The sequence below is a fragment of the Panthera pardus genome, unplaced genomic scaffold (assembly GCF_024362965.1).
Source record: "Panthera pardus isolate Hobbes unplaced genomic scaffold, ASM2436296v1 HiC_scaffold_22, whole genome shotgun sequence".
Classification (NCBI taxonomy): Eukaryota; Metazoa; Chordata; class Mammalia; order Carnivora; family Felidae; genus Panthera; species Panthera pardus.
Window position 1 is genome coordinate 74,628,594 of NW_026526788.1, and position 142,507 is coordinate 74,771,100.

Consider the following 142,507-nt stretch of genomic DNA (forward strand, 5'->3'; position numbering starts at 1 on the left):
TCACGGGGTTGTAGATTCAAGTCCCACGTTGGGTGTAGAGATTACTTAAAAACAAAATCTTGGAGAACCTGGGTGGCTGAGTCAGTTAAGCGTCGGACTCTTGGTTTCCACTCAGGTCATGATCTCACAGTTCATGGGTTCGAGCTTCACCACACTGGGCTCCGTGCTGACAGGGTGGGCTTGCTTGGGATTCTCTTTCTCCCTCTCTCTGCCCCTCCTGAGCATGCTCTCTCTCTCTCAAAATAAATAAACCTTAAAAAAATAAAAATAAAATCTTAAAAAAAAAAGGATGTGGTGGCACTGGAACTCCCACACACTGCTAGAGGGGGTGAAATTGGTACAAACTATTTGGAAAATAATTTGGAAAGATCTAGTAAGGCTGATGCCACACATAACCTATGATCGGGCAGTCCGTTTGCATTTCCCACATTATAACCTTATTTATTCTCTTATTAGCCAAATTTCCTCTGCTATCGGTAACTTTTCACACTTTTTACCAATTTTTCTATTGGGTTACATGAATCATATCAAATTTCTAGGGGTTCTTTTACATAGTTTGGGTGCTAAGACCCTACTCAATCACATGTATTGTGAATAGCTCATCTCATCGTGACCTTTTTACTTTGTGGTGTCTTCTGAGGAACAGGAGTTCTTAATTTTAATTAAGTAATGTTTATTAGTTTCTTCAGGTTTCATGCATAATTTTTTCCTTTTTCTTTTTACTTGATTTTGTTTATTTTTAATATAATTTATTGTCAAGTTAGCTAACATATAGTGCATACAGTGTGTTCTTGGTTTTGGGAACAGATTCCCGTGATTCATCGCTTACATATAACACCCAGTGCTCATCCCAACAAGTGCCCTCCTCAATGCCCATCATCCGTTTTCCCATCTCCCACCCCCCACCATCAACCCTCAGTTTGTTCTCTGTATTTAAGAGTCTCTTATGGTTTGCCTCCCTCTTTGTTTAAAACTGTTTTTCCCCTTCCCCACCCCTATGGTCTTCTGTTAAGTTTCTCAAGTTCCACATATGAGTGAAAACATATGGTATCTCTCTTTCTCTGACTTATTTCACTTAGCATAATACCCTCCAGTTCCATCCATGTTGTTGCAAATGGCAGGATTTCCTTCTTTCTCAATGCCAAGTAGTATTCCATTGTATATATAAACCACATCTTCCTTATCCATTCATCAGTTGGTGGACATTTGGGCTCTTTCCATGATTTGGCTATTGAAAATGCTGCTATAAATATTGGGGTACAAGTGCCCCTATGAATCAGCACTCCTGTAACCTTTGGATAAATTCCTAGTAGTGCTATTGCTGTGTCATAAGGTAGTTCTATTTTTAATTTTTTGAGGAACGTCCACACTGTTTTCCAGAGTGGCTGCACCAGTTTGCATTCCCACCAACAGGACAAGAGGGTTCCCATTTCTCCACATCCTCGCCAACATCTGTTGTTTCCTGAGTTGTTAATTTTAGCCACTCTGACCGGTGTGGGGTAGTATCTCAATGCGGTTTTGATTTGGGCTTCCCTGATGATGAGTGATGAGCATCTTTTCATAAGTAATATTTATTGTTATAGTTAGTGGGGTTTATGTGTGTGTGTCTTGTTTAAGAAATCCTTTCCTGCCCTGAAGTCATAAGGATATTTTCCTATATCATCTTTTAAAAGCTAGAGTTTTAAAAGCTGTACAGTTTTGTCTTTCACATTTAATCTTTAATCTACCTGAAATTGATGTTTATCTAAAATGCAATATAGGGATCTATTGCTTTTTTTTTTCCCCATACAGATTCTCAATTATCCAAGTACTATTTATTGGAAAGTCCATCACAGATCAGGCTTCCAACATAGATCAAGCTTCTTTATATGTGTGGGTCTGGTTCTTTTTTAATTTTCTTAATGTTTGTTTATTTTTGAGAGAGAGAGTGCAAGCAGGGGAGGGGCAGAGAGAGAGGGAGATACAGAATCTGAAGCAGGCTCCAGGCTCTGAGCTGTCAGCAAAGAGCCTGATGGGGGCTCAAACCCATGAACCATGAGATCATGACCTGAGCTGAAGTCAGATGCTTACCAGACTGAGCCACAAAGGCACCCCGGGTCTGATTCTTGACCATTCAACCAATGGCTGTCTCAGTAGCCCAACACCTGAATTGCTAAAGCCTTATATTAATTTTCATCTTTGACAAGCCCCCACAACTACCCATCTAGTTCTTTTTCTTCAAGGGTGTGTTGGCTTTCTTGGCCTTTGTTTTTCCATAGAAGTTTAAGAACTGGCTTGTCAAAGTTCACACGCACACAGTTAGGATTTTGGTTGGAATAGCATTGAATCTACAGATGAATTTGGAAGAACCAACTTTATAATAGTGAATTTTCTAATACACACACTTGGCATCTCTCTCCAATTTAGGTTTCCATCAATGTCTTTCAATAAAGTTTATAGTTGTTTCCATAAAGGTCTTGTACATATTTTATCAGATTACTAAAATTATTTCTTCCTTGAATAGAACTCATCTGTACAGTCATCTAGATCTGGTGTTTTCTTTGTGGGGGGTGGTGGGGTATGAGAGATTTCTTAGTGTTAATATAAATGCTACTTTATCATTTATGTTGTTGGCAATATACCAACATTTTCTGTTTCTGATGATATAATATTCTAACAACTTATTGTAGCTTCTCCTGTACTTTCTACATAGAAAAATCGTGTGATGTGTAAATAGTCAAAGTTTTGTTTCTCCCTTCTTGAACCTTCTAATGTTAATTCTGTTTCTTACCATACTGTACTGGCTATGGCCTCTGAGACTTCCAGTACAATATTAAATAGAAGAGTTAAATATATTCGCTCTGTGGTTTTGTGGACATGGTTTATCAGTTAAGGAAATCTTTTTCGAGTTTTCCAACAGTTTGGATCATAACCGTATGTTGAATTTTATCAAATGCTTTTCTTGCATCTCTTCTGCTGGTCATATTTTTTTTCTTTAATATGTTAATGTGAATTACATGAATGACTTCTAATGGTAAGCCAACATTTCATTTCTGAGCTAAATCTACCTTGGGTCTGACAATTTTTTTTTTCATTACTGAATTGGGTTTGCTGATATTTTGTTTACAACTTCCGTATGTGTGTTTACAATTGAGCATGACTTGTAATTTTCCTTTCTTATACTTTTGTTTTTAAATATTTATTTATTTTGGGGAGAACACCAGCAGGGGAGGGGCAGAGAGAAGGGGACAGGCTGACAGCAGCAAGCTTGATGTGGGGCTCAAACTTATGAACCATGAGATCATGACCTGAGCCAAAGTTGGACACTCAACAGACGAGCCACCCAGGCACCCCTACACTTGTTTTGTTTTAGATCCGGTTACATTAACCTTATAAAGTGAATTAGAAAACAGTTCCCTTTTCCCTAAATTCTAAAATGGTTTGTGTAGATTTGAAATTATTTGTTCCTTGGGGGCACCTGGGTGGCTCAGTTGGTTAAGCTGACTGACTCTTGGTTTCACCTCAGGTCATGATCTCACAGTTCTGTGAGTTCAAGCCCCATGTTGGGCTCCATGCTGACAGGGTTGAGCCTGCTTGGGATTCTCTCTCTCCCTCTCTGTCTCTCTCTCTCTCAAAATTAACAAATAAACTTTTTAAAAAATTATGTGTTCCTTGAATAATAGAATTTATCTTTAAAGTCAACTGGAAAAAAAATAAAGGCAACAGGATCTGGTATTTCCCTTGTGAGATTTTTAAACTCTGATTCAATTTATATAAATGTTGCAGGACATCAAGGTTTTTAAATTCTTCTTTAGTTCTTGTTTTTTTCCATTTCATATACATTTTCAGATTTATGAAGCGTCTAGCCACAAAACTTTTTATTTGTATCTTTTATTTTTGTGTTGTGTCTTGATTATCTGGATCCTGCCAAATAGATCAATTTTATTAGTCTTGTATAAGAATCCACTGTTTAGCTCTGTCAATCATCTAGCATATCTTCATTCCCCGTTTCATCAGTCCCTGCCCTTACCTGTATTACGTTCTTTTCTAGTTACCATCTGTTGTTGATTTCTAATGAAATGGAATTGTGTCCAGAAAATCCGATGTGACACCAATCCTATCAAATTTGCTAATACTTGGGAAATGGCACAGAACTTCTATGAATGTGCTGCGTGCTTGAGAAGAATGTAAATTCTGCACTTACAGAGTGTTTATAGATAATTTTATATAATTACACATACACATGTACAGATGTATATATAAAGTCAAGCTTGTTGTCATTCAAGTCTCCTATCTCCTTACGGATATTTCCTCAGTTTCTTATTCCTATGTTTTGAAACCAAATTATTAGGTATATGTTAGTTTAGAATTATTACAGCTTCCTGGTAAATCCAATCTTTAAGCCACCCTTTTATCTCTAGTAAAGCTTTTTGCCATAAAGCCTATTTGTCTGCTCTCAGCACAGCAATGTTGACTTCCTTTGTTAGCGTCTACTGGCACATCTTCTTTTGTCCTGTTACCTTTACCCTTTAACCTTTCTGCATCCTTACATTTTATACGTGTTTCTTCCAGAGGACATGGCCGTTTTTTAAATGCAACCTGAAATTTTGTATTTTAATAGAACCATTTTGTCCATTTACATTTATTGTAAGTAGTTTCATGTTTGGCTTTATTTCAACCATCTTATTGTATACTTCCAATTTGTTCTACCATTTCCATATATATATTTTTATATTTATATATACATGTATATAGATAATAAATATATATGTGCCTAACCTATCAAAATCTAAATTTAATTAACATTGGTGTTCAGAATTTTCTTCAAAATGATCCACAGTGCGGGAGATGGAGTGAAAAATAGATGTGGAGATATGATTAATCATGTACCAAGGGTAAATTGGGTTAGGTCCTTTATACCATGACCTTTACTTTGTAATGCTTGAAAATTAAAAAATATTAAACTTGTCAGTATCTTTACCCTCCTCCTGAGCAAGACATTCACTCCAGCTGCTCTGCCCAAAGTACATACTGCTGTTGCTGTTTTTATTGTACTTGGCTGTTTGTTTGATTTGATTTAACCACAAATTAAGTGACATCATCATCATCACTATTAAGTTTTAGAGTACTCCATACCTATTCTACTTCCTTTGCTCATCATTCCTTCCAGCAACTCAGACCTTTCCACTTGCCCAAGAGACAGATGAACAGATGGACACACACACACACACACAACATAGGGCTCCCTCATCCTACAGCTTCCCCTGCACCATGTCAGGTCCTAACTGGCAAAGAAAATCTAGGTTGACCAGCCCAGTTGACCTCTGGATGTGCTAAGGTCTTGGGACTCCATGACACCCCTTTGTCCTTTGTACTCTTCCTGTGGGAGGCAGAATAATGGCCCCCCAAAATGTCCACCTCCTAATTCCCAGCACCCGAGAATGTTACCTTAGGCAAAGGGGAATTAAGGTTCTAGGAGGAATTAAAGTTGCTAATTAGATGGCATTAAAATGGGGAGATTAACCTGGATTATCGGGGTGGGTCCACTATAATCACAAAGTGAAGAGGGAGGCGGAAGAAAAAACAGAGATGGTCAATGAGAGGGACTGAACCTGCTGTTGCTGGCTTTGAAAAAGGAAGGGAGCCAAGAGCCCAAGCAACGCAGGTGGCCTCTAGAAACCAGAAACGCCAAGGAAATAGATTCTCCCCTAGAGCGACCAGCCGTGCAGACACCTTGATTTTAACCCAGTGAGACCCATTCCAGACTTCTGACCTCCAGAACGGGAAGGAAGATTCTTTTTGTTGTTTTGAGCCACTCTGTGGCTGGTAATTGGTTACAGCACCAATAGGAAACCGATAGGTCTCCCACCAAAGCATCAACTGTTTGTGCATCTGCTCCATGAGGTCAGAAGGTCATAGGTCTCACTCACCACTCAGTCCCAGGCCTTGATGGTGAACACATAAACTTTAGAGCTAGATAGGGCCGAGAAATCACTTAGGCCACCCAGTTATTTTAAGTGAGAAAAAACTGAAGTCTAGAGAAGGAAAATGATTTGCTCCAGGCTACTTAATTGATACCGTCTTCGGAAGTCCCCCTACCTTCTGTTTCCTAAACCACAGACGCCCCAGGACAGACACCACTGCCAACTTATCATCATGCACAGACACTGGCAGGGCATGAGAAATGCCTAGGGAACTCAGGACAGCTGGGAAAATATAAGTGTAAGTCAGGTAAGACCAGGAGATGTCTTAAATGACTTGAGCAATCTTAAAAATGTTAATCCCAACAGAGATGCTGATCCACCTCTAACTATGAGAGCAGACCCGTGCATGGCCCCGGCCTGGTCAGCTCAGTTAGACAGAGGCTTTCACCTGAAGCTTTGAAAAGGCCCCTTGGGCACCTAGCTAATGGCAAACTTAAGGCTTGCTCTCAAGAAGCATAGCAATTTCATGCCTCTGCCTAGAACCAAAGCTCTGGGTTTTGGGCAAATTAGGAAAAGGCACTTCTTCCACGAGATATCTTTATCCATCTGTCAGAAAAACTGTCACAATATAATGATTCCATTAAAAAAGATAATTTATCCCATATCCACCAGTAAACTATTTTAGATTCACTCATACATATTACTACATCTGTGAAGTGAAAGGTACTCCCTTAGATGGGAAGTCCTTGTGCAGTGCACAACCTGCAGAACCATACACAGTGGCCCTGCTTGGCAGTCTGGTCTCATCCCCTTCACTGATCTTATCTTCCCTGCCATCCCCACTCCAGCCCTCAGGCCCACTAGAGAACATCCTTGACCTTATAATTCATCATTTTATGCATCGCTGGAGAACAATCTTGACCTTATAGTTTATCATTTTATGTATAACTCCTCCACTAGAGGCCCCAGCTTTTACTCCTCCCCTCTTGCAGACAGCAGGGATTGAAGATGAGTAAAAGAAGGCCGATGGTCCCGTTTACGGAGATGGGAGGCAGGACTGGTGAATTCTTAACTGAATGAATGCCCACGGGCCACGAGATGGTCAAGGCCCAGAGTGCAGGCCACGGAGAAATCCTACCCACTAATTAGCTGGGAGATGCCAAGCAGTACTGTTTTAGGTCCCCAAACCTCACTTTCCTTTCTGTGAAATGGGTATCACTGCAGAACTACTGGGAAGGTCTAAGAAAGGACAGGAGTTCGTGCTTAGTGCCTTGAAAGGGCTCCATACCTGTGAGCTGTTGTTATTACTATCATTCCTGGCATCACTGATCTCAGGACCTCTGCCTTCCAGGCCTACATGTACTGTTTTAAACAAAACTGGGACAGTCCAGGTTTCTGAAAGGACACCACCTGGCTGGGAGGAGTGGGGGTAGCATCTCCTTACAAAGAGAGAGGATTACTCACTATATCAAAGTACCCACTCTCTTGGATAAATAGAAAAACCTAACCTCTTTCAACTGGAATTGGTTTTGTTGGGGGACAATCTCTGACACACAGTGGAATGAGCCCAGGTTTGCTCCCAGCGGCTCCTTGCACTGGCTCCTCCCCCATACAGGCTGCGGAAGCCCCCTGCCCTGGCGAGTGGACACAAGCCCCACTTGGGAACGAGAGCGACACAGGTTCTGAGCCCTGCTGGTTGTGAGCCATGCAGCCCCTCTTCTGCACCGAGAGGGCAATCACAGAACCCGGGTCACGGGGCGGTTGTGTAGCAGGTGGGGGTCCACGAGGCGATGCTGGTCTGAAGCGGGTATTTCATTACTATCAGCTGGGAGACTCTGGCGCAGGCGGGGTGGGTGACAGAGGAGACGCTGTTCTCAGTTCCCCGTGTTTCCTTCCACCCCTGTGCACACACCCACAACACACCCACAATCCTGGCATGGGCGTCACCTCCCCCTGGCCAGAGTACCAGATCCTACCTTTTTGATAGAATTACCAAATGTATCTTTTTTTCATATTACTGTGTGTTTCAGTTAGAAGGAATTCAGCTGGAAGTAAAATACCCGACTTCCAGGGGCTGAAACAATAAAGTTGTTTAATGGTCTTGTGTAACAAGTCACCAAGGAATCAACAAAAATGCCCCTGAGGCTTTTTTTTTTTTTTTTTAAATAACTTTTCTGGTCAGGGATCACCAGTATGTTAGCTGCTTGTCCATGAGACCTCCCACCTCAAGGCTGCCTCAGCTCCATAACCCGCTGGTGGCTGGAAAAACGGGAGGCTCCTGGCCTTTTTTGTTTTTTTCTTATTTTTTAAAAAGATTTTTAAATCTTTAAGTAATCTCTACACCCAACATGGGGCTTGAACTCACAACCCCGAGATCAAGAGTCACACATTCTACTGACTAAGCCAGCCAGGCGCCCTGTATTTCCCTTTTTAAGCAAGGGAGCAAATCCCCTCCCAGAGTCCTCCTGACAGACTTCCTCTTATATTTCAAGGACCAGAACCCCCTCCTAAACCAATCATGCCCAAGGGGGAATGAGATATGTCTGCTGGCCTACACCTGTCACGGCTCGACCCGAAGCCCATGGAGAGACCCTTCTGGAGCTGGAGTCAGCAAGAAGGGTAAAGTGGCTGCCACTTTACAGGATGAGCCCCTCAAGGATCAGAGGAAGGAGCTGGGGGCCAGAGTGGTTAAGTCCCTCATTCAAAGCCGCATGTGACTTCACAGGCTCAGGACGCCTCCCTGCACTTCACCACAGGGCTTCTCAACTAACTATAACTGACTCTAAGCCCCCAAAGGACAGGAGCCCCATCTCCAGGACTCCCTGAGCTCGGCTAGAGGCATAAAATAGGCAAAGTCAACACTGTTACAGAAGAGAGCTCCCAAAGCACACAAATGTGTCCGACTGGCCTACAAGTCCCACAGCTGGGGAAGCCAAAGCACTTCCTGCCCCTAGAAAGCACTTGGCAGGCAAGTCAGCAGGAACCCAGAGCCTGACAAACAGCATCTCTCTAGCCACCTGGACACCTGCCAAGCTGCCTCATTCCCCAGGGCTGACCTCATATTTCTGAAGATCCTCAAGATGCCTGAGGTCCGTGTGTTGCCTCTCAGGCTGGGGGCTGGGAGCCATACAGAGAGGTGAAAACGGAGAATCCAAGCAGCCACCCCACCACCCACCCCGTCCCACCAGAGCCTCCTGCTTGTGCCACACAGGCCCCATTCCAGAAGACAGAGCAACACCTTCTAACCTCTGAGATGAGGCCTGTCCCAGCCTGTCTTCCTGCTGCACCAATCAGAGGGCATCCCTTGAATAAATGCTCATGCTCTGGCTATTGCTGTCCACTTTGTTCCAGACTTCTAGAAGGGGGACAAGAAGCAGGCTGACTTCATCGAGGTGCTAAGAACATGTCTGAGGTCAGCTCCACCACCTTGGAGAGAGCTCCTGGAGAGTTCATGGCCCAGCTGAAGCCTGTGCTTAGTGATAAAAGTAATTGTCTGCTAAACCCAGAACTGGATCAGGCACCCACTCTGGCCTTTCTGTGGAAACTAGCAACAGAGGTTCCCAGGGTACGGAGGCCACACGTGCAGGAGGAAAAAGGGAAAAAAAAGCCATCATGCACTCTGCCTCCACTTCCAGATGTTCCAGATCAAACCACCTACTGTGGGGGAAAGGCTGGTAGCAGATAAGGTGAGCAGCCTGCGGAAAAAGCAGGTAGCCAGACCCCCGGGGACACAGGAGCTCCCTTCCACCTCTTTCCAGGGCATCTTTTTTGCCATCATCACTACCCACCCACCCAGCCTGCAGCCCCACAGCAAGGCATTTGTTCTTATTTGTTCTTACCCACGTTCTCATAAAAGCTTTAATTCCCCTTGTAAACAAAACAAAACATGGGGTGCCTGAGCAGCTCAGTCGGTTAAGTGTCCGACTCTTGATTTCGGCTCACGTCATGATCTCACAGTTTGTGAGTTCGAGCCCCTCACTGGGCTCTGTGCTGACAGCAAGGAGCCTCCTTGGGATTATCTGTCTCCTTCTCTCTCTCTGCCCCTCCCTCATTTTGTCTCTCTCTCTCTCTCTCTCTCTCTCTCTCAAAAATAAATAAACATTAAAAACAAAAAAACCCACAAGGGCTAAAAATCATGTGGGAGAGGAAAGGTCTCACTCCCTTGCCATCCCCTTTGGCCTGACCAAAGGGAAGCCAACGCAGCAGCTGGTGGTTTTCAACTTTCCTTACACAAGTTATTCTCAGCACAGTGGCTCCCGCTCCTCAGAGCTGAAAAGTCTGCATACCTTGAAAGCATGCAAGCTGCAGGGCTGTGCGAACAGAGTGGAATTTTCCATTTATAGAATAATCATCTTCATGCTACTCTAGGGGCTGGTGTTCCTGTGTAAGAGCTCAGAGCTCAGTGTCAGCAAACCCGCCACGCTTCTGCGGGCTCTTTTATTTATTTTTGGTGGGAGAGGGGGAGGAAAGAGAAGGAACGACTCTTTAACTTGAGTGCCAACACAAACTTGAAGAAGGAACTGGGTTGGCAGGTGCACAATATTACTGCCTGGTTTCATGGCTTCACCGTGAGGGAGCCAGAGGTGTAGAAGAGGCTGAGAAGCATAGCTTCTACTCTTCATGCAAACAGGTGGCTGGAATATGCATCATGGTACTGTTCCAACTCCTTCCCCATGCCCACCACCTGGCTTCTGGATTGTTCCCTGAGGGCAGGAGATCAAGCCAAAGGCACATGGCCCCACCTCCTTTCTCTTCTTCCAACTTCCCCTGTGTTCCACACTTGATTTCTGCTGATGCATACCCAGGCATGAAGTCTGAAATACCTTCGGGGTCCATGTGTAACAGGAAAGCCACCAAGCCATTCGTGAAGGGACCTGAGTTCTAGTTCTGGCTGTGACATATTCACCGTGTGACCTTGAAGAAATCCTTCTCTTCTCTGGCTCTCATTTTCTTCATCTGTAAAGGAAGGTTGGATTGATCAAAGGATCCCAAAGGTCCCTTCCACCGCTGACATTCTGATCCACTCGTTCATTCTACCATAAACCAGAGCCACCATGAGGTTCCCGGCATCCCCTGCTGGGCCACTCTAGACCCGCTGGACACAGTCAGACTCACAGCTTCAGGCCTAATGACGGCTGTCAGTAGCAGTTGCCCCCCCCCCTTGTTTCAATAGCCACAGCATAGCCAGAGAGAGGAAGGAAAGTCCTGACCTGCCCTCTGCAGCCCACCTTGCCTGCCAGCCCAGCCACCAGAGGAGGCATTTTCCTAGTCCCACAGAACCCTAAAGAACCTGTCGCAATACCAAAAACATTTACTGCTTTCCATTAAAAAAAAAAAAAAGAAAGTGTTGCCCCTTCTGGGAAGGGCATGGCCACCTCCCATCCTCCTAATCAAAAATCTGGGGCGCCTAGGCAGCTCAGCCCTTTAAGCATGGGATTCTTAATTTCAGCTCAGGTTCTGAACTCATGATTGGTGAGTTCCAGCCCCTTGCTGGGCTCTGCGCTGACGGCTGGGAGCCTGCTTGGGATTCCTTCTCCCCCTCTCTCTCCCCTTCCCCCCTGCTTGCTCGCTGGCTCCTTCTCTCTCAAAAAAGAAAAAAATCTTCCAATTTATTTTCCATTGTTTTTACAAAAATATTTTACTCAAAGTATTAAATTGTGACGCTGAACAGGGTTTATTTTTCAAACTGCACAGGCAGCCCAGATTTTGATATGGCCACCTAGGGATGAGGGGCTTCATAAACACACACACACACACACACACACACACACACACACACCCCAATCACTGTCCGAGGGCTGGAAGATTTTCTGGCCGAGCCCTCATCCCTACGAAGTCACCAGTTAATGGCCACCCAGTCTCTGAACACCTGTTGGGAGTGTGTCGCGCGCTGTGGGAAAGTCCTGATCCCTCCCCTACTCGCTACGGCAAGAACCATAACCCTCTGAGCCTCAGGTTTGTGCGAAGATTTCACCCAGTGGAAAGCTCTCCAAAGCACTGTGCAAACGGAAGTTTCTCGATTGTTGGGAAGCTCTGACTTGACGACTGCATCCTCAGAGCGCGCCAAATCCTGCCTCCCCCCGAGCTTTTCCTGCTGAGGCGGGAGAAGGGGCTTCTCGGAAGGCTGCCCCGGGGAGGTGGGAGATGGGCGCACGAACCTTGGGGCACTCTCCCCCCATACCCATGCCTACTCGCTTCCTCGGCGAATCTCGCCACCCGGCCGAGGGAGACCCAGGCCTGGTCACCTGTTCCAAACCCGAGGCACAGCGCTCGGGCGAAGGCGGGTCCCGGCAGCCGCCCCTCCTCTCCCCTCCGCTCCTCCGCTCTCCCCCCCCATCTCGCCCTCCCCTCCCAGTAGCTCCGGCAGGGCACGCCCCTCCCCCAGATTCACCAATCAGCGTCCCGAGCGGCGCCCGTGGCGCAGGGGGCTCTGGTCAGCAGCCAATTAGCGGCCGGGCCCGAGGCGGCGCTTCGCCCGCCCCCTCCCGGAATGAAAGCCGCCCGCAGCTGGCTAGGCTGGCGCAGCTCGCGGGGCGCGGAAGCCGCGCGGGCCGGAGCGGAGCGCGCGCACTGCCCGCCCGCCCCCGGCGCGCCCGCCTCCGCTCCGCCTCCGTCCGAGGCGCGGGCGAGGAGGCCGGGGCGGGGTGGCGCAGGGGGCAGGGCCGCGGCGGCGAGGCCGGGGGAACGGGGAGGAGCGGGGCCCGATAAAAAGGCTGCGAGGCGGCCCCACCCCGCGGCAGGCCGGCGGGCAGGCTCCGCGCTTCCCTTCCGTCCGGCCCGCGCCGGCCGCGGGGAGGCGGCGCGCGCGGCCCGCAGCCCGCCCATGGAGGCTTTCCCCTGGGCGCCCCGCTCGCCCAGCCGCGGCCGCGCCCCCCCGCCCATGGCGCTCGTGCCCAGCGCCCGCTACGTGAGCGCCCAGGGCCCGGCGCACCCGCAGCCCTTCAGCTCGTGGAACGACTACCTGGGGCTCGCCACGCTCATCACCAAGGCGGTGGACGGCGAGCCGCGCTTCGGCTGCGCCCGCGGCGGGGACGGCGGCGGCGGCGGCGCCTCCCCGCCCTCCTCCTCCTCGTCGTCCTGCTGCTCGCCCCACGCGGGGACCGGGCCCGGAGCGCTGGGGCCGGCGCTGGGGCCGCCCGACTACGACGACGACGACGACGACAGCGACGAGCCGGCGTCCCGGGGCCGCTACCTGGGCGGCGCGCTGGAGCTGCGCGCGCTGGAGCTGTGCGCGGGCCCCGCCGAGGCCGGGCTGCTGGAGGAGCGCTTCGCCGAGCTGAGCCCGTTCGCCGGTCGCGCCGCCGCCGTGCTGCTAGGCTGCGCGCCCGCCGCTGCCGCCACTGCCGCCGCGGAGGTGGCGCCGCGCGAGGAGCGGGCCCCGGCGTGGGCGGCCGAGCCCCGGCTGCACGCCGCCTCCGGGGCGGCCGCCGCCCGACTGCTCAAGCCCGAGCTGCAGGTGTGCGTGTTCTGCCGGAACAACAAGGAGGCGGTGGCGCTCTACACCACCCACATCCTGAAGGGACCCGACGGGCGAGTGCTGTGCCCGGTGCTGCGCCGCTACACGTGTCCCCTGTGCGGCGCCAGCGGCGACAACGCGCACACCATCAAGTACTGCCCGCTCTCCAAAGTGCCGCCGCCGCCCGCCGCCCGCCCGCCGCCGCGCAGCGCCAGGGACTGCCAGCCGGGGAAGAAGCTGCGCTGAGCGCCTGGGCTCCGGTCTGCCCCCACCTGACGCCACCAGGGTCACCGCCTGCCCGCTCTCTCATTTTTGGTCTGCGCACCGTCTTTCCCTCGCTGTGGGAGAGGCCTGGAGACCAGCAGTTGGCTCAGCTTGGGAAGAAGTCTTGGTTTTTTTCAAAGCAAGCCGGCCGTGCGGAGTACTTTCCTGTCGAAGAGCGGTTGAGACTAGACGCTAACATCTTGATTTGTTTATGTCTATAGTTTCCAGTTTGTGCACATCCAGACGGTGAAGGCTGGGTGTGTATTCCACTACCTGAAATATGGCAACTTAGTGGCGCTGTTTATTTACGGTATACGTCGATCTATTTTAGATGCGCATCAGTATGAAGTGTCTCCATCTAATCTCGGATGTTTAATTTTATGGAGGCACTTTACTAGGTCTAGAATATTTTTTTAAAAGCCTCATAACTGGACTTGAAACTGACGATTTTATGGAATGTCGGCAAATTGACTATTTTATTGTTTGAAACAATTTCTTAGTTGTCCTTAAATCAGTTATTCTAATTCCAGGTGAAGCAAGCCCTGGCAGCATCACTGTTTTGAGAAGTGAAGGTTTAGTAAACTTTCCAGTATTGATTTGTGTGGGTTACTCCCTCCTTGTGGCTTGTTTCGGTCTTGGCTGGAGGTGTAAAAAATGTACAATCTGTAGCAGGTACAGTACAGCTCCTTATCGTTTTATGTACCAGATCTTTTTATTACCGAACTAGGAACTAGTCTTTCCACCTTGAAAAATTGTGCCAAGTTAAAATCTTATTGTGTATACACTTGGAAATTGGTGCTGTTTAAAAAACCTGACTTGTGTATTTATACAGTAACAGTATATGAATTCATTAATCTTGCCTATAACTTTGTTACTTGGCCTTTTGTCCATATGCACCCACCTCCCCATCTCCAATTGTTGAAAAACATTTGTAGGATCAAAAGGGAGCAGTATTTAGTCACCCTGCTCATCAGTTTCAAGGTTCCTTAATAGTGGAAAGCTCATTCCAGCTGTTGCCTCTCAAACTAAATGGACGATGCAATCCTTTGAGCTGCAGAAGGTTAATGTAATAACCTGTGCTCAAGAAGGTTCCACTATGGGCTGTGTCTGGCTTGAGGCACAGGCAGTCTTCAAACCGGAATAAGCACTAAAGGAGTTACTTGTGGAGTGGGGGTTGAAGACCAGGAACATGGCCACCCTCGTGCTCCTTTTTCCCTCAAAGACCCTAGTCTGTTTCTGGAATCCCACCACTTATCTGAAGATTAGACCCGATCTTTAGGCAAACATCCTTAATCCCTACTTTATGTCGCACCCTTATTTTTACATCCATGCTGGATGTCCCACAATGGCATGCAGCTACCATCAGGACAGATACAGAGCCAAAAACAGTGAATTAGGATGAACGCATATGAATGTACAAAATACATCACTATCTGAAAACACCAGCAAGAGATTTGGTTATAAATATATAGATTCAAGTAGGAGAGTTGAGCTTCTCTACTAGACGTAGATTGTTTTATCAAACCACTAATTTCCTCTAGAACAAATTGGCTTGAACACTCCTTTGAAGGTAGAATACAGGCTGGAGTAAATAACACTGGAAGGCTAGGAGCCTTTTTTGGTGGAGGGAAACGGCATCAGAACAAGGAGGAGAGGTGCTGGCAAACAGTGCATTAGCCAAGAGAAGATCCATTCCTGCTAGTCTAGCCTCAGGCCACAGAACTTAAGATAGGACTAGTCTTAAACTCAAGTAGTTTCATAAAAAACATGTAATTATTCTCTTATTGTGCTAGAAAATATACCAGTTTACTTTTGGTTTTGGGGAGGTGTCAGCTCAGTAGGAATTCCTGTTAGCTTCTTACTGTTCTACCTTTCCAAAGATCACTACAGGCCCATGTCTTCTGCAACCCAGAACTAGGCAGGCAAGTGCTTTGTATTTTCAAAGATCCAAATTGTTCTAGACACTGTTTCTAGATCTCGGGCACGTGGCTCGTTCAATAGGAGAATCCCTCAGTGATGAGGTGTGCCTAATAAGGATTGGATATTGACACGATCACGGTTTTATCCAAACTGTGAACATGTGCAACGTGGAGTTTATTCAAGTCTTGAAGTGAAGAGTATGAAGAAAGGTATCCCAAAGACCCTGGACCACCAACCATCATGTTCATCCATTTAAAATGCACCTGTTTCAGCCCCTCTCCCCCCACCCCCCTCAAATTTTCCTGTTTCCCAGCTAACATTAAAATGCTGGGAGTTGAAGTGTGAAAAGGAAACATTACGGTTACATTTTCTAGAGATCTTTTAGGGAAAAATCTGACCATGCTCTAATGCACCTAAGAGCAGACTTAGAGACCTCTCAATCTAAAACTTTAAATACTTGCAAAATTTAATTTAGGGTGTGGGGCACCTGGCTGGCTCAGTGGCAGTAGAGCAAGTGACTCTTGATCTTGTAGTCAGTCAGTCGTGCGTTTGAACTCCACACTGGTGGCAGAGTTGACTTAAAATTTAAAATTTTTTAAGGTTATTTGACACAGCACACACAAGCATGGGAGGAACAGAGAATCCCAAGCAGGCTCCACGCTGTCAATGCAGAGCCTGACTACTTGGGGAATAAACCCACAAACCACGGTATCATGACCTGAGGCGAGACCAAGAGTCGGATGCTTAACCTTAAAAAAAATTTTCTTTTATTTAGGGTAAAAGAAATCCAATTTTCCAAAGTTTAAAAAATACAGAAAATAATTGGTATGACAAAGTGATCTTGTTTTTATAAAAATATGGCTATATGTTTGCCTAAAAATCAAACAATGTATGGAATCTCAAAAGAGCTTTACCAGCTGTGCAGGCAGACTAGACTGCCCTACCTTGCTTGTCCTCTTCTGTAGAGACCTCTGCAGTAGCTTTTAATTTCTTTGTATTTTAGTTTTCCTATGCAGTGCTTTTTAGAAGCTGCAGAATTAACTTTTATTACAACTTTTGGCATAGATTGTAAGGAAGCCAAAATTATGTATGTATTTTAAAATTATACTACAAATATGCGTGCCTCAAGGGAAAGGGCAGGCAAGTTTTGGTGTCAGTCCTAACCTTCTAGTCTGTGCTTAGGCACGAGGAACATTCCTTCATTCCTTCCAGTGTCCAATATATATGTCCATTAGACTTGTAAAATTATAAAATGAATCCACAGTCCAAATGTCTTTGGGTAAAAACAAAACACAGTTAAAACATAAAAGCATCCCAATACGTAGACGCCAACTTCTTCCTGGAAGCCAATACAGACAGCTAGATGGCTGTAGTCTTTTCTGGGCCACTGTCTTCCACTCTTAGAATTCACCTGTATTAATAGCAATGGTGTTCTGGTTTAAAAATGCAGACTGGGTGGCTCAGTTAAGTGTCCAACTCTTGATCTTGGCTCAGGTCATCATCCCTCACAGTTCATGGGTTCGAGCCTCAGGTCAGGTTCTGTGCTGACCACACAGCCTGCTTGGGATTCTCTCTCCCCCTTTCTCTGCCCCCCTCCCCCTTATGTGCTCTCTCTCAAAATAAGTAAACCTTAAAAAAAGCAGATGCCACTGGAAACATGGAAGACATTCTACACATAGTGAGTAGATTGGATGTTCGGTTTTCCTGTGACACCTGTGAATACTGGGGTGGGGAGGCCTTCAGAGTAGAAACTTAAGAGCAGGACCACAGAGCAGCAGCTGACTCTTCTGACCCTACCCCATGCTCTGGACTCACACCTCCCAGGACAAAGAACCGGGGGGGCATCATATATTTGGGAAAGGGTCCTAGTAGCTTGCAGACTAGCCTGGAAATGCAGGCTAATGGTCAGACATGCAACTACAACTCATCTAATCAGCTAATAAATCGTGCCTTGGGGCCAATCAGTGATGTCACAGGTACAGTCCTGCTCTAGTGTCTGGACACTCAGCAGGTTACTGCCCCCAGTTCTTTTATTGGTTACAAAGAAAAGGCCTTCTCCCCCAAATATCTTTTAAGATTTCCACTTTTTGAAATACTAAATATATTAAGAAAATTAAATGTTGGGGTGCCTGGGTGGCTCAGTCTAGAGCCTGCTTGGGATTCTCTCCCTCTCTCTCTTTCAAAATAAACAAACATTTAGAAAATTCTTTAAAAAAAAAGATTAAATGTTGAAAACAGTGGCTTCCATTGCTGGTAACATCAAACCAAAAACGCTGCATCTGATTAAGTAAAGAAGCATCAATACTCCCTCTTCTGGCCTTATAGCTGTACCAGCAGGAATTCTCCCCACCACTCAACACTGGAAATAATTTACATGTCTGTAGCCACTATCAATTTGCAACTAACATTCTCTGAAACTATGATGTTTCTAATTTGAGGAGAATACCGGAAACAGTAAACCACTCACCCACCCACCCCCCCCCATATATATAAACTCACAGAGAGGATGGCATTGCAAGGAAACTAAGGGGATCCTTAATTGGAAGGAAACATCGTAGCCACATCTGCTCTGTTACATTTGGGTTATTTTCTTTGATCCTACATACTGAGACATTTAATGGCCCCAAAAACTCAAAACCACACTCAACTGGATATGTAAACTCACCATAATAAATAAAACACTTTGACTGTAACTACAAATCAACACTAAAACAAATTCTGTAAGTATTTTATTTATCATTGAAGAAAAAACACAGCAGCAAGTTCTGTGTTGGCTTCAATAAGACCAAATAGTTAATCTTTAACATAGCTACAACACTCCAAAATTGAAGTCAACACAGTCATTACTACAAATTACTTGTTCAAAGAATCTATCCTGAAGAGAAAGGAAATTAGGAAAAAGAATTTAAACAATTCCTCCAAACCACACATTTATAAATATTGTCATATTTAAAATGCTTGAAAGGCATGAATTCTCCATTAATGGAAAAGCAGTTTGCTATTGGCAACAGAAAAAACTCAGCAACAGTTTACCAAATGCTTTAAAATTTAAAAGCTGTAACTGTTTCGGATTCACACTTGAGCAGTATTCTTGTCATTACAATCATGACTGCAAATTGCTTTATACTCACCTCTCAAGTAAAACCTACAGAAAATCCCACTGTATCCAATGTTTGTAATGTTTACTGCACTTATAGTGAACCTAAAAACTTTCTAAATGTAGTTAATATAGTAAATACCTCAAAGTATCTAGAGGTATGTCTCAACCACTAATGGTGTGGAAATTGTTTCAGCCCCTGCTTTGAAGAGTCTTCAAATACATTTTCTATAATAGAACCTTACCTCATTCCAAATGAATATGGTATTTCAAAAAAAAAAAAAAAAAAAAAATCAGTTCTATACCAAGATACAGGTGTTACTCCATACCTGAAGGGTTCACATTTTAATTTATTTTTTAGTTTTTCTCTTTTGTAAACAAATGATTGATGAAATAATGCAACACCTCAAATTCCAGAAAATGGCCTCGTCGTCCAACCTCCTGTGGGTACGGTGCATGATCAATCTATTATAGAGGATTAATACAAGTTCATGCTTTTTGTGTTATGGTGAAACAACATTAAAGAATCCAATTTAGACTGGTTGACACACAAGTATAATAATCCTTGAATGGGATCAAACCTATGTGAGACATGAGTTTGAATCCATTATCTTGAGATTTAACGTCGTACCGTGGTCCATCCATCTTCATCAGTCTCATTTTTGGTACGACGAAGAGACTCCCGATCTTTCTCAGCTCTCCAAGAGGACTTCTCTTTTTCACCTTCTCTCTCCCTTTCTCGGTCTCTTTCCCGGTCTCTTGAAAGAGCTGGGGGAGGAACACGACGAGGGGCTTCCCGCTCTTCTGCCCGCTCATCTTTCCTGTCATCAGCACGTCTCCAAGAACTTACTAAAAGTTTAACAGAAAAGAGAGTAAGTTAGTGCTGTATTGTATTGGCTCAGACTAAACAGAACTTTAGCAAAAAGAATGTTTCCAATTACTCAGAAATCCTGTACTAAAGGTAACAATGCAGAACCCCCATAAAAAAACAATAAAATAAATTTAGTAATTTAAGACAAGGTGACAAAAATCTAAATGAAAATTTAAAATTAAAAAAAATTCTTGGCTCTTAATGAAATCAAACAGCAAAGTAGCCATTAAGCATAGTTGTTTGTTTGCATTTATTTATTTTTTAATTTTTTTTTTAACGTTGATTTATTTTTAAGACAGAGAGAGACAGAGCATGAACGGGGGAGGGGCAGAGAGAGAGGGAGACACAGAATCGGAAGCAGGCTCCAGGCTCTGAGCCATCAGCCCAGAGCCCGACGCGGGGCTTGAACTCACAGACCGCGAGATCGTGACCCGAGCTGAAGTTGGACGCTTAACCGACTGAGCCACCCAGGCGCCCCCATTTATTTTTGAGACACAGAGAGAGACACAGCATGAGTCAGGGGAGGAGCAGAGAGAGAGGGAGACACAGAATCCGAAGCAGACTCCAGGCTCTGAGCAGTCAGCACAGAGCCCGATGCGGGGCTCGAACTCACTGACTGTGAGATCATGACCCGAGCTGAAGTCGGACGCTTAACTGACTGAGCCACCCAGGCGCCCCCAGCATGGGGTTTTTTTTTTTTTTTTAAAGCTAAAGTTTCAATGGTCACAATTTCAGAGAAACAATGTTTTACACTTTGTGCTTATCTACCAAGATCTTAAAGAACAAATACACTATTTCCTGGTTGCATAAAATAAGCTTTCAAAGCAATATATATCACTACTATCCAACGTAATTAGCCTACTGATATACTTTGAATTTAGAAATGAGCTAACCTCACAGAGTGACGAAGATTACGAAAACTATAGATTTTAAACTGATTATTCATGATCTTATTTTTGATGTTTACATGAGTATGTGAGATAATTAAGTAAAACTCAAAACTTCCCCAGAAATTATGGATTTCTGATAGTCCAGCAACATGCAGGCCATCCATACCCTCTTCACGCTCTGATCTGAGAGGAGGTCCTCTTCGGTCTCTGTCATCTCGCCTTTCTCTTAGGTCACGGCGATCATCTCTCTCCCGACGACGGTCATCCCGATCCCTATCATCTCGGCGAGCTGAATCTCTCCAGCTCGAAGATTCCTCCGCTGGTCCTCTTCTCCAGCCACCTTCATCCCTGTAGCCATTCAAAATGTTAAGTCCTGTTGTTAAACTACATGATAGCATATGTGAACAGATCATTTCCAAGTCGGTGCTGAGAGAGTTTACAAACCTAACAGGGATGAAGTTTAGATTTATAACTTGATCTCGACCTGATGCCCCAGGTGTAGAGGTCAAATGAGATTATCTGGATCTGTGCTTTCCAACCTAACAGCCACAACCTGTATGTAGCTACTTAAACATAAATTAACTGAAACAAAGTCAAGACATTCTGTCAATAGCACTACCACGTTCCAAATGTTCAGTAGCCAAATAGTATTCAAATAGCTACCATACTGGATTATTACAGATCCAAGACAATTTCATCCTTGCAGAAAATTGTATTATAAACAGTGCTGGTTTAGGTTCATCAGCACAAAGCCAATTTGGCCAGAAGAAGCAAGCTAGAACCATTACCGCTAATAAAAGTAAAAGGGGCTTTTACTAGTTTAAGGACTATATAACTGAAGAATTTAAACCACAGAGGATAGGCAACAGATGGGTAAAGATACCTGGTCTGGCTTCCTTACTAAATCATTACAAAACCTGCAGAAAGCTACACGGTGTCAGCCTCACTTTCTCAACTTTGTTAAAAGGGGACGTCGGTTGAGGGATGCAGCACACCGTTTCTCAACGTGATCTGGGAAAACACCCAAGAGTATTTAGGAGAATCCCAGCTGTAATTCCACAAAGAGTCCCAATCAGAGCATCAAACCTCGGCCGTCTGAAGCGGTCTTCTCGATCCCCCTCTCGCTCTCTGTCCCTTTCTCGCTCTCTTTCTTTCTCTGGGTCCTTGTCATTTTCATCACGATCTTGGTTATCTCGCTCTCTTTCTTTTTCTCTATCCCATTCACGTTCTTCTGATGGTCTCGATTCTCGAGGTGGACCCCAACTCTCTTCTCTGGCCTTTTCTTTCTCTCTCCATCCACCTGTTGGTTTTTTTTTTTTTTTAAGAAATAAAATTTTTTTTAATACTCCAGAAACCCAAGTTGGTAACTATGACTATACATCTTTATGTTGACATTAATATCACCATTATGTATGTTAATTTAAGACACTCTAGGGGTGCCTGGGTGGCTCAGTCAGTTGAGCACCTGACTTCGGCTCAGGTCATGATCTCATGGTTTGTGGGTTTGAGCCCCACATCGGGCTTTGTGCTGACAGTGAGGAGCCTACTTTTCAGATCCTGTCTCCCTCTCTCTCTGACCCTCCCAATTCGCTCTCACTCTCTCAAAAATAAACAATAAAAAAAAATACAATACAATCTTATTTTTAAAAAGAACTAGGGCCGCCTGAGTGGCTCGGTTGGTTAAGCGTCTGACTTCGGCTCATGTCATGATCTCGCGGTTCGTGGGTTCAAGTCCCGTGCGGGGCTCTGTGCTGACAGCTCCGAGACTGGAGCCTGCTTCGGATTCTGGGTCTCCTTTTCTCTCTGCCCCTCCCCCACTTGTGCTCTGTCTCGATCAAAAATAAATAAATGAAAAAAAAATAAAAATAAATTTTTTTAAAGAACTAAAGCTACTTATATCATTTTACAGAATCACCAGCTTGTATTTACAACTACCTATTATTGTTTTTCTAACACACAGGGAGGAACATGTAAGATAAGGGAAATTTATATAGCCTGGGTTGTTTCATATGCTGAGATTATGGCTATAAAAATCTGTTCTGATGGTAAATAGACAACTCATTTTAAGCAAAAAAACTTAAAAAGTGGAGGATTAGGAAATAGATCTCTGAGAGATGGAGCCCCAACTGTAATTTCATTCACATGTTGCAACATTTTCAAAACCTTTGTAACTAAAAACTTTCTTTTCATATTCTTGCCCTCCACCATTTACCACCCATGCAATCACGGAACAAAGAAAGATCAATCCTTTGACCCCACCCTATCCATCACCTCACCTCACACTTAACGCTGGGATGCCCAAACCTAGGAATGTAATATATTTGCACAAAGAGGCCAAAGGGAGCAAATTTACATGAAAATCTATTACCCTTGCAGGACTATTATTGTTGCTAACATTTCTATTACAACGTGCCACAGCACTATTCTAAACCTTCTGTGTATATTAACTCATTTAATCCTTTCCGTAGCTTTGAGCTAAGTAAATCCCATACCTGCCATTTTACATACTTGCTAAAATTTGTAAGTTGCTAAAATTAATACTCAAGCACTTTTATAGTCCCTCGCAGACACGTGCAGAATGGTACCTGAGTCGCCGGAAGAGCCCATTCACAGTGGAGGGTGAACAAGGCAACGGTCCGGTCTTCTTGCTGCAGCACTCATACTTTTTTTTTTTTAATTTTTTTTTACATTTTATTTATTTTCAATAGAGACAGAGCACAAGTGGGGGAGGAGCAGAGAGAGAGAGGGAGACACAGAATCTGAAGCAGGATCCAGGGCTCCAGGCTCCAGCTGTCAGCACAGAACCCGACGCGGGGCTTGAACTCATAAACCGCGAGATCATGACCTGAGCCAAAGTTGGACGCTTAACTGACTGAGCCACCCAGGCACCCCAGCTCTCTCATACTTTAAAACAAGTATCCTTTTGCTGGTCTTAAATTTAGCGACACATCTTTGCGTTTTTGTGTTTTATTGGTGATTTCACTGTTTAAAATGGCCCTCAAGCACTGTGCTGCAGTGCTGTCTCGTGTCCCAAGCACAAGAAGGTGATGGATGCGCCTTACAGAAAAAATACCATTTTAGATAAGCTTCATTGAGGAGAGACAGTGTTGCTGGCCACGAGTTCAATGTTAATGAGTCAATTAACATGTTAAAACAGAAATGCACAAAAGAAGGGTTCTGCGTTCATTGGTTGACTTGGTTGACAGAAATGTTGTGAGCAGAGGGCTTAACGGAACCTAATCTGGTATTTTCCTTCAGAGCAATGATTCAGTATTCACAGTGACTATAAAACATCTATCGTGAATTAATGAGAACCTACCACACCGTTATCCCTGTTTTACACAAGGCACAGAAATGTCACACAGCCAGACAGTGGAAGGAATGGAGACCAGAAGAGACAGAAACACCAAGGGCAAAGGAAAGGAAGTTGCTCACTGACATGTGCATTTAGGACGGCTGCCTCCGGTTACTGCTCCGAGTCGGGAGTGGGAGAGCCTGCGGGGACCAGGAGCAGCAAGAGTTCAAGGAAAGCATGATAGCAGCCCAGACCTAAGCACTTGTAGGGGAACAGAGAAGTGGGTGGATTTAAGGAACACAAGGAAACAGAACTGAACTAAATGAAAAGACTTATCATAAAGGATGAAAGAGGGCAAAGGACAGCTCCCAGATCTCTAGGTTATAAAATGGGACGGATGGCGGTGGACCTGACGAGAAGCCTGTGGGTGTGAATTCAGTTTCAACAGGCTAAAGGTGACACGTCAGAGACATTTCTAGGTAGAACTGTACAGTGTGCAGCACGAGGCTGGTAACATGGGTCTGAAGGTAAGGAAAGAAGTCACCTGGAGAAGATGGTAACAGAAGTCACAGATTACGTACAACTGCTCAAGAACAAAAAAGTATGAAAACATGAGCAGGCCCAAGACTGAGAAAGTAAGGAACCGCTCTTCCCGTAAGCCTAACCCCATGGTAGGCCAGACTGCAAATACTCAGTGTACTTTTTCATTACTTACACAAGAAGGCTGGTGTAGGACAGAACCTGAGAAACACCGAGACTTAAGGGACAGGCATGGGACAAGAGCCCTCAAAGAAGCAGTCAGCAGGCAGAAGGGGAAAAAAAGCACAAATCACTTAAGCAGAAAAAGGGGTAAGGTTATTTAACTTGTTCTGGTGTGTGGGATATCAAAGCCAAGCTCCTGAGATAAAAGTCACTGCACAAACATCTAAGGGAAAATAAAAGACCAATTTATCCAGAAACTAGTAATAATATAGCCTAATCATTGTTATTTATACATTAAAATTTCATTTTTTAGCTAAAAAATAACTGCTTATTTAGATATTGAAATACAGTCATTTGAAATGTCCCTGTTTGAAACACTACAGAATAGTGAGTAGCATGTGCAAGATTACACTTTCCATTTGTAAAACACATCAAGCAGAGTCTATAAAGCATCTAAGCTGGTTTTCTGAATACCAGAATTTTACCTGGCTTGACAAATGGTCTCCAGGGACCAGGCCTTGAGTCCTCGCCCCTTCTGGGAATCCGATCATCATCTGTGTTTCTCCAAGGCCCCCGGTCATCATCTGCACCACGTCTGGAAATTCTGTCATCATCAGCATTCCTCCAAGGTCCTCGATCATCATCCAACCCACGCCTCGGACCCCGGTCATCATCCATGCCGCGCCTGGGACCCCGATCGTCGTCAGCATTACGCCAGGAAGACCGCTCGTCATCTGCACCTCCTCGCCGTGGCCCCCGGTCCTCATCCATCCCACGTCTTGGTCCTCTGTCCTCATCAGCTGTTCGCCAGCTTCCTCTGTCCTCATCCAGTCCCCGTCTAGGTGGTCTGTCATCATCCGCATGACGCCAGCTTCCCCTGTCTTCATCGCCAATTCGCCTGGGAGGCCTGTCATCATCTGCACTACGCCAGGAAGGCCGGTCATCATCTGCTCCCCGGCGAGAGAACCGGTCTTCATCAAGGCCACGTCTGGGACCTCTGTCCTCATCCATGCCACGCCGGGGAATGCGATCATCATCTGCTCGGAGAGAAGACTCTCTCTCTTCCTCATCCCCCAGTCGCCTTGGCCGATCATCCTCTCTTCTATGAGGCCTCTCCTCATCCCGCCCCTCTCCACGTCTCCACTCCCTACAGAGCAACAAGCCAAACATCTTTAAGAGTCCATTTTCTTAAGAGCAAATGATCCTTTTGGGAATTATTTCATTCACTTCTAAAAACCACTTCAGCCTAAATTCATTATTCCTAGTCCTGAAAGAATATGTGCTCCTAATAAAAAATAACACAAAATATAAAATCTTACATCAACAAATAAACAAACAGGTAGACAATTAAAGGTATCTACCTGCACTTTACCAGAAGCATCCTGGCATCCATTACTATGAGCTTTCAAAACTTAATTTCTGTATAGCACTTATGACCAGCCATCTTATCATGAGCAGTCATTTTTGAAGGATGGTTCAATCCACTTAAATTTAAAGGAAGGGGCACCTGGGTGGCTCAGTGGGTAATCATGACCGGATTTCAGCTCAGGTCACTATCTCATGGTTGTGAGATTAATCCCTGTGCCGGGCTCTGTGCCATGCATGGGGACTACTTAAGATTCTCTCTCTCCCTCTCCCTCTCTCCCTGCCTCGCTCTCTCAAAATAATAATCATAATAATCATAAGCAAAAAAATAAAAGGAAAATACGTTCTAGAACTATTCATTCTTACTGTAATCTTAGTATTATTCCATTAGGGAACAAAAACCCTGAAGCATTTATTTCTCAAAATATCTAGAAGTCCGTAATTACAGCACTGTTGCAGTAAACTATAAAAACGTTTTGGTAGCAGACATGCATACAATTCTTCATATTGTATGAAGTTCTCCTTTCCCCACCTCTATAAAATAACCCCAACTGAAAAACTGCTAATGAGGCATTAACAGGACCTCTGTCTAATTGGTACTATTTTCCTTGACTCTACTTACTTCTCTGGTGGGCCTCTTCTCCACTCGGAATCTACTTCAGGTCCTTTTCTCCATGTGCCTTCTGAATCTCTATCTCCCCAACGAGAGTCCTACATTCACCAAAGTTAATGTGAGGCACTACGTCGGCAACACTTATTACAACTACCAGCATTACCAAATGTTTTTGCACTTATATTAACCTTAAGTCCTTACATATAAACAAGTTTTAAAATGGTTTCTTTTAACCCAAAGTCAGAGTGGTAGTACAGTGAAACTGGTGTGACTGGCTTTATAAATCAACAAAATACCACCTTGAAAGCAATCTGGCACCCAACCCCTGGAATTATTCAAATGTCTGCAGATATCCTTTGATCCTCAAAATTCCCTCCTGAGATTCTGTGAAAAAAGCTCGGTGCCCCAAACTTACATTGCACAGGACCTCCTAAAATGGAACAAATGAAATGTCAAATGAGGGATGTTTCTATTAACAGTATTTCCCTCTTCCAAGTACTATGTTGTTATTAAAAATCACGGAAAAGAGTATAGGGAGATAAATACGCTTACAGTGGAAATGTAAATGTGGTACAACCTCTGTAGAGAGCAAAGCACACAATTTTAATCCCATACAGCTCTGACACAGTTTGATGGCTCCTACAAACATAACCTAAGGCCACAGTCAGCAATTGAGAATACTCTGGAAAATACAAAACAAGATCTGCGGCAAGGGTGGGAGGAGTAAGGTAAAAATCTAACAAAGCTAACAATTCCAAGTAGGTGGTGTATAAGAGGATCTTTATTTAAATTTTAAAAAGTGTTTTGGTAATAAAACCTCCAATAACAATTAACATAAGAAACTGAAGGGAAGAAGAGGCAGAGATGGTAAGTCACCTGCCATCGCAATGGCCTCTGGACTCTTAAGGTGGAGGTTATTCTAAGAGACTTTCCCAGGTGGACACCGTGGGAGAAAAGAGGAGCTCAACTGTCCATAACACTTGAGGTCACTACAATGCAGGGAATGTCAACGCCCAGAAAACCAAGTTTCTCCCACCCTTCATACTTGCCCTAGAAAGTAAACTCAGCAAAGATTTCAAGTTATTAGAGGTTTTCATACAACTAGAACCTCAAAGAAGATTTTCAGGGATGGCTATGATAGCCATTAAACAAACAAAAAGAATTCCAAAAGGCAACATGATTACCAAAAATTTTTAACTCAGTCCATATATCAAACAGAACAGGCCCCGCTAATAAACATATAAATTGAACGGGAATCTCAGAGAACCAGTTTCAAAAGGACAAAGAGATTTTTTTTAAAAAAGGGAAACATTAAAAGAAAACAATAGGGCTCTGAAAGGCAAATAAAGACAAGAGAAAAAACTTTCCCTAGATTAAGGAAACATAATCTTCTCTAAGGTAAATAAATTGCATCCTCTGACTACAAAAGGCACAAGTGCCAAAATGGGTGAATAATAAAGGCTATGTACTTAGGTGACTGGACAAAGTGTCAGGAAAATCTTCATGCTCCTTTGACTCCAAGGACAGAATATTCTGAAATTCCCAAGGAATAATACAGAGTATCTACAGAAGTAGCAAGACCAAGACTATGCTCGCGATCTCCTCTCTTCACTGTGTACTGGGATACTGAGCAGTCGTGAAACTTCCGAGGGAGGATTCGAACTGACCAAACCACTACACCATTTTCAACTTTGAGGGGAGGAAACAAAAAAAAGAAACCTCTTTGGAGATATATACAAAGACAGCCTGGAAAAAAAAAAAAATTGAAAAGATATACAAAACAAGACCAAAAAAAATGTTATCTGCAAAAGAGAAAAAGTGGTAAGTATAAACATTATTTGAAACTAAATCATGTTTACCAATCTTGCTGGAAAACTGTTAAGAAAGTCCTAAATAGATTAACATGTTTTAGTGAGCTGGATGTAAAAATATTCAACTTACTGCAATAGAACAAATAAAAGTAAAGGTATGCTCAGAATTTTTTTGTTCTGAGAAGACAGAGTTCCCAAAATTTACAGATGGTGAAGTTCAGATAAATTTTAAAAAATGGTGATAATCACTAAGAGACTAGAGACAGCAAAAATGTACTGAGAAAAGTTCTTAAATTTGGCTTGAAGGAAGCAGTGGCAGGAACATGGAAACAAATAAAAAAATATAATAATTACTATGTTAAATGTAAATAAATTAAAGACTAACTGAAAGGGAGGGTAGGGAGGGGGAGGCACAAAACAGAAACAAAAGACTGAAAATGGACAGATTTGCGAAAACTAAAAAAAAAAAGCAACTCAGGAATCCATCATCACAGCCAAGTAAGTCACCTCCCTTTCTTCAGAAGATGAAGCTCCCATAAGTTAACAGAATGTAGCAAATTAAAATAAGTAACAACATTTCTGATTCCATATACACGTACAACTTTGTGCCCAATAGAAAAAGAATAGGCGTAACACATCATGTTTTAGAACACAAAGTTAGGAATCGTATAGGCCACATTCACTAGTAACAAGGAAGTAAAAATAAAAACTAGCAACAGGAGTAACAAAACCAAAAATCTATCCATATACGTTTTAAACGGAAATCAAAGAACAGCAGGTCATCCATCCAAGAAAACTGACACAAGGTACGGCACTGAGGAAGGAATGGAGACAGGCAGCAGGCAAGAAACCCTCCAGCTCCTCAAGTCTGAACGTAGAAACAAAGCTGTATCTTGTTTAAGAGGGAGCACTGGCACATCCAAGAGGAAACAAAGAGAATGCAGACAGATGTCAAAGAACCATAAGGCATAAAACGAGCTCAGAAACGGTTAGAGTATAGATGACTAAGAAGAAAATGGTGACAGACAAAGCTACTGGAAAAAGCAGGAAACAAGAAAGGCCTTGACTGCTAAGGCAGGTTTTACCTTTGGTTCTAAGTAATGAGTACCAATCAAAGCAAAGTTTGAAACCCAAGAGCAGGTAAAATGATCAAATATACATCATGAAAAAAACGGCCACGATGTAGAGGAAGGTCTGAAGCTGGGGAGAGACTACAATCAGACGGAACAGTAAGGAGACCAGTAAAATAATACAGACAAAGGAAGATTCTAAATTAAGCCAGGAACGTAGAACAGAAAGGAGAGAGGGGGTAGATTCAAAACTCTTAAGATTAAATGGGTAACGGTGCCACCAATCAGGAGCAGGGATTAGAGACACAAACTAGAGGGGGAATAAAAGTCAGTTTTGGACGTGAGCGCATATTAAAAATATTTAGGGCAGCATTTGAATCACTTGGAAATATTGTTAAAATGCAGATGCTGGGGCGCTTGGGTCGCTCAGTCAGTTGAGCATCTAACTCTTGGTTCCGGCTCAGGTCATGACCTCACAGTTCATGGGTTCAAACCACACATCAGGCTCTGTGCTGTCAGCACAGAGTCCACTTGGGATTTTCTCTCTTTCTCTCTGCTCCTTCCCTGATCGCTTGCTCTCTCAAAATAAATAAACATTAAAAAAATAAATAAAACATGAAGCTCAGACACTGATATGTGCACTGAGGCATGCAAGAGAACCGGGTGATAAGCATGGCACATAAAAACAGAGTAACTTCTACACTCACCTTTCTAGAAAGTGGATCGTCACCAAGTCTTCTCTCTTCCTCTCTACGTCGTTCCCTTTCTTCAATTTCCAGCTCTCTTTGGCGTTTTTTCCTTTCCACTTCTTCTAATTTCTTGACCCGCTCCTGATATTCTCGTAGCTCTTCCTCACGTTTTGCCCGTTCAGCACGCTCTCTCTCTTCACGCTCTAGATAACGGGTTAGGTTATTAAGTGTGCCAAGTCTTTGCCCTAGAACTAGGTCTACTTTGCTGGTATTCAGCAGGCAGCGTAAGGTAGAAGGAAAATTCTTTTTAAAAAATTGTGTGTATTTTACAATGAGCTAAGGGGCAGAAGATAGTCAAGAAAACAAGTATGATGCCACTCGACGCTTCTGTAACGAAAAGATACTCGAATGCCTCCCCAACTCCTGAGCATCTTGGGATTCCAGAGAAAGGACCATCTGACAGACTCCATGTGGTATGTGCTCCTTAGTACATGTCAGTGCTACATAAACTCGAGTGATAAAAATTAAAAATTAAAGAATGGTATTAATTTAAAAAACAAAACAAAAGATGTGGCAATAAGCTAGAAGAGGACAGAACATCCTCACCTAAAACAAACTTCAGACAACTACAAGTTAGCTTAAGTTAGCTGCAGTTAAGAAGCCACTGATCCTGGTTCCTCATTCCTGTATTTTCTAAGTAAGATTACTGTAAGGCGGACTATCAACCTTGCCTCACACACCCTCCAACCTTGGTCTAGCCATACCTTTCAGCATCTGTTCTTCCGCCCTCCTCTGCTCCTCCTCTTCTTTTTCTCTGTGGTAGGTTATTCTGCGTTCTTCTTTACGCTGCCTTTTGCGCTCTTCCAACCGATTATGCCTTTCTTCTGCTAATCTCTCCTCAAATTGTTTAAGTTTTTCCTATTAATAGAATGGACAATAAAAATCAACTCTTTTGAAGCCCTACAAACCAGCTAAATCTGAAGTTTACAAAAGCACCGCAAGTTTCTTGAAACCCTATGTACACACATTTCCCAATGACCGGTTTCTGTGACGTGTCGTGGCCAGTTATTTTTTCCTACACCCAGTGGGTTTGTTTTTATACAAAACAAATCAAATAATTAAATCAGAATTTAAGAGCAGGACACTTTGATCTATTTTCTCCTTTCTAAATCCAACAGTAAACAAAACCTACATCCAAAGTAAATATTATGCAGTCCACTTGCACCTTCCGAAAATTTGTTTATAGATGGCTGACTGCTTAATAACCTACAAAATATTTTCAAGAACGTTTCTATTAAAATGTTATTTAAATGATTATTACAAAACGTTGGCTCAGGACACAACGTACCACTGCATTAAAGAAGAACCTTAAGGCAAAACAAAAAAGCTCATGAATAAATGTTTCCCTGAAACCAGTAACTTCACCTCATAAACAGACTGTCGTGCGGCCTTGAGTCGCATTACAAATAAATCTCTGTCTTCAAGCATTCGTGACATTCGATTCTTATGTTCGAGAGCCTTTTCACGTTCTAGTTGCATGGTAGTAATCTGCAAATACATAACATGAAGTTAAATTTCAAAGCATTCACTTTCCGATTAATTTACTCTCAATTCCTGACAGATATTCTCAAAGAATGACGAGCAGATCCTCTGCTCCTTCTGTCTTGCTATAAAAATGGAAGGGTTACTATATCCATGCCCACGTGTCCCTGGGCAGAAATCAGGGACAGGAGACGGGTAAAAGAGTCCTGAGGCATCTGTAAGAAATTCTTATCTAGGCCCATGGTACTGAAAATTTTTATAAAGGAAAAACTACAATGTATACAGTAAAACAGAAAGGAAACACCTCATGGTAATAAGCACTACGATCTAATTATGAAAGATATTTTCTCCCTTAAAGAAAACTGTGGAGGTTCAGGCAGAGTGCACTAATGACTTAAGAAGACTTTCCTCTCTGTACTCCAAAGGGAAACGGAAGGCTTCAGGGCAGAGACTACAACAAATCATCTCAAATATTTTATCTGGTCTGCACTCTGTTTTCTCTGATTTTACACATTATCACAAAAATTCGAACTTCTGAAAGAATGGGAGGAACTGGCAAACGAAGCACAGAATGGCAACACTCCAGTGGAACCAAGAGGCTGCATTCTCCACACTGCAAGTCCCCACAGGTTTGTTGTCTGTATTTACTTTTTTTTTAAAACTAGAACAGGGCCACTAGTTTTTAATCACAATTTAATCACGAGCATTTGAAAGCCTTGCTCTTATACCATTAGATAAATACAGAAGGAACAGTCTAGTCCCAAAAGGCCATGTACTGTATGATTCCATTTACATAAAATATCTAAACAATAAGCAAATCTAGAGACAGACAGGGCACTGGTGGTTGCATAAGGCCAAAGTGGTGTGGAGAAAATGGGGAGGGACTACTAATAGGCGTGGAGTTTCTTTTGGGGTAAAGTTTAATGGCTGTGCAACTCTGTAAATGTACTAAAACCCATCAATTACACAGTTCAAACGGGTGAATTGTGTGGCATGTGAGTTATATCCTCATAAAGCTCTTTTTTAAGTGAACTTTTCACCTGTCTTTTGCGTTACTACAAGTTTCATTTTTTAACCTCTGTTGTAAAAACATCTATCTGCCCACCAGTCTGTCTGTATTCAGCCATTAAAGCGCCACCATTCCTCGCAAAAGAGCACAGAATGATCAGTTCTGAAACCGTGGCCCCATTACTGGCAGAGGATTTAATTATAGCTTACAGTCTAAAAGTGTTACAGTCCAATGTAAATCTTACTCTTTCTTCTTCTTGCTGTTCCCACAGATCCATGTCTTTAATCCTCTGTTCTTCATATGCGCTCTTTATCAAAGGGATTTCCTCCAAGCGTTTAGCTCGTTCGAAATAATCAATCTGAATGACATGAAAACAAAAGTATTTAAGAAAGAAATTTCTATTAACCTGACATGTTGTAAGTTTACCAACCAGTCCTTTCATTCACCTTCTTTTCTTGATTCTTCAGGCGTTCCTGAAGTTCCTTCTTTTCTTTCTCCAGTTGTTCAACCTGTTTAGCCATGATAAAATCCGGATCCAATTCTTCCAGATCCTGTAAAGTATTACAAACGCACAATCACTAATAAGAATATAGAAGAAAGGCGTATGGAGCAATGTTTTCTGTAATCAAAACCTAAGTTACTTTTTATACAATGAGTAGGTGTTACCAGCGGGTAAAGTTAGGCAACGTAAGAATGTTTTACAATAGCCATATTTCCACTTCTGTGTAGGGAAAAACAACATAATCTTAACATCTACTTCTCATTCCGCCCACCTGCACGTACCCAACTCTGTTTTAACAATGGCTAAAAACTGCACAGAGCCATTTAAAACAAATGCTTACTTCACAGACTATAGTTAATCAATCAGCTGTACCCCAACGAGTGAAAATAACCAGATTACTCAAAGTAAATCACTAATTGGTAAAGAACTGTGCTTCCGAAATGTGGATCAAAGACCGTAACAAGTAGTGAGCTACATACTTCAATATCAATGTCTTTGAACGCTTTGGCACCCAGTTCCGTTTTCTTGATCTGCTCCAAACGCTCACGGACAGTTTTCTTTTTGATCTGTTCATGTTCCTGTAAGATGCGCTCCTTCTCTCTCTCCTTTGCCTCCTGTCGCAGCCTCTCTTCTTCAGCTTTCCTTACTTTCTGAAGTTCAGCTTCCCTCTGCTCCAATTCTTCCTTCTCACGCTGAATATTGAGACTCTCAAGGCGCTCTTTCCTTTCCTCAATTGTCTGACGGCGAGCCAGGATACGCTGATGCTCTTTTCGGGAATTTTTAAGGTATGCAGTAACAGCCAACTGATGCTGTTCTTCTTTCTCTTGCTTCAAAAATAAATGGATTAAAAAAATTATCACATGACACACCAGGGTATTAGGCATCCAAAAAATTACTAAATAATCCTGACCTATTACCCTTACGTATATCTGCATTTAATAACAAGAGATGATGTTACTCAAGCTACTAGCTCCCAGCACCAAATACTACGACCTATACAAAGTCTTTCATAGCAGCGACACAGCTGAAGAACCTTCATTTGCTAGGTCCATTGTTCTCTGCACCAAATCTACTTTATAGCATGTAAGCCAAGGAGAAAGGCTAACAACACTAACAAGGAAAGAAGTTAAGCAGGAAGGAAAAATCCCACAGAGGGGGTGAAGAGGGGATATCGTCTTATATGTGATAGGTACAATACCAAAACTAAGAAATACAACTGAATAGGAAATATATAACAAAGTCTTTTTCTCAGACATCATCCCAAACAAACCTTTTTGTGCAAGACATAGCGTAAGGGCCCCTGAAAGATTCTGTAGTTCATTTCTCCCCAAGATGCATACCAAAATATGAGCTGGCTTAATGACTTCAAGTGCCTTTGCAAGTACTGAAGACATCGCTGTCAACTGATTTCTGATCTGTTCTGAAGGCATGCTTTGCAAATGAGGACCAATTGGAGCATCTTCTCGAGTAGCGTAATTCAAATCAGATCCAAAACTAAGGGTCCGAGAAGTGTGGTCAATACGAACCTTTGAAAATTAAACGACCTCATCAATAGTGACATCTATATACAAATACGAAATCATTCTACAGACGGGTCCCTTATATTTTCTTAAATGTCTATTTTTGAGTGAGAGGAAAAGAGAGAGAGCGTGTGTGCACACGAGACAGAGCACGGGGGAGGGGCAGAGAGAGAGGGAGACACAGAACCCAAAGCAGGCTGCAGGCTCCAGGCTCCGAGCCGTCAGCACAGAGCCCAACGCAGGGCCTGAACTCGTGAACTACGACAGCATGACCTGAGCCGAGTCAGACGCCCAACTGACTGAGGCGCCCAGGCGCCCCACAAATAAGTAACTTTTGATAAAAAATTTCAAATGAATATGAGAAAACATTAAGAATGTTCAATACAAAAGCTAGAAAACCCATTCGGTACAACTTTAAAATGGTGCCACTGAACCAAAAGCTGCGAGAAACAAAGGACAGGCGTTTTTTAGTCCTTCAAGGCCTTCTACCTCGGTGTCCCTTCCAGCACATACCTGCAGATCACAGTGCCTGGCAGCATCTACTATAGCCCGTTCCAGTTGGAAAGCATCAACAAAAGGAACCAGAGAAGTCAAACGAGAAAACTCAATGCTCTGATAAATCTGTGCCACCTGCATAAAGAACACAAGGTTAGCAGTAATAGCTATAATAATTTATTCAGCATTTTTATGTGCAGTCTTACACAACTATGAGTAGAACTTATGTCCATTTCCCAGAGAAGAGAAGTTGAAGCTCAAAGTTAACTGTTAACACTACACTGCTAGAGCTGGAATCACAATTCAAAGCTATCAACCCCAAAAGCTATGCTCTGAACCATCACATTATACCATTCCTCAAAAGCATAATCCTTTCAAATCCTAGTTTCATCAAACAAAAAGCCCTGAATGGCCATATATCTGTAGAGACCTGCTACTTACCTAATTCATCTGAACACTTCTAATAAAATTATTTGTCTGAAGGAGACTGGCAGCATTACTATTTAGTTATACTGCTAATTAGCCTTCAACTATTTGTATAGCACATAAGAAATAACACTGCTCACATAAACAAAAGAAAGCAGGTCAATGAAATGTGCATAAATACTGAAGTGAAAACATAGTAAAAGCCCCCTCCCAATGAAACAAATGGAAGACAAAACAGGAACATTTAAGCCATATTATAAACCCTAATATTCAAACTTACATGAGTCAGCCTAAAGTATGTTAAAAGACTAACAATAAATAGCGTTAGCAAGAGAAAAGGCTTCCCCACTCACTACAGGTAGGAGGGTTCACTAACTGAATCTCTTGAAGAGCTATTAAAGCTTTAAATGTGTAAACTCTGTGACTAATTGCACTTCTGATATTACACAAAGTCACAGAAGTACGTAAAGACACATGTATGGGAATGTTCACTGCTACAAACATTTTCTAATAGCAGAAAAACCCCTAGAAATACGGATTTCCATCATTGGAGTCTGAATAAATCACAGTACCCTTGAGACAATTTAAAACCATGTAGGTGTTGAATTAGATTTACACTACTAATGAGGAGAAATGTACATAGATAGTATTCAACAATAAAGGAGAAAAAAACTACAAATTATACGTAAAATATTGTTTTCCAAATCAAATACATTAAGACTAATTTTGGCAAGGCTAGAATTTGGTGAGGAGTTCAAATCCTAGGCCATTCCTCAATTTTTTAGTGTTGTGATAAAAACAATCAAGGGGAGAAATTCCAGTTCTAAATAAAACATTTATTTAAAAATGTTTACCTGCTGCAGAAGACGAAGTATGGTGTTGTTTTGCAGCTGTGGGACATACTGTTGCAACTCTGGTTCCTTTTCAGGTTGTTCCCTAACCCAATTTAGAACCTGTAAAGTCCATTACATTGAAAACAGATCATACTTTCTAATAACAGTCAAACATTTGTGAAGCTTTTTCTCATTTTTTTTTTAAACATACAGAAACATCACAGTGCAGGGAAATACAAATGTAATACAAAACTATGTTGATGCTTGTCTGAAGGTGACTGACAGCAATGACTAAATTAGCCATGCTGCTAATTTACCTCCAAAGGTTTATTTATTTAGCACATCAGAAATATCTTTTCCCTTAACATAAAGAAAAAAAGACAATGAAATGTGCACTGAATTTAAACACAGAGGACAATACTTCTCTCTCCTCAGTATAAATACAACCTGAAAAAAGGCCAGCCAGCAAAGGTCATATAACCAAAACTAGAACGCCAAGCCTTACCTTTGTGACTCTCTCGCAGAGTTTTAGCGGGTTAAATTCTACTTCCAGCCAATTGTAAAGGTCTTTCACTTCGGGAACAACATACTGCAATACATTGAATCTGACCTACAATGAACAAAAGGTTTAACTGCTGAAGGAAATTTTCCAACTAAATTCCCAACTGAATTGAATACAAAGAAGAAAAATACAGGATTGGAGATCTAGAAAGTGTCTGAAAGACCAGCCTCAATCCTCTTTAAATTTACCAGAGGACTCTAAAAGAAAACTACACTTGGGTCTCTTACCCCAAATTATGTATCTATCTACAGTGAAAAGTCTCCCAAGAGCTTAATAAGGATATAAGAACTCTAAACCAACAAAATATTTATAAAGACAACTAGTGTGGCCAACCTAATTACCAGCAATAAGTAAAATCCCACAGTTCACAATTTACTGTAGCACACAAAAATTACCATGCCAACACTATTCATAAAAGCCCCTATTAGAAAAAACTCAGGACAAACAGGGATAGGTTCTTATACAGAAATGATCGAAGAAAAAAAAGCTACACATGTGAATAAATCTCACAGGAATTTAACATACTGCATTTACGTGAACCTCAAATCTCACATAAAGTACACAGGCAAATTTATGTGTGGTGTCGCATATCAGGGCAAGTGGCTATTTTGGGGGGCATGGGGAGCGAGGACTATAAACCACCTGATGAGAATGTACCCAATTACATTTATGATCTACACTTTTATATGTGACTAAAACTCAACTAAGGGTGCCACCTGAATAACTTTTCTTAAAAAGGGAGACAAAAAATGGCCAAACTTTATAAACCTCAAAACTGCCCATAATTAAATCATACCTTACCTGAACTATAAACTAGAATACAGAATGCACGCGGACCTTTACCCTTTACATGTGGGGAACTGCAAACCCAAAGACAGCAGACTAACTGCAGACACACAGCAAGACTTGCAAGCACAGGACTGCAGGATTGTGTGTGTAGCCACGAGACTGGTCACACGACTGAGGCAAGTGACAGCAGATCCTATCCCCACACACGAGCACTCTAGTCTACCTCCTATCCAAAATGGGTGCACGACTGATTTCCACATTTCTGGAATACCTCCCTCACAAGTGCCTTTATTGAATTAAGTGTGGTGTGGTATAAGCATTCAAATAAAATTCTCCCGGCTGTAATCGTATTCCTATCAAATTATTCTAGATTCTCCATTTAGCACCCTTTTCCCCAAAGAGGAGATATGTTACAATAGGCTACTGTAATCTGTTAAAATATTTCTAAGATTTATAATTGGCTTTCTGATCTAAGAACGAGTTGCTTATGAACTCTGCTTAACCTGAATATGTTCCTGAAATAAGAGAATCATTCTCGGGGTGCCTGGCTCAGTCGGTAAAGCGTCTGACTTCGGCTCAGGCCACGATCTCGCGATTCGTGGGTTCGAGGCCCACGTCCGGCTCTGTGCTGACAACTCAAGGGCCTGAAGCCTGCTTCGTATTCTGTGTCTCCTTCTCTCTCTGCCCCTCCCCCACTCGTGCTCTGCCTCTCTCTCAAAAATAAATAAACATTAAAAAATAAATTTAGAAAAATCATTCTCTTGGTGTTTACAAATTCAGTTATAGGAGCTCAAAGCTCAGGTCTCAATCTTGAATGTATGGTGAACTCATAAAGACTTATATAAATGCCCACTGACAGCCAGCTAATAACTGACCTGATACCAACCTATACCCTTCTCATAAACCTTTATACCTGTCTATGGGCACAATAAGGACCCAAGTCTGGATGTCCTGGCTGCTGGCCGAAAGCTCTCCAACAATGATAAACAAACCAGTGTAAGACACCAACTTTAACATCAAGGTGTGTGTTAGGTATATAGATAAAAGTTCAAGAGATATGGACTCTCTTTCCGGTTTAAACACTTGTTCAGTATTTTAAAATAAAAAAAAAAATTTCTTTTACACTATTTGCTAGTAAGATCTCTTCCCAAAGAAAATACTATCATTTTATTCACTTAATTCTAAGTCAGTCCCACAAAAACTCGTCAAAACACAAAGCTGACCTGTGGACAGTGGCAACAAAATAAAACATGGAGGCATACAGAGACAGAGAAGTGCTGTTTTGCAGATTAAGTTCTTGTTAAAAGCTTACAACAGGCACCAGGGTGGCTTAGTCAGTTACGCATCTGACTCCTAGCTCAGGTCACAATCTCCGGTTTGCGAAATCGAGCCCCACGTCGGGCTCCACAATGCTTTGGGACTCTCTCTCCCCACCCCTCCCCCTGCTTGCACACACAGTTCTCACTCTCTCTCTCAAACAAATAAAAATAAAAACTGACAACAAAGGGAATCTGCCTTCCTACTGTTACAGAAAAGTGTTCCAAGGGAAAAGTGTTGCTACATAGAAAACTGATTAGTTCTTACTTAACGGGTTCTGCCAGAAAAGGAAAGCCTCTTCTCTAGCAACTGTCCCTCTTATTTCTCTTGTTCCAAAGTAATTTACTGGGCTATTATATTACAGTAACTACTAAGTCTGACTATTGTGAGTCAGACTCTCTAAAACCTAAAGTTGTAAATCTTAATTGCCTGGCATGTAATACACACGTGTAAGGGGCACCTGGGTGGCTCAGTCAGTTAAGCAGCAGACTCTTGGTTTGGGCTCAGGTCCCAGTCTTGTGATTCATGAGACTGAGCCCCAAAATTGGGATTCTCTCTCTCCCTCTCTCTCTGCCCCTCCCCCGTGGAGAACATTCTCTCTCTCTCCCTCTCTCTCTGCCCCTCCCCCGTGGAGAACATTCTCTCTCTCTCTCTCTCTCAAAATAAATAAACATTAAGAAAATAATACGCACTCACATGCTAATTTCCAGTGAATGCAAAAGTCCATCAACATAAACATTGTAAAGATACACCAACCTTAGGCTCCATATTCTGAAACTGATTGGTGTAGGTACTGGGTACAACCTAGAAATCTACATTTTTTTAAGTTTTATTTAAGTAATCTCTAACGTGTTGCTCGAACTTACAGCCCCAAGATCAAGAGTCACATGCTCTTCTCAGAAGACTGAGTCAGCCAGGCACCCCTAGAAATCTGCATTTTATTTATTTATTTATTTATTTATTTATATTTAGAAATCTGCATTTTACAAAGTACTTCATGGGGTGCCTTCGTGATTCAGTCAATTAAGCTTCCAACTCTTGAGTTTCGCCACAGGTCATGATCTCATGGTCATGGGATCGAGCCTTGCATTGAGCTCCGCACAGCCTACTTGGGATTCTTTCTCTCTCTACCCCTCCCCAGCTCATGGTCTCGTGACTGTGCTCTCTCTCTCTCTCAAAATAAACAAACATTAAAAGAGAAAGAAAAATTGGAAATATTCCCATTGTCCAGAATCAGGCCTAATCAACTTCACATTCATTCCTATACTCATCACCCCATTTCTACCATCTGTCAGCTTGGTTAGTTTTCCTGCAGCCCTCTGAAGTAAGCCATGAACCTTACCCATCATTACCTTTTCTCTTACTGAGTGGTCCACATTATTCCTCAGAGGTAGTCCAACTCTCATCTACTACATCAAATGTAACTTCAGTCCACCCCCTACAGAGGAATCACCTTAAAGGAACACTGTGCTGACTTACACCGGCAGTTCTCAAACCAGTCCATTCATCAGAACCACCTGGCACGAACTGTAAACCCTGACCATAAATTTCCTATTCTGAGCTGTAAGAATGCTCGAACTTATACCAACCATATCGTTAATAAGGCCAATTCGTGTTGGTGGGGCTTGAAGACCTAGCAGCGTTGCAAGGCGACGTTGTTTTTCGACTATAATGCCATCCATATCCAGAAGTCGAGCAATATCAGTACGCTCAGGGGTAATAGGGATGGAAAGAGTGGCCAAAAGGACTCTAGTAGACATTCTGGAGAACAAAATCACAAATCTGTTACATTCATAAATGTTACCTGACATAAAGAAAGACACTTCTCTTTAATCATTTCGTAAGATATGCCAGTGACAGAATATGTACACCACCTTTGGTGGACTATATTCATACATATTATTCATCAAAACAGGAAATTAAGAGAAATGGGCCATACTAAAATGAGTACTTGGGAGAATCAGAACTTCATCTACCCACTTACTACTCTCAATATCTTCCAGCTATAGAAAAAGACTGGGAGGTTAAAATGTAGAATAAGATACCTTTGTATATCCTATGCTTCCTTAGAAAAACAAGGCAGCTTTAAAAGCTAAGAAAAATGACACTAAGAAAGGGGTGGAAATTTACAAAGAATGTCAGTGAACACAACAGGGGTGTTGGGAGGACGCGTGGTGGAGAGAAATCGTAACTTCCTTAAAACACAAGAGGCAAGTCAGGTTGAATTCAGATCACCGTATTACATTAAGGATAGTGGGCTCTGGAGCTAAAGGGTGAAGGGTTAGAATCGCAGCCTCACCGTTTCCAAGACTGAAACCTAAGGCAATTTTTTGAGTCATGAGGCTATTGTAAAGATTAAACAAAATAATGTACACAGAGCTACATAGCCCAATACTTACTATTATAATACCATTACAGCAGTTTCTAAAGGGATGGTACTGGGGCGCCTGGGTGGCTCAGTCGGTTAAGCGGCCGACTTCAGCTCAGGTCATGATTTCACGGTTCATGGGTTCGAACCCTGCAAGGGCTCTGTGCTGACAGCTCTGAGCCTGGAACCTGCTTCAGATTCTGTGTCTCCCTGTCTCTCTGCCCCTCCCCTGTTCACACTCTGTCTCTGTCCCTCAAAAATAAATAAATGTAAAAAAAAAAAAACAAAAAAAAAAAAACTAAATAAATAAATAAAAATAAAGGGATGGTACATAGGTACCTTAAAGGAAACCAAGTTTTGTTCTGTTTTAAATCTCAAACAGACACGGATTACATGAAGGACAATGAGTGAACACTGTCCTCAAGACTTTCAAAGAAAATATACTAGAAAAATTAATTTAGTTGGTTCCGTGTATTGCTGCAAAGGCAAAAGAAAAACAATTTGGTATACAGAAAGAATTATGGAGGCCAAAATAACATGGTCTGCCAGTAAGAGAAAAGAGTGGTGTGTGAGCTGCCGGAGTCCACCAAAACACGTTAAAAAATATATGTATTTGACCGGAAGAAAATAGGTTACGTGTGATGCCAAAGGAAAAAAGTGGTCTTTAGATTGCTACGTCACAGACCCTTTTTTTATGTTCAAACACACACTCAGTTAATGTCTTATAATCAGGCATGATGGCAGCATTTATTTTTTTAGTTCTCTTATTTGTTCTAAAACTAGATTCTAAATACCATTTATGGACAGAAAGCTCATACCATAACACTGTCTTTCCTAATATTCAATTTTCTCCATCAGGTTTTTGCTACTACCAAAGAACAACAATGTCCAGAGACATTTCTGATGGGAAAGAACTGCTACTGGCATCTGGTGAACCAGGGATGCCCCAAAACATCCTTCATGCCTAGTCCCCTAGAACAGAAAATGATCCAGCCCCAAATGTCAACAGTGTAGAAGTTGAGAAACCCTAACCTGGAACCATGCCATTTAGTAGGAGATATTTGTTTCATACTTTCAATATTATCTGACTTCAACATTCTTACCTTTGCATCTCTTCCTGTGTAAGATTCTTTCTCATTTCTCTGGATAGATGGTAAAGACGATGGAGTGTAGATGCATGAAAAAGAGCATTTCCAGATTTCCAAAACACAGTCGAAACTTTGTTATAGTAATTTGCCATCAACTGAGGTTTAGGTGGTTTTTTAGACAAGGTAAATAGTCCATGAATATCTTCCACAGCTTTGAACGCTTCCTAAGATTAGGAGTATAAATTACAGTCACTGCATTCTAAACGAACAAAAAATCTAATCCAAATCTCTTTATGAAACCTAAAACACAAAACACTGAAGAATAAAAGTGGGAAGTAAAATCCCTCTATGTGTGGTTCCTTTTATTCATCTATAATCTAGTATCTGATGTATCTCACAAAACTGCCATGATCACAAACATACTAAATCCTTAAACTTCTTAAAATTAGACAGAACAGGTTTGAACTGGCACAGGTTTGAACATGTGCCAGCTGACGTACAGAACACAGTGTTTTGCTTTCTGTCTCTTTCACAGTAGTAGCAGGGGTGTAATTTGAGAAAGTGCCAAATATCTATACAAACATCTATCTGCCCCACAGAGAATTTTGTAGAATTCAATTTTATTTAGTCTTTCTGTCAACCAGCCCCAGCCTAAAGCTTGACACAGTAACCAGGTTAGCTATTCTACAACTATCTTGACAACTTTGCCAACTATGCTTTAATTTGCAAAGGTTATTTTTAAATCCCATTGACTGTCCTAAAAATGTTTCAAAGTACCCTTGCACGCATGGTTTTATATGCTTACAAATTTTTCCGTAATAGATTATTTTAATGATTAAATCTGATCCTTTTGACAGAAAACAGATCAGCGGATCTTAAGGATCAGGGAGGGGTTGGGTGCAAAGGGGCATGAGGCAGTTTTGAGGAAATGTTTTACATCTTGATTATGGTGGTTACTGCATTTGTCAGACTTCAGGGCGAGTTTTGCTGGAGATAACTTACACATCAGTAAATGTGACTTTAAAATTCTTTTTTAAAAGTGATTATCATACCACTTGGGATATACAGTAAAAATATCTAGAAGGACATTAAAACAAAACATAGAGGTTATTTCTGAGTGATAACATGTGAGTATTACTTCCTTCTTTCTACTTATCTATCCATTTGTTCTATAAGGAGTATGTCTACCTTCTATAGAACCTCTTTTTCCTATTTCATCAGGTAGTATTTTAAGGGTGTCCCTACAGAAACGGAAAATATTTTGGAGAGCAGGAAATCACATTTTCACTTGGCTCAAAAAACTACCACTCTTTCTTTGCAATTTCAATTAGATTTTATATTTTGGTCAAACATGTAGAAGTCTCAAGTTGTGACTACAAAATCACGTGAAAATGTCTTTGCACAATTCTTAGTGTAAAAAGCTCAAGTAGTGGGCAAGACTCCCAGCACCACACTGAGATCTCCCATGTAGGATATTCCCCATGCATGTTTACTAAGTCAAAGCAGCACCAAGAAATCTGAGAGACGATCCAGTGCGCTTCTCCAATTCTCTACAGCAAAGGACAAGTTTTGTTTTGTTTCGTTTCGTTTTTAATTTCCAACCTTTTGCCACCAATACTTTTATAAAATACAAAATTTTACAAATTTGTAAAATTATTACAAAAATTAATTGAAAAACAAGCTCAGTTTTTCTAAACAGAGTAAAACACACACACACCATCACCATGAAATCGCTATCCTTCCCCCCCAAAAAAACCCTTCGTAAATGCATATTCTCCTCTCTAATTATTTCAATCTGGTAGTTCAGACTGGCACCAGGCAATGAACCACACTTGGAGCAGCACTGAGGATGAACTGTTTTATATGGAAAGCCACTGGGCCCAAAAGAGCACACATTTGGCCCCCATTTCACAGCAGGTAACTAGAACCACGATATTCTGAGATTGCTTGTTCAGAACTCTTGGTTATCCATCAGATGATCTTAAATTCTTCAATTAATGATTGAAATTAACCAGTAAGTATCAAGAGAAAGATACTCATTAAAGAAAATAATAATAACAATATGGGCTACTGTTACTACAAAAGACAGATAGTAGTTCACAACGTACCTGCCACAATTCCATGCTGATAGCACTGTCCAATTGAACCAGCCTGGTCTCCAAATGCATGGACTGGCTTTCTGGATTATTAAGATTGATTGCTGTACTTTGGTTATGGTGGCGTTGAATCTGTGACAAGTGCATTCTCAAATTGTCACAAAGCTTACGGAATTCAGCCTTACGGGTGTATTGGAGGCAGAATTTGAAAGCTATAGACATAATTATAAAATATATTAGGTACTTTCCACCATCAACAAGTATGTGAATAAGTTTTATTTCAAATACTGAAATCAGTTATTTTAACAAGATTTACCCAAACTTATAATCAGTCTTCAGAAATGATCAAGGTCATTAGTCACTTGTGTCGTGACCATCTACTAGACATAGTCCTGGCCTAGGACTAAAATGTGTTTCTGGGATTCTGGGAGAGTTTACAAATGGGAAGCTATTCAATTGAAGTGTAGGAGGGACTCACCTTTCAAACACCTACCACTTCAAATCCTAAAAGAACAAAAAATTCTAGCCTGGAATACAAAGAGCCTTCTTATCTAACAAAATTTGGGCTTATGATAACCTGATTTCAACTGTGTACATAGATGTATACCTTAACTACTTGCTCTGTCATTAAAATAATTTTCTACTGTCATATATGCAATATAACAATTTTTTCAGAATTCCTTTGCCCTTAAAAAAAAAAAAAAAAAAAAAAGAGAGAGAGAGAGCATTTCTATTTCAATAGGCCCAAAATGAAGGGATGCAGTTTAACTTCAAGTTAACATTTATGTATCAGTAGTTAGCAAAAAGCCCAAGTTTACTTGTCTTAAATGAAAATTCACACATGCTACGTAAATAAAACAGAAGTTGTAATACTCATAGTATTATATTTTTATAAGCATTTATTTATGAAGTAATCTCTACACCCAATATGGGGCTCCAACTTACAACCCTGAGATCAAGAGTCATATACTCTACCAATGGAACCAGTCAGTTGCCCCTACAGTATTTTTTTTTGGTAAAATATTCCTTAAAGTCACTTACAACTTGATAAAACAAATGCCAATCATCCCCATAGTGAGCAGAATGGCAACATAAGGTTGTACTAAGGCCAAAATAAGAAAGTCGAAAGCTACTCTCAAGTCACACATACCCCATTTGTATACAGTTAGAAAGCTCCATTAAGAGCAAGATAAGTGCAGTAAAGACAGACACAAGATTAAGATAACAGACTTGATGCAGCTCTTTAGGACTGAAAGTTCAGCTAACCCTTGAACAAGGGTTTGAACTGTGTGGATCCACTTACATGTGGATTTTTTCAATAATTTTAACCTTCTCTTTTCTCTAGTTTACCTTAAGAATACAGTATATAACACATATAACGTACAAAATGTGTTAATCAACTGTTTATGTTACCAGCAAGGTTTCTAGTCAACAGTAGGCTATACTTAAGTTTTTGGACAGGCAAATCACAGGCAGATCAACGGTGCGTGGGTGGGGTCAAAGGGGTGTTTCAGTCTGCGCCTCTAATCCCCCACCCCAAGCTGTTCAAGTGTCAACTGTATATGCACTATGACAGCTGGATACCTTTTAAGATGATCCAGAGTCATCAAGATGACTTATTTCTATGTTCAGTAATACTGTTTAAGAAAATAAAAATATGCATTTTTCAGGGAATCACAGAAGTCCAGAGCTTAAAAAGACCTTAGAAACCCTTACGTGGGGAACCTGGGTGGCTCAGCTGGTTGAATGGCCGACTCTTTGATTTGGGTTCAGGTCATGATCTCACGGGTTTATGAGTTCGAGCCCCACATCAGGCTCTGCCCTGGTGGAGCAGAGCCTGCTTGAGATTCTCTCTCTCCTTCTCTGCCCCTCTCCTGCTCACACTCTCTCTCTCAAAATAAATAAGCATTAAAAAAAAAAAAAAAAAAAGGCCACGGCATGATTAAGTATATATGCAGTAGGTGAAGTCAAAAAGCACAAGTCACATTTATCAGAAAGCAATCAAAAAGTTACATTTGTTTTTCTAGTCACCTGGGAAATTCCAAAATGACTTTGTCTTTCAGACATCCATGAAGTGGATTTCATATAGAATTACCCTAACTAGTAAAACAAATTTCTTATAGTCCCTTAGTTACTATTTGAACGAATGCCAACCATCTCTCAATGAGGATAAAAACTATAAAATAAATACGATGAAGAAAAACAGGTTAACTTTAATTGTCAATCTTTTGCAAAGTCTTTTCCTAAAAGTCAACTTTTCAAATCAGTTCTCATTTTACCTTGTTGGGCAATATCATGGTAGAGACGCTCTACCCTAGAATTATTTCGAAGAAGGTCCAAACACTGTCTATATGATTCCCAAAGGAATTTAACCCATGGAGTTAAAAGTAGTCTGTCAGTACGATCCTGAGTGTCTTCACCACTTACAGCACTTAGGAGAACACTAAAAAAAAAATTTTTTAAGTTAAAAACAATTTTAGACACGATTTCCTACTTTGCCCTAAGATTAAAAAAAACAAAACCAACAATGATACCAGTGTAAGAAAGTGTGAATCCTTCTTACAACTTTGGGCATACTGTAAAGATGCCATGTAAGTGTTCAAGTATTTGCACCCCCAACCCATATTACAACCATTTAAATTAGTATCTGACTATCTGAAGGTTGTTAATTTGCCACCTTTATGAATTCTGAATAGTATTGCTTTCTTATCAGACACTTAAAATTCCAAAGGTAAGCATTCTTTCTAATAAACATCTATACTTCAAATGAGGACGATGGAGACACATGTAAAGAAAAACATTGACAAAAATGTATTAGCAAAAAAAAAGAAAAAGAAAAAAAAATTAGCAATTTAAGCTACATACCTCTCAGGAGTTTGAATATTATCCAGATCTTCTATGTCTAGGACCATTTGCTGAGATTCTTCTTTAGCAGCTTCAGTTTTTTCCTCTGCCAATTTCAAATATGCCCTAACAACATCCTCTAGAGATTTGATGTTCACCTAACCAGAGAGAGAGAGAGAGAAAAGCTTAAAACACTTCTCAACAAACCACAGAATGCTTTAAGAGCAAATTTTATGACATAAAAGCATATTACCTTTAAAAGGTAAACTTCTCTGAAAATCATTAAAGCACTATTAAAAATATAAAACCCAGCTCTTTTCATACCTGTTGACAAATGTTCTTATACTGGTATAATCCCTCTTTAGCCAAATGGCTCTTGCGAAGATCCACACAAAGTTCCAAGTATTTCAACATAATTGGCTCGTGTATCTTTTGCCATGTTCTGTGTTTCTTACTTTTCATAACATCATAAAGAACATCCAAAGCAGGCTGCTTTTTCCCAACCTCAAGAAATTCTGGAAAAGTAATTCAGAAAAATTAAAATTGGTATGTATACTATACTAAAGTGTAAATCTTGCCTAAGTTGGCTATTTTAATTTCTAAACTCACTACCATCTCTTTTTAGATCACACTTATTTTTGACATCTAAAGCCATGCCAAAATCACCCAACTTAATAGAACGAAAACTGGTATTATCTCAAAATATGGTCTATGGATAAAACGATTTCACCCAATTACATTGTACCAAACCCTTGTAAATGACTGCCATGTTCCAAAAATTGAAGTTATGAGAGAGAAAAATCTCCTCCCAGCAAACAAAGTGAAATGTGACTTTAGTCACAATGATCTGGTGGATACAATTTCTGCTCTAGGCAAAAGGATCACTAGACTCAATAAGACAGTCAATTAGATTTTGTTCCTTTAAGATCAATTGACTATTTATGTGGGTCTACTTCTGGGCTCTCTATTCTCATCACTCTCTATTGCAATGTATCTAGTCTTTTTCTAATACCGCCCTGACTTGATTACCATGGACTTATAGTAAAGTCTTCAAACCAAGTAGTATGAGTGCTCCAACTTTGTTCTTCTGTATTGTTTGGCTTCTCTATTGTTTGGAAAGTCTTTTGCCTTTCCATATAAACTCACAATTAGTTTGTAAATATCTACAAAATAGCTCACTGGAATTTTCATTCAGATTTAATGAATCTATATATCAAAATTTGGAAGAATTGACAATAGTCTTCCAATCTATGAAATATCTCTCCCATTTATTTATCCCAACCTAAACATGAGAAAAATCTTAAGACAAACCCCAAATGAGGGACATTCTACAACATACCTGACCAGTACTCATCAAAACTTGTCAAGGTTACCAACAAGGAAGTTTAAGAAACTGTCATAACCAAGGGGGGGAGGAGGAGAGTGTCTGAGGAAACAGGACGACTAAATATAATGTGGTATCTTGGATGAGATCCTGGAATTCAGAGAAGGACATGAGGGAGAGCTACGGAAATCTGAGCAAAGTATGGACTTTCATTAATAATGTTATCAGTATTGGATCATTAGTTGTGATAAATGTCCCAAAATGACAGAAGAAATTAATAGGTTATGGTGTATATGGGAATTCTGTGTACTATCTTTGCAATAATTCTGTAAATCTCTAACTTTTAAAATTAAGTTTATTTTTAAAAATAAAAAGAAATTTTAGAATGCATACCAGAGAAAATTACACATTTCTGAATTTACTACCACCTAAACCTGAAGGCACTCTGCAAGTGGCAATATTTCAAAATCCAGTTCCAATCTAAGGTTTTATGTACACTGCTCATTTTGAAATTCACTCAAAAGCAAAGAGTCCTCTATCACATTACTTCTGACACAGGTTAAAATTTATCTTTTTTCTCATCTTTTACTTTATTTACTTTTGCACAAAACTTAGTAACTGAGGGAAGGGGAAGGCTATTTAACCTAAGTCATTTGGTTATGTTCAACTTAAAATTCAGTAATTAACAAATTTCACAAAGAAAAATCTTTCCACTGAACATTTGAAACATACTTTGGGGAACCAAAACACTAATTAACACTATTAAAAAAGATCTTAAAACACTACATCCCTATTGTTAAAAATCACTGTTTTCCTAAGAAAAAAATCTTTGACAAAGAATTATTTTTAAGAGTTAACCAAACAGCGTACAGCATTATCATGAAACTCCGTGCTAGGCAAACAACTGGCAGAAACACTGCTTATTTGGGAGTTTTACCAGATTTACAGATTTAGTAAGTAATTTTTCTCCCAACTATCACATCTTTCAGGAATGCTGCTTCTGAACGTTCCTTCCTCCGGGAAAACTACAAACAATATTCCAACTCTCTGTGGTATATTAAGAGGTTTGCAACAAATCACAAAAGATACTGAAATTCTTATCTTTAAAGGATAGCCTGTGTCTTCCCATATCATATTAAGCCCTATTCTTCATAGGTTAGTGAAAACAAACCCCTCTTCAGTAATTCACGTCAATGTCAACATTAGTAGTACTGTTATGAGAAAAAGTCCATTTTCATTTGAGTCAATGCTATTACCAAAAAAAACAAAGAACCAAAAAAAAAAAAAAACACCTTGTAAGAGGAAACAAAGATGTAACACAACTAGATACTTTGTTAGAATACTAGCCTTTCCTGGGTGTTGTTTTTTAAGCCTTCCTGTTCTGAGGGGAGGACGTTACAGTCTTTAAACTGGAGCATACTTACGAGGTTATCCTCTAAAATCCAACAGTACCTTAGGTGTTTTTAACAATTATTTAACAGAAAAGTCTCTATCACCCAAAAATTTGGAAGTAAATGTTTTTAGTTAAATTTAGCATTCATATTAAAGAGCACAGCATCAGCACCAGAACAACCTATTATATCCAATTCCCAATCTTACACTGAGGATTTAAATCTTATACTGTTTAGTATATAAACACTGTCAAAATGCTTGTAACACAGAACAGGCACAAAGAGAATTAAAGTTGAGAACTGTGCCCGGGATGGTGATGACAAAATAATAAACTATGTAAAAATAATTTACCTACCCTATCTCTTATTTTTAAACAGGGGAGTGTGGTGTCTTAATGTCACTATAAAAAATAAAAAATCTTGTTTAGGGATAGAAAAGTGATTTTTTTCACTTCCTAAACAGCCAATCAGAATTTATTATTACAAATTCCACTTTCAAACTCTGAAACAATAGGTTCAAACAAACCAAATGCACTAAAAAATAATTTTTATAGGACACCCTACCATCATCGTGGGAAAAAAGCAAACATGGATACCAAGCAAGGACATTTTTAAAGGGAAAAAACCTGAATGGGAACAGATATGATAGTCCATGAGGGTGAGTTCCTGTCTTTATCCGAAGTCACATACAGGGAGAATTTAGTTCCTATGAATTCTCTAGTAAGGGGAAAAAAAAACTTTTTGAGGCTAGAGAGGCATACCCCATATTAAAAGCTGTATTGCAATGTTAAAAAAAAAAAAAAAAAAGTTCATTTCCAAACTGATATTCTTGAAATAAAAATAAAAATCTAGCATTATGAACTGTTACTAGGAGGGTGGACATGCTGAGCTTACCTTTCAGACACAGTGACAAATTGTATCTATTTATAAAAGAAAAAGCTTAGGTCGGCCCTTCAACATTACTAGTTTATTTGGGCAACAGACCAAGTAGATAAGCTATAATGTTACTCGATTTGTGGGTTTAATAACTTTATTTATAAGTCACTGGTAGAACTAAATTAAAAGGTTGTTACAAGGTCAGGAGCAATTAATTCTGCACTACTGACAACATAATCTGCAAAAGGGTCTTTTTCCAAATGATTCTGGGGTATAGATTTCTTGTCTGTAACTGCTTAGGCCAAGTTCTCATCTTCCTGAATGGTTACTATAATAGTTTCCGAAGGAATTGTTCTGAATTACAGACTCAGAGCGACTTGAAGAACTATTCTACTTAAACATATTCACATTTTATTACGATAATGCAGTGGATTAGGTCTAAATGTGTTTAAGGCTACAAATGTCATAGATAAAACATTTACATAAAATGAGATTATCTCCATGGAATGAAATGCGCTTTTACGATCCTATTTAAAGTTTTGTAAGCGGTGCCATGTGCCATCCACATTCAGCTCACTCTGACACTTTCAGACAGGATCTTTCATTCACAAGATCAAAGGTACAGAGCTAACTACTTGAAAGCTAAGGCCTCTCTCTACTGTAACACCCATCCTACAATTTAAAAGGGCTGCAGCAAGGAGTCAATACAGACTTTTAAAAAACCTACACAAATAAAAGCCCCCCCCCCACAGTGCCCCTTTCTCATCTTGCCTACTTTAATTTCAGATGTTTTCCCTGACTTGCCCTTCATGAGTCAAAGCTATTTCAACTTAGAAAACGTGAAAAAGAGGTTTAAGATTCGTTACACAGGAGATAACCCTTTTAATTTAAACAATTACTGCAACAGTAAACTCATATGAGGATTCAAAAGGGAGTGATGAAAGCAACAAGGCCGGAGCACATCAAATGTGGAATACTTAGGCTATCCAGATTACAGTGCTTCAGCCTGTTAGAAGGAAAAATGCCTGTTGGTAAAGCAAACAACTGTAGAACAAATCTACAATAGCAATTACAGTAGCAACTGAATCCAACTCACTTTGTATACCATAATACAGATTTCTAAGTTTCGAAACGTAAGAAAAAAATTCTAACTTTGCTACAGTTCATTTTCTAGTGATAAATCTCCATTTCCACTGAGTTTCTTTCCTATAAGTTAACGTCCTTAATTCTTGCCTGTCCTAACCATTAGATCACTGGTTAAAATGAGCAGTCATCAGATCGAAGTTGTACTTTTAACTGATTTTTAGGACACTTACTCTACTCTATTCCAAAGAATGTGGCATTATCCTATTTCACACTCTTTTTTGTTGCTTTTAAAATAACCATGTGACAAAGGCACCCTTACCCCGACAGATTATCACTAACAATTTTGTGTCGACTGAAATTGACATTTCCACAAGAGGAATTTCCAAACAAGCTAACAAAATTAGCTCCACCAACATAAGACTGTAAGAGACACGGTATATCCACCTACAAAATGGGATAAGACTCAAAACTTGTCTGGGGTACAGGAAGGGTTGAAATAAGAACTATCAACTACCTACACACTTAGAAATTATTAGGCTTAAAAAACTCTAAACGAAAAAGTTTTTAAAGACCAGAGCCATGCATAATACATTGCACCCCCATGATGCGAACATAATAAATGCCTCTCGAATAGACCGAGACACGCACAACTTTTCGCGAAAGGGCCGGTGGCATAAGAACACATGGAAATAAAAATCGCAGGCAGGAGCGCTGTGGCGAAAAAAAAAAAACAACTCATCTGGAAGTCTAGAGACCTTGGTTCTAGTCTCCTGGCTCCACAACTAACTCTCGGAGTGACCTTGGGTAAACATTCTCTCTCTGTAGGCCTCAATTTCGTTATCTTTAAGAAAGAACTTCAAGTCTCTTACAGGTTTAACAATGTTCCAACTTCATGTGATTTGGGATAGGCTCTGGGACTGAGAATAATCAATGCCAGGAAAAAAACAGATAACCGGTTAATTGGGTCAGAGTCCCCGAAGCAGAGCTATAGTGACTGGGGAAAAGGCTAAGTGGACCCTGACCCAGCAAAGCCCGGCGCTGGATTTGGGGGGCGGAGGTGTCTGCGAGAGGGCGGGAGGTGGGACTGGCCGGCTCCCGGCGCCGGCAGGAGGTGGAGTCGAGGTTCTCGCGTGCATTGTCCCCGGGAGGGAGCCATGTTTCTTCCTCCCCGGCACTCCCAGATGGCGGCTGGGGGCGCGGGGCCTAAGCAGCCGAGGGCCCGGCGGCCTGGGGAGCCGGGCGGAGGCGGACAAGGGGGGGGCGGTTAAGGAGGCCAGGCCCCGGTAGACCTGTCTCCGGGGCCGCGGCCCCTGAGACGCAGCAGGAAGCGGCGGGGGGAAGGAAGGGCCCCCCCCAGAGCGACGGTTCCCGGCTCCGCACCTCCCACCCCCCCAACCGCGGTCGGTAGGAGCGAGAAGGGAAACCATGCCCAACCACAGGCTGGAACGGCGGCAGACAGGTCTCATCGACCACCTCTGCAGCCGCAGACGGGAGGCGGAGCAGGGAGAAGGAGGCCCGGGCCCCTCGACCTCCGAGGCCTCGGGCCGACCCAGCCCGGCGCGCCCCGATCCCCTACTCACCGTTGGCGCGTTTGAGGGCATTTTCCGGCCTCTGGAAATAGGCCGGCATCTTGGCGGGCGGCTCAGCTCACCGGCGTCAGCGAACTCCTTGGTGGCCCGGGCCGCGAGAGGAGACGAAAGGGAACCAGCGCGAGGTTCCACGCGCCTCGCCAGCAGTCGCCCGCGCCCAGCCGGCCAGAGACGGAAAGGAAAGAGCCACGTGACCCCCGCACGGCGGCGCCGCCGCCGCCCAGGCCCCGGATGTACGGGGCGGTCCTCCGCGCGCAGGCGCGCTACCGTCGCGCGCACCGGCTGACGTGGCGGCGGGTGCAGTACGTGCGCGCCGGTTCCTCCTCCGGCCTCCGCCGGGAAACGTTAGGGAGGAGGTTTTCAGACCGCTCGCCCCTCACTCCTCGAGCGCGAAACGGGGTAGCAAAGGTGAAATTGGGGTCAGGGTTTCTGCCTGGCGAGAAAGAAGGCGTCTGCATAGGGTCATTTTGAGCATGTTTTGTGCGCAGTCATGCAAAGTTACAGGCCGGTCCCTTCCGCCTGGGGAATGGCCTGTCTCCGCTGAGTGAAAATGCCGTATTTATCCGTTAATCAGAAACGCATCGAGCAGGTATCACTAGCCCAGCACCGCTCACCTCTGGGAAGTAATAGTGGCCCGACCCTTGACGGACTAGCAGTGGGAGGAAGGACGCAATAAGTAATTAGCAAGTTTATTTCATATCGGTAAAGTAAAAAAGTTGGTGAGACCAAGATTGGGGAATAGGGACACTCAGAGAAGGTGAGTTTTGAGCTGAGACCTGAAAGGTGGGGACAGGCTGAAGAGAGTAACGTGGCAGGGGCGCAGAAGCTCTGCAGCAGAACAGATTTTGCATCGTTTGAAAATACTTGAGTGTGGTAGCTTTACATTCAGCACACATCACAAACAAGAAAAATGAGTGTTAGTGGAAAAAAATCAATTTATCAGGCCTTTTGCTACAGCCTTTTATTACTGGCCAACAATTTTTTTGAATATTTAAAAAAAAATTTTAATGTTTATTTTTGAGAGAGAGAGAGTGTGAGCAGGAGAGGGCAGAGAGAGAGGGAGACACAGAAATCTGAAGCAGGCTCCAGGCTCTGAGCTGTCAGCACAGAGCCCAACTCCAGGCTCCAACCCATGAGCCAGGAGATTATGACCTGAGCTGCAGTTGGAAGCTTACCCACTGAGGCACCCGACCCAGGCGCCCCTGAGTATTTTACTTTTTTAAGTAATCTCCACACCCAGCGTGGGGCTTGAACTTACAACCCCGTGATCAAGAGTCGGGTGCTCTACTGACCCAGGTGCCTCTTGACCAACAATTTTAATGTTTAATCAGTAACTATTATACCTGGAACTTGAAAGCCATTTAAACTGAATCTAATTACTCAAGCCCTTGGTATGAAATTAAGAGGAGTTCAGAAAAAAATCAGAAAGCAGCAGTGGGATACATTGTTACAAATTTTTTACACATTTTGTAAAAATGGATGGTACATGTGAATGAATGACAGAATACTACATCCGGGAACAATGAACCCACAACACATACACACAAAAAGCCTTTTCCTCTCATTCGTTCTACCGGAGCGAAGAGGTTTTTCTATGTAACTAAATGTATCACTGTAAAGAAAGAAAACTTAGGAAATGCAAACATAGACCAAAAAAAAAAAAAAAAAAAAATTCTAAAAGAGGTTACTTAAAAATTAGCTTCAGAGTTCTTTCTCCAAAATGCTTGGGCCACTCTAAATTAAACTTACCCTCCTCCCCCAAAATAAGAGCCAGACAGAGTTGAACAACAAGTACTACTAAGAAGCTACAGGAACTGTTTTATGGGGCAGGATCAAGAGACTCGTTTGTGTATATGATCATTAAGTCAGAATTAAAGAGCTTAACATAAGAGCAAGCATAGCTTTTAAATGCCGTAGATAGAAAACTATTTAGTAGGCCACAGAGAGATGTGACAGAATAAAATGAAAGGAAACCTGGCCTAAATATCAGAAAAAGCTTTTCAACATTATTACCTTTGCGTTATATATCAAAGAAGATGGTAAAATGATCTCATGGGTTATCGCCCATTATGTGGTAGACCTAAAACAAGACAAACTCTAGAAAATTTGGAGAAAAAATGAAATTCAATATTTCTGCATCTTCATTCTTTTCCCTTTCAAGTTAAAGTATTTGAAACATTTGGTAATATAATAGCCAATGATCATTTAAGTGCATTAAATACAATTATTTAGGCTCTAGTACTGTATTTGTGAACAGTCGCAACTTCCAGAATAAATTTATTAAATGTAGCCAGTAGGTATTAAATACCAGCTAATAGCCATAATGTTGGATGTTGGCCATAAACAGTGCAAGACACCTGTTTCCAAGGAGTTGATGATTCCCTGGTGAAGATAGAGGAGTACACAGTGAGGAACAAGGTAGGATCTATTCTGAACCAGGAGAAAAGTATGATTACTTTGTTGGTTTATGCTCACTTCATAGAAAACAAGCAATGTGAATATGCTAGAAGCCACCTTAGGAAGTGGTAAAAGGAAGTGATCAGGCTGATGAAGGTTTTTTCCCTAATCAAGCTACTTTTGTACTACATATGACTGGATAATTTCTCTAATACAATGTTTTGGGGATTTTGAGCTGAGTAAATAAGAGTCTCAAAAAAAAAAAAAAACAGTTGTTAGGAGCACAAAAGAGGTACTACATTATACATATTGCAACATAATATAGCTTAAAATCAGGTATGTTTTACAGTTTACAAAATGCTTTCACATTTGTCATTTTGTTTACAAGAATAATGAAGGTATTTATACTGATAAACTAATAATTTTTTCAGAGCGTTAGACTATGGTTCACAGTGACACACTCCTTCCACAAACCATTATCATGTACATACCACGTGCCAGGTATGGGAAGTGAGCACCTGATAGCAGGTGCAAGGCAGCGAACAGGACAGACATGGGTCCTGCCTTCTTGGACTTTGCCAGAGGCTTCTTGAGGATGCAGACCCCACTCCAGGCTAGACCCCCATCGTCTTTCCGAGTCCATTTTTCACCACACTCCATGTCTTCAGTGCCTTAAATAGCCCTTTCTCCCACCTCCAACCCAATGAGTGCTGTCACTTCACTTGGAACATTCTCCACCACCACCCATTCCTTGTTCTAACAACAACCTATTTCTCCACATTGTCACTTCCTCCAGGACTCTTCCCTGGCCTCCAGATTGGTTTAGATGCCAAAGCAGTGAGCACCAGTAACATCCTATCTGAGCCTGATCACACTTCAATACTTGCAGACTATAAGCTCAGAGAGTGGAAGGAAGCTTTTGTGTTGTTCACCACTACACCCCCAATGCCCGGCAGAGCGTTGGGCAGATGAGATACTCTCAAAAAATGCTTGAGAGATGAATGAGTGCATCCCCATATACAGATTTATTTAAAACAGTTTCTACTATACCCGTGGGGAAGTAACAAGTCTGCAAGTTGATTGTGTGGTTTTGTTTCATTTATAGAGCATCTACCTATCTACGTGAGGCTCTCAATCTACTTAAGCCCCAGCACGCAAATACTAAAGAAGAGACAATAATGCTCTTGGGGCGCCTGGGTGGCGCAGTCGGTTAAGCGTCCGACTTCAGCCAGGTCACGATCTCGCGGTCCGTGAGTTCGAGCCCCGCGTCAGGCTCTGGGCTGATGGCTCGGAGCCTGGAGCCTGTTTCCGATTCTGTGTCTCCCTCTCTCTCTGCCCCTCCCCCGTTCATGCTCTGTCTCTCTCTGTCCCAAAAATAAAAATAAAAAAACGTTGAAAAAAAAAAAATTAAAAAAAAAAAAAAAAAAAAAAAAAAAAAAAAAATAATGCTCTTCTCCCAAAGCTCCTAATTGCACTGGTCTTGAACCTCCAGCTGTACTGAAGTTCATTTGTGCCTTTCTGAGGTCAGTGTTTAAATATATCATGCTTTCCTACACCTATATATCCCTTCCCTTCTTCCTGTCCCGCCCATTGTTACCTAAGTCCTACCAATACTTTAAGCTTCCGCTCAAAGCTTTCCTCTGCAAAGTCTTTCCAGCCAGTGGGGGCTGACTTAACTGCCCCTTCACTTGTGCTCTTTCCTTAAGGCACCATTAACTTGGTCACCCAGGCCATCTCTGAGCACTCTGCTTCCCCTGCAGCTCTGTCAAGTGGTAGCTGTATTCATCCCTCAAACCACTGGTGCCTAGAGGAGTACCAATGACTGACTAGCTCTTCACCCAGCTACTTCTAGAACATTCTCTCTCTCCTCCCTTAACTTTGAATGTTGAACCTCATGCTATCAGATTGGATTACGTGTGGTTCCTCTATGTTGCAGTCCTCAATAGGCATCTACAGATCCCAGGTCACAACTCCTTATTCCTTAACTGTTAGTTCTAGCTCCCTGCCACTCTCTCCAACACCGTCATAATTATTAGCAGTTTCTATACATGTGTAGATATTCCTGCCAATATCCTGGCCACCTGGCCTTTACAATTGTGTCCTCTTCCTTACCTCAGCTACTCACACCCATGGTGATACCCTAGAGTCTAGACTAAGAGTCAGCAAACTTTTTCTGTTAAGGGCTTGATAGTAAGTACCCTAGGCTTTGCAGGCCAAGAGGCAATGTCTTCAATTCTTAGAGCAATTGTTCTTGCCAAAAGAATAATTGCCCTTGTATGTATGTATGTGTGTGTGTATATTACATTTAAAAATGTAAAAACTATGTTGGGTTGTATAGTAAAAACTATGCCTGGTTGGCTCAGTCAGTTAAGTGTCCGACTTGATTTTGGCTCAGGTCATGATCTTGCAGTTCATGGGATCGAGCCTCACATTGGGCTCTGTGCTGAGAGCGAGGAGCCTGGTTGGGATTCTCTTCCCCCCTCCACCCCTCCCCCAGCCCACACATGTGCACACTCTCTCTTTCAAAATAATTAAGAAAAAAATAAAAAGAAAATAATATATAAAAACTATCTTGATGACCACTGAGTAATATATAGAATTGATGAGTCACTATATTGTACACCTGAAACTAATGTAATACTATATGTTAACTATACTGGAATAAAAATAAAAATAAATTTTTTAAGACTAAAAAAATAATTTAAGACTAAAAAAATCAAGACTAAAAAAGAAGTAAAGACTATTTTTAGCTCAAGGCTGTGTAAACCACAGGCAGTAGGCCAACTTTGGCCCATAGGCCATGTTTGCTGACTCTTAACTAAACCTTGTCATACCAACTCTCTCAGTTCCCAGATTGTGATTTCAAGTATCTCACTTTCTTCTTCATGGTGAACCACAACCCCAGCGGTCCTGCTGCCTGACTGGGACCTGCATTCCATTCACAAATCCTGTTTCCTTTTCACTGTTCCTCATCCCCCATGTCCTCTATTTCCTCCACACCCAAGTTGGATTCCATCATGTAGTTCTTTTCTTGCTGCGCTTTCCATTTATTTGACCCCAACCCTGGCCAATCCAAGTGTCTTCCTGCTCCTTGCCTGCAGCCCAGTATGACTGGGGGAAAAATACACAACAATGTTGACAAGCCCCACTTGACATTCCTGACCACAAGCCCCAACAAGTACCGTGCTGCTGTTCAGCCATCCTACTACACTTCTCTGGGCCACATCCCCAATCTCCCCAATGACTGTTTCGTACTTTTTCCTGTCTCCAATCCTCTGCTCTCAGCTGATGGCTTCATTTTCTGTAGCACTGTAAGCAGTGGAGCAGCGAGAAGAGAACCTGCCTCTGCACTCTGCCATCTACCCACCCATTTGCTGCTGTACTCAGAGACTCTGCTTCCCTACTCTTACCCGGCAGTCTGTGCTCCTCTCTAAAGCCAGCCTTTTGAGGCACCTGGGTGGCTCAGTTGATTGAGTGTTCGACTTCAGCTCAGGTCATGATCTCCTGGTTCGTGGGTTAGAGCCTGCATTTGGGCTCTATGCTGACAGCTTTGAGCCTGGAACCTGCTTTGGATTCTGTGTCTCCCTCTCTCTCTGCCCCTCCCTTGCTCACGTTCTGTGTCTCTCTCTCAAAAATAAACATTTAAAAAAAATTTTAATAATAAAATAGTAAAAATAAATAAATTAATTAAATAAATTTTAAAAATTAGGCCAGCCTTTTGTACTAGTGCACTGGATTCTGTCTCCTCTCACACGGAATGTTGTTCACTCCATCCTTCCTCAAATACTTCCTCAAATACTTCCTCACTTGGCTTCCAGGATCACCCTCTCCTGATTTTCCTTCTATTTCTCTGACTCTTCCTCAGTCTCCTTGACTGGTATCTCTTCACCTCTCAGACCTCTAAGGTTAAAAAGTCCTCGGGCCGAGGTCCTGGACTTCTCCCTTCTCTAACTACATCCATCTTTTGGTTCTAACTCATGGCTTTAGACATCATCTCTGTGCTTAGAAGTTACAAAATTATATCACTAGTGCTCTCTCTCACTCTCTCTCTCTCTCTTTCCTGAAAGCCAGTCTCACACCCAGATTCCTATTTGACACATCCATTAAGCGTTTGACATACAACATACACACAACCTGCCCCAGACCAGACTCTTGGTCTCTCTGGCCTCCAACCTGCTCCTTCCATCATCTTCCCCATGGAAATAATGGCAACCCCCTTCTTCCAGTTGCTTAAACCAAAAATATTGGAGACATCCTTGACTCCACATTTTCTGCCACAGCCCCACATGCAATCAATCCATCAGCAAATTTCATTTCTACCACCTCCATAACTATCACTCTGGTCCAAATCACCATCATTTCTCACCTAGAATATGTAATAACCTGCTCACTTGTCTTTCTGTTTCCCCTTGACCCCCTTCTCTTTACTCTCCACCATAGCAAGCAGGGAGTAAAAAGGAGGTGATCATGCCAGTCCCCTGATGAAGACGCTCTTGTGGCTACCCAGTGCATGTGGTCAAAGTGAAAGTCCATACAGTGGCCTGCGAGACCCTACCATTCCCCATTCCCATCCTACCCTTCCCCATTCCCATCCGTCTCAGGCCATGCCAGTGTCACCTTTTCAGTGTTGTCTTCCCTCACCTCTTTTTTTCTTTAATGTTTCTTTATTTTTGAGAGAGAGAGAGAGAGAGACAAAGTGTGAATGGGGGTGGGGAAGGGGCAGGAGAGAGAGGGAGACACAGAACTCGAAGTGGGCTCCAGGCTCTAAGCTGTCAGCACAGAGCCCAATGCAGGACCTCATCTCACAAACTGTGAGATCATGTCATGACCTGAGCCAAAGTCAGACACGTTACCGACTGAGACACCCAGGTGCCCCTTCCCTCACCTCTTTAAAGTGATAATAACCTCCCTTCCTCCCATACTTCTCTCCCGCTTTTTTTTTTAATGTTTATTTTTGAGAGAGAGAGGGTAGGGCAGAGGATTCGAAGTGGGCTCTGTGCAGACAGCAGAAAGCTAGAGGCAGGGCTCGAACCCATGAACTGCAGGATCATGACTTGAGCTGAAGTTAGACGCTTAACCAACTGAGCCACCCAGGCACCCCCTTCCTCTCATACTTCTGAGCACCCTTTTCTTTATTTTCCTCCACAGAATTTATTTAGCGATCAACATCTTACTTATATATTTCATGATATACTCCTCTAGAATATAATAAGGTTGATGAGGACAGGGATTAATGTCTGTTCCATTTAACTGCTATATTAAGTCTAGCACCTATAACAGTGCCTACCACAGAGTAAGCACTCAATAAATATTTGTTGACAAAATCACTTAATACATTAAAGCAAGCCTCCTGTATTATCATTGCCCACCTGCATGTTGGTCTCCTCCATGACACTGGAAGTCCCTTGATGGTAGGGACATGGTCCACACCCGGAAAGTGTTTGTTCAGTGTATGTTTCAGAGCACCTTGATGGTTCCAACTGCATGGTGATACACAAGGTCCAAAACCTCACACCTTTGGGTTTTTGTTGTTTTTTTTTTTTTTTCCCACACCTTTGCATTCTTAACCACGAAAGTGACCAACGAGGGTTGGAAATCTTTTCAACGGTGGTGTACCAAGAGCAGATGTGGGGAGCACTGTGCCTGGGCCAAACAGTTCTCAGTGAACCTTTGGGTTGTGTAACTTTAAAGCAGGAAATTGGAATGGAGATTCAGTTGAGTAGATTTTTAGCAGAAATCTGTCCTAGCAGTATTTGTTATTTATTGGGAGAAATGCATCTTACACCCAGGAGTCCTCACCACTAATATTCTGCCCGACTCCAGGAGAAGTCTGAGGGGGAGAAGAGAAGCATGTTTGTGGGAACTGGTGTCCATAGTCTCCATTGTTGACATGCCACACAGCCCAGCTCCCGCCTGGGATCTGGGAGTTTAGGAGATTATGCTCAAAGCTACACCAACCAACCAGGGCCAAGAGCAGAATGAGGAAGACGCTGTGCAGAGTGGTTTAGGGTGTGGTTTGGAAATAGGCTTCTGTGTTAAATATGTTAAATATGATTAGAAGGAACCCTGGAACCACAGGGTGTGGGCTTTCATTTTGGGCTTGTGGGTATTAAACAATCTTCACATGGACCTTTTCATTGTGCCGTCTTCTCATGAAGCAGCTAAAATGGCACCTCCTCAGAGACCCTCTTCCTGACCACCCCATCTAAACCTGAAGTCTACCCTATTTTAATTCTCGGCACAGCATTCATCACTAATGGATAGTTTTCGTTGTTTCCTTGGTTACCATCTGTCTCACCACACTAGATGGTAATCTTTAAGGGACCAAGCTGGTCGTGTTAACCATTGTAGCTCCAACTCCTGGAACTGTGCCTGGCACAGGGCAGGCACTCTACAAATATGGGTTGTGTGAATAAAGGAGTGGAGAATGTGGTAGGCAGAATTGTAAGATGCCCATAGATTCCCAGTCCCTGATGTACACACCCTGTATAATACCCGAGACTGTAAATATGATGAGGTGTTACTTCTGTGATTAAGTTATATTATGTATCACAGTTGACTTTCAGAAGAGATTTTCTGGGTGGGCCTAACCAATCACATGAGCCCTATGAATCCAGGTCTAGAGGTCACTGGCAAAGGAAGTAAGAGATTCAAAGCTTGAGAGGAAAAATGGAAGGAGCTGCGTAGTAAAAAACTGTCGGTGACCTCTACTAGATATGGGACGCCCCCAGCCAAAAACCAGCTAGTGCATGGAGGCCTCGCTCCCACGACTGCAAGGAACTGAATTCCATCAACAACTTGGATGAGCTTGGAGGGAAATTCTTCTGCAGAGCCTCCAGAGAGGAATACAGCCTTGCCATCCCAGGACTTCAGCCTGACAAGGGCCTGAGCAGAGGCCCAGTCATTACATGCTTGGACCTCTGGTCTATAGAACTGCATGGTGATAAATGGGTGTTGTGTGAAGCCAGTAAGTTTGTGGCAACTTGTTACACAACAATAGAAAACTAATACAGAGACCTTAACAAATTTTCTCCATATTAACTTCTAGAAAAAGAAGAAAGAAACACAAATGGAGTCTAACATTCTAAAGTGACTTTGCTTTGCATGAAATGAAAACAAAGGTACAGCTCAGTAGAAGAAAAGGGCAAGACTGTGTAAGGTTTAACTTTACAAATTCAGACTGTCCAAGCAAAAGCCCTTTAGAAGGAATCTGAGACTATGAACGTGTTACAGTACTCCACACTGGTGTTTTTAGAACTAGGGGTTAAGTTTCATTTCCTAGGGAATTTAGAATTATAAATACACCTCAGTTCATCCAATAAGCATGCCAGATTTGGAGCCAGTTGGCTTCATTTGGAGCCAAATGGCTCCCAGCTTTGCCATTTATTAGCACTATGATATTGGGCAAGTAATCTCTCTGAGCTTCCATTTTCTCACCTGTGAAATATGCATGAGTCGGGCAAGGTTTGAAGGAGATACGACCCCAAGCACCCTTCACACTGTCCTTGATACAAGCTCTCAAGAAGTCTTTTTCATACATGGACATGTAAGAGAGAGCAAATAATCAATGCATGAAATATTCACAGCCTCTTTCTGCCCTCTCAACTGCTAACATCATCTACCGACTAGTGGGCATTTCCCCCTGTGTTCCTCCCCTTTTTTCCCACTTATACCTTCTTAAATACATAAGGTAATCAGTTGGGAGGACAGCTGGAAAAGTCAGGTGGGAGAATCAAGTAGGAAAGGGCTGAGATGAGAGAGAAAAATAGAGGGGTAGGGGAAAAAGGCTAACGGGGAAGAAAAGGAAAGAGGAGAGAGGAGATAACAACAAGAAGAGCTTTTTGTAAGAGGAGGAGGGAGATTTCAGAACCCATGCCACTGAATGGGAGTGATGGTTCACAAAAACCCGGAGGGAGTCCACACCAATGTGAACAAACGATTGGATAAGTAAATAAATGGGAGAGAATAGACACATTGCCCAGGAAGAAGAATTCAAATAGTTTGTGTAGACGCTTTGCCTTGGAGGAGGTGCAGCATAACTCCCCGCTCCTTCAGCGTGGGCCGTGCACAGTGACTGGTAGCCAAAGCAGAAAGCGTAGAAAGGAGGAAGGAGAGTAACTTTACAGGAGAGAAACCTGGCAAACACTGCCTCAGCCAGGTGATGAAGGTTAATACCTCCATGTACCCTTGATATGATGTGATGACAGGAGCACTTCTGTGGTCTTCCTCCCCACAACGCATGAACCAGTCTAATCATGAGCAAAACATCAGACAAAAACAAATTGAAGGGCGGTCCATGGAAGTCCTGGCCAGCATACTTCAAAACTGCCAGGGTCATCAAAAGCAAGGGAGGTCTGAGAAACTGTCACAGCCGAAAGGAGCCTAAGGAAACATGTTGACTAAATATAGTGTCATCCTAAATAGGATCCTGGAACAGAACCCAGAAAATAAGTAAAAAGCTAAGGAAAAAAAATATGGACTTTAGTTACTAATGTGTCAGTATTGGTTCATTAGTTGTGACAAACGTATCTTATTGATGTAAGATGTTAACAAAAGAGGAAAATGGTTGGGGTGTATGGTAGGTAACTTTAGATACTATCTTTGTAACTTTTCTGTAAATCTAAGACTATTCTAAAATAAAATATTTATCCCAGACTTTGGCACCAAAAAAATAAAAAAAAATTAAAAATGATAAAAGAAAAATATCTATTTATAAAATAGGGGAAAGGGATTTTAAGACATATCACTGTAGGTAACAAATTATATCATCTTTAATATTCTTTGAAAAATGCAAATACAGGGGCACCTGGGTGGCTCAGTCGGTTGAGCGTCCGACTTCGGCTCAGATCATGATCTTACGGCTGGTGAGTTCGAGCCCTGCGTCGAGCTCTGTGCTGACAGGTCAGAGCCTAGAGCCTGCTTTGGATTCTGTGCCTCCCTCTCACTCTGCCCTAACCCACTCGCATTCTGTCTCTGTCTCAAAAATAAATAAACATTTTTAAAAATTTAAAAAAAAAGAAAAATGCAAATACAGATCAGAATTTATCTCAATTACATTTTCATGCTGATCTGTTTCTTTTAATACAACACAGTTTAAAAGCTAGGCTTTTTGGGGCCTGGGATCTACTCAGGTTCCAATATCAGCACCCTAAAACTATGGATGGAGAACATAAGAAGGATGACTTTCCCTTGGGAATGTTCTGAAAGCCTCACATAATCTGGAAGCCAGTTAACCATCAGCAAAGAGTGTCAAGGCATTTGACTAAAGCCACTTTCAGAGGTGACTTCTTGGGCCCCAAGCAAGCCTGGAATCCCTGAAAAGAGCTGACATCCCGACATATGCCTAACCTCTTATTAAATACAAGTAAGGAAAAACGATGAAACGAAAAGCCACATTTGGCTCACAGGGATCTGGGAATTGGAACATCTATAGAAGATGTTGGGGTGCCTTACCTACATGCCCAGGGAGTTGGGGCATTTCCAAATCCATATTAGTGCCAATAACATCTTAACTCTTTTCCCAGGGAGCAAAGAGCAAGCAGGCTGTGCAAATAAGACATAGCAGGCCTCAGCCAGCTATCCTTAGAAAAGCCTACTGATAAGGTAGGCCCCTGGCTGGTATCTGTGAACTTGGATTTCGGGAGTGCTCCCACCATTCCTGGAATTGATAAGAATGACTATCTAGACTCCTTGCACAAACAGTGGGGTTCATGCTGAATACCTGTTTCCTTCTGAGAGACTGGAATTTGGGTACTTGCTCGGCAGAAGGTGCCACCTGACTGTCCCCCAATAAAAACCTGCCTGTCTCTAACGAGCTTCCCTCTTCAATAATATTTCACTTGTGTTGTTACAACTTGTTGCTGTAGGAATGAAACGTGTCCTGTGTGACTCCGCTAGGAGAGGACTTTTAGAAGCTTGGGCCTACGGGCCTACTGGCCTACTTTCCTTCGGAAATCACCCCCATGTGCCTTTTCCCCTTGCTGATGAATCCTAACCATGAGCACAGCTGTGTGCTGAATCCTGCGGGGGCCCCCTAAGAAATCACTGGGTCTGGGAGTGATCTATAATATTAACATAAAGATTTTTCTTGATTCAAACTTTGGGGCAGGCACAGAAGAAAGTATGATTAGTTCCATTTGATCACTGAGGAAGCAAGTACACAGAAAGTAGCGAAATGAGAGATTTGGCAGCCAAGATGGCAGAGCTGACATCTGAACTCAGGCTTGTCTGTTTCCACACCCTCCAACCCCCTTCCATCTATGACAGGCAGCATCTTATTGCTTAAGGTTAGAAATACCTCCCCTTCTCCGTGCCCTCTACTCATTTTCCCTCAACTCTGTGAACCTGTCTGGCAGGTCTGACAGCACCCAGCAGTGAAATGGAAGGGAGGCAGGCATGCGTTCTTTCCCCACCCCTGCCCTGTGTCCTGAGCCTGGCCACAGCCTCATTATCCTTCTCCCCGCCACAAGGGGCTGCTCCCTAACTAATTCACTGAGAAAATAGAGTGTCTAGCAGGCATCAGGGACTGCAGGAGACACAGCATGAACAAGCCAACCAAGAACAAGGAGAGGCAATACACATAAAGTGCTTTCATGCTCTTCTACTTCTGAGATTGTCTCCTTTTTTCCTTTCCTCAAGTTTGGATCTCTAGGTCTAAAATCCCAGAATTAATAGATCTGGTCAGGCCCTCCCCCACCCCTTCTCTGTTTTCCCACCTGATTGTAAGGTGGTCACAGGCACGAGTTCTGCTGAGGTTATCTGTGCACCCATCTCCCCAGCCTTTGGCCCATTTCACAGTGTGCTTTGCAAATGTTTGCACTCTGTGCAAGGGAAGTGGAGTTTTCCTAATGCTATACCCCTGCCAATGTCATGGAAAATGATTCCCCAAGCCCAAATACCACAGAAAATTATATTATGTATTTGGAGCTAAATGTGTCCCTGTAAGATTCAGCAAATGACCTTGGTGAGGTGGGAAGGACAGGAGATCTGGGGCCTGTGGATTTAACATATTTTCTCATTTTTTCTGTGTACTATCTTTCATCAAATCTAGAAACGCCATCAGTGATTAAGCACATCATTTTATCTACCATACATTTGAAAACATTTTCAATTATAATTGGAGGATACATCCCAATTTCAGAGACTTCTTAATTTGAACTACTGCAAGCAACAAATACTTCTTTATCTTTTAAATTGTGAAATGAAAGTAAAAGGAGGAGGAAAAATAGCTAAAGTCTTACCCACCTAAAGAAAACCACTATTATTTTTCTATATTGTCCTATGACATCTTTACAGTTACGGACCTTGTATTAGTGCATTTAATGTCTTTATGTATTAAATATATGCATCTATACATATTTGTAAATGTATATATTCATATCATACATTTCCAAATATTTATATTTGTATTTTTATTATACAATTCATACCTTCCTTCATACCCTATCCCCACACCGTTCCTCTGAAGTAATCACTGTCAGTATCCGGGTGTGTGTCCTTCCAATCCTGTGTATATACAGACCAGCTTGGAGTTTTACACACAGATGTGATTATAGTGAGTTTGTGCAAATATGTCTACCTCACCTTAATAGCTCCATAGCACTCTATGATGGTGGAATACGCCTTTATTTTATTTTTTTTTTTTTAGTTTCTTCATGAGTAAATATTTAGGTAATTTTCATATTTTTGTGATTACTAGCAGCACCAGATGAACATCATTAAACATGCATATTTTGGTATGTGTATTTTTGAAAAGTAAATCGCTGGGTATGCACTTCAGCATTTTGTTAGATACTGCCAGACTGCCTTTCAGAAAGTCTTCAGTTCATTAACACATCTTCTTTAAATGCATAAAACCCATATTGAACAAAACAAGGTATTTCCTAGTAAAGTCAGCATAAATTGTCACAAACTCAACAGGCAATTATGCTCGTATTGCTTTTATCTTTCTTATTAAAAACTGCCTTATTACCAGAGACTTTGGTATTTCTTCAGCGTCTCTTTCCAATTGTCCCAGATCCCAGGGGCTTACTCTTGGGCCAGCAAACAAATCCAGGGAGACTGTGAGGTAGTTCTGGGCACTCTGCTTCTGGCTGTGGCTCTTCTGGCCTCAAAGATTGCTCTTGAAGACTGAGCCTGCAGCATCTGGCCACCATCCAGGACCTGGGATGTTCCTCAGTGCACAGATCCTAGTGCTGCTTTTGGGGAGAGGAGGAATGCTTTCCCTGATTCACTGATGAACTCTGACTCCAGTCCCTCAGGAGCAGCAGGTTAGGGCTTTTTCCCTGGTCCATCACTCCATGAACGAAGATCCTTTGTTGCTTTCTCTCCTCCAAGCTATGGGAATTTCCCCAGGTGCCTGGCACATCTGAAACTTCAACCACAAAAGGACGTGACAGTATGTCCTAACCCCAGATAAAGGAGCAATTGCCCACCCAAGGAAGATGGCTAGTGAACTTGAGGGGCCCACACCTTTACTGCAGAGAGAAGAGGGGTTTACCCTTAGTGATTCAAAGGCAATCTTTCCAAGCTTCTCTTTTATCAGAGAAGAGGGGGAGAACCCCCACAGAAATATAATCTCCAGTAGGGTGCTTCAAATACACCCAATACAAATGGCCCAAGAGTGGGGCGCCTGGGTGGCTCTGTCAAGCATCCCAACTTCAGCTTAGGTCATGATTTCAAGGTTTGTGGGTTTGAGCCCCGCACTGAGCCCCACATCAGGCTCCACACTCCCGGTGCTTGGGATTCTCCATCTCTGCTCCTCCCCCACGTGTGCTCTCTTGCTCTCTCTCACTCTCTCTCTCAAACTTAACACACATGGCTGAAGAGTAGCTATATTCATTTCCTATGGCTGCCACAACAAAATACCACAGACTAGGGGGCTTAAACAGTAGAGATTCATTTTCCCACAGTTCAAGATATAAAAAGTCCAAGATCAAGGTGTTGGCAGGTTTAATTTCTTCTAAGGCCTCTCTCCTTGGCTTGCAGATGCCTTTCCTCTGGGCAGCCACATCTCTGATATCTCTTTGTTTTGTCCAGATTTCCTCCTCTTATAAGGACATAGGTTAGATTGGATTAGGACACACCCTTACAACCTTATTTTAATTAAATTACCTCTTTAAAGGCCCTATCTGCACAGACGATCACATCCTGAGGTGGTGAGGTTAGCCCTATACCATATAACCATGGAGTTATTCCAGCCCATCACAGTAGCTGAAATATGTTAGGATTTTATATAATTAATTATCCTAGTTAATTGGATGACAGTGACCTTCACCAAAAGCAGGTATTTAAGGTGCAGATTGATGGAGATTGGTGCATTGTTCACGTTAAAGGGAATCTACAAGAGGATCTATTTTCCTTGTGAACACTTTATCTGTAGAACCTTGCAGGAGATTGTAAAAGCCAATGAAACATGAGTGCAAGTGTCTACTTGGCTTCCAAACTGATTCCAAATCTGCATCCCACTCCTCAGCCCCTAACACCTTTGTATTTTCTGTGAGATCTAGAAACATTAGCAACTATTTACTACAATAGTAAGCATAGGGAATCAATCCAAGGGGCATAATTCAGGGTGCTGCCCTCCGGAAGTTCAGTCTAATGAGAGAAACAGAAGAGCCATATATGGGGTGCCTGGGTGGCTCAGTTAAGTGTCCAACTTTGGCTCAGGTCATGATCTCACAGCTCATGAGTTCGATCAAGACCTGCGTTGGGCTCTGTGCTGACAGCTCAGAGCCTGAAGCCTGCTATAGATTCTCTGTCTCCCTCTCTGCCCCTCCCCTTCTCATGCTCCGTCTCTCCTTCAAAAATAAACATTTTTTTAAAATTTAAAGAAGAGCCATATATATTCCCAATTCTAGTTCTATGGCCAAATGCTATTAGACCTTAGAAGAGGGATAACTTAGTTTTGCCTGGGTTGAGGGCAGAAATGGTATTTGAACCTTGAAGATGTAGAATTTCCCAAGGTAAGGAGAAAGTAGAACAGGGAGACTTGTTGAAAATATAGCAGCACTGTGATTACAGAGTAAACAGCAGGAGGGGCGCCTGGGTGGCGCAGTCGGTTAAGCGTCCGACTTCAGCCAGGTCACGATCTCGCGGCCCGTGAGTTCGAGCCCCGCGTCGGGCTCTGGGCTGATGGCTCGGAGCCTGGAGCCTGTTTCCGATTCTGTGTCTCCCTCTCTCTCTGCCCCTCCCCCGTTCATGCTCTGTCTCTCTCTGTCCCAAAAATAAATAAAAAAAAAAAAAACAGAGTAAACAGCAGGAAACACATTTATTGTCATTAATAGCTGGTGGAACTAATCATATTTTCATACTCAAAAGTATCACTCAGTTAAAATTACTGAACCAGAATTATAAGTATTAACTTGGATAAATCTTTAAAAAAACAAAGTTGAGGGGCGCCTGGGTGGCGCAGTCGGTTAAGCGTCCGACTTCAGCCAGGTCACGATCTCGCGGTCCGTGAGTTCGAGCCCCGCGACAGGCTCTGGGCTGATGGCTCGGAGCCTGGAGCCTGTTTCCGATTCTGTGTCTCCCTCTCTCTCTGCCCCTCCCCCGTTCATGCTCTGTCTCTCTCTGTCCCAAAAATGAATTAAAAACGTTGAAAAAAAAAATTTAAAAAAAATAAAAAAACAAAGTTGAGCAAAAAAAGCAACTTACAAGTGAATACAAATAGTATGCAACAGAATGGAAGGGCATTGTAGCACAGTGATATCTTGTGTGGCTGGAGTCTTATTGCTTGGGTCAGTGTCCTGGCACCACCACTTGCAATCATGTATGTGATCCTAGGCAAATTGTGCTACTTTTCAGTTTTCTCACCTATAAATCGGGGATCATAATAGGACTTATACAAAAGGATATTCTGAGGATTTAAGGAAAAAAAAAACAAGTAAAATACTTAGAACAATGTCTGCTATTCAGTAAATGTTAGCTATTGTTGCACCGGTGTAAAGTTTTAAAAGAAAGAGTACAATATTTTGTTGAGTGAAACATACAAATAAACCAAAACTTAATAACATAATGGGAAAATGACAATGACCAAACTTAGAGCAGTGGTCACCTCTGTGGGAAAGGGAGGGGAAGGAGGTTGGAGAAGAGAAGGGAAGTGCTTCAACTATATTTGTAATGCTTTTTTTTTTTTTTTTTTTTTTTTTTTTTTTAAAGAGAAAGAGTATTTAAGTTGGGGAGAGAATCTCAAGCAGGCTCCACACTCAGCAAGAAGTCCCATGTGGGGTTCAATCCCACAATGCTAGGATTGTAAGGGTTAGATTGTAGTGTAGGGCTAACGCTTAGCTTGAAAGATAACAACTTTGTTCTGACACTTAAAGGCCAAAGATAACAGCCTTGCTTTTACTCTTGTAAATCATACTTCATACTCTTGTGAATCAGGCTTTATCAATGAAGGAAACAAAAGCTCAAAAAAAGAGCATCAGAGACAAGGTCAAGGAGATCCACTGGTTGCAACTTAGCAGCAGAAAGTCTAAAATAATCACCTCATTCGATAACTGTTTCTGACTCATCTGGCAACTGTTTCTAACTCATCTGGGAACTGTTTCTTTGTTCTGTTCCCAGATAATGATAAAATGATGTGATCGGCTTTAACAACTCTGTACCCCGGCTGTTCAGGGCCACATTCTTATCAAGAGTGTTGGTCCCAATCGGTCACTGGTGCCCGTAGCATTCTGTTTCAGGAGTCGTGTGGATGCAACAGGATCATGACCTGAGCCAAAATCAGGAGTCAGGGGCTTAACTGACTGAGCTACCCAGGCACCCCATGTAATGCTTTATTTCTTAAACTGGGGGATAACCACCTCTTTTCCTTAAATTAGCATTTATGTATATATGTAACAATTGGTGTATATATATATATATTTTATATTAAATAGTTTAAAATGTACGTCAAGTGAGTTGGAGATGGTATGATATTCCTGTAGATACCAAAGACCCTCCCTAATTAGTTTTGTGAGGTTTGGGGTTGGAGGCACAGAAGATCCATGAGGAGGGATCCTGGAGCTACACAAACTGCCTGGCTCCTTCTCAACATGCCTATCTCTGTCTAAATATCTCTTCCTTGAGGAGCCTTCCTTGACACCTATTTTAAAGCAGTACATCCCCTCCACTTTCTAACACACTCCACTATGTTATTGCAACAGGCTTATCACTCTAGGCTGTTTTCTATTATTTTACTCAGCAATTGTCTGTCTCCCTCCACTAGAATGCTCTGTCTTGTTCAACACTATATTCCCAAAGCTTTTTCAAATCTTCCGGGCTTTTTGTTTTGTTTCGTTTTTGTTTTGTTTGTTTTTGTTCTTGGGATGGATAGATGAATAGATGGATGGATGGATGGATGAAAATGAATGAATGAGTGGATGGATGGATGGATGGATGGTTGGGTGGGTGGGTGGATGGATGGAGACCGTTCCTCCATACTCATGACTCCTCTTTTTAGTCGGCCTGGAGGGCAGAGGTAGAATGAGAAAAGATTGAGGAGGGGAGGGAAGATTGGAGTGGGTTGAATAGAGGGCTTATGAAGATCGGATTAGAGGAATTGAGGAAAGATGCCCAGGCTGAGGAGTTTTCCGAGCTTGAAGAGCTGAGGGCTGGGGCTCCTGGGTGGCTCAGGCGGTTGAGTGTCTGACTTGGGTTCAGGTCATGATCTCATGGTTTGTGAATTCAAGCTCAGAGCCTGAAGCCTGCTTCGGATTCTGTGTCTTCCTCTGTCCCTGCCCCTCCCCTGCCTGTGCTCTGTCTCTCTCTCTCAAAAATAAATAACAACAAAAAAAAAATTTAAAAAAAAAGAGCTGAGGGCTGAAGGTGGGTGGGGGGGCAGGAAGTCAGGGCGAGCGGGACCCAAGTGGGGCCAGAGGGAGAGGCGGGGCCTTGATTGGGGGTGGGACCCGATGGTGGGCGTGCCCTGGAGGAGGGGCGGGGCCTGCGAGCGGATTGTTGGGAGCGGCGCGCTGCGGCGGCGGCGGCGGCGGCGGCGGCGGAAAATGGCTGCTGCGGAGGCGGCGGACACTCAGCTGATGCTCGGAGTCGGGCTGATCGGTGAGGACGAAGGCGCCCTGCCCCGCAGTCCCGCGCCCCAGTTCGGCCTCCGCCTGGGCCCGGGGTGGCCTCTGCTCCCGCGGTCCCCGGCGCCGCCTGCGGTGAGGAGGTCGCGGCCCCTTCTCTGTTGGGCCGGGGCGGGGGGCGCTGCGGGGCGCGGGGACCCGGCCAGCCGCCCTGGGCGGGTCCTCCTGTAGCCTCGCGTGGGACCCGTCCGGGCGGGGCAGCAGGGCGGAGGGACCCCGGGCCTCCTGCCGGACGCCCCATGATGCACAGAAGCCCGGACGTCGAGGGTGACGGAGCTCCGGCGGCTGCGAGGGGCCGCTGCGCAGGCGGGGCAGGGGCTGGGCCGAGAGCGGTTAGTGGGCGGTGCGGGGGGGGGGGGGGGGCGGGGAGGCGGCAGGGCAGACCTCGGAGCGTGCGGGAGGCACGCGTGACTGCCTGCCCGGCGCCCGGCTGGCCCCGATTATGTGATTGAGCAGTTCGAGTCACCGTGACCAACTGTGCCAGCCCCGAGTGCTGAGCATTATGCACGGATTATCTCCCGTTAAACTTCTACCACGGCTCCGGGGGATGTGGGTAATGTTTGGTGACCACATTTCGGAGAAGCAGATGGAGGCCCAGGGTGTCCTTTGCGCACGGACCCGTGCTAGGAAGCGGCGGAGCCAGGGTTGGGACCCTTGCGGTCTAGCCGCAGAGCCCCAACTCACACCAGTGGCGGAATCCTGTATCATGTGATAGAGCTCAGGCACGTAGCCGGCGTGTCTACACAATCATGTACGGCGGGATCCCGGTTAGATTTGAGGAATTAGTGGTTGAGGAAATACGTTGGATCTTTGGGTGTGCCTGAGCCGTGTGCAGCGTCTCAGGGTTGGGTGTTTCAAGGAACCATTCATCCCATTGGCGGCCGCGGGTTGCTTGAATGAACGTCTGTCGGTTCCCTGCGTGCCGTTGACCTTTGAAGTAATACTCCGTTGAGATAACATTCTATTCCTCTAGTGTGGAAGAACGTTGCTTGCATTTAGCAAAACCGGCTAACTGTGCTGATTATTTCTCAGTGTTTCAAAGGAGTGCATTTATCTGGGAATGGCTTCCTGTGTTTCTTTTTTATTTCCCCTGTATTATTTCTAATGTGGTTTTAGAACTGCTTCAAAACAAAACCTAAGTACTTCAAGCATCTTAGTCCTGCTTGAAGGTACTTGTGAATAAGGTTAGGTTAAATTCTGACTTTATCTGGTAACGGCAAAGACGAAGATGACTTACAATCATATTTTCAATTCAGATTTTTATTTTTCGTATGGAAACGGATTTAAAAGGAATTTGCTTCCAAATAATGGGGGAGGGGGAACATTAGAAACAAGGAGGGACCAGGTGTTGATAATTGCTGGAGCTGAATGAGGGAGACGGGAATTCATTTTTTTATGAACTTGATATTTTCCATAACAAAAATCTGCATCCATACTGCTATATGCACAGTAACTGTTTTTCTGAAGCTTAGGCTAGGTTATTGAGGTGTTTACTGTGATGAGGAAACTACATTATGTGACAGGATAACCATTATTATTATTACTATTATTACATTATTATTATTACTATTACAATGTTAAATATAGAATTTATACAATCAGTATATAACATGATTTAAAAGAGATTTCACCATTTTCTTCATCTCCAGTTTTGTTTTTGACAAACACTTCCTGTGTATTTATTAAAGATCCTTCTAACTGATAAAAATGTAAGGCTGAGGGGGCACCTGGGGGGCTCGGTTAAGTGACCAACTCAGGTCATAATCTCAAGGTTCGTGAGATTGAGCCCCACATTGGGCTCTCCACTGACAACGTGGAGCCTGCTTGAAACCCTCTCTCTCCTTCTCTCTCTGCCCCTCCCCTGCTCTCACTCTGTCTTCTCTTTGCTCTCTCAAAATAAATAAACTTAAAAAAAATGAAAAATTAAAATTTAATTTTAATTAAAATTAAAACAAAACGTAATGCTGAGTTTATGAATTTGTGTGGGAGGAGATAGGAAAGAACTCTGCCAAATTTAAGGCTCAGATTTTCTTTTCCTTAAAATTTTTTAATGTTTATTTATTTTTGAGAGAGAGAGAGAGACAGAGCACGAGCAGGGGAGGGGCAGAGAGAGAGGGAGACACAGAATCGGAAGCAGGCTCCAGGCTCCGAGCTGTCAGCACAGAACCCGACGCAGGGCTCGAACTCACGAACCATGAGACCACGACCTGAGCCAACGTCGGATGCTTAACTGACTGAGCCACCCAGGTGCCCCTTAAGTTTTCATTCATGATTTGTTGTAAAAGGTTTTTACTCAGGTGGCCTAAAACTCAAGATCAGGAGAGCTGCATGATTTGACCAACAGAGGTGGATGGGAATTTGGGGTCACACATGCTCCGGGATGCTTTGTAAAATGGGATATGAAAACTGATTCCGCTAAGTGCTTCTGAGTAACCAATCAATTCACTTCCTTGCTGCTGTTTGACATTCTCACAGTGACCATCTTTCCACCGTAGAAAAGGACACAAATGGAGAAGTTCTGTGGGTGTGGTGTTATCCTTCCACGACAGCTACTTTAAGGAATTTACTGCTGAGAAAATGCTGCCTTACAGATGAGAACAAACTTCTCCATCCCTTCGTCTTTGGTCAGTACAGAAGAACATGGTTTTATATCACAACAGTTGAAGTTCCAGATTCTTCAGTTTTGATAAAGGTATGACTGCATGAAGGTCTAACAACCAAAAATATTTAAAGTGACGTAACATTCTTCCAGTGACTCTTAGCTTTAGACATTATTGCTCACAATACGCTTTTGAAAAATACCAGATATGCTTTTCACTGGGAATGTCCCCTTTCAAATTTCACTCTTATTCATTCTATGAATATTGGTTGATGTACATTCTATTGACTGACCCTATGGCTGGTGTAGTGAAGTCCTTTCTGGGTTATACTCTGATGGAGTAGTAATGTGGATAGTCGTGACCGATTAAAAGTGGAAAGAAGCATTTGTCCATAATTAAAAACCATTTTAAGTTTTTTTTTTTCTTAAGTTTATTTATTTTGAGAGAGATTGAGCAGGGGAGGGGCAGAGAGAGAACCTCAAGCAGGCTCCACACTGTCAGCGCTGAGCCCAGCGCGGGGCTCAAACTCAAACCATGAGATCATGACCTGAGCCAAGATCAAGAGTCGGACACTTAACCAACTGAGCCACCCAGGCGCCCCTAAGTTTGTTTGTTTGTTTGTTTGTTTGTTTGTTTTAAGTTTATTTGTTTTGAGAGAGAGACAGAGCATGGGAGGGGTAGAGAGAAGGAGAGAGAGAGAATCCCAAGCAGGCTCTGCACTTTAGTGCAGAGCCTGACATGGGGATGGAACCCACAAACCACAAGATCATGATCTGATCCGAAGTCAAGAGCCAGAAGCTTAACCGACTGAGCCACCCAGGCGCCCTAAAAACTATTTTAAAAGATAAAATTATCCTTGGGATGCCTGGGTGGCTCAGTTGGTTGAGTGTCCGACTTTGGCTCAGGTCATGATCTCACAACTCAGTGGCTTCGGGTCTTGTGTCGGGCTCTGTGCTGACAGCTCAGAGCCTGGAGCCGGCTTCAGATTCTGTGTCCCCGTCTCTCCTTCTGTGTCTCCCTTCCCTCCCCGCTCAAAAATAAATAAACATTAAAAAAAATTTTTTTTTAACTTTATTTTTTATTTTTTAAAATTTGCATCAAAATTAGTTAGCATATAGTGAAGCAATGATTTCAGGAATAGATTCCTTAATGCCCCTTACCCCCCCAAAATTTTTAAAGATAAAATTATCCTTGATATAATTAAGAAAACTTTTTTTCATTTGTTTATGGATGGTAAGGATATGTTAGGAATAGAAAGGAGAATTAAGGAAACATGTATTAAGTAGGCTTTTGTGTGTGTGTCATTTGATATGAATAGTATCAATGTGACATGTTGAAAACCAGTATGTGGTCACTGTGGGCTTTTCTAATTCCAAGTAACCAGCAGGGTTTTTTGTTTTGTTTTTTTTCAAATAAAGAAATATTGGAAAGTGACGAAGCTCCTGGTGTGTGCCTGTGTGGGGACTTCTTTTACCATCTAGGGCTACTTTTATAGCCAATAATCATGAAACATGTCCAAGATATCAATTTAAATTTAAGGAGTTACTTTTAAAATAACAAGAAGGCAACAGTTTAAAACTGTTAGAGGTTTAAAACAAAACAGATTCATAATTAGAAAATGTAAATTTGCGAAAAGATAGTTTTCAATGTGTTATAAAATCTTTCGTTTATGTTCATTAAGTTCTTGCTGAAAAGTCTTGATGTGTCAAATAGGTTTATGTGTGTTTTGTTCCATAATGTCAATAGCAGCAACATCGATTTCGAATCTGCTTTTCAGATTTGAAAAATGACAAGATTTAGAGGTAGTTCTTATACTTAAGAATATGAGTTCTGGGGCGCCTGGGTGGCTCAGTCAGTTAAGCATCCGACTTCAGCTCAGGTCACGATCTCGCGGTCCGTGAGTTCGAGCCCCGTGTCGGGCTCTGGGCTGATGGCTCAGAGCCTGGAGCCTGCTTCCGATTGTGTGTCTCCCTCTCTCTTTGCCCCTCCCCCGTTCATGCTCTGTCTCTCTCTGTCTCAAAAATAAATAAACATTAAAAAAAAATTTTTTTTTAATTAAAAAAAAAAAAAAGAATATGGTTTCTAAAAATGTATTTCTTAAATGCTTTGCCTTTTATAAAGTCCTGAATTTTATCTCATTAATGGGAATAATAGGTATATGATTAGAAGAAATTTATATTTATAATAATAGAGGAGTATAGACAAATGAAGCTTATTGTTACAGTGTGCTTTCTACAGAGATTATATGGCATTCTGTAGAGCATTGACTATTTCAGGAACTGTGTGATCTTACTGTGTGTATTTTTGTTGTTTTGTATCCTCTTTCATTAATTAAGAGTTGACAAATTGGTAGATCTGATATGACATTTCTAATTCTGCTTTGATGAGGTGAGAGTACTTTAAATGAAAACTCACATTTTTGATATTTGAAATATATTTGTGTTTTTGAAAAGATGTTAACTCTAAAAGTACTACATTCTTATCTAAGAAATGAAATATATGGGTATATATAAGTACATATCTTTTATATGTGTGTATGTAAACATAAAAGTATAAACAAGGAAGTGAGAACTTGGTTACATTTTGATCTTTTCTTTTTAATGCTGTTATGTCTTGTACAAGAGGTTTGCTAGAATGTAGTAATAAAATTTAAATCTGTGAAAGTGTCTTTAAAAAGTATACTTTTTGTTTCTTTTGGACAGGTGACTCATTTTTCTATTGTTCTGACCGCCAAAGATTTTAATCCAGAGAAATATGCCGCCTTCACTAGGATATTGTGTAGGTCTGTATGAAAACTGTATTAAATGCTATCCTACAAAAATGAAGATCTTGCTCGGTAGTTACATAGCAGATTTCTACACGGAGGAAGCAAATTTCAGCCCTCTGCTTCCCCAACTTAATCTTTACTGGCCCTCTGGAAACTTTTGTAAGAGGAACTTTCTCTTCTGCTTTTATGACACTGCTCTTATTTGGGAAAATGGTAGAAGGGAGGACAAAAAGCAATTTACACAACGATTGTAGTTCTTGGGTATTTGAGTCACTTGCTACTTTTGGCCTGACACTTCTGCTCACTTCCAATCTAGAACTTTCCTTAGCAGGACGGATAAGTTAAGTGCTGGCGAAGTGGTAAGCTAGTTTATGTGTCAAGGTCTGTGTGGGGGAGTCATTTTGGGGAAAGTTAATGAGCATTTTGAATTATGCAAAAACGCAGGAAAATACTTCTTAGCTGGAGTGCTGGGAAGCTGAGAATCCAATTAATTGGTTAATAGTGATTCAGGTAAACTTCTTTAGTTTCATCCCAGCTGTTGAAAAATTGTAAGTAAAATATACCAGTCTGCTTTCTTGCCTTGGTGAGTGTATATAGTGGAGTTAATCAAACCTTTCTTGTATCTTGGGGAAATTAGTTTTTTCCTCAATCAGGGCTTTGACAGGGTTTTAGATTTTTTTTTTTTTTTAAATATTGTTGTTACTAGATAGAATTGTAATTCTAGAGGTTATGTATTACAACATCAGCCCTCGGGCTTATGCTCAGTAAGTTGTTTTAGATGGGGTGGGGGGCAAAGGGAGTTGTTTTTGTGTTCCTCGCTATAAGCCTGATGAATGGTTGCTTTTTTGCCATTTTTATGTGTACACACACATGCTATCTATCTCTGGCTATCTATATCTATATGTCTATATCCATAACTATATCTATATATCTATATCTACATGTAGCAGAAGACTACTTTCTAATTACTTAAGGGTTTCAGGTAGATTGTATTTTGACAGAATGAAGTTTTACTGTTTTGCAGCCAGCTATGATAAGAAAACCTTTTTGCTCTCTTAAGATAAGTTCCAGGTATATGGTTCATTGTGGAATATAAACAGTTGTCTGCTACCATGGCACTGACACAAAGGGAGACTATTATTGTGAGAAGAGACGCTGTCTACAAGCCATGAGCTAAAAACACTGTAAAGCTGCTTTTGAACAAACGTTGGACTCCCATTTCATTTGGCTGAGTCAGGGTTAGGTTTCCCAGTGAATTCACTGGGAAATATTCTTGGGCTCAAAATTTAAGATTGCTTTAGATTCCACTTCCTGCCCGGGAGGAAGCTGGAAGGTTCCTCAGCTTCTGTAGTGCCATGGCATTGTTGGGTTCCGGACTCTTCTCCTGTCACAGTTTAGGAGAAAGGAGGACTGAGAGCTATTGGCAGCCACCTCTTGTGCCCCCTGCACCTTACTGCACGTACCCTTGCATGTGTACATACCCACATGCTCTCGCACACGCACACACTCCCTCTCCCCACTAACACATGTCTGTGTGCACAAGTACATAGACCAACACTTTTCGATGCTGCTGCTTACCATGGAGGTGCTCCCTTCCGTTTCTGGGGAGGGGACAGGCAGGTGTGCCTTCCATAGCACGCTGCTCACAGTGGCAGCGGAAGCCCACACGAGGGGGTTCGTTCAGGTCATTTGCCATGACCCCCTTCATCTTCTGGAGCCTCCAGCTAGTGGCCGTGGTAGAGAACCAGGGTTTCACTTGGAACCAGTTGTCCGGGCCAGGTGTGACAGCCTCCGGCTGTCCCATCTGAGTAAGTTCCCCTGGGTTGCACTTTGTGGTTTTCCTATGGAATGATTTGGGGGGATCCTTGCTTCTGTCAGTAGTTCATGGCCCAGGGTTGTTATGGAAAAAGTGATCTTATCCTACTACCCTTCCTGTGTTTCTCTTCTCCATTACTGTATATCGTTTCTATTTCACAGGGTTTTTTTTTTTAAGTTTATTTATTTATTTTGAGAAAGAGAGAGAGTGTGTGTGTGTGTGTGTGTGTGTGTGTGTGCGTGCGCGCGTGCACGCGTACACACGTGAGCAAGGGAGGGGCAGAGAGAGGGAGAGAGAGAATCCCAAGCAGGCTCCACACTGACAATGTGGCCTGATGCAGGGCTCCAATTCACAAACAGTGAGATCATGACTTAGGCAGAAATCAAGAGTCGGACACTTAACTGACTGAGCCACTCAGGTGCCCGTCTGTTTTACAGTTTTAATGGTATATTGTTTGTTTGTTTGGTGGTGGTAATGTAAGCACACAGGAAAAAAATACAGACAATACAGAAGGGTATACAGTGAAAACTAGGTCCCTTTCTCTCCCTATTCCTAGCCTTCAAATCTGCCTCCCGACCCCCACCCCGGGGCACTCCTGGGGCTGTTTTCTTTATATCATACCGGAGATATTTTCTCCATATAGAAGCATGTATATGAGTTCATGGGTTTGACTAGTTTACGTGTAGGATAGCTTACCATATTCATTGTTCTCTACCTCTTTCCCTCAATTGTGCATTGAAGTCATTTAAAAACACTGACTGGCTAGTAGTTACAACACTTGCTTTTTTCACTTAACCTACAATAAATACAGTTTCGAGTGATCTATTTTATTTTAAAAAAATTTTTTAAATCTTTTTTTTTTTTTAATGTTTATTTTTGAGAGAGAGATAGAGCATGTGTGGGTTAGGGGAAGAGAGAGAGATGGAGAGAGAGAATCCCAAGCAGGCTCCACACTGTCAGCACAGAGCCCAACGAGGGGCTCAGACTCCCGAACCGTGAGATCATGATCTGAACCGAAACTGAGAGTCAGATGCTTAACTGACTGAGTTACCCAGGTATCCCTCAAATGATCTGTTTTAAACAATAATTTTATTTTCTTTCCAGTTTTTTCATCCATTTAGCTACTAAAAGGCTCAAGTAGGCCCAGTCCTGCTTCTCATGCAAAATTTAGATTTAGTTACTCAGAGGAAGAGATTTCAGGGGAAGAGACTGATTTCACATGTGAGCTATAAATGTAGGCAGTTTCCTGTCAGCATTTTCTGGAACTTGATGATGAATATATCTAGTGTATACTTACCACCAGAAACTTAAAGGAGTTTGATTTCTTAATTATCTAAATATAGTTACCTCTGGGAACTCTGATAATAAATATAGGTTCTATAATTACTGTTTTCTCTGTGAACAATGTGTAAAACTCCTTTCTTGTCAAAGGAAATCCCAGCAATAATAGAGTCCTTATGGCTAGAAGCACCATTTGTGAATATAAGACAGATAAAAATGCAATATTTTTTTTAAGAATAGTGGGCCCTCAGGGGCGCCTGGGTGGTGCAGTTGGTTAAGCATCTCAGCTCAGGTCATGATCTCCTGGGTTCGTGAGTTCAGGCCCCACATCAGGCTGTGTGCTGATGGTGTGGAGCCTGCTTGGGATTCTGTCTCTCCTTCTTTCTGCCCCTCTCTGACTTGTGCGGGTGTGCACATGCTCTCTCTCTCTGTCTCTCAAAATAAATAAACTTAAAAAATAAAACTTAGGGAAAAAAAGAAAAATGAGTCCTTAGAAAGTCCTTAGCTTACTCTCCTGCTCGAGTGGGCTATGGAGATGGAAGGAGAAAGCCAGCTTCAGGGAGTTGTTGGAGGTCTCTTGAATGGTTGTTTTTTTCAATACCTTATCGAATTAAATTATAGAAGTAGTCATGTCATAAAAAGTTTCAGGCATTCAGAAGCGTTATCAGCAGGTTGACTTAGATTTTTTAGGAAGTACCCATACCCAGCCTTGGGTGCATTGCTCTGTGTGGTTCATGCTATATAAAAGCATGGTTGTTTTTTGTTTTTTCTTACAGAATGTACCTGAAACATGGGAGCCCAGTTAAAATGATGGAGAGTTATATTGCAGTACTCACAAAGGGGATATGCCAGAGTGAAGAAAATGGCTCTTTCCTTAGCAAGGATTTTGATGCCCGAAAGGCTTATCTTGCAGGCTCCATCAAAGGTAAACACACGCAGACACACACACAGCCCACAAAACAAAAACCCATCCCGGATGGTTCCATCCCAACAACAAGATCCCCAAGCCAAGGGCAATCCTCATTGTACTCTAATATTCCATCTTTCTGTATATTTTCATCTATGTAATATTTATTTGCTATACAGGAGGGTAGTTCAACTTCTACATTGCCTTATTTGATTAGAATTCTGTCGTAGGAAAGCAGATTTTTGTGGTGGCCCTTTCCACACGATTCTGACTGTTAATAATACAGAAATGTTCTTTTGTGGGTAAGCTGAATTTCACAGCTTGAGTGTCTGCCCACTTCCATAGTTTTTCTTTCCTTACATTTTAGCAGTTACTTCCTCCATGTGGAGAGCTCAGGCCCCTGACCCAGAGTTCCTCTTCTAACTCTCCGCCTTCCTCTCCCAACTGGAAAATCCAAAACAGCAGTGCAGGGCTAAGCCACAGATTTCAGGGTCCTTAAAAGGGAGGAAAGGGGAAATGCTGGCCTTCACTCTTGTCCTCCTACAGCGCCTGTCTTAGCTCGTGAACCTGCTGTTCTGTATGGTTTCTAAGCATCCTTGTTGACAGGTTTGTTCAGCTGTCTCAAAAGGACTTACATAATGACGTATGTATTGGTGGAGGGGTGGTGTCCATGAACTTTTATTTATTTATCTATTATTATTTTTGAATGTTTATTTGAGAGAGAGAGAGCCAGCGGGGTTGGGGCAGATAGAGAGAATCCCAAGCAGGCTCTGTACTGTCAGTGTAGAGCCCTATGTGGGGTTCGAACCCACAAACTGTGAGATCATGAACTGAGCCGAAATCAAGTGTCAGTTGCTTAAGCCAATGAGCCACCCAGGTGCTCCAGAGTAAACTTTTTTTTTTTTTTTTTTAAACCTAAGGGTGTTTCATGACACAGAAAGATACTGGTTCCCTTCATATCATTTATTCCACTTTCTTTGGGCTCTGGCTTCATCTGTGCATCCAGTGCAGAGTCCCTTGGAGGGGGGTCAGGTTTAAGCTGTCATAGCACCCATCCTAGGGAGCAGATGTCTGGATTTATATGCTCATCCTGTGCATAAGGTGCTTTTTTATTCTCTGTATTGAAAATAATTCTGTATACAGAAAATAAACTCTGCATTTATTGGAAAGAATTCCTTCCAATAAAAATGTTATTTTCTTACATATTATTTAATGCAGTAATATTATAATTTCTTGTGTTTTAAGACATTGTATCTCAGTTTGGAATGGAAACCGTTATCTTACACACAGCACTGATGCTAAAGAAAAGAATTGTCGTCTATCACCCCAAAATAGAAGCTGTCCAGGAGTTCACCAGGTATTGTCTCTGGTCATTAAAAAGTAGAGGCTTTGTTGGGAGCTGATTTGGGGCAGTCTGTGTTCCTGTGTGCTCTGTTCTGTTACACATTTGGTATAAATAGAATGTGGTAGGCTGTGGGTGAAATGCTATCTTGGTCTAATGTTTCAGGTGAGCTTTAGTAGTTCAAGGTCACTGAATTTGGGCAGATTCTTCTTTAAATTTAGAAATAAGAATATTTTAGAGCAGGGAGTTTGAACTTTTCCTTGCCAGACCATAAATATTTTAGGCTTGGAGGCCATAAGTTCTCTGTCCCAACCACCGAACTGCCAGTCGTGCATATGTAAATGAATGAGCATGGCTGTGTTCCAATAAAACTTTATGTGCAAAGACAGACAGCTGATCCATGGCCATAGTTTCCTGACCCCTGTTTTAAGTAAGTTATTTCTTTTTTTTTCACTTTTACCACAGATTTTCTCTTTTTTTAAAAAAAACATTTATTTATTTTTGAGAGACAGAACACAAGTTGGGGGGGGGGGCAGAGAGAGAGGGAGATACAGAATCTGAAGCAGGCTCCGGGCTGTCAGCGCGGAACCCGACATGGGGCTTGAACACACAGACCGCGAGATCATGACCTGAGCCGGAGTCTGATGCTTAACGGACTGATCCACCCAGGTGCCCCTCTCTTATTTTTATAATAAAGATGTTTTGAAAGTTTTTTCTTTACCAAATCTAACTTGTTCATAGATTCTTTTTTAAAAACAAGAGGACCTAGCTTTTGTGCTTAACCTGTATGCCAGCTGTTGTATAAATCACCTCAATTATTAAATTTACTCGTGACACGAACTTTGCAAGGAACTTTGCCTTCTTTTACGGATGAGAAAATTGAGGCTCCAGGAGGCTGACTGGTTAGAAAACGGGAAAAAGAAGGTTTGGTCGTCAGAAGAACTTGGGTTAAAATCCTGGAGGGCGCTTTACCCGCTCTGTGACCACATCCAGGATACTTAAACTTTCTAAGCCTCCGTCTCTGTATCTGTAAAATGAAGGTAATAATGCCCACTTCGTAAGCCTGTTGTCAGGACTGGAGATGCCGTGTGTGAAGTACTTGGCGTGTGCCTTGCTCATCGTGTGCGCTCTGGAAACGAGGACTGCTGTCATTGCGATGGCCACCCAGTTACCCTTTCCCTCTACATCTATGCTTCTGAAACGGGGATGTCCACAGCTTGGGAAACATAGCAGGGCAACAGCGGATTCACCATACCACAGTTCAATTCGTCACCTCTCTCTGCGGCAGCTGTTTCACTGGTTTTTTCAAGGAAACTTACTTTGTATAAAAACAAACACAAAGTGGTTTGCAAGTTTGATTGGAACTTTAAAGACAGAAATGAGAGACTTCAAAAAAAAATGTGTCGCTTGCAGGGCCCCACTCTGGATTCTACCCTCAGACTCCCTCTGTGGCAGTTTGCGGAGTGAGGCATTTGGAGGAAAACTTCAGAAGTGTTACTCCTTGCCACCACGGAGATGTTTTGAAACTTCACCTTGAGCTTTTTGTAGCTAATCTGACCCAAAAAGGCAGAGTTGAAGACATTGTATTACTTTAATTTGAAGCCTGGAGGTCGGGGCACGTGTAGTCTTCATTCTCCCCTCTGCCTCTGACAGCCAGCTCTGTCCTCGGGAGGAAGAGGGAGGAGGGTGCGGGTGCGGGCCAGCAACCATTTGAGTTCTTGTCTTCGTTCCCCAGGACTCTGCCTGCCCTGGTGTGGCATCGACAGGACTGGACCATACTTCATTCCTATGTGCACCTCAGTGCCGAGGAGCTGGAAGCCCTGCGGATGTGCCCAGGTAGACAGTGGGGGTCTCGCAGGAGGAGAGGCTTGGCGTTCACCTGGTTTGGGGGAGGACTTTTTTCTGGCCTTCCCAAAGGGAATACTGATGATGCATTATTTCTTTGGTAAATGCAACCAATTTTTTTTCCTTAAAAATTTTATTTTTTTTCACATTTTATTTTATTTTTTATTTTTATTTTTTAAAATTTACATCCAATTTAGTTAGCATAGAGTGCAACAATGATTTCAGGAGTAGATTCCTTAATGCCCCTTACCCATTTAGCCCATCCCCCCTCCCACAACCCCTCCAGTAACCCTCTGTTCTCCATATTTAAGAGTCTCTTCTGTTTTGTCCTCCTCCCTGTTTTTATGTTATTTTTGCTTGCCTTCCCTTATGTTCATCTGTTTTGTCTCTTAAAGTCCTCATAGGAGTGAAGTCATATGATATTTGTCTTTCTCTGACTAATTTTGCTTAGCATAATACCCTCTAGTTCCATCCACGTAGTTGCAAATGGCAAGGTTTCATTCTTTTTGATTGCCAAGTAATACTCCATTGTGTATATATATACCACTTCTTTATCCATTCATCCATTGATGGACATTTAGGCTCTTTTCATACTTTGGCTATTGTCGATAGTGCTGCTATAAACATGGGGGTGCATGTGTCCCTTCAAAACAACACACCTGTATCCCTTAGATAAATACCTAGTAATGCTGTTGCTGGGTCATAAGGTAGTTTTATTTTTAATTTTTTGAGGAACCTCCATACTGATTTCCAGAGTGGTTGCACCAGCTTGCATTCCCACCAACAATGCAAAAGAGATCCTCTTTCTGGGCATCCTCGCCAACATCTGTTGTTGCCTGAGTTGTTAATGTTAGCCATTCTGACAGGTGTAAGGTGGTATCTCATTGTGGTTTTGATTTGTTTTTCCCTGATGATGAGTAACGTTGAACATTTTTTCATGTGTCAGTTGGCAATCTGGATGTCTTTTTTTTTTTTTTTTTTTTTTTAACATTTATTTATTTTTGAGACAGAGAGAGACAGAGCATGAACAGGGGAGGGGCAGAGAGAGAGGGAGACACAGAACTGGAAGCAGGCTCCAGGCTCTGAGCCATCAGCCCAGAGCCTGACGCGAGGCTCGAACTCACGGTCCGTGAGATCGTGACCTGAGCTGAAGTCGGACGCTCAACCGACTGAGCCACCCAGGTGCCCCTGGATGTCTTCTTTAGAGAAGTGTCTTTTCATGTCTTTTGCTCAATTCTTCACTGGATTATTTGTTTTTTTGGGTGTTGAGTTTGATAAGTTCTTCAGTGTTTATTTTTGAGAGAGAGAGTGAGAGAGAGACAGAGTGCGAGCGGGGGAGGGGCAGAGAGAGAGGGAAACACAGAATCTGAAGCAGGCTCCAGGCTCTGAGCTGTCAGCACAGAGCCCGACACAGGGCTTGAACTCACAAACCATGAGATCATGACCTGAGCCTGATGCTTAACTGACTGAGCCACTGAGGCGCCCTGAGTTTGATAAGTTCTTTATAGATTATGGATACTAACCCGTTATCTGATATGTCTTTTGAAATATCTTTTCCCGTTCTGTCGGTTGCCTTTTAGTTTTGCCGATTGTTTCCTTCGCTGTGCAGAAGCTTTTTATTTTGATGAGGTCCCAATAGTGAGTTGGTCCTCGATTTTTTTTTATTTGTTTTTAATTGTATTGCTCTGTGAAATGTGAAAAGTCTGGTAGCTGTTTTCTTAACATCAGTTCCAAACTTCTGTTAATTCTTGAGTTGTCCTGATTCCTTTAGCATTTATTGTATCAGATCTGAAACTGGTGAAAGATGATGCCATCCCCAGCACACTGTCCCTGAGAAAGCCGGACGTGTGGCTGTGGTTGCTTAGAGACAGAGACCTACAGGGGGAACATTGGTCAAGAGAATCCTTGCTACCTCTACCTCGGCTGTCATTCTTGACCTGAATAGCAGTAACTGAAAAGTAAATGCCTTCTTCTTTGACACCACAATGTAGTTTGGGGGACGTTTTGAGTTGGAAGGGTTTCTTCAGGCAACTGTCAATAATGTAGTCTGAAGAAATGCCAGAGGGTACAGCTGATGTCCCCTGAATAAAGCAGTGAAGAAAAGCAGCTGGTGAACTTTTAGAGTCCATTCTCTTTCGACCCGTTCACAACAGGATTTGTTCCCATTCCGGTAATGTGGGTCATCTGTGTCATGCAGGTTACATCGCTGGGTTTGTGGACTTGGAGGTGAGCAACAGGTCAGACCTCTATGACGTGTTTGTGAATCTGGCAGATCGTGAGATTACCGTTGCCCCACTTGCGAAAGGTTAGTTCTCTCTTCCGTCGTTGATACAAAATGGAAGCCAAGCAGTTATACTTTTTAAAATTAATTTATTAAAATTTTAATTCCAGTGTAGCTAACAAAGAGGGTTATGTTTCAGGGGTTCAGTACAGTGATTCAACACTTCCACATGCTACTCAGGGCTCATGAAGATAAGTGTGCGCATAATCTCCTTTATCAGTTTCACCCATCCTCCCGCCCACCTGAAGCAGTTGTATTTTTTTTTAATGTTTATTTATTTATTTTTTTATTTTTGAGAGACAGAGAGAGACAGCATGAGCAGGAGAGGGCAGAGAGAGAGAGAGAGAGGGAGACCCAGAATATGAAGCAGGCTCCAGGCTCCGAGCTGTCAGCACAGAACCTGACGCGGGGCTCGAACTCACGAGTCGTGAGATCATGACCTGAGCTGAAGTCAGACGCTCAACTGACCGAGCCACCCAGGCGCCCCTGAAGCAGTTGTATCTTTAGGCTGATGCTCTAAAACTGGTATTCAAGGGCCTGCTTTGCCCACTGTGCTGAAACTGGAGAGATTTTCTGTGTCTGGAACATAGCATTTATTCTTACAGGCCCAGCCATGTCAGTAGTACATTCTGGGTGCTTATGCTGTACAGTATATGTTAATAAGATAGTATCTTTTTTTGTAATGTTTATTTATTTATTATGAGAGAGTAAGCGTGAGTGGGGGAGGGGCAGAGAGAGGGAGAAAGAATCCCAAGCAGTCTCCGTGCAGTCAGCACAGAGCCGGACGTGGGGCTCCGTCATATGAACCTTTGAGATATGACCTGAACTGAGATCAAGAGTGGACACAACCGACTGAGCCACCCAGGTGCCCCAATAGGATAGTGTCTCTATCTCGTTTCTCAACTTTTCTGTTTAAACAAGCTGTATGAGTTACCTATTGCTGCATAACAAATCACTTTTAAACCTAGTAGTTTAAAACAGCAAATATTGGGGCGCCTGGGTGGCTCGGTCGGTTAAGTGTCCCACTTCAGCTCAGGTCATGATCTCGTGGTCCATGAGTTCGAGCCCCGCGTCGGGCTCTGTGCTGACTGCTCAGAGCCTGGAGCCTGTTTCAGATTCTGTGTCTCCCTGTCTCTCTGCCCCTCCCCTGTTCATGCTGTGTCTCTCTGTCTCAAAAATAAATAAACGTTAAAAAAAAAATTTTTTAAACAGCAAATATTTATTATCTCACAGTTTTAGGACTGACTTAGCTGAGAGGTTCTGACTCAGGGTCTCTCATGAGGTTTCAATCAAGATACTGCCAAGGCAGGGGCACCTGGGTGGCTCAGTTGGTTAAGGGTCCGACTTCGGCTCAGGTCATAATCTCATGGTTTGTAGGTTCAAGCCTCATGTTGGGCTCTGTGCTGACAGTTCAGAGCCTGGAGCCTGCTTCGGATTCTGTATCTTCCTCTCTCTCTCTGTCCCTCTCCTGCTCATGCTCTGTCTCTCTCTCAAAAATAAACAAACATTAAAAAACAAAGATATTCCCAAGGCTTCAGTCATCCAAAGTCTCAACTTCTAAGCTAACTTTTAGCAGGAGGCCTCACCACCTGGCCTCTCTGTAGGGCAGCTTGAGTATTCTCATGACATGACAGCTGGCTTCCCCAAGAGTAAGTGATCCAAGAGACAGAAGGACCATAGTGCCTTTTATGACCTAGTCTCAGAAGTCATATACCAGTTCTTCCATATTCTATTTGTTAGAAGGAAGCCATTAAGTCCAGTCCCCACGTAAGAGAGAGGAAGTAGGCTCCACCTCTTAAAGGACAGAGAATGAAAAAGGGCATGGAAATTTATTATTGCACAAGGACTGAACATGAATCCTGTATGGAAAATCTTTTTGAACGATGTGTCAGTAAGCAAAAGGGAATGGAGGTGAGTATTGCCCTTTGTAAAGCCAGAGTGATAGGATACTGGCTGTGGCCAGGGCCACTTATATTGCTGAAGCATTAGGACCAGAAAGGGTGGCCATGTCCTGCCGCCTTCTGTTGCTCCGAGTCTATAAGATGAGCTCGTCTCAAATCAACACCATTCAAATGGAGTTTGTCCCTTGGAGGGACAAACAGAAATTTCTGTTCATCTTTTTGCTGCAGAAAAGGAGCAGTGTATGTAAATCGTGTGACTTAGGTTGTTTCCTTTGCACATTCTGAGGGTCTTCACACACTGGAATGTTCAGCTGGCTTTTGCAGAACTGATAGGACGCTCTGCTGCTATAGGATCCCCACCAGAAGGTTCCACTTGAATTTTTTTTTAAATGTTTATTTCTTTTTGAGAGAGAGACAGAGCATGAGTGGGGAAGGGGCAGAGAGAGAGGGAGACACAGAATCCGAAACAGGCTCCAGGCTCCGAGTGGTCAGCGCAGAGCCCGACGCAGGGCTCGAACTCACGAATGTGAGATCATGACCTGAGCCGAAGTGGGACTCTTAACCAACTGAGCCACCCAGGCCCCCGAGTTACACTTGAATTCTTAACCGTAAAGACCTGCGTAGGGAGGTCAGGCTCTTGGCTTAAAATCACAACTTGTAGTCAGTAGTTTTCATTAGGTCTTGCCTAGGAAGAAAAACAAAAATTCTTATCAGGTAGGTGTGAAGGAGAAACCTGGTATTGGCATGTTCTTATTTTGAACGAAGTAGAAATCGTGATTCTGCCGTGCCTCCTAGCACGTCCCTTGGAGTGATATCATATTTGCGTTCAGGATGAAGATGGAAATGTGGGCGGTTGTTGGTTGTTTTGAAAATTTCCTCTGTATGATGGTTTACATTTTCAAATAGGCGTCCTGGTTTTTATTATGTAAACTTCTAAATATCTACATAACTTCTGCTTGATCTCACCAGAGGCCATGACAATGGGCAAACTGCACAAAGAAATTGGTCAGCTGATTGTTCAATCTGCAGAAGATCCGGAGAAGTCAGACAGCCAAGTCATACAGGTAACTCCTCAGTCCCCTGACTTACTGAGAGTTGTGCAGTGGTGGTGCCGGGCAGCGTGTGGCAGAACTGCCTGGGGCGCGGGGAGCCGTGAGAAGCCGTAGGCAGATGCTGGCACGAGGGTCTGCAGGGTGGCCCTGGTTAGAGGAGCGGGCAGAGGCCCACCGTAGCCAAATAGTTATCAGGCTCTGGGGACAGAGACATGCAGGGGGCTGGTGACAGGTGTGACCCCCAGCTCGTCTGGAATGCTTTCCTGAGCGAACGCATTCTGTGCTCCAGCAGAATTTTCACGGAGGAACAACTTTCAAGAGATAGTTGCTGCTGAGGACTAGAGAGGGCGTCTCAATCTAGCTTCGATGTACTGTGTCCAGAACAGCAGTAAGCAAGCATGTAGTCAGATCCCTGCCAAAGGTAGCAGGTCTGGGCTCACACCCTGCAGGGCTAGCCCCGCTGTGGGGTCTCCCTGTCAGGCTGACCAGAGCTGCCATGTGGATCCTCCCCTCTCCCCTTTCTGGATCGGGATGGCTGGAGAGTTTATTTAAGCCTGTCCCTGTGGTGATGACAGGCCCTCCTGTGCACCGCAGCCTGCCAGCTCCTTTCCTGTCTGCTGCCGGTTTGCATTCAGCCTGTTCCCAGCTCCTTACTCTTTTCCCGGGATACACTTCCATCCTGGCCTCCGGGCCCTGGCTCATCTAGACCCTTGTGTCATCCCGTGGGGGCCAGAGGCCTGGAAGGATTGTCTCCCACTGTCTGTACCTGTGCCACCTCATCAGGGGTGGGGGTGGGGGGCTCTGATAGGCAGGCCCTACTCATCTGGCTGGACCCGGTTCTTTTTTCCATTTATTCATTCATTTATCCAGAAAATATTTATTGAGCACTGACTATATGTCAGGCATGGGGCAGTAGGGTTGTATTTATTGGAGTAGATGAATAGGAAATAATGTAAGGGCACCTGGGTGGCTTGGTTGGTTAAATGTCTGACTCTTGATTTCAGTTCAGGTCATGGTCTCGTGTTTGTGAGTTCGAGCCCCACGTCGGACTCTGTGCTGGTGGCACAGAGCCTGCTTGGGATTCTCTCTCTTCTCTCTGCCCCTCCCCAGATCATGCTCTCGCTCGCTCTCTCTCTCTCTCTCTCTTTCAAAATAAATAAATAAATAAACTTAAAAAAAAGTAAACGCCAGATCATTGTGAGCCATGAGAAATGAATGCTGTGATAGAAACAAAAGGTCAAGGTGAAGAATACTAGAGAAGAGATTAGACAGCTCTCTGAGGAGGTGACACGTGAGCTAAAGGTTGAGAGGAGCCACAGGTGTGACAGGAACCCGCCAGCAGCACCGTTCTTTCTGTTCAGCGCTGGTGGCCCATCCGCTCAGGCCAGGAAGAGTGGGCGGGGCTTGCCTTGAGAGCTGAGACTCTTCCTTTCCTACCGTGTGGATCATCACTGCCCATCCATCCCTCCATCAACGCTCAAGTAAAAATGCTGGCTCTTTACAATGTTGGTTAACTGTGTAAATATGAGTTTTGTGTTACTGCGTTTTTCGTGGACTAAAAGTGATACGCAGGTGACTCAGTATAATGTATGATGAAATTGCCTGGCATATTATATTGTATGGGTTTGAAAATATTTGAATTAATGATGTCAGCAAACCAAGAAAAAGACATGACTTTAATGTGAGCTCTCGTGAGTCATCAGCCATGCAAAGGACTGTCGGGAAAGAGGAATACAGCCCATGTGGCAGGTGCTGGGTTACTTATTCCAGGTAGAAGAGGATTTTGGGGGGTGGGGAGATGTGTTCTAAAAACAATACCAGGGTTCCTTAAAAATTCAACATAGGAATACCATAGATCCAGCAATTCTACTGGGTATATTTCAGAAAGAATTGAAAGCAGACACAGATAAGTAATTGTGCACTCAGGTTCACAGCAGCTCTGTAAATAAGAGCCAAAAGGTAAAAATAACCCAAATGTCCATCAGTGGATGAATGGATAAGCAAAACGTGGTATATGCGTATGGTGGAATATCATTGAGCCTTAAAAGGCAATGAAGTTCTAACATGTGCTACGACATGTATTAACCTTGAAAACATTATGCTAAGTGAAATAAGCCAGACACGAAAGGACAAATGTTGTGTGATTTCACTTATATGAGGTACCCAGAACCAGGCAAATTCACAGAAGCAAAAGGTAGAATGGTGGTTACCAGGCATTGGAGACAGGGATGGGGAGTTATTGTTTAATGGGTACAAGATTTCAGTTTGGGATGATGAAAAAGTTCTGGAAATGGATAGTAGTCATAAAACACTGAATGTACTTGTTGTCACTTAAAAATGGCTAAAATGGCAAAAACATGGTGTTGGTTTTTCTAAGTTTTAAGTTTGTTTCATTTTTTGTAATGCATAAATAATTTGGTAAACTTAAAAAATAGGAAGAATTCTCTCCAAATGCAGCAAAAATTCATATTTTTTGATGCTAACTTATGGCATATTTTCTTGTTCCATTAAAGGATATTTCTCTAAAAACTAGAGAAATCTTCACCCACCTGGAACCATTTTCAGAAGTTTCTAGTGACGGAGAAAAGCTAGTTCTCAATTTTGAGGCACTAAAGCAAAGACGATTTCCACCAGCAACAGAAAACTTCCTTTACCATCTAGCAGCAGCCGAGCAAATGCTGAAAATCTGACTGTGTGACAGCATATCCCGATGAATGATAGAAAGTTCTCTCACCATGGTTATCCACTGTGTAAAATACTGAAAATAGCACAGAAAATGTTCTATTTTTAACGATTTATGTGAAAGTACCGAGATTTGACCTGAAAAAGCCCTAAAACACATATGAAAACATTTCCGATGTCCTCCTGGTCAGATTCATGCCTGCGGTCAGGGTCAGACCAAGTGCTGTAACTACCACCTATGACGTGAGCAACGACGTGGTGTCCCGGCGTAAGAGAAAAAAAGCTCTGCCAAGTTTTAGTGCAAATCACAGCAAACCCGAAAGCCCTCGTTATTATCAGTTCCACTTGTCCCATTGCGTAGCCACAGACGAATGGCTTACTTTCAGAAAGCTGCCTGAAATTTTGCTTTGTATTCTTCTAGGAAGAACTTTTATTCCTCATGAGGAACTCTACTTTCTGAGCCAAACTACTAAGTTTTCTGCAGAACTGTCCAGAAGATCATTCAAAAAAGATCCTGCAGTTGCACTTTCTTGTAAAAGAAAAGAATTCTTTTTCTTGGCCTTTAAACATTTTTGCCTATATTATGAGGATTTTGCATAGATTTTATACTTGAGTAGACAACTTTAATAATCCATATTTATATTGTCACAGAAGTAAGCACTTGGCAAACTTAAGCCATTAGTACTCTTTAATTAACCCTGTTGCTAGCAATATTCTTTTGAAAAAGATGCCAGTCCTTATATAATAGAGCAAAAATAAGCCCATTTTGGATATAAATGTCGGTATGAAGAAAATAGCAACTTTACATAATTACAAAGGCTAAGACCGGAGAGTGTCTTCATACTTCAGTGAAAGTAATTTGGCCACACTGGAAAGTATTCTTGTTCAGCTTATGTACCTTTTTCATAATTGGAGACTTAAAAGTTGCAAAATAAGCATAGAGGTCTAAATTATGTATTTGTTATTATATGTATTCATATTAATTATGAAAAATTATTTTACGCTCACTACTGTTGTCCTTAGAAATCTTACCCAGAAAAACAGTTGCAAAAAATCTTGTCTTTATTAGATCTTTCATTTATTCTTTGTGTTAGACATTTGTTAAGTAAAAATGAAAAATAGCCTTTTCCCCTCCCTCCTTGGGTGGGGGCAGGGAGGATCTGGAATGAGATGATGTTTACTAAGGCAAACAATTGAAAATTAAATCTGCACTTTATGAAAAAGAACATGAACGTCTTTATCTCCATTTTTTGTATTACTATAGCAGCTAATGATCAAAGTTGTTAAAATTACAGATTTATGATGCAGAAATAAAATGAAAATATTTTGATATCCAACGAAATTTAGGCAGATGAAGAATTGTGCCCTCTTTCTGTAATGCTCCCCACTCGAAACAAAAGATAAAACCCTTTTGTCAATGCAGATGTGCTGGGAAGTTATTACAAGGCCTGTTTGAAAGTTAAGGCGTTCAGCTCCTTGCCTCCGTGCCTGGCTCACCCCCTGCCCTCCCTGCCCTCACCCTTCTCCATCCCCCATTTCCTAGAGCTGGCACTTGTGTCTTCTCCTTTGAAAAGGTGCCCTCGCATTTCTACTCTGTCATCTGTTAGTGGCTAAGCCTCCACCTGGGTCCTTTGTGTGTTTTGTTCTTTCATTTTGTTTCGTGTATGCCTGTGGCTATACCGAGCCATCTGGTAGGCTTTTTTAAACAGTTTTGTTCGTTTAGGCTTTTGTGAAACCCTTTTAACCAAATTTGAAGATAACCATCATTCTGGCCCAGGGAACATTGAAAGCCTCAGATACATTCTTTGATGATTTGGGGCAGGGTGTGTTGGAAACGTCCTCCAGCATGCAGATGTTAGGGTGCCTACTCTGCCATGCACTGTGTTGTGTCCTGAGGCTTTCCTTGTTGCACAACACACACACTTCTTGCTCTCAAGGCATGCGGTCTGGGGGGGGGCTCAGGGTCAGCAAACAGGCTATCCCACTGTGGTGTGGCCAGGCTAGATACAGTATGAGTGCTATGGGAGCACATAGCAGGGGCACCTAATTCAGTACTGTGTATCCTAGAGGGCTTCCTGGAGGGAGTGATTGATGTCCAAGTTAGACCTGATGCATAAGCGAGAGTTAACCTGGAGCTGGGAACAGCTGATAGGAAGGTCCAGGAAGGAAAGACTGCAGCCCGTATGAGGAACAGGGTATGGTCCAAAGTGAAGAAAAGGGGCGGCAGGAGATGAATAAGGTAAAGGCTCTTGCCTACCTGGTAAGGAATTTGGACTTGAACCTGATGCACTGGGAAGCCATTTAAGGCTTTTGGGCAGGTGTTTATCAGAGCAGGCTGAGGCAGGGAAGGGAGGAGCCAGCAGAGAGACTCGAGTAACGCCAGCAGGGGATGCTGATGGGCTGGGCAGGCTGTGGCACTTGTCACCTTTGGGCTCAGCTGTTGAATGGGGTTGAGGGGAGGGAGAAGAGAGGGTGACGCCAGTGATCTTGGGTGACGCCGCTTCGTCGGGGGCGGTGCCATTTCCTGAGACGGGGAGGAAAAGATGGTCTCAAGTGGATGTCTGAGGGGCGGGGTACCGGGGGCGGCAGGAGGGGGGCCTACTGCTCAGAGAAGCAAAAACCCCATGCTGAGTCTGAGCACCCAGCAGACTGGCAGTCAGCGTTCGGGTGGGGTGCGGGGTGGGGAGCAGTTCTAGCAGGGTGGAAGGCGGTGGGCACAGTGAGGGGAGACAATCCTTGAAAACATTTGGCTCTGGAAGGATGTTAGCTATTTTAACGAGGCTGGTGACCCCAGTAGTTCCCTTGCTTCTGGGAAGGAGGGAGGAGTCTGGAGCCAGAGGCAGGGAAGCTACACAGGCACGGAAGGCCCTGAGGAAATCGGAATGGAAGGGCCCAGAGCCCGGCCCACAGCTGACCTTGCGAGGAGGAGGGAAGGCTGGGCGTGGGTGGAAAGAGGTCTGCGGAATTGATGCCAGGAGGTTCCACCGCTGGTCCACAGCCTTGTTTTCACTGTGAGGGAGGAGGCAGGGTCATTTGCCTGAGAGGAGAAAGGAGGCGGATGGCCCCGGGGGCCAAAGATTTTCAGTCGTCCAAAATGGGAGTAAGCTGAGGAGGGAAAGAGGATTGCTTTGGGGGTGGAGGCCTTCAGCGCTCACCAGAGGCTCCCACTTACCTTGAGGTGGGCCACCAATTTAATGCCTGGGCCCTGGGCACGGGAGAGCCTTTTCCTTTATTTTTCCAAATACTCAACTTTTAATAAGTTTATTAGTAATTTCACAGTATCCCTTCAGAGGCCGATGAACAAACACCTAGAGAATCGAATCTTCTATCACCCGTCCCCTCAGCAACCCCATGGGGGTGGACCAGACAGGACAGCCTCTTGTTTCCCCTTTCATCCAGGCTTGAAACCCCAGGCGCCTGCCTGGAAAGGGCGCTGGCCTGTGCAATTGTAAGCCATCCTGGGGGCACAGACACCTCGGGTTCCAGACCCCTGGCAGAGTCCTCGGAACGGGCACCTCGAGCAGAGAGGAAGGTGTTCAAGCAGGAACAGAACAAATTCACCGAAAACTCATCCCTATACCCCTCTGTTATAGAAGAGTTCCGTTTCTTCTGTTGCGGACTGAATTTCCTTTTCAAGCTTATTGCACTGTATCTGAAAAACAAAGTTAAATTCTTAATATTTATATTAACTTTTCTTGCCTTAAGAGCCAAGGCAAAAAAATATATGTATATATTACAGAAAGCATCTATTTTCCGGTCCAACTTTTTCAGTGATGTCTGATCGACAACAACAAAAAAGCAGAACTTCTTGAACACTTTGTTATGGAGAATTTCAAATATAAACACACGCAGAAAGAATACAATGGGCCCTCATCTACTCATCACTCAGCATTAGTAACAACCTCCCAATCTCCTTTCATCCGGCATCTCCCAATCCCAATTTGGGGTATTTTCTGGAGTATTTGAAGGCAATTCTCAGATCTGTCATTTTACCTACAAATGCTTCCGTATGAAATTCCAAAGGACAATGACTTTGTTATGCAACTACTCTGCTGTCATCACACCCACCAAAGTTAACAACAATCCCCCTAATCCCCAGTCACGGTTCTTAGTCTCACGAGGTGGCAGAAATACTAGCTTAGTGGAAAAGGAGTTTTGCAGGGGACAAGTTTCCCTGTCAAGGTCACTGAGTTTCCAGACCTGAAGGTTGCTGCAGCCCGTGGTACGTCTGAGAAGATGTCTTGGTCCTGGGCGGGGGCCAGACGAGGAGGCAGGGCTTGGGGACCCCACTGGCTGGGGACCACCATTCAGCCACCTCTGTGCCCACCTTGGACAAACAAGGTTCTTTCAAGGTCTAGCAAATGCCAAGACTTGCTTGGCTGCTGGCGGGGAGAGGCTCAGGAGGGGAAATGGATTCCATTTCCTGCCTCTATTCTGGCCTCTGAGAGCCCTGCCCCTTCAAGCCTTGCATGACCCACCGGTTGCCTTCAGAGTAGAGCCTGCCTCCTGGGCCTGGCCACACAGGCCCTGCTATCTGGCCCCAAGCATGTTGTCAGTCACACTCAGTGACTTGTGCCCAGCTACATTGGACTCCTCAGCTCTCCTATACCCCGACTTGGAATGCCCTCTTCACTCCCCCATCTCTGCCTGTTGAAATCCATCCACGTCCAAAGCCTACTTCTTCCAGGCAGCCTTCCTGGATCAGCCGGCAATTCTCTTCTTTCCCTAATCTCCCCATAGCCTTTTGGTCATACTTACTTCCTAGCAGGTAACAGTTGTTTCCATATGTGACACATTACCCTTCCTGCCATCTGTCCCATCTGTTCTTCCACAGCAGCAGAATTTTAAATAGGTCCAAAATAAAGACCTCATTTCCCAGCTTCCCTTGCGGTGAGGCTTGACCACATGACTAAGTTCTGGCCAATGTGATGAAGTGAAAGTGGCACGGGGCCAAGTGGAATGAGAAAGGTACCATCTGGTACCTTGAAGATGGGGCCAAACCCTAGGAATGGTGTCATGCTGGCCTGGAAGGAATTAAGATCCCTGAGGACTTTATGGCGCATCGCTGCCTTATTGGGCTGGTCACCTCACAGTAGAAAGCAAAATGGAGCCTCTGATGTCAAGCAGGGGCCTGCGTCAAGCAATGACACAAGTAGTCAGAGGTACTGCAGCTCCGAGATTATCGCCGGGACCGGCATCAGCTGATGCCCCAGCACTGGCAACAAGCCGAACCAGAGGAGGTCTGCAGGGGCTCTTCATAAAGGGACGAGTTTTGCAGCAAACCATCAGACTCTTCTGATGTGACCCCTCTATGACCACTTAAAAAGCAGCTGCCGCCAAAGGCACTACCCGATTGATCTCGAACATGACTGAGATCCTTCACGGCTTGACCGTAATAAGCGGTAAGTGCCGAGAGCTGACCCGACTGGACCACGGCCTTATCTCAACTGCGCACCCACAGACTGACTTCACGTTGGCTTCGCTAACTTCTGCACCTTTCCGTTACCTTGTTTGTTGTGTGACTTATGTTCTGCTCCATGCGCTGTGTAAGAAGCCAAGTTTAATCACATGGTGAAATGTCACCCAGTTTGGAACCCTGAACCTGCTTTTATGATCGTGATTCCCTTTGCTTTGTGACTGGATAAAACTGGTGCTTTATTGGAAAAGGTACTGTGGAAAAACACAACTCATGTGTGCGCCTTCCCAGCGTGCTCATGACACATTTTATGTGAGTGAGAAACAACTTCTACCTTGTTCAGGTTGTTGTTATTTTCGATCTCATTTACAACCGAATGTAATTCTAATTTATTTTTAAAATTTTTTTTAAGTTTATTTATTTTGAGACAGCATGAGCAGGGAAGGAGCAGAGAGAGGGAGAGAGAGAGAATCCCAAGCAGGCTTTGCATGTCAGTGTGGAGCCTGATGCGGGGCTGAACTCACGAAACGTGAGATCATGACCTGCGCTGAAACCAAGAGTCAGACACTCAACCAACTGAGCTACCCAGGTGCCCCAAACGTAATCCTAGTTAATACAGAGCGCTTCCTTCCCTCTGTCCTGGTTATTGGCATCACACCTAAACCAGAAATCTGGGTATCCCCTTGGATCCTTGTCTCTTTACTTTCACCCCCAATCTGAATGCTCACAAATTCTAACTCGCCCAATTCAATATTTCTCTCTAACCTACTACCATGGAGCTACTCTGAGCCCCCCATCACCTCCAGCCAGAATGTGTCTACAGCCCCCCAGCTGTCCTCCTAGCCTCCAGGACTGCCCCCATCTACACTGTGACATCCAAAGAGTGATATTTCTAAAATACAACCTGACTAAGCCACTCCCCCCTGGAAACGTCTCCCTCATTGCCTCCGTATAAAGTTCTATCACCATGAGGGGCTGGTAAGGTCCTTCCCCCATTGGCCCCGCCTCTCCATAGCTGAATAGCCCACAGGGGAATTTCCTCCTTCACTCTGAGTGCCAGTGCGACCAGAAGTAATTATTTGCAAAAGGGTTCACTTTTATTACAATCTTATAATAAGCCATGGTCTAGGTGGGCCTGTAAGGATTAAAAATATATTCTAACATTTTATTTTAATAAATAAATATTTAGCAATATTTAGCGAGTATAGCAACTAAGAGAATTTAAAGTTTCTACGTTAGGTGATGGCAAAGTTACCTGAATTAATGATGTTATGAACCTAGATTTGGGTTTTGAACAAGCTCATTCCATAAATTTAAATGCTTTTGAAGACATCACTGATTTTTAACTTCGGTGACAGAAACAAACATTTGAAATTTTCAGCTAAGAAACGCCAGGAATCGCCAAAAGCTGTGACATCAACAATGTCCCTGACAGCAGCAACAGCCTTTTGCGGAGATACTATCTTTAATTCTCTGTAACGGATATGGAAATTGAATCTCACAGAATTTAAGCAAATTGACCGAGGTCATGGAGGAGCTGGGAATTTGAACCCAGGTAGCCTGACTCATCATCGATTATAATTATATCCTCGTCTATAGAACTGCATCGTCTAATACAGAAACCGCTAGCTGCATGTGAGTACTTAAAATACATTAAATAAAAAATTCAGGGGCACCTGAGTGTCTCAGTCGGTTAAGCCTGACTTCGGCTCAGGTCATGATCTCGCGGTCCACGAGTTCGAGCCCCGCGTCGGGCTCTGTGCTGACGGCTCAGAGCCTGGAGCCTGTTTCAGATTCTGTGTCTCCCTCTCTCTCTGCCCCTCCCCTGTTCACGCTCTGTCTCTCTCTGTCTCAAAAATAAATAAACGTTAAAAAAAATTAAAAAAAAATGAAATTAGGGGAGCCTGGGTGGCTTAGTTTGGCTCAGGTCATGATCTCATAGTCCGTGAGTTCGAGCCCCGCGTCGGGCTCTGTGCTGACAGCTCAGAGCCCGGAGCCTGCTTCAGATTCTGTGTCTCCCTCTCTCTCTGCCCCTTCCCTGCTCACACTCTGTCTCTCTCTCTCTCAACAGTAAGTAAACATTTAAAAAAATAATTCAAAAAAAAAATTCTGTTCCTCAGTCACATTAGCCACACTGTAGGTGCTCAACAGCTATATGTGGTTAGAGGTGGTTGTATTAGCATACGTATCAAACATTTCCATCGCTGCAGAAAGTCCCATTGGATGAGGCATCACTATGGAACGTTATGGGGTATCTAAAAAATCTCAAAGGTTTTTTAAATATCCCAGAAAAATGCTTCTGGTATATCACTAAGAAAAATAGAATCCAGAATTGCACAAGTGATCTGCGGGACGGGATTAAATAATGTTATTTTTATACTTTTGTAAACTTCGCAGATTTCTTACAATTCTCTTTCTCTTACAACGAGGAGAAGAAAAAGGCTTGTTTTTTTTTGTTTGTTTTGTTTTTGTTTTGAGAGAAATTTGAATAGGGGGCACTTACCCGTTCAATTTGTGGGTACATACTAAAAGAAACTGGCACCATCAGTCCCATTACTAAGACAGTACAGGACAGCTTGAAGGTCCATAGTGACCATGGATATTGCCGGAAAAACTGGGTCCTGTAAGAGACAAGGTTACTGGGCTTTCTTCAGAGGTTGGCCCTCTGCTCTAATGGTCTTACGTGCAGCTGGCCGGGCCCACGCCTTGGTCCCCACTCATCAGCAAACAAGCGATACCAACAGCTGCACTGACGGAGCGCTCGCTGGGCGTCAGGCCTGGGGTTCAGCACTTCCCAGGCATTTGCCCATTTGATCCCCAAGAACCCTTTGAAGTTTGTGTTATCATCACCCCCTTTCACACAAACAAGGACACAGCCACCGACCAGTTAAGTCACTTGTCCAAAATCCCACACCTCCAAAGTGAGAGGCCAGATTCTAGATGCTGGGCTCTGCTGACATGCATGTGACCTTCTGACCCAGCCTGGGAGCCAGAGATCCAGGGGCCTGGGTCCGGCTGCCACTGACAGACTGCAGGGTCTTGGGCAAGACCCCTTCCCTTCCTGAGCCCGGGTTCATTCACACGCAGAATAAAAGGGCTGAGTCAGAAGAGCCACCGAGGTCACTCCAGGTTGGACACTATCACAGCTGTGAGGGCCCACTGGGAAATGAACGCCATCCCTTCTCCCCAGGCCGCTCGCGTCACTAGGTGGGCTTCAAGGGATAGACCGGAGGGTGCCAGCTTTCAGAGGAAGCCCAGCTCTGACCCAGCCAGACTGGTCCATGAAGAACCCGGCCAGCATTAGTCTCTACAGCCATCCAGCCGGTGGCCCATGGGAAGTAACACTTGGCTCTAAGCAGCATGCTGCTACTTCTAGAAAACACTCCTTATGTGGTCCTAACGAAGGCTTTCTAACTCACCACGCTGGATAGAGGGGATGGGTTCCGGTGACCCCATCTGGGCCAACTGAGTCCTCCTCTGGGAGTTTGTGAACCGAGTGGAAGACATTCCCTGTCTCTGCCATGTTTCTATCCCTCCTCCGGACTCTTTGAGGATAGCAGCTGGGAGGTGTTGGCAGTCATGTCCCTCATCACCACGAGGAAGCCAGCGTGTGGCAGGACAGAGGGAAGCTGACACCGTGAAGATAGGACCGTCCCTGCGGTGGGGTGTCTGCTCAGCTGCCCTGGGCTACGCTCTCTGCCCGCACCCAGTATCTAAACCAACACATCTGCCTTCCGGCCTAAGCTACTGCGTGTTGGGCTTGTCACTGGCAGGTCCCCAGGACTTCCTCCCAACCGGCCATTTCTTGCTTCTCAAAAGGGATGGTGGTCTGCTGAATCTAGGCCACTTAGGCTAATTTAACACATGCTTGAATGAAGGGGGAAGGCAGGCTTGAGCCACACTCACAACACATCAGAGCTGGGAGAACCTGCCAATCACCTCAACTCAGCATTCGAGACCTGAGGGGCTGTGCCTCAGCAGGTGCTGGGACACGCCCAGGAACACACAGCTAGCTGAGAACAGGGTCTGGGTGAGATTCCACGTTTAAGGAACAGGCAAATCTGGATTTCCATGCGTGCCCCAAGTGAATCCTGCTGTCCTAACTGTGATGAACAGAATGTAGCAGGAAGGTGACCAAAGAAACTTCTTCCCATCCCTCCCACCAGGCTTGGTGTTTGACAAGTTTTGTAAGGATTTTGAGTGTCAAACGTCTATTCCTACCTGCCTCTTACCTTATGAAAAAGTGGGAGAAGACTTCAGGGATAAAAGCGGAGGTCCCAAACAGCACGATCCTGGACGTCGCCGTATCTTTAACGGCCTAGTAGAAATGGAAAGGAAGCACCTTAACACATGGCATGAGGCCATTTCCGGATATCCTTCAGCAGCTCTCCTTTCTCACTTAGAAAAATAATGCAGGTGGAGAGAGGTGGAGGCAGCCCCACGTGCGTGCAGCTGGAGGACCGCGGGGGCGGGTGCAGGAGCAACTGGGGACGGGATTTGCCTCCGCTGACTCCACAATGGTCTCCATTGGTCTGCCAACCACCCAAAGTACAAAGCGAAGGCAGCTTATAGAAACATCGTCACCTAGACCCAAAGGGCAGGCCCCTTGGTGGAAATGCTGGAAGTGCCCCCCGAGGACTGCTGCATGATTTCCTTTCAATCCAGGACGCTGCCACAGGCCTCCTGATCCCGAGCAGCAGCCCAGCTATTCCTACCCCTTTGAGTGGAGGAACCTTCCAGAAGTCCAGCTCAGAGGGCACTGGCGTGGCATCACACCCACACGTGCCATGCACGGATCCACCTGCATGCACCCACCTTTTGCTTGTGTAATGAGGGGTGCTACAAAATCTTACTTTGCACAAGTAAGTTGTACGGTTGATAACATTTTGTCATCTTTTCTATAATATACATTATACATCCAACATTTAAACATGTTATTTACTGTATGGGTTATATATGCACAAAGTCATGTGTACTCAAGGGCAACGTAAGAGACTTTCCGGGGAAATTCTGACTATAGATGACACTCACATGTTAACTTCAGAACCCCAGCCCCGGGTAAGGCATGACTCCACGGACAGCACTGCTCTGCACAAGATGAACAGGCATGAGGCCACTGTCCCCTTCCAACCCCGTCTCTTCCACAGCTGGCTTCCCAGGACGTGCCTACAGCCTGCCTTCTGGGTTCCCCTCCCATGCCCGCCAGCCCCGCTCTCTGCTTCCCACATCAGATGATGCTCAGCTCATCCGACTCCTCTGCAGAGAACGCCTTTCCCCCACAGGGACAGAGGGGGCCGAGGAGGGTGGCACTTAAACTTTCAGGAATATAAAATAAAACTGCTCAACTTCAGGGCGAGAAAAGCGGCTGCCGAGTGTGGTGTGTTTCCACGTCAGTGGGGCGAGGCCGGCCTCTCTCCACTTGTGTGTGAGGGGAGGACACTGCAAAGCAGACACCTATATTGGGGGGCACTGGGAGACGTGTTACACTTCGCAGCGGAGTGCCTTCCAAGGCCCGTCAAGGGAAAACAACGCCGACTGGCCCCTGAAATCTGATCAAAGGTGCCCTGTTACAATCAGATATTGCTGGTTGCGTAGTTTCTGAAATTTTAGCCACAGAAAATAAACCTTTTGGTGACAGGGAAATGTTGGAAGAATGCTTATCCTTATGCACAGTTGCAGACACTATTCTTTTTATTATTATTATTATTTTAGAGAGAATGAGAAAGAGAAAGCGTGCATGCATGCACAAGGGGGCAGGAGAGGGGCAGAGGAGAGAGGGAGAGCAGGGGAGAGAAAGTGAGAGAGAGAGCGCGAGCGAGAGAGAATCTTAAGCAGGCTCCATGCTTAGCTCAGAGTCTGATGCGGGCACAATCCCACGACTCTGGGATCATGACCTGAGCCAAAAATCAAGCCTCAGATGCTCAACTGACTGAGCCACGCAGGTGCACCAATAAACGTTTTTTCTTTCTTTCTTTTTTTTTTTTTTTCAAGCAGACCATCAAATCTTTTACCCTAAATTGGCCTTCATGCAAAAACGAAGCTCCTCCTGGACAGATGGACTAGATGTCCTGACAGCTAGCAGGGCCTGAGGCTGCCTCCCCTGGGAGGCTGAGAGCTCCTGGCTCCTGGAGGGAAGGGATCCTAAGGCCAAGGGTGTGGCTGTGCTCACACAGCAGCTGGAGGGCACGAGGAGCCAAGGAGCAACTCACAGATTAAACACCTGCTCATGGGGCACCTGGGGGGCTCAGTCGTTTGGGCATCTGACTCTTGATTTCAGCTGGGGTCCTGATCCCAGCGTCGTGAGATCGAGCCCCATGATAGGCTCTGCACTGAATGGACCCTGCTTGGGATTCTCTCTCTCCCTCTACCTCTCCGCCCCTCTCCCCCAGTCTTGCTCACTCTGGCTCTTAAAAATAAATACACCTGCCCTCATTCTTCTCTTCAGCTGTGCAAATGATTCACAGCAGCCCTAGCACCCTACAGGTAAAGGGAGCTGAAGACAGATGCAGACAGATGGCCATCCACATAAAGACTTGCGCGGAAGTTCAGAGCAGCGTTCTGCATAACAGCCCCAAACTGGACATAATCCAAATATCCGTTGCCCGGGGAATGGATACACAAAACCTGGAAGGCACATCCATACAATGCAATGGTGCTTAGCAATGAAAAGCAACAACCTTTCGGCGCCTGGTACAGGCGGATGAACCTCAAAAGTGAAAGAAGTCAGACACAAAAAAACACTTGTACAAGTCACTTACATGAAATTTCTGAAAGGCAAAACTATGAGGACAAAAAGCAGATCAGTGTTTCTCTGGGGCCGGGGGTGGGAGAAGGGAGTGGCTCAATGGGCACAAGGGAGATTTTTAGGATGAAAATGTTCTAGATTTGGACTGAGATGATAGCCGCGTAACTGCTTAAATTTACTAAAATTCGTCCAACTATACTCGCGCCACAGGTGAATTTTATAGTATATAAATTACATCTCAATAAAGCTATTAAAAATGTCTCGTTAGGGTGGTTCTTAGGCACAAAACCTTTGTTTCGAAAACGAGGTGTTTCAGGCAACCACTTGTCCCCTTGTTACCTGTAATTCATTTAGAAAGGTGGTCACTACCGGGGTGCCTGAGTGGCTGTCGGTTAAACGTCCAACTTCAGCTCAGGTCATGATCTCACGGTTCGTGGGTTTGAGCCCCACGTCAGGCTCTGTGCTGACAGCTGGGAGCCTGAGCCTGCTTCGGATTCTGTGTCTCCCTCTCTCTCTGCCCCTCCCCTGTTCACACTCTGTCTGTCTCCCTCTCTCTCAAAAATAAACATTAAAAAAAATTTAAAAAGAAAGAAAAGGTGGCTCCTATTTTTCAGACACGCTACTAGACGTTCTGGCAGGAATCTGGTGGCAGGCATGTAGCTAATGGTTTGTAATTCAGCTTTGTGAATCACGGACAGGGTTTACAGCAAGATGTTTGTGAGCCAAACAACGCTATATTTACCAACTGAACGAGCAGCATCTTTTCTTTTTTTTTTTTTAATTTTTTGTAACGTTTATTTATTTTTTGAGAGAGCGAGAGACAGAGTGTGAGTGGGGGAGGGGCAGAGAGAGAGAGGGAGACGCAGAATCCGAAGCAGGCTCCAGGCTCCGAGCTGTCAGCACAGAGCCCAACGTGGGGCTCGAACTCACAAGCTGTGAGATCATGACCTGAGCTGAAGTCACACGCTTAACTGACAGAGCCACCCAGGCGCCCCATCAGTCATCTTTTCTGACCTCCTCTTCTGCTGACACATAGGGCAGAGGGTGTCCCGAAAGGAGTCCCCTTGAACACTGACACCATGAGAAGCTATTATTCCCTTCACTTCTTATTGGGCTGTTCTATGCTGCTGTTCAGGCCATTTGCACACAATTGCCTCATGCTATGATTCTTTAGCTAATGGCATTCCACAGAGAAAAAACAAAAACAAAAAAAACAAAAAAACCTCACCTGCTGAAAAAGTAATTTTACAAAAAGTTCAAACCCCAAATGAGACCACCATAGGCCAGTCCAGTTTCTTCAACCTGAATGCACACAGAAGCCAGGGTGCTGAATTGAGCAAAAGAATTCAACTATTTAATAATAAAACTTATTAAAAATTGAGGCCTTGGAGGGGCACCTGGGTAGCTCAGTTGGCTAAGTGTCTGACTCTTGATTTCAGCTCAGGTCGTGATCTCGAGGTTCGTGAGATTGAGCCCCATGTGGGGCTCTGTGCTGACAGCGTGGAACCTGCTTGGGATTCTCTCTCTCTCTCTCTCTCTCTCTCTCTCTCTTTCTTCTTCTTCTTCTTCTTCTCTCTCTGTCCCTCTGGCATGCGCTGTCTCTCTCAAAATAAATAAATAAACTTAAAAAAATATTTACAACAAAATTTTATTTATTTATTTATTTATTTTTTTAAATATATATTTGTTATAGAAAATTCTTTTTTTTTTTTTTTAATTTTTTTTTTTCAACGTTTTTTATTTATTTTTGGGACAGAGAGAGACAGAGCATGAACGGGGGAGGGGCAGAGAGAGAGGGAGACACAGAATCGGAAACAGGCTCCAGGCTCCGAGCCATCAGCCCAGAGCCCGACGCGGGGCTCGAACTCACGGACCGCGAGATCGTGACCTGGCTGAAGTCGGACGCTTAACCGACTGCGCCACCCAGGCGCCCCACAACAAAATTTTAAAAACCGAAGCCTTTTTGAAGAGTTCTGGTCAGAGCACGGTTTTTCTCAGCCCAGCCTTGCCAGCAGACTGGTCCGGAAAGACGAAGACTATAAGAAAATCTGCTGTGAGGGGGACCGCGAACACCGCTCTCAAATCCAGACAGGGAGTCACTGACTTCCACAAGTGCAGAGCAGCCTTGGGCGGGGGTGTGTGTGGATGCTGAGCTGGAAAAATAAAATCTCACCCTCAGAGAGCGGCCTAGCATTTGGTGGAAGCCCGTCTGCGGCGGTCAGTCTCATGTGTCAACCTGGCTAGGCGATGGGACCTGGTACTTAAACCAAACACTGACGTGCTACCGTGGGGCTATTTTGTAAATGTGGTTAACATCTATAATCAGTTAACTTTAAGCAAAGATTACCTTCCATGGTGTGAATGGCCTTGTTTAATCAGTTGGGAAGCCTTGAGAGCAAAATCAAGAAGGTTTTCCCAAAGAAGAAATTTTGCCTCAGCGGCTCCTGAGTTTCTAACCTGCCGACCTGGCCTACACTTGAGCAACCTATGGGCCCTACGATTGAATCAGCCAATTACTTAAAATAAATACACACATGCATACATACGACTGGTTTTGTTTCTCTGGAGAACCCAGACTAATTGCATATTAGTGGTGTAAAATGGAAACATCATTTCAAACATCACAGTGCAAAATGGAAAACCGCTCTGTCTGCAAGAGGGAAAACAGGATAAGGAAAGACGGAAGGGAGACATGACTTGGGTACAGCTCTCAAACAGAAAACTCAATGCTCTACCCAAGAGGCAAGCCAGCTAAGGCTCCACTGCGTCCCCTTACCTTTGTCCCGGCTCTTCTGGAATAGCCCATGACGTTGCCTTCCTTGTCCATGACTTCAATCCCTCGAATGGGCTCAAGGCTTCGGGCGGCAACAACATTCATGGCACTGATGTGGGCTGTGGATGTAGAGAAGAAAATGCACAACAGGGGGTGAGTTTGGCCCAGTGAAGGAACACCTTTTCTGATGTCACGCCTCTTCCTCTGATGGCTGTGCTTCCTCCGCCCTCAGGCGGTCACCTGGCGGGAGCTGGCCAACCGAGCTCTGTCCTGGGGCTGTGGAGCTGGATCAGAACTGTTGGCTTCCCAGTCGGTTGGTCCTTCCCTGACCAGGACCCGGCACCAGGTTTCAGCACCTCTGAAAGTCCAGCCCAGCTCCCCGGGAGGATTCCAGGAGAAACCCCGGGGTCCTGGAAATACACCCCCCTTCTTTGCTTTAGCTGGTCTGATCAGGTTTCTATGACGTTCTCCCAAATGTCACCGCCCACATCATTCTGCCAACACTTCAAACCGCTATTATGATTTCCAGAGTCAAACATGGAGTGCGAATTAGTGAATCTGCAGGCTGGCAAACTTGAAACGGTTAACATCTCTGTTGCTCCCACTAGAGTCTGTCCGCCAGGCTGGAATCCCCCCTACTGCCACCTATTCCCTGTGTGACCCTAGGACAGTTAATGTTCCCCTGCCTCAGCCTCTGCTTCCGTAAACGGACTACCGATATTGCTACCCATACATTTTTGTCAGGATTAAGTGAAATGATACATGCACAGGGCTTGCACAGTCTTGCAAATGTAATTGTGTTCATCCTCTGACAATGAAGAGCATATCTACAGAGCAAGTGTCACCTCTCAAACCAAGGACCTAGTTTGGCCCCGGGGGCCCCGGAAAGCTACAAATAGCAGCTGTCATCAGTCACAATGTGGCCAAGGGACCTGGCTGTCCCCAAAGATGAAGGAAAGCTCAGAGACCACAGAGACTGCATGCTTCCTGCTTACTCAGAATGATGATGGGAAGGGCTTTTTTCAATAACATGTTATTCAGCCGCATCTGGAGCAAATGAGGGAGTAACTAGAAAAACAAGAGAAAAATCATTACTGCCTAGGTCCGAAAAATCAGCTGAACATACTCAATAGCAAGAGTTAGCATCGACCTAGTTCCTGGCACAGGTCAGGCCTTTGCAAATGCTCTCCGTGTATTTTTTAATTCTTGCAACGCTGAGGTGTTCTCCCGATTATCAGCGGAACACACGGAGGCTTAGGGAGGTTATATAACTTGTCCAGAGTCACTGAGCCACTAAGAATTTGAGCCAGGATGCCAACCCAGGCTTATCTGACTCTAATGTCTGCGTTTTTAACCATCACGGTGCCCTGACATCCAAAGCAATATACGATTTGTACGTGTTTATCTAGCCTACATACATTTTTTAAAAAGGTAAGAGTACTGAGTATATGCCTAGAAACTTGGGATGCTCATATGCTTATTTGGGGGGGGGGGGTGACAGGATTACAGGTGACCATTTCCTTTCTTATCTCTTAGTCATACTTTCTAAGTTGTTTGAATTGAGGGGGTGGCTGGGTGGCTCAGTCAGTTGGGCGTCTGACTCTCGATTTCGGCTCAGGTCACGATCCCAGGGCCGTGGGATTGAGCCCCATGTTAGGCTCTGTGTTGAGCATGGAACCTGCTTGGGATTCTCTCTCCCTCTCTCTCTGCCCCTACCCTGCTCACACACGCACTCTCTCTCTTAAAAAAAAAAAAAAAAAAAAAAAAAAAAAAAAAAATTGAATTAAAAAACAAAGATTAAAAAAAATAGTTTGAGTTGAAACATGAATTTTAATTCAGAATATTTTGTTTTGTCCTGAGGAATAAATAAGATTTGACAGATTTTTAAAATACCCACTCCAAAAAAGGATGAAGAAGCAATTACTCCTGTCCCTAGTAATAGACTCTCATGTGGGCGACGATTCTAAGGAAAAAACAAAAGTACATACTTAGCAAATACCACAGTTTTACCCTGGAAGGATAATTAAAACAAACAAACAAAACTCCAAAAGAAATAACAGAGAATTGCATATCCCCTGGGCCTCATAATACTCACATAACTTGCGTTTCCGTTGACAATGTTGAATGCCGTAGTGTAGGTGTAGAAGGAAACCTGCACAAAGACGGAGGCAAACGGATCACACACTGGTTTCGAGCACAACAGAATTCAGTCATCATGAAATAGAAACAGTTGTTACCTGAGGTAAAATCAGGGACTTCAGACTTTTCACCGACAGCATCGACAAAAAGATCTTTTAAGAAAATAAAGCAAAGTTTTAAGTGTTCTGGGGGAGGGGGAGCTGCCGGGCAAAGGACTTCCCAGGGGAGATGCAGGACTGGCCCCCCAGGAACTGGGACAAGGAGGCGACGGAGGAATGCTGTCACTTTGTGAAAAAGCACCCCGTGAGAGTGACGGTGGTACAGCCTCTCTGGGGTGGGGGTGGGGGGGGCAATCCCAGGTCCCAGGAGAGGGCCTGTACTGGGCAGGGGTGGGGTGGAGGGTTAAGGGAGAGAAGGTCACGGACAGTCCTGTGTGCTTGCAGCAGGGAGCATTTCATCCGCCTTGTAGCGCTGAGCACAGTAGGCATCCAGAGAAAGGACTACCTTGTGACACAGGGACCTTCAAGAGGCCCAGATGCCCGACTGGATTAAGTGTGGGGGGCAGGGTGAAAATACAAGAAGAGCAGCCAAGGGTCAGAGGCAGGGGGTGGTGGCACAGGGCTCCAGAGCTGGAGGACACAAACCGCTGAGGTTAGGAGATGAGTGGACATCTTCCTAAACCTGGGGTCTCGGCTGACTCACCATGGGTGCCGTGAAAGGTAGGAGAGCTGGCAAGGAAGAGAAGAGGGTCAGTGACTGCAGCCGCTGAGGCAGGCGGTGGGGGGGGGGGGGGGCACCCACCCGAGAACCTCCTCTCCAGCGCCCTGAAGGCACAGACGCCAAAGGACAGTCTTCATTGTTTCATTTTTTCCTAATAATAACTATATGCATATGGCAAGCATTTCAATCAGCACAGCAAGGAAAGACCTAGAGAGGTGCCCCCGCCCCCTGGGCCTTCCCAGTCCCTCCAACTCAGAGCAAGCGCTGTGAACCCGCACCTGTTCGTCCTTCTGCACGAACTTAGTACATCTGTGATGCAGTCATTTATAATAAGAAATCCGTATTTGCTCTTCGTCCCTGTTCCGAGCACAGAGACCCTAATGCCCTTGGGATTTCCTCAATGAGAACAGCAGTGAAGGAGAAATGAGTGTCTTTTGTACTCCTAAGAACCCCGGTCCAGCTCACCTGAGTTTGTGTTAATGAGGTGACTTTTGGAAAGCCCCTAAGGAGGGGCTGGTTGCCAGGGGAACCAGCCAACGCATGAGGGGGTTGGATTGGACCTTTCGGCCCCACCCCCTACCTCCACCTCCAGGGAGGGGAAAGGGGCTGGAGGCGGGGCTAGTCACAAGGGCCAAGGATCTAGTCAACCGTAGTGATAAAGCCTGCTTTTTACAGTGTTTCAGTTGCTGAGGACAAGCAGGTGCTGGCAGAGCAGAGGCCTGGGGAAGGTGTGGAAGCTCTTTCTTCCCCAGCCCACTCTGTGCATCACTTCCATCTGTTCCCGAGCTGTATCCTTTAATAATAAACGGTGAATCTAGTAAGTAAATGGTCTTCCTGAGCTCTGTGAGCCAGTCTAGCAATTTCCAGCCCCAGGAGTTGGGGGGGCTGGGGGGGGGGTGTGAGGACCTCCAATTTACAGCAGGTTCGTCAGAAGCACAGAGAACCTGGACTTTCAATTGGCCTCTGAAGTTGGGGTGGTCTGGTGGGCCTGAGCCCTTAACCTGTGGGGTCTGTCGCTGTCCCCGGGTCGACAGTCAGGACTGACTTAAAACTGTAGGACAGGGGCACCTAGGTGGCTGCGTCTGTCTCTTGATTTTGGCTCAAGTCATGATCTCACAGTTCATGAGTTTGAGCCCCATGTCAGGCTCTGCACTGACAGCACAGAGCCTGCTTGGGATTCTCTCTCTCTCTCTCTCTCTCTCTCTCTCTCTCTCTGCCCCTTCCTTGCTAGTTCTCTTTCTCTCTCTCAAAAATAAATAAACATTAAAAAAAAACCCAAAACCAGGGGCACCTGGGTGGTTCAGTCAGTTAGCTCAGGTCATGATCTCACGGTTTGTGAGTTTGAGCCCTGCGTCGGGCTCTTTGCTGATGGCTTGGAGCCTGGGGCCTGCTTCGGATTCTGTGTCTCCTTCTCTCTCTGCCCCTCCCTGACTTGTGCTCTGTCTCTCTGTCTCTCAAAAATAAATAAATGTAAAAAAAAAAAAATTAAAAACTCAAAAACCTATAAGACACCTGGCTGGTGTCACAGAATTGAAGGGTGTGGGAAAAGCCCATGTATCTGGTGTCAGAAGCGAGGCATTAAAAGGAGAGACAAGTGTTTTTCCTCTACTAGATGGAAACTCCCACACTCTCTGGTGCTCTCTCATGCTCACAACACTTATTCATACAAACAGGATCACTATACACTGTTTCATATTGTGCCTTTTTCCCCTTTAATACTAGTTCCTGGAGATCCATTCTTCTACATTAGCACATGGGATTTACCTCATTCATTTTAATGAATTATTTAACTATAGTCTGAATTGTTGGATATTATGGTGTTTCCAGCTTTTTGTTTATAAGAGAATTTATAGTCAAAAGGGCCCTGTATGATCATAGGTTTTATTCCCCTCATTGTAATTAAGATATGAGAGAGAGGATACTACATGGAATCCAAAACACTTATGAGTTACCAGTTCTAGAACCATCATCGATGAAATGATCAGCCGTGTTTCTTAGCAGATAACAGAGCAAAGTAGGTTTCAGACCCAGGCCTGTGCCCTCACCCCCAACCTTCCAGATCTTTCCACAGCACTGGATGCAGCTCTGGGCCCCAAACCTGCTCTTCTCCACTATCAACACCTAGACCCTTCAAACATCCCTTTTAAGCTGTTTCCAGACTCACTGTCAGAAATCCTTCTAGACAGAGTTTTTTAACTGTTACAAGCCATGTTTTCTCAACCCGCTTGTGAAAATTGGAATCTGCTCACCTGCAGGCCGAAAAGGAACGGGGATCAGTTTGCTGTTGTCAGGATGCACTGTTGACTTCACAAGAGCAAACACAAGGGTCAGTCTGATGTTTGGTTTTGTTATCGTAGCAGGCTAAAAATTAGCAAGGGGCTGAAACTTACAAGACTTCTCTTCCAAGCTTCTTGTACCTAAAAAGAGAAAAAACAAGCAAAGCTTTTAAAGGTGAATTGGCAGCAAAAAAGGAAAAAAAAAAATCTCGTCAGTCTCATTTCTGGTGCCGCCTTTACTCCACCTTTCAGAGAGTGAAGGCCAGAACTGTTCAATGCCACATGGACAGAATAAATCAAAATAAATGAGTCAAGGGCGCCTGGGTGGCTCAGTCGGTTAAGCATCCGACGTCGGCTCAAGTCATGATCTCGCGGTTCATGAGTTCTAGCCCCGATCAGGCTCTGTGCTGACATCTCAGACCATGGAGCCTGCTTCAGATTCTGTGTCTCCCTCTCTCTTTGTTCCTCCCCCCTCTCACTCTCTCTCTCTCAAATATAAATAAATGTTTAAAAAAATTAAATAAAATTAATCAAATGTATCAAACAAAAAAATGAACTAACAATAAGCAATAAGATGATCCACAGAAAGAAAACAGCCAGAACATTAAAAAGTCCTAAATCTCCTACCTTGGAGAGGACTCAAGGCCAACACCTAACTTACTCTTCAGGTGAGTACCTGAATCTAGCCTGTCCCTGGTTCAGAGAAGAGCAGGCAAGGTGATGCACCATGCCATTAGCCAAGGCACCTGCATCTGAGCCAGGCTGTGAGCCCAGAGGCCCTATCAAGTTCATAAACACACACACACACACACACACACACACACACACACACACACACACCCCAAACTAAATATGTGAGCTTTCCACAGGCTGCCTCACAGGACTGATGTCTGTAGGCTCTGGAAAGCCCCATCCACCACAAGGTAGATAACAAATGCTTGGTTTAATTAACTCTTTGGGCAGGAGTGTAATCCTGACCTGGACCACTGCCTCTAATGGGAAATAGATTCTGACTTCAGAGGCCTGCCTGAATTCTGGAGTTTCCCATGGGGCTCCAGGGATCGGCCACAGAGGATCCCCACTAATATCTAAGCACAGGAGGAACCCTATGCTTTTTTCTCCTTAATACTAGCTCCTTCTGTAGTAATCTGGTTTAAGAGAATGAATCCTCACTACATTTAAAAGAAACTAATCCATGGGGCTCCTGAGTGGCTCAGCCGGTTAGGCGTCCGACTTTGGCTCAGGTCATGATCTCGCGGTTTGTGGGTTCGAGCCCCATGTCGGGCTATGTGCTGACAGCTCGGAACCTGGAGCTTGCTTCAGATTCTGTGTCTCCTTCTCTCTGCCTCTCCCCCACTTGTGCTCTGTCTCTCTCTATCAAAAATAAATAAACAAACAAACAAAAAAAACTAATCCAGTTCTAAAAAGCAGATCCCCTGGACAGTGTTCACTATGACAAGACTCCACCTGATTTGAGACCATGCAAAGCAGAATCTTCTGAAGGCAACCACATCCAACCCTGAACCTGGCACGGGAGACATACCCTTCGGTCCTCCAAGTCATGTATGAACGCATCTTCATTTGTTAACAATAGTTGCCTTGATTTTTCTATTTTTTCCTATAATCAGAGAGAAAAAAAAAATCAAGCAATGATCTCAATATTGTTTAGCTATATCCTCAGATTTAGGAATCACATGCTCCTTGACATCTGATTTCAGTACAACACGCTGATGAGGTTCTCTACTCCCTGAGAGTTTCCATGAGGACAGTCCCGTGTGGCACTCAGATCCAGAGCTCCCAGCTTCCCAGACAGCTCCAGCAGCTCAAGCCACGGGTGCTGCCACCTCCCTCCCATTCTCTGATGTCAGCTGTCTCCGTGAGAGCCACCACCATCTGCCTGGCTTTGAGAGAAACCTGAAGATCTCTCCTCTCTCTCACCCCCACATCTGATCCATTCAGGCTTACTTCCTCTCTTCATTTCTTCTTAATTTGAGAAAAAAAAAAAAGAATTAAATACAGAAAATACAAAGAATGAGTACATACTCCCAATCCCCTTCCACAGAATTAACAGCTATAAAACATTCGGTTATATTTGCTTCCAATTTTTCTTTTTTTTTTTTTTTCTTTTTCCCCAAAAAGCCATCACCCGCAGTCTCCTGTCTCCCTATTCTATCAGAGAGAAAGTATTATGAGTTCAAGGTATGAAATTCCAGTCCATTTTCTTATACTTCTACAAATAAGAATACATGTATCTGTAAACAAAGATGTAGTTTTGGTTTATATTGTCATCTGCATAAATGTTGTACTTTATGCGTCTTGCTTTTTCCACTTAACATTGTAGATGCTTTCCATGTAACATCATACACGTGTTTCCACGTTAATACTATACATCGCAAACTAGATCATCATTTTCAACTTCTGTTAGTATTCCACTGTATGAATATACATTATATTTTCCCATCTCCCTACTGATGGGCATTCAGGTTATTTTTCTCTATTATAAACTAGACTGTGGGGGCACCCGGGCGGCTCAGTTGGTTAAGCATCCGACTCCGGCTCAGGCCATGATCTCATGAGCCCCAGGTCGGGTCTGTGCTGACAGCACGGAGCCTGGAGCCTGCTTTGGATTCTGTGTCTCCCTCTCTCTCTGCCCCTCCGCGGCTCACACTCTGTCTCCCTCTCTCCCTCAAAAATAAATAAACATTAAAAAAACATAAAAATAAAAATAAATAAACAAGGCTGCCTGGAACAACTTGAACACAAGGATGGGAGTGTCCCTGTGCCTCTGGCCCTGAGGGATATTGCTGGTGACAGGGCATCTCCTCTTCTGCCCTCAGCAACACATGGTTCAAACCCTGGTCTTTCACTCAGATAGCTGAGCCATTCCCTGAACAGCTCACCTCATCTACAGTCTGGTCCCTCTGATCCTTCGCCACATGGGACCAGAGACCCTCTGAACCACAAACCTCACCACCTCGCCCTGCAGGCTAAATGCAAACCCCTCTCATCTGAGTGACACACAAGGCCCTTCAGGAACTGCCTGGTTCCCCAACGCACTGACCGGACTACCCACTCTCTCCCCTGGGCTTTGCTTACAGTCCCTTCTGTCTGACCTTTCCTGGATGCCTCCTCCCTCTGGCCTTCCGCCTCCCTTAGAACCCGAGGTCAAGGTCTGTGACCACCTCTGCCAGTCTGTCCTCCATGACCAGGGATGACTGTTTTGATCCCTTTTGAGCCACCAGCACCTGGCCCAGAGCTTGGTATTACCTGTCAGCATTTGCTTACCCACCTTCCAATCTAACAAGCTCATTCTGAAGGAATGAAAACGTGATAATATATATGGATTCTGTTTCCACTGCTTTTCAACAGGGACACACGGTCTTCCTGTTTCAGAATAAGATGTGAAATGCGTTATCTCAGAAAACAAGGAAATACTCACAATTGAAACGACCAAATTTGTAGGATCCAATAACTCTGTCCACTGAACGAATCTCTGAATAAAAGACTGGAGAGGGAGAAGAGCACCAGAGAGGTTAGTGGTGGCAGAAAAGAAAAGATGTATGGTAATAATAACGGTGAACATAATGTTTGAGACCCTAAAGGGCTTCTAACTGCAGCTCCTGCAACATCCCCATGTTACAGGTGAGGTAAAGCTCACGAACGTACCCAAGAAAACCCAGCCGGGACCAAACCCAGCAGCCTGTGCTCTTAACTACTCTAATATCAAATTACTCTCGAGGATTAAAAGCTCAGACTCTGGGGTCAAATGGGCCTATCTATGTTCACATCGCACAAATGACCTGGAACCAACTACCTAGAAAGTTCTCAGAAGCTTCTTCTTTACCCTCTTATCATTGTTCTAAGACTTAACTTGAGTCATAAAGAACCCGACACCCCAGCCAGGCATCAATAAAGGCAGCTCAGTTCACATGTGGACAGAGGAAGTGTGGTTGGCTTCCAAAACCTTCCCCTTCCCCTCCCCCACAACACACACCACCTCTGCAATGGTTTTGGCTTCCGGTCCTGGCTCTGCCTGGAAAGCTGGAGTTCCCTGTCCCCTTTCAACTTCCCCACTCAAAACCAGGCTAGGCCCTCCTTTAGGTAAGGCTGAAAGAGAACACCCTAGAATTGTATGGTCCAATTAGCCCCGTGTGGCTCTGGAGCCCCTGAAATGTGGCCAGGCCAAACTGAGATACGCTGTATGTGTAAAACAGACACCAGATTTCAAAGATGTAAAAAAGGGCTGTAGATATCTCATTAATAATTTTTACATTGATTACGTGTTGAAACGTTAATATTTTACATTTGTTGGGCTAAATACAATAGACTGTTAAAATTAATTTCTGTTGTTCCTTTTTACCCTTTTGAATGTGGCTACTAGAAAAATTTTAATGATCTCTACGGCTCCCATCGTATTTCTATTGGGCAGCGCCGCCCAGTCACCGCCTGGAGGCGGGGCCCGCGCTACTCCCTGTCTACCGCTGCCGACAGCCCCTGTGCCATCCGAGTGGCTGAGCCTACGGAGGTTAGGAGGGGCGGGGGTGGCTCCTGGATGCACCTGTTCCTTTCCAAGCTGGTGCTCAGCAACAGCTCAGGCAGCGGAGGGCAGACCCCTGCGAGGCGGGGCCTGACTCTTCAGGGCGATGGGTAGGGTGACCTTGTGACGACCCTCGCTAGCCAGGCCTGGGGTAGCGGTGACACGCGGTAACAGCCCTGGCTGTCGGCCTCCCGCACGCTTGGGTTTCCCCTTCGTCCCCTCCCGGGGTCTGAGGTGGGAAGGCGGGTGGTGCGACCACGTGGCCTACCCAAGGTCACCCGGGCCAGCCAGCACTCCAGCCGGTGACTTCACGCGGCCCAGGGCCTCCCCGCCCCCAGCCGCGCCGGGCCCGGGCCGTACTTGGCGTTCGGTGATCCAGAAGCGCACGTTGGGCTCCATGCGGGGGCCGCGCCGCTGCACCCAGGGAGCCGCCCGGCCCCCGCGTTTCCTCCTCCTCTTGCTCCTCTTCCTGGGACCTATGTAGTGGAGGGAGGCCGCCGCCACCCCGCCAGGCGCGGAGGAGGAGCCGGGCGGCGTGCCCCGCCCAGGCGCGCGCGCGTCCCCTGTTCCCGCTGCCGGGTTCCTGGCTCGCCCGCTGCTCTTTGTCGCCGCGCGCCAGTGGCGGGAACCCGGTGCGCCCGGTATTCCCGCTGCCGGGTCCCCGAACTCCCGATGCTCGCTGTCACCACGCTCCAGCGTCCAGATTCCACGCCTCCATCCCGCCCTGGTCCCCGTGCACCTGCCCATCCTCCTGCAGACCAAGTCTTCCCAACCTTATTCTCCCTTTAGGGTAGCTGGACCGCTTCCAGGTTGGAGGGGTCACCTATGGACCCCTCCCCCCCATCACAGTACCTACTGAGAAGAACCTGAATCTTACCCAGATGACCGGTGTGCCAACCTTTTGGAAGGGCGTTGGGGATAGTCAGGATTGGCTAATTTTCACGGTGAAATTTGAAAATGTGGCACCCCTTATTTAAAAACGATTGAGTTTCAAAAAGTCAACATCCTGAGCATTAAACCAGGCCCAGGGCCCTTCTAAGTGTGGGGCCCTGACCCTGCGGGTGAAGAGGGCACTGCATAAAGTGCAATCTCCCAAGTTTTTCTCTAGTGCTGGGGCAGTTTCAGTTCCTTCCTTTGAATACCAGATCAAGTAGGGTCTGGTTCTGGAGAAGAAATGCATCTGCCCTCCTCCTGCTGCTACCTCCCCTACATCCTGGCCCTGCACTGGGGTGGGTGGGGTGGTTGTAGAATGTGTGCTCCTGGACGTTTAGGGAGTTCAGGGGTCTTCAGGAGTCTTGGGTTGAAGACCATAAGTTACTTAGTTGGATGGCATTGGTGAAGTCAACATAAATGGGTCTATTTAGTCATCTGTAAAAAAGAGGACAGTAATCGCACCCATTTTAAGGTTTTGTTGCCGATCAAATGAGACGAAACGTGTAAAAGCCCTAACATGACACTGGGTCCGTTGGAAAAGCTGTTCGGGCCTTTAACAGCCAGCTGGCCTGTTCTGTCCCTTGCCTTGTCTTGCCTTTCCCTCCAGGGACATGAAAGCTTAAGGTTTTATGCAGGCTGATGTGAATTTGTGCCCCTTTTTGCTCAGCTCACCTGGCTCACTTTTCAATAACCTCAAGAGTTCATCTCCTTTTCCAGGAAGTTCACCCCCATGCCAGTGGCTGGGTAAGCTCCCCCCTCCCCAGTGCTCCCCTCACACCCCAGGAATGCATCTACTGCGTATTGTGCCATAGTATTTAGCACACCTGTAGTATTTTCTGTTGGCTCTACCCTCAAGTATGTCAAATCCAGCTCAGCTTCTCTTCTCTGGACCCTTATAGTCTAGTCTTAACAAAGGAGCCAGAGTGATCCTCCTAGAAAAGCGCTTGAGGTGACTCTTGTCAGTCAAAACCTTCGAAGAGACCTTCTAAATTCTAAACCTTCTGAATTCTTAGAAGAGAATCCAAAGTCCCCAGTTTATCCATTAGGCAATCTGGGCTCCCCTTGACCATTCTCCTCCTTCACCACTGCAGTCTCACAGCCCCTTCAATTCTTCATCCACTCTACGCCTACTCTTGCCTCAGGCCCTTTGCACTTGCCAAACCCTTTGCCTAGCACCCTCATTTTCTACATGTTTTATCTCACTTGATCCTCATCAAAACCCTGAGGTATGACAATTATTGCCCTCATTTTACAGATGAGAAAACGGTCCTGGACATTGACTTTAAGGCCTTCCTGACGACCCCATCTAGAACATCTCAATTCTCTGCTCTAGCCCCCTACTCTACTTTATTTCCCTTTCAAACATTCTATGTATTTTTATTATATTTATTGGGTTTCCCTCTCTGGAATGTAACTGCATGAAGGAAGGGGGTTGTCTCTTTTTGTTCACCCTTATGCTTCCAAAACAGCACCCAGGATTTACTGATATAATGAATAGATGCTTCCATATCTCTCTTGCCCTAACTTGAGTTCCTTGGGTACAGAGCCAGCATCTTACTCATATTTGGGGGCCCTGAGCTAAATGCTCCATAAATGTTTGCTGATCTAATCAGAAGGAGACCTAGAGCCTCACAACATAAGCCGAACCAACAATTAATGGTGTTGAGCATGCAAATATTTTAAAATGTTTATTACGTACTTTACATTGAGCACTTCAGAAAAGAAAATAATTATAATGATTTCAAAATGCAATTACTGGATTCAATAAATATGCTTTATAATTACGCCCAATCAATATCTACAATATTTGTGGACACTATGTCAGCTAGCAAATAAGTAAAATAACTATTTTAATCTCAGGGAAGAGAAACACGCATGATCACTTAAGTCATTTGTCACTGTGTTTTTTTAAAAACATGATTCACATTTGTTTCAAGTACATATACATCCACTGCAAGAGTTAAAGCAGACTACTGACATTAACACCTTCAAACAATGATCTTTGTTACCTGAAAAGAAAATTCAGTTTAGTACAAACAAATCCAAGAAGAAAATTTCAGGACCCTTGATCAGAAGCTTTGGGGGCTCGTTTGACTTCTCTGCTGCACAGAAAAGTTCGAGTAAGGCTGAGAAAGAAGAGTGTTTGCTCTTCCCATTGAAGACACAATTGAAGGAATAGGTGAACTAGCAAATTCTACAAACTAGCCACCAAGAGGTTACCAATAAAGGACGCTTTGTATGTGTGAGTACATTTAAAAAAGCCTTAGCCAATGTCACAAAAAGAAAACATTCAGAGTATTATTTATGAATGCAAACATAATTGGTTTTTCGTCTTCTAGAAATCATCATCTTTGAAATGCTAATAGGTGAGTCCAAATGTGGTTCTTTCTGATGGGAGAAGCTGCAGGTAGCAGGGGATGGATGACCTACTGATTTACCTTCTCAAAGTACTCTTTGGAAGCAGCTGGATGTGGCTTGATCTGAAAGTACGAAAACATTTAATCAGGTAACTGCCTTTAAGATAACAGTCTCAAAAGTGAGTTGAAAGCTCAGTTTTTAACCCAAAGTTCTTTTACTTTTTAAAGTGTGGTCTGTTTCCTTTAAAATGCATGGATGAACATTGTTTTAACAGCCTGCCTGATCCCTGATCCCACCCCAACCCCCACCCCTCGGCAGCCTCACCCATTTGCACACTATCTGCACCCTGGCACCAAGGGTGGGTTCTTTTGTGGGTGCTCCAGGCCAGCATCTCTTGAGGCAGTGAGGACCTGGGATCCTTATGCTGGACCTCATTGCTTTTGGAAAAGAAACCTACTGTAGGAGAATCCGGGGTCCAGTTTGCTGGGCAGACTTCTCCATGGGTTTCCACAAACTGGAATGCCTTCACCAAACGGAGGGTCTCTTCCACACTTCGGCCCACAGGGAGATCATTGACACTCAAATGCTTGATGACTCCATTGGGGTCAATTATGAAGAGACCTCTGCATGAGAATTTGTGCTCATTAGTACTTCGGCAGAATGTTCTAGAGAGAACTAGAAAGTCTAACTTCTACCCACTTTTGTCTTTAATTCTCATCAATAAAGCATTTCTTAAATTCAATCATATGCTTAAACATGGTGTTTTCATTGTTATATAAAAAGCTGATCATCTCCTATTGATGAGATGCCTTAACAAAGGTGTGACTGGACCAGGACAACATGGAAAGCAGGTAGTCACCTTTGCAAATGTGACTGGACTGTCACACAGTCTAAAAGTCACGGAGAGCAAAGACTTCTTTCACTTATTAGTGATATTTAGCAGGTGTTGAGCTGCCGTATCAAACCTTGGCAAGAAACCATAGGCAAAAGGAAAAGACAGAGATGTATTTTATCTATATTCAGTAAATACTTATGAAATGAGTGAATTCTTGGGGAAATGGTGGAAAATCCCAGGGGAAATCTTTGCAGAAAGAATTTAATGGCCTTAAATAAGGCCTCAGGGCAGAAATCTAAAGGAAAAACCAAAGTCTGTGTTCATCTTCTGTACAAGTGTTGGTGTTACTATGACATATGCAGATATGTTTAAACCACAGGTTTTAACAGCCCATCTTAAAAGGGTGTGGCATTCCAAGTGTTCACTGTTCAGGGAAGAAGCAAGTAGGAGAAAACAGCAAGGTAAAATGGTGCTTCTTCCTCCCTGGGCCCGGCTCTTGGGGGTCTGGGCTTTGAGGCTTTCGGCAGTCCTGGCGCATGCTCAAGAGAGAGGAGCCAAGCTGGAGTCCATGGTGCAGATGCAGAGCGAGGACGGAGCCCAGAGACTCCAGAACGAAAGCCTCATCTTACGAACCAGACTCGGTTACCCTCCCTTGTCAATCCTAATGGTGAAACTAGCAGGGAAGTAACGGCAACACCAGCAAGACCCGACATGGAAGGGGAGCCTGGGAGGAAAAAGCCAGCACTCCTTTTCTCCTTCCCTAGCCAACTTTGCCAAAGCCAGGCTTTAGTTTATTAAAGAAAGAGAGACTCTGCCTGGAGTAAAAAAGGCCCAAACTCCAAGGTGGAGAACTAAAATCCCAGGGATAACCCAAAAGGAAAGTGGGCCAGAGAAGAGTGAGGTACCAAGACAGAGCAGGTGAGTAGGTTCCAACCAGCCCCAGCAAAACTGCTAGGTGCATCCCAGTGAGGTCCTCATCGGCTTCCTGGAGGTGAAGTTCTGCCCAACCCTCCTTCACTCAGTGGTCATCAAGATGCCATTCTAAGGCCTAAGTTCTTATTCTCTGCCCCCCCCCCCCACCCCCCTGCAGGAAGCCTGCATTCCTGCATATAGGACTGTTAGAGAAGGAAAGCTTCAACACTCAAAGGAATGAAGCTCTAACTACTGAAAGCACGAGGACAGAAATGACATTCTGGGACAAAGGTCTTCACAGCTACCAGAACCTGTGCTGTAAACTTTGGCTGCCTCCCCTTATTTAGCCCTCCCAACCAACCTGGGAGGTATATTTTCAGTTCAGTGACAGGAAAAGTGGGACTCAGAGAGGTTACATTAACTTTCCCAAAGTCCTACAGCTGTTAAACAAATAGCTGGGTTAAAAAACAAAATTCAAACTCTGGTCTGACTCGGGCTTGAATAAGATCTCACCCACGCCAGCTTCCTGACTCCTACGGGCTGCTGGTCTCCCCCTCCCCAAACACGCCAGGAGTGCCCCCCTACCCCCCACCATGAAAGCGGCTCCCAGGTGGTTAGGGCAAGTGCAGCAGTGTGACCATCAACACTCAGGGTGCTGCAGGGGGCGGGTCTGTCACAGCCATTCTGAAAGCCTCTGCCAACCCTCGCAGCAGGCACTCACTGGCGCTACTAAAGCTAAGGTGAATGAAGGCTTTCGGGGCTTCAAAGCGCTTTACCGAGGTCTCTACAAATCCCCGAAGAAGTGAGATGATGCTAAACACGAAAAACAAAGTTTAAGTTCATAAGGAACAGGATCTTACCTTAGAGCAATACCAGGGCCTTCTAACAGCACGCCGTAGTCTCGGGACATCTGTTTAGTCAAATCTGACAAGAGTGCGATGTTCATGTGGCCCAAACCGCCATTCTAATAAAAATGCAAACGCGACGGGCTGTTACACTGTCTCAGCCAGGTAACATGACGTCTGAGGCCAACAAGAATGGCAGCAGGCAGCGGGACTGAGCACCGGCAGCAGGCCGAGTGCTGCTCTAAGCTCTTTCTGTTAACTCACTTCCTCCTCCCAACCATCCTGGAGCAGATACCATGACAATCACCTTTTTACAGGTGAGGAAACTGGAGGCACACAAAGGTTAGGTAACTTGTTCCAGGTCACAGCTAGAAAGGGACAGAGGCAGGATTTAAACCCAGCTCATACTGTAAAACTTTCTTTTCCTAATTCTTGAAGTATTCTCTTACTTGAAGATTAATTTCTATAGCATAAAAATGGAAGAGTAATAAAGACTTTGAATAGTTTGGTATTGACAGGCTGGGAACACAGCTAGAAATTTTGATTCTCCCAAGCAACTTTTCAGGCAGGAACAATGATCATGCAAAAGAGTGAAATTATTAACCACCGTCCCACAAGCCAGGCCGGGTATGTGGGATGTATAAGGTACAGGTCAGAGAGGAGGCAGCCATGCCCAGCTGGGTCTGCCCCGCTCTGCTGAGACTGGTCTCTGTTACTGTTTGTACCCTGGAAAACACACGAGTGGTGGGCAGTAAATCCAGGCAATGTGGAGGGAGACATGGCGAGAGTTTAACAGAATTTGCCGGGAGTTTAGGACCTATGAACGCCTATTTCAGACTAATCATGCTCTAACAACTTCTAGGCTAGTCTTTCATGGGATCTTTCCAGTCTTTAGGAAGCTAACTGCAAAGGTAGGGTAACTGAGGTCTGTACCTTCCGTGGTGTGTTTATCCAGGCAAGATGGGTGAAGTGGGAATCCACCGAAACTGCAACAACTTCACAGTTCACGTCGTGAAACTCATTGGCTTTGTCGCTAAAAGCAACAATTTCGGTAGGACACACAAAGGTGCTAGAAAAAAAGGGAAGCAATTCCCATCAGAGAATTTAAAAACAAGGATTTAGAATTTAAACGATACGTAGTCTGAAGACTAGTTCCACTTGCTTATAGGTGAAAAAAGCAAAAATGGTTAACCACCCTCAATGGACTTCCCTTTCTATTGAAGAATCATATCACAAGGGATGCCTGGGTGGCTCAGTCAGTCAAGGAGCTGACTTTGGTTCAGGTTATGATGTCATGGTTCGTGAGTTCGAGCCCACATCAGGCTCTCTGCTGTCAGCACAGAGCCTGCTTCGGATCCTCTGTTGCCCTCTCTGCCTGCCCCTTACCTGCTTGCAAGCACGCGCTCACCCTCTCTCTCTCTCTCTCTCAAACATAAAAAAAAAAATCTTATCAAAAAATGGGGGTGGGCAGGGGAAAAGAGGCATAGTCTAAGAATAAAGAAAAAAATAACTTTATTTATTTATTTTTAATTTTTTTTTTTTTAACCTTTATTTATTTTTGAGACAGAGAGAGACAGAGCATAAACGGGGGAGGGTCAGAGAGAGGGAGACACAGAATCCGAAACAGGCTCCAGGCTCTGAGCTATCAGCACAGAGCCTGACGCGGGGCTCGAACTCACGGGCTGCAAGATCATGACCTGAGCCGGAGTTGGACACTTAACCGACTGAGCCACCCAGGCGTGCCCAAAAATAACTTTATGAGAAAACTCATTTTATTACTATCTTTACTTTTCTCATTTTCCTCCAGGCCAATGAAAGCTTCCTTACAGACAGACTGGCTTACAGACACCACTGCCCTGGAGTACAGAAAACAGCCATATCAAAACCCAACCCCACTAAGAATGCCACCTCATCCTCTACAGGTATCAGATTAGCTGCAGCTGCAAGCTGTACTCAGCAAGGCCACTGGCGATAAACAACCCAAAGAACCCTTCCCTTGACCAGAAGAGCAACCAGAGATAGGAAATGTCAGGGGGAAGCAGAGACCTTTGCTTGCTCTCAGAATGACATCAAGCATCACAGAAATTATACTTACAAGTCCAAAGGATAGAAGAAAAGCACCAAATATTTCCCCTTAAAGTCATCAAGGCTTAGGTCTTTGAACTCTCCGTTGACAACGGCAGTGCCCTTAAAATAGGGTGCGTGCTGGGTGACGGCAGGAGCATGGTACGAAGAACCTGAAGGAAGCCCACACGCAGGTACAGTTCATCATCTGCTTATTCACGCGCCTACTTGACTTTATTCAAATCTCTCACAGTAACTAATTAGTAGTATAAATTAAAAGGTTCAGTTCAGGGGCGCCTGGGTGGCTCAGTCGGTTAAGCGGCCGACTTCGGCTCAGGTCACGATCTCGCAGTCTGTGAGTTCGAGCCCCGCGTCGGGCTCTGTGCTGAGGGCTCAGAGCCTGGAGCCTGTTTCGGATTCTGTGTCTCCCTCTCTCTGACCCTCCCCCATTCATGCTCTGTCTCTCTCTGTCTCAAAAATAAATAAACATTAAAAAATAAATAAATAAATAAATAAAAGGTTCAGTTCAACTGTACATCTTAGGTCATTTCCCCCCCACCTTCTGTAGTCTAGACTGTATACAAATTCAATTCAAAGTACTATGGGGACTAAAAAGCTGAAAAAGATGATGCCAGAGACGGTAGGGATGGCATTAAGACAGAACCGAGGAAGACATGAGCCCAGACGTGGATTCTAAATATGGGTTAGATTTTGTCAAGGCCACGTGGGACAGGGCAAACGGCATGGAGGAGGGAACTGGGCAAGTGTGGGGAACAGCCTGTGGCACAGTTTGATTAGAACAGAGGGAGCAGGAACGCCTGGGTGGCTTAGTCGGTTAAGCGTCTGACTTTAGCTCAGGTCATGATCTTGTGGTTCGTGGGTTCGAGCCCCGCGTCGGGCTCTGTGCGGACAGCTCAGAGCCTGGAGCCTGTTTTGCATTCTGTCTCCCTCTCTCTGCCCCTCCCCGGTTCGTGTGTGCGTTCTCTCTCTTAAAAATAAAAAACATTAGGGGCGCCTGGGTGGCTCAGTCGGTTAAGCGTCCGACTTCAGCTCAGGTCGTGATCTCACGGTCCGTGAGTTTGAGCCCTGCGTCGGGCTCTGTGCTGACTGCTCAGAGCCTGGAGCCTGTTTTGGATTCTGTGTCTCCCTCTCTCTCTGACCCTCCCCCATCCATGCTCTGTCTCTCTCTGTCTCAAAAATAAATGTTAAAAAAAAAAAATTTAAAAATAAATAAATAAAAAATAAATAAAAAACATTAAACAAACAAACAAACAAAGAACAGAGAGAGCAGGTGTGTGGAAGGAAGTGTGAGAGACAAAGCAAGAATGACTGAAAGCCAGGCTGTGACTGACAGCCCTGAAATATCAGGCTAGAGTTTGTTCTTAAAAAAAAAAAAAAAAAAAAAAAGACAGAGTCCTCACTGGAGGTTTCACGCAGGAGGTTTAGACGCAGGAGATGGAAGATGAGTCAACTCTTCTTGGGAGGGTTAGTCTGGCAGGGGAGGGTAAGGGGAGCAGGAGGAAGGGAGACTGATGGTAGGAGGGCGTTGCAGTTATCTAAATGAGAGGTAAGGACAGGAGGTGTGTGCCTGAGAGGACAGGAAGGAAGGAAAGGGTACGAGACATGTGTCAGAACTAGAGAGGACTTGCTTCCACTGGCAACTTGCCACAAAGTGTCAAAATACCCAGGCTTCAGAAACGGTGGGGGCCGCTGGAGTGGGTCTGGGACAGGGGACAAGGAAAGTTTTATATGTGGGGCGTCAAATTACTAGAAATTTTTTCTAAAGCTCCAGGGTAGTAAAATTAGCAAAGGCTTTGCTGAAGTATATTTCTCAAGCGACTAGATGTTGCACGTGCTTTTTACAAGGTGGGACAAATTTAAAGGAGGTATTTTCAAATACCGCTCATCTGAGGCTCATCTTAGCAAAACCCACATTCTAGAAAATGGGAGTGTAAATCTCAAGAAATAGCCTTGTTTTACTCAGGTCCTGGAGGAGTCCATGCTCTCATGTGGCCAGCTAGAACTAGCACACAGGTCTGAGTCCAAAAGCCTTGGTTCCGACAGGCTGTTGGCCACTTCCGGTTACCTCACATCCCCTCATACACAGCGAGGCCCAGAGGTATCTGAGTACCACCTCCCTCCCTCCATGTTCCTCAACACAGAGGATTTAAACCTCTGATGACCAAAATGGTAATGTGACACAAGGGCTGTCTGCCTCAGCAATTCTCAATTTTGACTGGACATCACAATTACCTGGAGAGCTTTTAAAATATACTGATAAGGGGATTAAAAGGTAGGAACTTCCAGTTACAAATGGACAGACAGGGGTGGAGTGCCATGCACAGCACAGTGAAGACAGTTAATAATACCGTAACAACTTTGTACGGTGACAGCCCGTAGCTAGGTTTATCATGGTGATCACCACCTAATGTATATAAATCTTGAATCGCTACGTTGTACACCTGAAACTAATAATATTGTCATATCAACTACTTTTCCATTAAAAAAAAAATGATGTCCCAGTCTCACACCTCAGGGATTGACTTAATTTGTCTGTAGTGGGACTGGGGCAGTGGTATGTTTTCAAAATCTTCCCGGGGCGCCTGGGTAGCTCAGTCAGTTAAGCATCTGACTCCGGCTCAGGTCGTGATCTCACAGTCCGTGAGTTCGAGCCCCGCATTGAGCTCTGTGCTGACAGCTCAGAGCCTGGAGCCTGCTTCAGATTCTGTGTCTCCCTCTCTCTGACCCTCCCCCGTTCGCTCTCTTTCTCTGTCTCAAAAATAAATTAAAAAAAAAAAAATCTTCCCAAGTGAGGGTTCAGACATAGACAGGGTTCAGAACCCTTGTCCTGAGATGAGGATTCCTGTTTTCATTCTAGGGTCAACCCAAGGCATTAACACTTACTGCTGCTAAAAGCCAATTTTGCTTGAGCAGAACCAGACCACAATACGTTTGTCAAGCATGTTCTTCGGGAAGCAGCAGGTCGAAGGGCTGCAGAGGCAGAGATACCCCAAGGAATAGCACTCACATGTCGGGCAACCTGGAAAGAGAAACACTTTATATTAGGAAGTAGCCCCAGAACGGTAGCTGAAGGCTGGCCCTGCTGAAAGGGCATCAGGCCATTGGTGGGCTCAGCTATCCTTGATCCTGTGAATCAAATATCAAACCTAAAACTCTAAGAGCATAGATTGAATCTCCACGTTCTTTTTTTTTTTTTTCAATTTCGAGAGAGAGCGAGAATGAGCAGGGGAGGGGCAGAGAGAGAGAGAGAGAGAGAGAGAGAGAAAATCCCAAGCAGGCTCCACACCATCACGGCAGAGCCCAATGTGGGGCTGGAACTCACGATTTGTGAGATCACGACCTGAGTTAAAACCAAGAGTCGGACACTTAACCAACTGAGCCACCCAGGCACCCTTGAATCTTCATGTTCCTAACATTCTCTTCTGCCTCCTTCTCCTTCAAGACTGCAAGAGGAGAATGGGGAGATGTTGGTAAAAGGATACATGGTTGCAGTTATGCAAAGTGAATAAGTCTAGAGATCTAATGTAGAGGGGTATGATGACTATACTTAATAATACTATATTGAACCCTGGGAATTTGCTAAGAGAATAGATTTCAGGCACACTCATCACACACAAAAAAGGGAATTATGTGAAGGGATATGTTAGTTTGACGGTCGTAATCATTTCATTATGTATATCGAATCATCACGTTGTACATCTTATACAGATATAACTTTTATTTTAAAAGTATATAAATAATTTGTTTAAAATCTTGCAAGGCAGAGGGGAATTATAAGACCGTAAAGACGCCATGCTCTTAAGAAGAACACAGAGGATCCAAAAACCAAGAGGACTTGGCCATGCTCTGTGTATTTAAGCCCTTTACCAGCATGATCTGCTAAGCAATTTCTACCACGTCAAGGTTTTCCCAGAAAAGACAAGGCCTCACAGATAAGCAAACAAGCAGAGCAAAGTTCAGCCTCCGGCAAAGTGTGTACAGGGCTCAAGGGAATTGTGTGCGCAACTACAGTGTCTAGCATGACTCAGGAAGAAGGAGCCTGCGTTGAACCCCGCCAGGAGAAAGGGGAGGGTGGGTACCAAGAGGGAATTAGGCTTTGCCTGAGAAGCGTGGGGACAGACCTGGGGTGGGAGAAGGGAAGTGCCTTTTGCACTTTAGCACTTGGTACTTTACCACTTTGGTTTCCATGCAGCATCTAGTGGATGCTCACAGCAACGCCCTGATGTAGGCCATCACTCTTTCTATCCTAAGGTAAGGAAGGGTAGCAAACTGAGGTTCGGAAAGTCAGTCCAAGGTCACAGAGTAGGCTACGGAACAGGGAACAGAGCCCAGGTCGCCTGCCTCCGGGACCAGGTGCTCAGGTGGAAAAAGGCCTGGGGACCCGCGACTCCTGGGTGAGGAGGGATTAGAAGAGGGGACAGCTAGGAGGAGGCGGGGGGCGGGGGCAGGATGATTCTGCGCAGGCACATTCCCTAGAGGAGAGGCCTCTGGGGTCCGTTACCCGCTGGTGCCCTCCAAGAAGGGCGAAAGGTCCCCAGACGGCAGAGAGCAGGATCCTGCTTGGGAACTACGATCTCGGTGCCACTGCAGTGTCTCCGCGCCTGTCCCCTGTCTGCAGCCACTCACCGAGGCCCGGAGAAACCTTCCCACCGCGGCCGCCATCTCCAGTGCGCGCGGGACTCGCGAAGCCGACTGGGAAGCGGAGGAGGCGGGGCATGTGGGGGCGGGACCTCGGCGGCGGGGCGGGGCCTGGGCCGGAGCGGGGGCGGAGAGAAGTCCTCGTGGCCTTTCGATTCCTCGCCTCAACTTACCTTCTGCTTCCCCGCGTTAACTTACGTGTTGGGCGCCTCAGCCCTAGTTATGAGAAGATTCCCGTTGTGGCTTCTGAGTAGCCGAATGTTGGGGAAAGCAACACTTGGTCTCTAATTGTCGCCCCAATCCAGAAAGGACTAATCCAGGTGGGGAACTAGATATTTAGTTTCATATTTCTACGGATTTTTGTTGTTAACCTGTGTGGATGACTGTTTCTACCAGTTCTGCAAAAGGTTCTCATATCTGTTTAGGCATCAAGTAGAGCCTTCTGACTTCTGCATGAAATGAAGTAATTTCAATGCGATTTTTGTCCATTAATAAGCCAAGCTGGTCAGACACATCAAGTTTTTGGTATTTGAAGACCTTTGCAGTGGTGTATGGACTTCATTTTGGCCTCTCTTCCGCAAATTAGAATTGGAACAAATTTAAAATTTGTCTTCTGTCGATTAGTAAAGCCAAGTGCTCAGTGGTGAGCCTGGTACTCTGAAGTAAGCTCATCAAATAAAAATCACACGGAGATACTTATTATTTTAAGTAGGCTTCACGCCCAGCACAGAGCCCAACACGGGGCTTGACAGTGTGATCAGGACCTGAGCTGAGGTCCCGAGTCAGACGCTTAACCAGCTGAGCCACCCAGCCACCCCTTAAATGAATTTGTTTGAAAGAAAATACTAAATAACTAAAATGAGAAACCTTTCATTGCTTGCGATAAGTAGAAAGTAATTAAAACAAATACATGAAAACAAAATGTTATTAAGTATCAAGTAGATACAGTTGCCTGCTGAGAGTCCGAGACTTTTTATAAAAACAGACAGAGAGGTAGCTAGCAACCTCACATGGGATTCTCTTTATGTAATCAGAAGGACTGAAAGAGCATTAAACGGGCAATAATTTTCTCACTTTGGAGCCTGATGTTATTTGTTTTGCTCCTCACATAGATCCTTTTATGCAACACTAGTATGGCGGTGGGTACTAGCCCCATGCTTTGGAAAGGATTATCGTAGAAGCAAGAGATGAGAATCAAAAATGGTCTGACCATTTTGGAAAATTGTGTCCGTATTAGTAAAGCTGAATATATGACTCAAATAATTTCAGTCCTAGGCATATGCCCAAAAGATGTGTGAGCATCAGTTTATGAAAACAGGCTAGAATGTTCACAGCAACACTATTATATGGCACAGAGCTAAAACTACTCACGTGCCCATCACCCACAGAACGGATAAGTAGGTTGCGATATTATTAATACCGTACAACAACGAGAATGAATGTACCGCAATGACATGCAAGAGTGCCAGAGTCTCACAAACGTAATACTGAGTGAAAGAAGCCAGATGTAAAAGCATTGATAATCTGTGGTGCCCTTTACATGAAGTTCAAAAACAGGAAAACCTAACGTATAGCGTTTGAAGTCAGAATGGTGGTACCTTGAGAAAGAGAGAATTGGGGGCGGGTAATGAGAAGACAAGAATGGGGTGTGAATAATATATTGTGTGTTGACCCAGCTTAAAGTTAATAGTTGTATTTACTTTGTGAGCGTTCATGAAGCTGTACACTTGGGCACTTTTAAATGTTATACTCCAATTGAATATATATATATTATGTATATATATAAGTTTATATATAAACATATATATAAATTTATATAAATATAAAGCAAGGGGCTACACATTTCTCAACAATTTCCCCTAATTTTTAAAAAATGTTTATTTATTTATTTTGAGAGAGAGATAGAGTGAGCAGGGGAGGGGCAGAGAGAGAGGGAGAGAGAATCCCAAGCAAGCTCTGCACTGTCAGCACAGAGCCCAATGTGGGGCTCGAACTCACGAACCATGAGATCATGACCTGAGCCGAAACCGAGTCGGACACTTAACTGACTGAGCCACCCAGGCACCCCAAGTATTTCCCCTTAGTACCTGCCTTCTTTTTAATTGCTGCTCATAATGTGTTTATGAACAGATGTTTGAAAAGGAAAGGGGGTCAAACTATTGGAACTCAAAATCATACTGTAGTCTTTAGGAATATTATTAATCCATACAAAGGAATGAAGGATTGATACCTACTGTAAGAGGGATGAGCTCAAAAAAAGCATTATGCTGAGTAAAAGAAGCCGGACCCCAAAGGCCAGATGTATGATTCCTTTCATATGAAATATGTAAAACGAGTAAATCCATAGAAACTGAAAGCAAATTGGCAATTGCCAAGTGCTGGGAGGAGGAGGAGGCAAGGGGACTGACTGCTTAATGGGTACGGGGTTTTCTTTTGGGGTGACGGAAATGTTTTGGAACTACATAGAAGTGGTGATTGCACAATGTAGTGAATGTTCTCAATATCACTGGACTGTACACTTTAAAGTGGTTAATTCTATGTCATGTGAATTTTACGTCACTTTATCTGAGTTTTTCTTAGATATGTATTTATTTATTTAGAGTGTGACCTTGCGAGTTGGGGAGGGGGGCAGAGAGAGAGAGAGAATCTCAAGCAGGCTCTGCACTGTCAGCACAGAGCCTGACATGGGGCTCGAACCCGCAAACTGTGAGACCACGACCTGAGCCGAAGTCGGACAGAAGCTTAACAGACGGAGCCACCCAGGCACCCCTACCCCAATTTTAAAAAAAGAAGAAGAAATAGAAACTAACAACAAATACAAAAATGATGCTGTGGTCTAGCCCTGTGATTTTGTAGACACTGTAAAAACAGGCTCCATAGCTCAAGGGTTAGAGCACTGGTCTTGTAGACACAAAAACAGACTTTTAGAGATGGAGAGACCTTCCCAAAGTCACGCAGCTGCTTGGAAGGAGAGGACTAGAACCCAGAACATCTTCACACCTGGCCAGCCAGTATGTGAGCTGGCAAAGGTGAGGGGGAGGAGGCAAAGAAAAGGCAAGGGGTCGCATTCTCTTTCCATGTTCCTTAGACCCATACTCCTTTACTGTCCACCTCTCCTTTTCTCCAGCATTTGCAAAGGCACCTCTCTCTCCTATTTTATGCACATCTAAGTTTCCACACATAGGCAGTTTGGTTCATAACTAAACTTCACTGTGATGAACCACAAAGCACAGCGGAGTTCCCTCATGATTAGGCTTATTCATCTTGGTTTCAGTTTTAAAATTTTGAAGTTTTAGTTAGTCCTGTCTGTTTGGGTGGGGCCTGTTTATGCTTAAAGATATCATTACCTTCTGTCCATTTCACCCATCCTCCTCCCGCTGCCATTCATCCGAGTGTGGTTCCTGCATTCTCCCTGCCCCAAGGCCATTTTAGCGTTTGGAATAATGCATTTCCTTTCCTACTTAGGTCCCAGGTAGAGCCTTCTGTGTTGGATGACTTTGCATCAGTTAGCCATGTGATTTTAGGGCGCCTGCATGGCTCAGTTGGTTAAGCGTCCGACGGGTCAGGTCATGATCTCACGGTTCGTCGGTTCGAGCCCCACGTTGGGCTCTGTGCTGACAGCTGGGAGCCTGCAGCCTGCTTCAGATTGTGTTTTCCTTTCTCTCTGCCCCTTCCCAGTTCACACACACTCTCTCTCTCTCAAAATTAAACATTAAAAAAAAAAAAAAAAAACCCACCAAATCCAAGATCCATCATACTAAGGGGCATGACAGGAATAATGGTTCAGAATGTACAGCTGGGGTTCAGACACCAGTTCTGGCATTTAGTGCTTAACTCTCTTGTAGAAGTTACTTAACTCCCTGAATGTTCTTCCATCTGTAAAATGGGAGTGATATTAATATCTCCCCCAAGGATTGTTGTGAGAAATAAGTGAGTTAAATTTTAAAGCACTTAGCACAGTCATCAGGTACAGAGTGAGCACTAGAAGCATTTGTTACATTAAATAAAAGGAATCCAGGCAAAGTGCTATGGGAGTTTAGAGAAAGAGAGCTCAAGAAGGGTCTCACAGAGGAAACAAGTGTTATTAGAGTAGATAGATTCTGTCCTTGAGGGTGGAATGGGAGAAGATGAAGGGAAAGATGGCACATAGGGGCACCTGGGTGGCTCAGTCACTAAACATCTGACTTTGGCTCAGGTCATGATCTCACGGTTGGTGAGTTCAAGTCCTACGTCGGGTGAGCTCAAGCCCGGCTTCAGGTGAGCCCCGCTGCTCTCTCTCTCTCTCTCTCTATCTCTCTGCCCCTCCTGGTATTCTCTCTCTCTGACCCCTCACTTGTGCTCTCTCTCTCTCAAAAAAAAAAAAAAAAAAAAAAAGAAGAAGAAGAAGGAGAAAAAGATGGCATAGAGAATTGGTGACCTTTGTCTCCTTGTTTTTCTATCAGTGTCAGCCAACATTTATTGAGAACTTATAGGGCCAAGATCTGGCTGAAAACAGTAGCTTCTATGGTCTTCACACAACCTGTGAGATTGGTACTGTTTTTAATTCACCATCCCCATTTCATTAGGTGAGGATACTGAAGCTTAGAGAGGTTTAGTAATTTGCCCAAATTCTCACAAGTGGAAAGGGAAGGAGCCAGGATTTTTGGAGCCAGTCCCCAAAAGCGGACTGCAGAAACCCTTCTTAACCTGATGTTGTCTTCCCTTCTGCCATATTTGTTGAAGCATAAGGTGCTTAATAGGGCTTAATAGGAAATATTTGTAAAAAAGGTGGTCTGAATCTGAACCTGGGGGAGTATTGGCCATCTGTCCTTTGGTGAAATGTCCCCAAATACTGTTCCTGAGCCTGACAGGGATGCTTTCCTTTATGTGTTCTGTACTCTCTGTTCTTTCGTCTGAGCAATTCTTGTTGATTCTACCCCTGCAATTGATGTTCACCAGTGTGGGGAACTGCCTGGTATTACCCACTCTATTCTCAGCCTTTTCTTTTCTGTTTGTTTTGTTTTTTTTTCTCAGCCTTTTTTTTTTTTTTTTCTTTTCTAGGTTCTTCTGCTCCTGTCTTCCTGCAGAGCTTGTGAGAGAAAGGCATCCACTTAGATGTAACAACCAAAAATATCTGCCAAATATCCCCTGGGGGACAAAAGCATCCCCATTTGAAAACCCACTGCGCTAATGGTTAATGGTTAATGCCACAGGCTCTAGAGCCACCAGGACTTGGGATCAAATTCTTCTTTTGTCATTTGTGGTCTTAGAGGGCGGGGTGTGTGTCCGGGGCATCAAGCATCCTTTGTGGCTTAACTTTTCTACACCTCAGTTTCTGCATCTGTAAAATGAGAGCAGTCACCGAAATCGACCTTAAATCATTAGCTGTGCAGAGAGAGAGAGACAGTGCAGGCAAAATGCTTAGGCGAGTACTTGGCACAGAGTAGGGTTAAATAAATATCAGTTACTGTTTTGCCCACCAGCAGACCTGCAGCATTTTCAAACAGCAGGCACACACTTTGAATACATTTTGTTTTTCTCAAAGTAATGAAGTTCCTCTCCCTTCTCTCATTCAGGAATGAAGAACGAGGCTTTTGCACAAGCTCTGATCTCCAAATGCCTCAAATTAGGCTCTTCTGGATGTGAGAGGGACATGAAGTCAAGGAAAGGAAGGAGTGAAGTAACGTACCAGCTCACTGCAGCTCAGCGTTCTCTGCCTAACACAGTCCCTGCCCCTGGACTAGGCTGTTACTCAAGAAACCTAGAGTTTTTTATTTTTCCTTTTAACACTAACTCTGAGGAATAAGGGTGACCATCATGGTAAGGCACTTATCAGACCCCCGTCTACCTGAGATGAGTTTTAGCTCTGATTAGAAAGAAATAGTGACCATATCTAGGCTTGATGCAGATTTCTGTTTCTTACCTGTTGGGTATCCAATAGCTTGGTAGAAGTTTGAAAGAAATTCTCTTTGTCAGATGGAAGGCATTAATTTCTACTGTATTAACTTGTGTCTACATTTTGTGTGTGTGTGTGTGTGTGTGTGTGTGTGCGTGTCTGTGTGTGTGTGTGTGTGTGTGTGTATCTAAATTTGTTATGGTTTTAATACATGGTTTAACTTTCACCTTGTGAAAGTATTGCCTTATAGGTGTCTTTTTGCCTTTTTCCTCAATATAAATCAAGCCAGGACATTTTGTAATTTTTATCTCCATAAATCTCAATCATTCCGAAGTCACTCTTCACACTGGCATTTTAAGCATGCTCAACAAAGCATCACTGTTTCCCTCAACACCAAGCAGAGGCCCGATTTTCAAGTCCTTTGGCCATAGGAGAGGAAGTCTCACTGCTTATCACTTCTTTTCCAAACAGGAAGCTGAGGCAGCTGCCTGTGGTTAACGAGCTTTCCTCAAGTTACACAGGGATTCATTGGCTCGGGGACCATTAGAACCAAGAACCCTTCAGTAAACATGCTGGGTCTCCCGGTCTGCTGATCTCTGACTAAAGCCTGATTTCTCTTATCCTGAAGGGAATGAAATACCCGAGAATCTCAGGCCCAGAGGCCCAGAAGGAATTTTGTGCAAGAGCCTTCCAATGGTCTGTTCAGAACTACAAAGCGAATGGCCTTCAGCTCATCCCAGGCTGCAGCCAGAGACTTCCCCTAAAACAGGAAGCAGAGTCCTCCAATCGTTCATTCCATGCAAATGTAACCGTGACTGGTGTTTAATCACCATATGGGCACTGTTCTGCCAAGCCTTCCCTGCCCACCTCCCCCGTCCATCTTCCAGGTACCTAGAAAGCATTGTGCACATGCCTTTCTGGTTCTCCTTATTCCTGTCATATTATAGCGGGATTTTCTGTTGCCTTGTGTGGGTCTTGACCATACTGCAAACTTCTTGGGGATAGAGTTCCTGTCTTACTCGTCTTTAAGGTCCTAATGGCTGGGCTAGTGCCTGGCTCATAGCAACTGCTCAAAAAAAAGTTTGTCAAATGAATGAATAAGCAGTGGCCGACATGGTGGCCAAAACGTTCCTTCCACACTCGTCCTGGAAAAAACATCTTTTTTATTCAGCTTTCTCTTACTGTCACAACAAGGACACAAATTGTTCTGCTAAAGGAAAAAGACAAACTGACCTTGTGCACATTACCAGAAGAGTAGAAAATAACTAAATTCCTCCCTTCTGAGTTTGGGAGAAGAATTTTTGGACCTTTTTGAGAGAAAGGCAAATGAAAAGATATATGCTATTTTTTATGATGATTAGGAAAATACCTCCCTGGAACCACAAGTCACATTCTGCGAGTTGGGGCCACAATTAGAGACGGTCAACATTACTCTGGGTTTTGCTTAGTTCTTCCTCTTTCTTTTTTTTTTTTTTTAATTAAATTTTTTTTTTTAACGTTTAGTTATTTTTGAGACAGAGAGAGACAGAGCATGAACGGGGGAGGGTCAGAGAGAGGGAGACACAGAATCTGGAACAGGCTCCAGGCTCTGAGCTGTCAGCACAGAGCCCGATGCGGGGCTCGAACTCACGGACCGCGAGATCATGACCTGAGCCAAAGTCGGACGCTTAACCGACTGAGCCACCCAGCCACCCCAGTTCTTCCTCTTTCTATGGCAAAAAGCATTCTTTTTTTTTTCTCTCTCCTTTTTTCATTGACGAGGAGCCCCAAATTCAACTCTCTCCTGGGTTCAGGGGAGGTGAAGTCTCAAAGCAGAGACATACCTCCTAGCAAAGCCTTCTCCTTTGAGTCTTATCCCCTGGCAATCCCTTCATTGCCTTACTACTCCAGGTTGTCCTCTGTATGGCAGGCAGCAGAGTGATGGAAGGAGTCACTTGTCCTCAGTTTAAACCCCGTGGGTTATTTCACCTTTCAGAGTCTGAGGGTCCCCATCTAAGAACACCCATCTCCCAGGAAGCTGCAGTAAGGGGGGTGCCTGCACCCAGCAGGCCTGTGGTTAGTTCCTGTTTGCTCGTCCTGTGCAGGTTCCTCCTCTGCCCAGCCCCTGGCACATCGTTGCTCTCTTCTGAACCTCTCCCCTGCTTATCTTTGTTGCCTATCCTTAACCTGTCCCCCACCCCCAACTTTTTAAAAACAGATTTTATTTTCTAGAGAAGTTTTAGGTTCACCGCGAAATTGAATGAACTTTCAGGGAGTACTCATCGATTCCCTCACCCCACACCCACACAGCCTACCGCCACCGACAGCCCACACCAGGGTGGTACATTGGTTACAGGACAAGAGCCTGCAAGGATAGGTCATCACCAAAGGCATCACCTGCACGGATAGGTCATGGGATAGGTCTCATTACACTGAGACTCATTCTTGGTGTTGTACGTCCTATGGGTCTGGACGAGTATGTAAGGATACATTTCCATTAACGTGGAATAATTTTACTTCTCTAAACATCCTCTGTGCTCCCTCAATTCTTCCCTTCTTCCACCCTAACCCCTGGCCACCCATCCCCTTTTTATTTTTTATTTATTAATTTAAATTTTTATTTATTTATTTTGAGAGAGAGAGAGAGGGCACACTAGCAAGGGAGGGGCAGAGAGAGAGAGAGAGAGAATCCCAAGCAGGCTCCACACTCTCAGTATGTGGAGCCCTACATGGGGTTCGAACTCATGAACCATGAGATCATGACCTGGGCTGAAACCAAGAGTGAGACACTTAACCAACTGAGCCACCCAGGCACCCTGATTTATTTATTTATTTATTTATTCATTCATTCATTCATTCATTCATTCATTTATTCATTTATTGTTTATTTATTTTGAGAGAGAGCGCACACGCGAGTGAGCAGGGAAGGGGCAGAGAGAGAGGGAGAGAGAATCCCAAGCAGGCTCTGTGCTGTCAGCCAGAGCTCACTATGGGGCTCGAACTCACAAACCATGAGATCATGACCTGAGCTGAAACGAAGGGTCAGATGCTTAACCGACTGAGCCGCCCAGTTGCCCCCGACCCATCCGCTCTGTGGAGCTGTGCCTCCAGTCCTGCCTCGTCTCCCCTTGGATGTTCCTTACACCCCGAAAACTTAACAGACACAAAACCAAACTCTTGTTTTCTCTCCTCAAATCTATTCCTTGCTGCCTTCCTCACCCCCAACCAGCACTCAAATTATACACCGATTTCTCTCTACCTCCATGGCCACCTCCTCAGTCCAAGCCATCATCCTTTCTCCCTGGAATCCTTTCCTAGCTTCTCAGGGTCTCCTGGTGGTTAAAGAGTTTCGGTCACCTTCATCATCTGAGCTCTATTTCAAAAGTGAAAGAAAACACAACGCAGGGTCCAGGCCACTCTGTTGTATATCTCCAGAGTCCCTCAGACCCTGCCACTTCTTTGGGCTCCAGAGGTTACCAACCACCGACACCTGCATCTCTGTGCTGAGGGCTTTCTTCATAACTGGGGAGGGGGGATGGGCCCATCCCTCCAGGAAGGCAGAAATGAGAGAGAATTAACCCCCTTCCTGGCAGCCAGCCTGCAATGGCCAGGTGAACGGATTTGGTGCAGAAATACCACAGCTCCCCCGCCACTTGGGTAGATGAGCTGAGCTGTGTTTCCCGGAGTGTCCACACCAGTTAAGTTCTAGTCACCCACAGCAGTGACTTAACACACCCTCGCCGGCCATTTCCCCATACGATTTGTCTCAGGGTCTAGAAGAACCCAAACTAGGACACAGCACTATAAAAATTGTAACACAGAATGCTATCCCCAGGCTGGTCATAGGATTTAGGTAGAAATATTCATTTGTAATGCGCTCTGGGCCAGGAGTGCTGGTCATGGGAACCAGGTTGAAAAGCAGAGGATGAATGTCACCCTTCTTAGCCCCATCAGCTTCTCTCTGTAATGCTAAGCGGAACTTGGTTTGGAGACACTACAGAAGTCTAAGCGAGCCTTCCTCCTCGCCCTCTCCCCTCCCTGAGGCCTCCTAACCCATCTCTCTGCCTTCACTCTTGCCTCCTTCCCATTTATTCTTCACTTAAGCAGCAACAGTGGCTCTTCTTCAAACACCAAGCAGGTCAGTTCATCTCCTACTTAGAACTCTCCAATGGCTCCCCAGTGCATTGGAGTAAAACCCAAATTCATACAAGGCCCTACACAGTCCGAGCCTCTGCCTCCTTTCAGAAAACACATTGGGCTCCTCCCACGCCATTCCTGCTTCAGCCATATGGGTCTATTCCTACTTTGCCCACACAGGACGTCCAGCACAGGATGTGCTCTTTGGTGGGAATGCTGTCCACTCACATCTGGCTAGCTCCTTCTCCTTATTTAGGTCACAGCTTAGCTGTCATCCTCACCAAGAGGACTTCCTTAAAGACCGTGTGTGTTGGGCTGCCTGGGTGATTCAGTCAGTTGAACATCTGACTTCAGCTCAGGTCATGATCTCACAGTTCGTGGGTTCGAGCCTCGAGTTGGGCTCTGTGCTGACAGCTCGGAGCCTGGAGTCTGCTTCAGATTCTGTGTCTCCCTCTCTCTCTGCCCCTCCCCTGCTCACACTCTGTCTCTCTCTCAAAAACAAACAAACATTAAAAAAAAAAAAAAAAGGCTGTGTGTGTTATTCTCTCTCGGCCCTTGTTTGTATCCTTTGTTCAGACACATACAAGCCCCAATAAGGGCAAGGGCTGCTCTTATCTTATTCATTACTCTGTCCTCAGCACCTAGCACAGTGGCTGGCACATGGCAGAATCCTAGCCCATTTAGACGAGTCTGGTTGAAGACCTGGCTAAAAACACACGTATATAGGCACTTCTGACCTCCCCAGCTGACACTTATTTCTCCTAAATGCCTTTGGCAGCTATCATCAACATAATTCTTTTGGAGCTAAATCCTGTGTGTTTGATCAAAAACCTTCTGGGGTGCCTGGGTGGCTCAGTCGGTTAAGCGTCCGACTTCAGCTCAGGTCACGATCTCGCGGTCCGTGAGTTCAAGCCCCGTGTTGGGCTCTGGGCTGATGGCTCAGAGCCTGGAGACTGCTTCCGATTCTGTGCCTCCCTCTTTCTCTGACCCTTCCCCATCCATGCTCTGTCTCTCTCTGTCTCAAAAATAAATAAACGTTAAAAAAAAATTAAAAAAAAAAACACAAAAAAAACCTTCTACCATTGCCTTGAGCCAATATTTGAATCATGTTGTGTGTCTTAATCATTTCTGATGGCTATCTTAGTTTGCAGCTTGAATGATACTTCACTTTTCTGAAGCCCCTCATTGCTTGAGAGTGTATTTCCTAAAAACAAGGACATTCTTTTTCATAATAACCATGGTACAATGATCAAAATCTAGGATATTAACATCAACACACTACTGCCTGATCCCCAGACCATATTTAATTTCATCAATTGTCCTAAAAATGTCCTTATAGCTGGCCACACAATCTTCCTCACCCCTCCATGATCCATTCCCAAATCACACCTTGCATTTGGTTTCCTGGTCTTTTAAGTTTCCTTTAATCTGGAACAGTTCCTCACTCTTTCTTTACCTTCCTTGTCCTGTTGAAGGACACAGGCTGTCCCTTTGGTAGAATGTCTCTTAGTCTGCTTGTCTGGTATTTCCTCATGATAAGATTTGGGTTGAACCTTGTTGACAGGTATACCACTGAAGTGTTGTTCCAGAGCTTACTTAACCAATCTGCTATTGGTGGAGGTTTGTGTTGCTTGAAATTTCTCTCCCTATGATGATCTTTATCCATCCTTGTAGGCCATCTTTGCACACATTCTTATCTGTATCTTTGGGGTGTATTTCCACCAGTGAAACTACTATGACTAAGTGTTCTGTGTGTATTTA

The 142,507-nt window shown here is 44.0% G+C and overlaps 5 protein-coding genes and 2 non-coding genes across 11 annotated transcripts; 2 read left to right on the forward strand and 5 right to left on the reverse strand.

Moving 5' to 3' along the window:
• Nucleotides 1-12,393: 12,393 nt before the first annotated feature.
• NANOS1 (nanos C2HC-type zinc finger 1) lies at nt 12,394-13,723 on the forward strand. Its single transcript, XM_019459587.2, has one exon. The coding sequence runs from the start codon at nt 12,394-12,396 to the stop codon at nt 13,603-13,605; it is 1,212 nt and encodes a 403-aa protein (XP_019315132.2). The 3' UTR covers nt 13,606-13,723.
• Nucleotides 13,724-18,259: 4,536 nt separating this feature from the next.
• EIF3A (eukaryotic translation initiation factor 3 subunit A) lies at nt 18,260-53,791 on the reverse strand. Its single transcript, XM_019459588.2, has 22 exons — nt 53,595-53,791; nt 47,662-47,852; nt 47,359-47,495; nt 46,773-46,936; nt 44,506-44,705; nt 42,413-42,621; nt 40,531-40,702; nt 36,779-36,883; nt 36,295-36,393; nt 35,033-35,149; nt 34,340-34,525; nt 33,479-33,826; nt 32,944-33,048; nt 32,742-32,855; nt 31,372-31,494; nt 30,711-30,864; nt 29,965-30,149; nt 26,386-26,474; nt 24,884-25,545; nt 21,488-21,701; nt 20,568-20,749; nt 18,260-19,489 (listed from the first exon to the last, which is right to left on the reverse strand). The coding sequence occupies exons 1-22, from the start codon at nt 53,641-53,643 to the stop codon at nt 19,260-19,262; spliced, it is 4,035 nt and encodes a 1,344-aa protein (XP_019315133.1). The 5' UTR covers nt 53,644-53,791; the 3' UTR covers nt 18,260-19,259.
• LOC128772602 (small nucleolar RNA SNORA19) lies at nt 35,486-35,615 on the reverse strand. The gene has a single exon (XR_008416775.1). It is a non-coding gene; the product is annotated as a small nucleolar RNA SNORA19 (small nucleolar RNA).
• LOC128772603 (small nucleolar RNA SNORA19) lies at nt 36,536-36,669 on the reverse strand. The gene has a single exon (XR_008416776.1). It is a non-coding gene; the product is annotated as a small nucleolar RNA SNORA19 (small nucleolar RNA).
• A 19,123-nt stretch (nt 53,792-72,914) lies between the features above and the next one.
• On the forward strand, nt 72,915-94,769 carry DENND10 (DENN domain containing 10). 5 transcript variants are annotated; one of them, XM_053909953.1, is made up of 10 exons: nt 72,915-73,043; nt 75,565-75,761; nt 78,372-78,451; nt 82,310-82,458; nt 83,686-83,797; nt 85,518-85,618; nt 87,825-87,932; nt 90,779-90,873; nt 92,223-92,342; nt 93,375-94,769. In XM_053909953.1, the coding sequence occupies exons 1-10, from the start codon at nt 72,989-72,991 to the stop codon at nt 93,549-93,551; spliced, it is 1,194 nt and encodes a 397-aa protein (XP_053765928.1). In that variant the 5' UTR covers nt 72,915-72,988; the 3' UTR covers nt 93,552-94,769. The 5 variants fall into 5 exon arrangements, with proteins under 5 accessions (XP_053765928.1, XP_053765929.1, XP_053765927.1 ...); XM_053909952.1 differs by having other exon boundaries at nt 72,974-73,152; nt 75,545-75,761; XM_053909954.1 differs by lacking the exon at nt 92,223-92,342.
• Nucleotides 94,770-96,788: 2,019 nt separating this feature from the next.
• SFXN4 (sideroflexin 4) lies at nt 96,789-118,702 on the reverse strand. Its single transcript, XM_019459590.2, has 14 exons — nt 118,510-118,702; nt 117,052-117,117; nt 115,156-115,230; nt 113,727-113,753; nt 113,586-113,640; nt 111,319-111,344; nt 110,715-110,768; nt 110,573-110,629; nt 110,375-110,440; nt 109,473-109,545; nt 108,481-108,596; nt 103,192-103,277; nt 101,463-101,580; nt 96,789-97,195 (listed from the first exon to the last, which is right to left on the reverse strand). The coding sequence occupies exons 1-14, from the start codon at nt 118,546-118,548 to the stop codon at nt 97,118-97,120; spliced, it is 936 nt and encodes a 311-aa protein (XP_019315135.2). The 5' UTR covers nt 118,549-118,702; the 3' UTR covers nt 96,789-97,117.
• A 2,054-nt stretch (nt 118,703-120,756) lies between these two features.
• On the reverse strand, nt 120,757-130,857 carry PRDX3 (peroxiredoxin 3). Its single transcript, XM_019459592.2, has 7 exons — nt 130,744-130,857; nt 129,001-129,136; nt 126,128-126,269; nt 124,966-125,101; nt 124,048-124,151; nt 121,898-122,063; nt 120,757-121,562 (listed from the first exon to the last, which is right to left on the reverse strand). The coding sequence occupies exons 1-7, from the start codon at nt 130,777-130,779 to the stop codon at nt 121,509-121,511; spliced, it is 774 nt and encodes a 257-aa protein (XP_019315137.1). The 5' UTR covers nt 130,780-130,857; the 3' UTR covers nt 120,757-121,508.
• Between the last annotated feature and the right edge of the window lie 11,650 nt (nt 130,858-142,507).

What these genes read in the sequence shown, in the direction of transcription:
- DENND10 (XM_053909952.1), top strand. Translation starts at nt 72,989, where the DNA reads ATGGCTGCTGCGGAGGCGGCGGACACTCAGCTGATGCTCGGAGTCGGG. An exon ending in GCTGTCCAGGAGTTCACCAG is followed by an intron (nt 83,798 to 85,517) that starts GTATTGTCTCTG and finishes TTCGTTCCCCAG; the next exon opens with GACTCTGCCTGCCCTGGTGT. An exon ending in CAGACAGCCAAGTCATACAG is followed by an intron (nt 90,874 to 92,222) that starts GTAACTCCTCAG and finishes CTTTCTGTTCAG; the next exon opens with CGCTGGTGGCCCATCCGCTC.
- NANOS1 (XM_019459587.2), top strand. Translation starts at nt 12,394, where the DNA reads ATGAAAGCCGCCCGCAGCTGGCTAGGCTGGCGCAGCTCGCGGGGCGCG.
- SFXN4 (XM_019459590.2), bottom strand. Translation starts at nt 118,548, where the DNA reads ATGGAGCCCAACGTGCGCTTCTGGATCACCGAACGCCAA. An exon ending in CAAATTTGGTCGTTTCAATT is followed by an intron (nt 115,231 to 117,051) that starts GTGAGTATTTCC and finishes CTCTGATTATAG; the next exon opens with GAAAAAATAGAAAAATCAAG. An exon ending in ATGACTTGGAGGACCGAAGG is followed by an intron (nt 113,754 to 115,155) that starts GTATGTCTCCCG and finishes TTCTCTTTTTAG; the next exon opens with GTACAAGAAGCTTGGAAGAG.
- EIF3A (XM_019459588.2), bottom strand. Translation starts at nt 53,643, where the DNA reads ATGCCGGCCTATTTCCAGAGGCCGGAAAATGCCCTCAAACGCGCCAAC. An exon ending in TACTTCGTCTTCTGCAGCAG is followed by an intron (nt 35,150 to 36,294) that starts GTAAACATTTTT and finishes TTCTTTATGCAG; the next exon opens with GTGGCACAGATTTATCAGAG. An exon ending in TGAAGAATCAAGAAAAGAAG is followed by an intron (nt 32,856 to 32,943) that starts GTGAATGAAAGG and finishes CATGTCATTCAG; the next exon opens with ATTGATTATTTCGAACGAGC.
- PRDX3 (XM_019459592.2), bottom strand. Translation starts at nt 130,779, where the DNA reads ATGGCGGCCGCGGTGGGAAGGTTTCTCCGGGCCTCG. An exon ending in GAAGGTTTCTCCGGGCCTCG is followed by an intron (nt 129,137 to 130,743) that starts GTGAGTGGCTGC and finishes TTCTCTTTCCAG; the next exon opens with GTTGCCCGACATGTGAGTGC. An exon ending in GGACCCCGGATTCTCCTACA is followed by an intron (nt 121,563 to 121,897) that starts GTAGGTTTCTTT and finishes TCGTACTTTCAG; the next exon opens with ATCAAGCCACATCCAGCTGC.